We start from the raw sequence: 144,179 nt of genomic DNA on the forward strand, positions 1-144,179 counted from the left end.
CAGATGGAAACATCTATATACGCAGAACACACTTCCATCTACAAAAACATGACCAACGCCTCCAGGCTGGAAATGCCAGAGGGCACTACGAATCAGTTGTCTCAGTGAAGAACTAGGTTTCTCAGTGACTGTATTGTTATTGTGTTCACTCATTTACTTTCATATAAATATCTATGAGACTTCCCAAGTATTTCTGAAGTGAATTAACAATAGTCTTACTATATTCCATTTACCTTTCCAGTGTAGGGAAGATGCAAGGTGATAATGTGTTGTAGTTACACATGCACATGCCCACACCCCCACACATGCAAAGCAAGTAAGAGCTAAAATATGAGGTTTTACACTGATAGCAGAGAAAGACATGTCTTTCTCCCACAACAGCTGAAGATTCATAGCCTTCTGTCTCTTCTGCCAGTAGTTTCTCTACCTCCTGCCTCTATACAGAAGTACGACAACCCAAAACACATCCCAATTCCTGAGACTCAGTCTCTTATAACGATACTTCAGTAACTAATACCTATCCTTTCTCCAAGCTTCCAAAATTCACCAATGCTCCAGTCATCCACTCCACGCAATATCAGACATTCACAACCCTGACACCTACAGCTGACCTAGTAATACAGAGTCAGAGAGAAACAGGCATTTACAGAACACAATTCACTCATCTTCAGTGCTTTTTGGACATCTACCTTGATATGAGCTGTGCCCGCAGAAATACATGTTTCTCTCCACCTATCACAAACAAGAGTCTAGACAACCTGCTCACACACAAGTGCCTGAAGATACTAAGTTGAACCCCCTTAAATTCAGGATTACAGAACACTTCTCCAGAGACAAATGGTAGTTGGAGCAAAGATTGGAAATTAATAATTTCTTAGCTGGTACCAGAAGTACATATGCAAATAACATTAAAATAATTCCCACACTAATTTCCCAATTCAATTTACTTGTCACAGTTGCAGAGTCTTTGGGCTCAGCTTAGAGTCAAAGACAAGGATATCCTTTTGCTGTCCCACACATGCAAATTTTCTTGCATTTCCCATGCACAAGTCAAGTCTCCAGTCCTCATTTTCAGGCCCTCCTCTGATGGAGTTTTATCTGAGGATCAAACATAGTTCACTGCTTCAGTATCTGTTCTCATAGTGCAGGCTTGAAAAACCAATAGCCCTTTCTTTGCCCAAGAGAATATCTCATGAACAATTAATTTCTGGTCATTCTGTATCAGGCCCAGGATTTCCCCCCCCCCCACACTCTGTTACATTAGAACAGACAAAAAAGCAACCAATCTCCACAGTCTAAATGGCTTTCGCAATCTCAGAAAGAAGATTATGGGGAGATTAGGCAGGGAGAAGCAATCCCTACAACCAACAGATCACATGCAGACAGTCTTAATCAACTAATGATGAAAGTTAACATTTTGCTTTTACAAACATCTAGGAGGAACTGAACAATGCTGATGCTGTGCATTGACTTAACAGACAATTAAATTCTTTTATAATGGCAGAAAGTAGTAAGAGGAAGCAGGATTTTTTACTTCAGTCTTCCTACCATTACCATTTGTATTGCTCAGGTTCTGTTTTGTGCAGGTGATACTTACAATACTTTACTCCGAGAAACTACTGTCCCTTAGAAAGGATTCTCAAAGGATCATTGTGCTATCTCATGGGTTCAAGGCTCTAAAAATGTGTTACCCTGAGGAAAACAGAAGTGAAGAATTACTTGCTGTAGTACTACCAAACACCGGAAAGGAGTGGCTTTGCTTGAGTTTGATGTACTTTAGAGAAGAAAACAGAACAATATATGGCATCATCCTGCAACACCAGCAAGCAGTAGTCTTTGCCAGGGACTCAGGAACATCGGACATGTGTTTAGTCAAATATTTTATGTGTTTTAATGCCTAACAGAAGCTCTTGGCATCCCCGGGGTGAAGCCAAAGCTCCCAAGGCTCCAGAGGATCCCCTGGTACTCCTGGATTCCCGCACTCCATCAGACTCTGCGTGGTGATGAGAGCAATCCTCCAACACCTGCACACCTTATAGACTTGTAGCTTTCTCCTTCACCTTACATACATGGCTTCAGAAGAAAAGATAAAACTTCTTTCAAAGCCTCTAGATTGCTACTCTTTTTTCCTCTTCCTTTACACTTCATCTGTCCGTTGAGAACGGACCAGTTGTCACCTTTGTGCTTTAAGACAGGACTGATGCAACAGACCAGAGCCAGGCTTTCAAGCATCGTGAATATTCGGGTCTGCCAGTTTATTTTAGCACCAGAAGACCTACTACCACTTCTAAGGACATGAAAATACAGAAACCCATTGAAGAGGTACAGAATTGGGAAGGAGCGGTCAGCCTCATATTTCCTAGGATTGTTACAGGACACACAACACTCAGCCCATTATGCCACTTGCCCTTTTTAAGTCCAAGCTGATTGCACAATAAACACCAAGTCCACATTTCATGCCTCATTTTAGGTATACGACAACTCTGTGGGTGCATAAACATCAAGAAGTTAAACAGTCCATGAAAGACACTGCAGCTAGGCTGGAAGAGTTACTAAACCCCATTTGGTCAGAGAAATTGTCTTTGCCTTGGAACCAGACAAACAGCTTTGATTTTCCAACAGGCATTTCATCAGGAAGGTGTATGGCACACAGTAATTACCTATGTTCTCAAAAGCGGCGAGACAGACAACCAGCTGCATACCTATCCTCCTGCTGGCCTAACTCCCAAGTACTCTGGCATTTTCCACTGTTGCCTACATGAATTAGACAGAAGACAAAGGCAAACTGCGTTAAGGTTTCTGCCAGTTGGGTAGCACTTCGGGTTTTAAGGACCACAGCCTAGGATTCAGTTACAACCGTTACTGTTTACAACATGCTACAAATACCCTGTTAGGAAACATAACAGCTCTCTAACTGCAGAGCTGCTCTGTACTGTGAAATATGTCAGCAGGGCTTTGCCATGGTACAGCGATGTTAAGTATTCCGCACGTCCTTGAAATCCAAATGTTCATGCCACCAAGTCTGACTAGCCTCTCACATACACTCCCTGGACTGGAAATTGAAGGTGACTAGATTAATTTCTAACTTTGTGTATTATTTTCTTAAAATTTCTAATCAAAGTAGCGTGTTCACTGTTCTGCATCATTACCTTCTGTCGTTATAACACAGGACATGTGAAAATCCAGAGGCAAATAAGGCCAGCTTCTCTTCAGTGATATGATGGGACCAAAACTTCTATTTACCTGCTCTGAGTTACCTAATACCTCCAAAGCCTCATTCAGAAACATGCTTGCTTCTTTTTGAGGGAAGAACACTTAAAATAACAAGCAACTGCTGACTCAACTGCCCTATTACAGCTGTTCCCATTTTCACAAGAGACTATACTATTTCAAGCATTCCTTTGCCCAGCAGAGTCTTTACTGACATCATGCAGGTACAGTGTAATTTATTTCAGATAAAGGACATAAAGAGAGAAAAAAAGTAAAGCTCCCAGAAAGAGCAGAGCATGTTTGCGTTTCCCCTCTGTGGTAAAATGCAGCAACTTCAAGAACAAAATGGCACCAGAAACCATCTTAAAAAACACAGAGGTGTAGCGGGGAGGGAGTGTAAAAAAGAAAAAAAAAAGACAGACTAAAAGACTAGCAGTTCTACAGCTGTACTTGGTACCCAAACCGATACAAAGAATAAGGGACTACCTGCAAAAGAAGAGAAGCACAACATAGAATGTAAGGTGCAAAGGACTACAGGGAACATGAGGTGCAAAGGAAAGACTATGAAGTAAATTTCTTCCAGACATTTCTTCAAAGAGCATGGCAAATTCAGGAACAGATTCCATAGTGATTGTGCAATAACCTGAAAGAGCCAACTGTTGTCCAGGGATATTTATGATGCTTTATACAGGGAGGCTATTATCCCTTGGAATGGACTACAGAAGAATCATTTTGCTACTCCACAGGTCCAAGGCTCTAAAAATCTGTGTTACACTTAGGAGAGTAAAAGTGAAGCATGCAGAAGTGATCAAAGGAGAACAGGCTGGTTTTATAGCCTGCAGGGGAAACAACTGATCATATATTCTTCCTATGACAAACAACTGAGAAAGTAATTGAAAGCCTAGCAGAAACCAATGTTGTTACCTCAGCATTATTGATTTTAGGCAGACATCTTAATCTAACACATGACAAAACTTTGGTCATTGCAGTAAGGTATAGCTTTCAAGGAAAAATGATATTTATAAAGGTAGTTTATGGTTCAGTTAGAGATTCTGACAAAGTCAAGCCCAGGCTATAAAGGAATGGAAAGGAAGAGACTTCTTAAAAACAAAATGGATAGAAAGTTCAATTAAAAAGTGAAAATATAATTCAAGTATGCTAAAGCAGAAGGATCTTCAAAACACTAAAAGGAAACAAAAACATAACTTTAAAATACTGTACTAAAAAAGCCTTATTCTTATCAAAGGGATGACTGGCACTGAAAAATTCAGAGTTCCCCTGTTAAGCATTCTTTAAAAATATTCTTACCAAATTTAACAGAAATGTGACAATTGTTTATATTAAAAGGAGCCACGGTTATTTAAAATATATATATATTTAACAAAATTAAGCCAGAACAGGATAAGAAGATGAAAATCTATATAGTCCTTTGTTAACATTCAACAAATGTTAATATTCAAACTCAAAGAAATACAACAGTCAAAAAATCAAAGCCATTAATACTAAAGAGCAAAATTATATAAAATTGTAGCAATCATCTTAAGAATATATGTAAGGAGAAAAAAGTGAGTTCAGTTCACAGCAATTACTACGAGTACATTTTCAATTTTGTAAAAAAAAGCGGGTAAACAGAGGGAGCATTGCACACAATTAAAAAATTCTTTCCTACCTTCCCTCTGCTTCCTCCTACAAGCAATCTGCCCTTTGCAACGTCAGACAATGCTCTCTGCACCTCTCACTCACCTCTGCTTCCTAGGGGTATCTGAGCTGTTCCCTCCTGTGCCTTTTCAGCCTGAAGGGAGTAAGTGCACCACACCCATGGAGTTTCAGGTGATGACACTAATTGAGCTCTCTCTCCAGCAGATGTATTTTACCCGCTAAATCCACTACCACCTTCACACCTGCATCATATTAGCAAATCACAGTTGACTAATACAAATAGTCCCTTCCCAGCTGACAAACAGTCTACCAGGAATCCTTGATTTTAAGTCCCAAAGTGAATAGCCTGGCATGGTTTTCACATGCTTGTGACAAATTCTTACTCACAAAATGGCAATCTGACCTAGAGCTCTCTAGGAACCAGATCTAGTGAGATGATCATTCACCGTTCTTTAATATGGTTAGGGCAGACTATCTAAGAACACCCCAATCCTGCACCTCTCCTGCTGTCATGCTGCTGCTGTGGTTTTTGTGCACTCTAGTACAAATGCCCTTAAGGGAAGGGAAAAAACACTGGGCTTCCAAAACTAGCCTACATTTTTGGCATCTATTCACACAGCTGATATGAAACAAATCCAGGCTGCTGGCCTTTGACACAGATTTCTTCAGATGTCAAAAAAAAAAGAGGCATAAGATAACGGCATGGGAGAGCTTGGTTAATGAGGTGTCACAGCTATGGCTGATTTGTTCACTGCTTCTTTCATTTTTTTACGTGTATCAGAGTGATAAGGAGCAAAATTTCTCACATTTTGTTTATCGACTATATAGTTTAAGGCTTAAGTGGAGGAGCATCTTGAGACTTACAGCAGGCTTTGTAAGTAAAGCAGAATGCGCCTCAAGTTGTGCCTCTTTCCATCACATGGGGACCATTTGCAGGAGCAATTTAATACCAAGCTTTATTCCTCAGTAGCAAGCACCCATTGCATGACTGTCCATGCAGTTTTTCCATCCATGAGGCTGGGGCATGACCTGGAAGGAGACCATTCAGAACAGTCTGTCACCCGTTTTGAGAAATTCAATGTGCCTCTAAACCACATCCGTCAATGACAAACTCTCTTTGTCAAGAGAACTGCTTCTATCATTGGATCTCTCAAGCTGAGCCACTGAACAAGCTATTTCACTGGGTCTCCCCCAGTCAAGCTCAATTTGAATTTTACAGTCCTTGATACTTGTGGGATATTTCCACAGAAGCCATTAACTTACTTCACACTGGGAATTATGCTGCTTGGCAGGGGCTCGCTCTCCTCACGATACCTGCATGTCCAAAGTTGAACCTAGTCTTGTAATGAGATGGCAAAAAGTAGTCATATATATTCAAAATGTTGGCCTGTAAGCCAGTAAGGCCTGAAAATATTTACCAATATGTCAAAATGCTTCTAGCTAAAAACAGTTTCTAAACCATTCGCTGTTTGCAAGTTTAATGGCTTAAGGCTTATGGGCTCATGAATCACCAGCTTTCTTAGCAGCAGCATTTGAAATGTTGATACCTTAGCCTTGAAATAGATGTGAAGGTACCACAGCCTTTACAAGTTGTTATCGAAAGACATACTTTAAAAGCTCCCACAGAAGACTGAATGCGATAGAAGTAGCCGAGCAGGATGAAAGTAACTGAACGAACTTAGTTAAAGTCATTGTTCATGTCTGCGTTCCATTTTAGTGATTACCCTCCAGTTGGACAATGAATCATATTAAAGGTAGCTTTGATACTTACAGTTTGTCTGAGAAAAAATCCAGGTGACTTTAGAAGCAATGATGAGTATTTGGGAAACTATTAGTCTTATTTCAAATTACTGAATTCAACTATCAGAAGAAAATTTGGGAGAGCAATTCCATTTATCATAGATAAAAAAAGATGGTACTATTCTTACAATCCCAAGATTTTCAGTTGAGAAGATGTATGAACATTCATGGCAAAAAAAATTGCTACAACAGATACATGTGGAATGAGTATCTCTAAGGTCAAGGAGGTTATGCCGGTAAATGGCAAACACTGCATTACGGAACTGTAAAATGAAATGTTAAGTGTACACTATACTACAGAGATAACAGGGGTGGAATAGACAAATACAATAGCAAAACCAACTGGAAGAAAAAAGAAATCTCAATTGTTAATAAAAAAAAAGAATAATTCCATATACAGTGCTTTAAAATATGCCATCATCAATTGATTTATCTAGGTCTTGCAAGGGGATATACACTGTGAAGTGTAAAATTATAAAATATATATGTTTTGTCTACAATGCCTAAGATAGACAGATGAATGAACACACAAATATGGTAAATACATTCTGTTTCAGCTTTAACCAAAGAGATTATGAAAACCCATTAAAATAAAATAAATAAATAAATCCAACAGAATGCTTATGGGTTTGTTTATCTGTGAACAGCTTAAAAGGCATGGGAATTCATGGCTTCCTGTTGTTTCTGAGTAACTGGCCCCATCTATACACACATTCATCCACCATGTCAATATGGACAACTTGCAGATCTGCCTCTTCACTTCTATCTTCTTGTAGCCAGATTAAAATCCCAATCTGTTTCAAACACCTCTCTGAGGATGGCTAAAATCAGATCAGCCTCTGCTCTGCAACCTTTCTCCTCATCAATATAGGTAAAAATGACCATTTTGCCTATCACTCAAATCATAACTCTTCATTTTCAATTCTTAATTTCTCTCCAGGCCCTCACATTCAACCATACAAAAACAATCAGAAAAATTTTGACATATTTCCAAGATTATTTGTGTACGTTCATCTTCACAATTAAAAACTTTTGTCCAAGCTGTCATCACCTTGATTACTGCAACTTCTTTCCCCAGCTCTAATCTCATTCAAATCCCATCCATCCAGAATGCCACCTCAATCAGCACTTTCAGGAACTAGTCTGACAATGTGAATGCATGTATGCATTCTTCTTTGGTTCCTCCTTGTATTTGGGCTTTTAGTCATTCTGCACTCATATTTGAGGTAAACTCCTTGTAAACAGCCCCAAACTTCATTTTCCTTGCTCCTGAATTCTCCTTAAAACTTATCTGTTCTGTTTTTTTTTCTGAGAAACTTGACAATTAGGCTACTATCAAGCACACCAATCGATACAATCCAACTCCTTCTTACACATCCTGCCCATGACCATTTTTTTACATTCATATTGTAAGCTTCTGGGGGCAAAGACCACTGTCTCCTTGCCTTTCAGCTGTACACATAAGCTGCAACCACATTTCTACTTTACTCACTGAACTAAATACCTGTTTTATTTACACTTGCTTCTCAATATTTTATGCAAATGCTGCCATGTTTTAGAGAACCATGTGACTGCTATCCTTATTGTAAACAGAGAACAATGTGCGGGTAATCAAGATTTGAAGTAAGCACCATTTAAATTATGCTTGAAGCCCCACCAGCAACACTGCAGCCTGAATGAAGCAGACACAACATGCAACTCCACTGAATTCTTTCCAATGTCACAGGCCAATATAACTTCAATGAATGTATAGGGGTTATTTCCAGTAAGTTGTGCTGTTCAAACATGCCTATACACACTTCCTTCAGGGTGCCGGTGGTGTATAATGATTTTCCACCACAGAGTGAAAATGATTTTCAGAACAGTCATCTACACCCACCCTGGTCTAGTAAAACCATTCTAGCTGCTACTAGGGTTTAGTACGCATGTTGCCAATAGGTCTAGTAAAACTATGTCAGCAGGAACTACAGTTTAGTGCGTATGTTGCGAGCAGGCTTTCAATCACAGTGTAGACAACACCTGGCTGTCTACACTGGACAGTGGCTGAGCCACTCAAAGATTTTATTTCTTTATAGTGCAGCAGTAAGACAATCAAGGTGGTTATATATTGCCCTTTACCACCACCTTGGAGCAGACCACAGAACACCACCAATGTCCTGGAAGGCACTGCTTGCCAGAAGACATGGCTAAGCTCAGTTAGCTGACACGTGGAAGAGTGAAGAGGGGAAGAAAAACAAAAACAACAAAGGAAAAGTTTAAAATACTAGAATACTGGAAGCGAACAACATATTAAACTCGCAGCAAGTCATTTAGCATTTTACACTGGTGCCTGAGTTACTAAGCACTACTGGTCCATCTACAAACAGCTGCAAGTGAAAGGTGGAAACCCAGAAGTGAGGTGACAGCTTTATCAGTAGGCTAATACTTTGCCAGTTCCATTTCTACGATGTCTACACAGCTAGATGACACCAAGGTGGGTGGTGTGCAACGTGCCCACATACAAAAACACTCCTGGAAAGAAGGGTTCAGTAGAAGAAGAGACAATTGCAGATATCAATTACCCAGTGACTGTGAAGCCGTGGATACGTTATCAATATGAATAAAGTGAGAATTCGCACACCCTGAGGTCAGCCACAGACTAGCCAGTCTGAATCCTGTCTGTCCTACTCCGTACATTTCACAAAAGGGATCAAGTTCTGGATCCAGTCTGAAGATGCTGCCAAAACCCTCCTACCCTTTCAGGAATGCAGTTCCAGGGAGAAGGCACTTTGAGGCACAACAAATATGCCTACTGACTACAACACTGGGAGCAATCCTGATCTCCTGTGAAATCTGTGCACCTGCGTTGACCTTACAGATATAGGGAGCAGTAGGCTTTGCATCCAAGCCCACTTCACACAGTTTTAATCTCTAGGTAGCCTTCACCTTACTCAGCACAAGTAGGCAGAAATCTACCAAAATGTTTAAATGCTGAAGTAACCACAGCACACTACAAGCACGTGTCTAATTAATCTGATTAATAAAGTTTCCTGTTCAGTAATAAATCACGGAGCTATGTAAAATGAAAACTGTAATGGCTCAAAGAAAAGCAGCTGGCTCCTTTCTATTTAGTTAGAAGACTTTAACTCTTTTGCCACTCCAAGAAAGTCTTTTATCTTGACTTAGACATCTGTAAATTAGCTTACTTATCTAAAGGAAACAATATATTGTCCAATACACTGACATAGTAAAACACCTTCTGACACTGCCACCACAGGTAAGCTGTTACTGCATAAGAACTTAGGGCAAAAAAAAAGTTTCAGACACATGTTTAAGTATGTTAGCAATTCCGTTCACCAGTTCTCTTGGACATTTCAGAAACTTGAAGTTTCCTGAGAGCTTCAAGTGAGGCAGCTCGTCGAGTTGAGAGTCAAGAGGCCAACACAACACTAGAAGCTTACAAATGTAGCGTTTCATGAAAAAGAGCGTATCCCATAGTGACACTTCCCCTCCTGCTGCAGTTGTAGAGAATAATCACTAGATGGAGCTGCACAGTCACAAATCTGATTTATGGCCGCTAGAAGAGTTTGTTGTCTTCTATGGTTCTGTTTGGCCTAAAACTGACACATTGTAGTGCTTTCTGATAACTCATCTTCTGAAAGATGGGATGAAATGCTTCCATTTACAAAAGCAAAATGTACACAGAGAAAGTGATGAGATACTGACCAGGAAAAAAAAAAAAAAGAAACCAACAACATTCACAGCTTTCAAAATCAAATAAATTTAAAAAGTGAACGGAAAGATATTTTACCTGCCAAGACAGATCAGATGTCTTGCTTTGTTCTTCAAGTCAGAAAGCACAGCAGACTCCTTAGTGCTTGACCTGATTAGTTGCTGCAAAAGAAATACAAGAGCTCTGAGCTCAAGTCTTTGTGAATATGGTCTAGCGCACGCTAAAAATATAGAGATAGGCAAACCGGTTTCCCATAAATGCCCTGGTGATATACTTAATCCTGCACTTAAGATGTACTTACAAAAGAATTGCTAACTACATTGACGCTAGACAGTTTTGCTAGCATAGGAACATAGTTGAATAGTTATCATGCTAACCTACCGGCACACAATTCATCTGGCTTTCTATAGATTAACTATGTGCCAAAAGGGAAGTTTTACCTGCTTTCATCCTACATCTGTTGAGGTCAAGTTGCAACCCACTCTGTGCCTGCATATTCCTGGCCTGTGTGCAATTTTGCTAATTTCGTCTCCTGTAGAGTGACAAAATGATTAGATCTTCACATCTTGCTTGGGTTTTGCAAAATCCAGATATTTCCAACACTTCACAAAATGAAAACCAAATCCCTGGTCCATCTCCAAAAGGCACTGCAGGGTCCTTTCGGTACGTATCTGTGTAACGAAACAAAAGCACAGAAGTTTTCTTAGCCTGATTTCTAAGAAAAGAAGATGGCACAGTCACTGTTGGTTTATATATCAATTCCCTCAGTGACAGATCAGGCCAGGGAGGAGATCCCTTAACAACCAGGCTGTCAAACAGTGGCAAGGGCACTGCTGCACCTCTCCTGGAAGGTGCTGCAGAAAGGGGCTGAAACTGGAAGGTGCTGCATAAGGTGGCTGAAGCAGTGGCAGAGGAAACCAGGCTCCATTCCCCTTCTCATGGAGGATCTTCCTTGATCCCTTTCACCTGCAAACTTGAAGTTCTTTTGGTCACAGGACTGAAGTCCCACAATCTTACATGCTTTTTGATAAAGAATCTGCACACACCTCAGCTGCGAAAAACAGCCGTTGTAGGGAAAGGAGTGAGCACGTTTCCCGGGCTAGTTGGAGGACCAAGGCCCTCACGAGGACTTTTCTGTGAAAAGCTCCTCCATCAAAGCCCGTTGCCAGCTCACACAACATCCAGATGTGTTCTAAAACGAAGACTGCAGTGCAGGCACACCAGAACCAGCCTCTGAGGAGGTGGCGGCACAAACTTCAGGTGCTGCTTTTGTCACTGTACACACCGCTACGGAGTATGGCACTCGAGGGGAAGGCGCGCACCTCCCGCGGGGCGCCCGTCCTCCCGCCAGCCCAGCATCGGGCACCCCGGGGCGCGGGTGGTGTAAGGGCCACCAAAATCAACCACAGCGCCAGCCCCGAGAGGCCGCCCGGGTCCGCCCCGAGGAGCAGCGCCCCGCCCCGCGCCCGCGTGTGACCGGACCGGGCAGCGCCGCTCCCGCTGCTGCGCTGCTCCCCTCCCGGCCCCGACATGCCCCTTTTCAGCGTGCCCAAAGAGGTGGCCGTCGGGACGGCGATGCTGGGGGTCGCCTTTGCCACGGGGATGCTCGCAGGTAAGCGGCACACGCCCCCTCACATGCTCACGGTGGGGGGGGCTGCGCCCTCCCCTTGTCCCCACCGGAGAGGCGGCCGCGGCTCCCGGGCAGGTCCCCCCGAGGGCAGGCGGGACCCCCCGTTGCGGGCGGCCGTCATGGGGGCATCCCCCTCGGCGCTCCCTTGCGGACCGGGATTTCGCTGAGCTGCGGCGGTAAATAGACTGATGCTATTAGAGCCCAAGCTGCTGCCTGTAATCCCGCTGCTGCAGCGCGGGGCCGGGGCCAAGGTCCCAGAAAAGGCGAGGGCCCGCTCCCAGCCCGGCCCCTGCCCGAAAAGGCCGCGGCCGTGTCCTGGTCACGGCTCCCTCCTCTGGCGACGGTTTCGCTTTCGTTGCGCGGGGTCAGAGGAAGAGCGAGCCCAGAATCGGGCAGGGGAAGGCGGCTGGTGTTGGGTCTGTAACGCAGCCGCTCGCTTACTTACCCTTCGACTTCAGGCAAGTTGCTGAAATAATCTACACCTCAGTGTGATCGTCTGTAAAATAGAGCCATTAACAGAAAATAAATAAAAACCTCGAAATAAAAGTGTTACTTTAATAGGAAACAACTATCAGGAGATGTGGAACTGAATTTTTTGTTGTTGTTATTTCTTTAAAATATTTGCCCCATTTGGTGAAAGAAGCACTTTTACCAAAGCAAAACTGAGATCAGTTCTGTACCTAAGTACACAAGCAATACTCCTTAAACTTCAGCTCTTGGCACCTACTTTTTTTGCACACTGGTTTCATGCTAAACAAGCTGTTGAGCAATGCTAGATTTCCCCTGGCCAGAGGGCAGGACACTGTTATTAGGAGAACACAGGGCTTGAGAAAATGCATCAGCTGACAGCCCTGAAAAACAGCAGCCTCTATCCATCTACAAAAGAAGGTCCCCAGGCTTCTCTCCTTACGCTTGCCCTTTGTGTTTTGATGTGGTTACTTGTCCTGTAAGAATATGACAGCTTGTAACCTTTACATAGGCCACTGAACAACACGGTACCCAAGCCTTTCCCTTCAGCCTTTGCAGACCTAAGGCTGGACATCTCAGAGGTCAAAAAGAAGGGAAAAAAATTAGAGTTCACTGAGCTGTCCAGCTACATTGCATTTGCCTTTTTCACTGTGTTTTTCAGAGCAAAGAACTCTTTAACCTTTAGTAATACTTAAGTGCTTGCTTTATCTAAGCAGGCAATAACTGACAAAGATAAAAGTTCTTATTATTCCTTATTTTCTTGTAGGTAAAAAATACCCTTTAGTTTTTGGGACACCCAGATCATCCAAGAGTATTGTTGGGAAAAGCAGTCCTCTCTGTCAATACATACTGGATCACTCTTTGCGGGAACACCCAATTCTAAAGAAGCTGCGACTGGTCAGTATTTTATCCCTCAACACAGATTTTCTGTTAGTGTTCCACTAGGCCCTTTTGGTATTGCCCACACCTTGTCCTGAACTGCTGGATTCTTTGCAATATTCCTTCCTCCATCTTATTTGTGCACTCCTGCATTTACCGGTGGTAGTACACAAAATTACTAGATCATTCAGGAAAGACTGCAGGCAGCCTCAGTTGTACAGCTGTTTGTTCCTTATGGAGGTACCTAATAGCCCAGCCCCTTATGGTTTGCCTGCTAGTTTTATAGTCCAGAACCTTGAGGAGGAGACCAAAATCCTACTTACTGCTGAAAGCCATTGTTCGATGTATGCAGAAAGATGGCTTAAATCTTCTCCTTTCACTACTCCTTGTGCTTTCTGGGATTTCCAGTCCTTAGAGACCACTCTGTATACATGATATCTGGTGATGTCTGGTTGATGATACCCGGTCCAGAAGAAATCCTGGTTAAACCCACTTGCCTTGGATACACTTCCTACACAAGACAAGCAATGCAAAGTTGTCCAACCTATTAAATCCTAAAACATACACATGAGAATTTGTTTTAAACTGGTAGTACCCAGACTCTTCAATGTTCTTGGCTACCCAAATGAGTATTTAATAGTACTGGCATATGTTTTAGACATGTCTTCTTATCCATGGCTCCCAAGCCCATGTGTTCAGGCTGCACTTGATTTTAACTTGAGCAGATAACTTCTGTTCATCTTAGTTGGCATATAAGGAAACTCTGGCTCAGAGAAGTGATGTCCTCCAGCAGGCTCCAGTGCCAGAGCTCAGAAGAGACCTCCTGACTCAGGACTGAGTCATTTCAAGTGAGACAAACTACTCCTGTATAAAAGCAATTAAACGTTAAGTACTGGAGCTGGTTGGTTGGAATGAGCCCTAGAGGAAGAAAGGAAGTGGGAGGACTGTCCTTTCCACTGAACTACCAGGGCAAAGCCCTGCTTCTTCTGCTGCTGCCCTCTCCTCAGTGCCAGGGGCCCTCCCACCCTGGCATGGGCACGGCTTCTCCAGCTCTGTGCTGCATAGCCAGAACAACATGGTCTGACCTTCAGCAACAGACTTTGATCTAGCAGTTCATAAAAACATCCTACATGTCTTGCAGTAATAAGGGCATAAGTACAAAGGCTATAATAAAAAAAAAAAGTGCATCTGTTTATGTAAATACACAGAAATAAAGGACTTTCACAGTCAAGGTTCCTCTATGGTTCTTCATCAGTCATAACTATTGCTGAGTTTGCCACAACTGTAGTAACTTAGGGGCATGTTACTGCTTTGAATGATTAGCCACTGCTTGTGACACACACCCTGCCCTCCTTAGTTACTGTTAAATTCAAACGAATTTCTGGCTCATAGATGGAGCACAAAGCCATCTAAAACAAGAAAGGTATGAATATCTGTTTTTCCTGGGGCTTCTCTAGTTTTTTTCCTTAGGATATTGTTTTGGAAGCTTTGGGGTTGGTTTGTTGTGATGTGTGATTTTTGTCCTCTTTCTAGCTCACTGATGATCATCCCTTGGGTAGAATGATGGTGTCCTGTGACCAGGCTCAGCTTATGGCAAATTTGGTCAAACTCATTAACGCCAAGAAAGTTATTGAAATAGGTAAGAGTGTCACTTTGTCCTCTCTGTAGCAGAATAAAGCTCCTGGCTGTGCTTTTCCAAGTACAGCCATATTTACATAAGGTATCTAAACATAGTAAGGCACTGCATCCCTGTCTCGGCAAACAGGTGGGCAAACGACAGTGTGAAAATTAGTGTCTGATTTGCACTTACTTGCACTTACTTGCCACTTTGTCTGTCTGTACACACAGTAATTCTGGCATCAACATGGATGTCTCATCAGCCCTGAGGCAATCTGAAAAAATAAGATCAACAGATCACTTGGGTTTCCAACGTCAGGCAGCAATTGCAGGGCAGGGTATATTCTTTCCTTCCTGTATCAGTTTCTTGCCAGAAGGAAATGTTTTGCTGCACAAGCCCTGCATCCAATCTACTTTCCTTGATGCACCTATGTTAGCAGGATGTCCCAAAGCCAGACTGACGCTGAACAGTCTGGTATGGGTTCCCAGCATCTTCATTCTTGGCCTGGCTGTTGTGATGCCCTTGTTATGATGTATTTTGCTGCTGGTCTAGTCCCTTTGGCTCAGGATTTAGCTCCACTTTTAAATAAGGGCGTTCCTCAGAGATGCAGAACTAGACTCTGCCCTGTATGTCCAGGAGACTTGGAAAAAGCCAACATGAAGCTTTTCTAAAAGATTGATTTTAGAAAAAAAATTTAAAATTCCTCCCAACCCACCATTACATTAAAATGAAGGGGAAAAGCTTTTCTGTCCATTACCAAATTGCCATCCTTGACTCTTCTGGGGTGTTTATTCCTGAGGCAGCCCTGTAGTTCACTATTTATCTTTTTTTTTTTTTTTCACAATGTGGTAAGTGTTAATGACTCTTAGGATTTTCCTAGGTGTTTTCACAGGTTATAATACTTTGAATATGGCACTTGTCCTGCCAGATAATGGCAGAGTTATTGCCTGTGATATAAATGAGGACTATGTCAAAATTGGAAAGCCACTGTGGAAAGAGGTAAGTAGCATCTCTTCTGTTACATGTTTGGGACAGCTGCATTTGACTATCAAGGGATTTTGGTATCTTAGACTTGCACAATCATACAGAATTATTCCTGTCATTAAAGGAGGCTGAGACAGTTCAATTTGGAAAGACAAATAAGTGCTGTCTGGAACCTAGAAATAGTAGGAAAAATATCTGAATACCAGTCACTCCATGAGTGCAACCTACTAATGGTTCATTTCTTGACCACTTTCATCAATTCTTTGTTCTTTTTCATTCTAGGCAGGAGTAGAGCATAAAATTGACCTGCAGATTAAGCCAGCAATTCAAACACTTGGTAAGTAACCTAAAATACTTTTTTTTTTTCCCTTCCCTAGAAATAGAAGGAGGATATAATGCTGATGAAATCTAAGACCAAATGTGCTTGTGGATGTGATCCCTTTGCTAACCATGATACAGCTTCTCTTATATTTAAAAAAAAAAATCAGAAAACTTCACAACTTCATAAGTTCACAGTTTTCCTACATGCTAGCAAGGAGGAAGAAAATGCTTGTCCTGTGTGGTGGGCTGTACTGGTCACTCTTCTGTCCTGTCCATCGCCTTGTTTAATCTATGAAGTACTGTTGTCAGCTGCTTCTGGGAAAGCTGATTAGAACAGATTAATTAGATAAAGCCTATTTTTTTTTTATCCATTGTCCATTCTAAGCAAGTATTTCTTTGTTATAGACATGAATAGTTTTCTGAAAGGGCTGAAGTGCAGAAAAAATACAGAAGGCTATACAAAACTTGAGTGTAATAGTTAAATTGTGTCCAGAGAAGTTCAAATTTAGAACGTGTCAAAAGCATGCAAGGCCATTAGAAAGGCAGTAACTTTTCTCATTCAAGAAAAGAGAAGATGTGGGGCAGAGGGGATATTAATAGATATTCTGAAAATGCAAGAAATTTGCTATAAATGGAGGAGGAAGAAGGTTTCCAACAAAGGTGTTTGATGGATCCACAGATCCATCCATCCATCCCCTTGTATTACTTCCAAATTCATCTATCCTTTCTAAAGAGGCAAATACTAGCAGTCTGCTAGGATGCACTGTCCTTGAAGCCTGATGGACAACTTTGTCTAGGCAGTGCTTCAGACAAAAAGATGCTCTGTTGACAGAGGATAAGGGCAGGTGAGACGGGTGGCCAAGAACCTTAGGAAGGCAGCAGTCAGCCCCTCCGCAACTGGCCATTTGAAGTTCTCAGTCAAGAAGTCCATTTAAGAGAACTCGGATCTTAATTCCACTTCCCTTGGCCTGGAGAGGGAATACTTACAGCAATCTTTTGCTGTGATAAAGATCTCTGACAGGATTTCTTCATGATCTGTATCATGGCACTTGATCATCGAGAGACGAGCATTTACGACCTGTTCATAAATGTGAGAAAAATCCTAATGCATTTAAGAAAACAGTTCTCAGTCAGCTCAAAAAATAGCTGAAGATGTAGAGTGTGACCAGTTTCAAACTGCTTGACTTGTTTTTATTGCACCTTTCAGTAGTCCCAGCTGTATCCTGCGGGTTTAAAACTACTCCATGAACTTCCAAGTAGGGAGAACTCAGTAACTGAATGTTTTATGGCATACACCAGGTCTAGATTGGCTTCTGTGGGATAAGCTTTCCTAGTAATTAGCTATAGAGGAACAGGCTGCCCGGTCAAGGCACCAAACCGTTATTTAATGAGAACTTTGACACAAATGGATGACTTTCTCCTACACAGCAGTAACCAGGGTGTAACGACTCACTTTGTTGCTCATCTAGATGAACTGTTGGCCAGTGGAGAAGCAGAAACCTTTGACTTTGCTTTCATTGATGCGGATAAAGAAAGCTACAATGAGTACTATGAAAAATGTGTGCGCCTCATAAAGAAAGGGGGAATAATAGCTATTGATAATGTAAGTACCGCAGTTGTAGTGGTAGTAGCACAGGGAGTTACTGCTTTTGCCTCTGGGAAAGGAAAAAAAAAAGTCACAGTGGGATTCTAGTAATGTGATTTCTGACCTGCAATTCAGTTGCCAATTGCAACATGTTTGTTCCATGTTATACAAAGGAGGCTTTTAAAATTCAACATAAATTCCTAAGTAAGCTATATGGAACACTAATATAAGCAAGGAGTAAAACCCTATAGAAGTAAAAAGTAATGTCTTAAATTTATGTTAGTACATAAACAGCCTGTGATAACAGAAAATTATCAATTTTTTTTTAATTCATTACAGAGAATGCTCTGTATTATTCTGATTTGTCTTGTAGTGCATTTTCTACTGTGTACACTACTTACACAAGATCAAAGGTAGCACTTGTAATCAGTAACTACTAATAAGTTATCAATTAATAACTTTTACTAGAAACAAAGAACAATGTTAAACTTCAGGCACCTTCAGGGTTATGGTAGCAGATGAATTTGGGCTTTTAAGAATACCTATGTTTAATGACATGTTTTTTTATTTTGGCTTCTAATTTGCAGTAGAAGTACAATTAGCCAATTCTGTGGACACCCAATCCCACTTGCTCGTGACAGCTCCATGTCAGAGACCACTAGAAATCTGAAATACATTAAATAATATCAATTTCTAGAAAATACACAGGACCTTTTCCAAAGTTTCCTTTGTGGTCCAAGGAACACATTGGAACAAATGAGGTGCATGACATTCCTTTTTTTAATAGGTCCTTTGGAGTGGAAGGGTGCTAAAACCAAGAAGGGATGACTTGGAAACCCAGAGCATCCACCGCCTCAATGAGAAGCTTCTCAGAGATACACAAGTCAATATCAGCATGCTTCCAATGGGGGATGGAGTCACATTAGCATTCAAGTTGTAACTGGAGGAAGCCCAGCAGATGGGAAACAACAAGCAACATCAAGTCATCAGGAAAAATGCAGATGGAGCAGTATCAAAAATTGTTATTTGACCTATATCTCCACTGGATAGCATAGCCTGGGAAAGTAGACTTTAGGAGCAGCAGGATCCTAAGGGCAGCTAAGTTGAGAGGAGAGACCTGTTTTGAGATCTGCTGTGGTTTCTTATTTTAATTGTAATAAAGCAAGTAAACTTACATGAAGTTGTCCTTGTAAAACAGTGGTTGAAAAAAAATCTTCCTCTGTAGCATGACTGAGTTCCAAGTGAGTCAATACAACAGAGTCATTTTCTGTCCTAAAAGAGGCTACTGAGTAGCAGAATAATTAAGTCCTGCCATCGGAAGGAAAAGAAGTGGAGTTTACTAATGTTAAAAGACATAATAGAAAAGTGGCTTTTTAATGAAACGTACATGACATCAAGGAGATTGCTAGCCTTCTCAAGCTAACAATATTGAAAGTCAGTGGTAATCCTTGAAGGGTACTACATAAGAAGCCTCAAATATACACCATGTGGGAAAAAAAAGTTGTCTTTAAAAGTGTGTCAAAGGACAAACAGGATTTCTAGTACAGAGCACTCCCTAAAATCTTTTTGTGCAAGGACTGGGTTTCTTTAACCTAGGTAACAGTGGAGGTAGATTCTTTTTGAAGTCAGAATGAGGAAGAGCAAATGGGCAAGAAGAAAACCAAAACAATTCTTCCTCCTTACTCTCTCCCTCTCACCTGCCTGCCAAAGAAGCAACTTGCTAGGTGCTTGTTTCCTAGAAAGCTGCAAGCACAGAGCATTGGTAGCAAGTCTACAGAAGGAAAATTATGATTGTATGAGGATGCGATACAGCTGTTAATCGGCTATTCAAATAATTACTGCAAGCAAAGATTCCTTTCCCTAGACAGCATGTAACAAAATGATGCTTTTTTCCACACCCTAGTGAAGTATTTTTCCTACAGCGTTCTTAACTCCTAGTTAACTTCATTCGCTGTTGTCATCCATTACTCTTGTTTCACCCTGATGCATTCTATAAAATCTTTTGATTAAGAAACAGTAGTTGAAAAAGCTCGCCTTACCTGGGACCAATGAAAGAGACTTAAGGGGATGGGAGGCATATTCTGTTCGAGCTAGAGAACAAGAATGCAGCTACTGATTTCTTTCCATGGTGAATTACAAATAGTAATAACTAATTTTTAGGGCTTTCTGTTTCAGCCTGAAATCCTTATTACAGAGAAAACCTAATTGAACAAGAAACCAAAACTAGCATTTTACAGACAAAAGCTCCACTGGCTACTGTTTTGGGGGACTGATACACTGAAAGGGTATCATATGTATACTGAGGAAAAAGATCACTTAGATGCATTGGCCTTCTGCGGGGAAGCTGTATCAGAGCTCAGAGGATCCTTCCATTATGCTTAAATAATGCACTTGAATGACTCAAGGCACTGGGTGACAAAGATTCCAAGTCTCAAAATTGTTAGAACTGGCTATTTGGCTCATATTTTTGAAATTTCAGCTGGGTGGCTTGAGTTCTGATAAGGCGGTGACATTCAGGGCGCAGGTCTTACATGTCTCAGACACTCATGGTAGTATACTGCAGTGGGAGAGTGGTGAAGAAAGGAAGCATTGCCTGATGGCTTCAGAGTGGGGCTATGAGTGAGAAGATCTCAATTCTATTTCTGTCACTTCCACTTAAAACCCTGATTCAGCAGAGCATGTCAGGACATGCTTAAGTACTTTGCTGAATTGAGGACTGGCTGCTGTAAAGTAAAATCCATGCCTGGGAGAAGGCCAGGACAAGATGCATATGGCCCTTAAATGAGATTTTAAACAGGGCGTAAAGCTTTCCCAATTTCTTTTTCTGGGTACAGTTTTACCCTCAGAGCTTCAAACCTCTGTGTGCCTCAATTACTTGTGTAAAAGAAATAACACCTTACCAAAGTCTTAATGACTATAATAGCTTTCAGATGGAGTGGCTAAAGGAATATACAAGATCCATTAAATATTTGCATGCAAAGCTTCTGGCCATGTTCTACATTGCAATTTTACTTTTTAAGTGGATAACAAAAAATTTTAGGGGCTACAAACACAAAATGAGACACTTTAACAGCTGGGGCATCCTCTCAAATATTCCTGCTTTCAAAAGCTGTAGGCTGATAATCAGATGCAAGCTACAAGCTGTTGAGAATACATACCCTGGCCTAAAAGTACCGTGATGGCCTTTCCCAAACACACAGAAGTCACTGGAAGATTGATCCCAGACTCTGTAACTGTTTTGCTACTAATTTCCAAGTTGCAAGAATCCTCTTGGTAAAGCCCAGCCAAAAATGGGCAAGCACCGTATTAAACTGTCAAATAACAGTTTAGCAAATTCAAAACCAGATACAAACAATCATAGTTGATGAATTCAAAAACTCCTGTTCATTGAACTGCGAGAACTGGCAAAGTCCCCGTCACCTGTGCTAGAGAAAGACCTATCGAGTGCCTGAGGCTGAAGCTGCATGCAGCAAGCTAGCATTTTGCCTCTGCTTTGGACTCTGCTCCATTTTAAATATGCAGATCATAGTGTGAGCATTTAATCAAACCTGTCTCCATCCTGATCACGTAATTACCATTAGAAAGAATAGCAATGTGTCCCTAAACTATAGATTGATGAGCCATCTGTAAGCTGAAACAAAGAGCAGAAGGAAGCTTAATTGAATCAAATATTTAGAATACATTACACTCTATCTTGTAGTTACTCAGAAGCTGGCCTTCTCTTCAGGCTTCTGTCCTGCGCGTCTGGAATTCATCACAGCTAACTGCATTTAATCCTTCAACCTTACTATAAAGTGACTGCTGATAATATATAATTATGGTTTAATTCAAGTGGTGAATCAGCTTTGGGGAATTTGTGGGGACAATGGGAATTTAGGCTTTCATTAGGTGGGGAGAGTGGACCACATGATAATGCAGCACAAGTCTTTGTCTCTCTCTAATGGCAAGATCATGTATAGGAGCTTATGGGTCTGCTCACCCCACCCAGGTAACACACCTGCCTGAGCTACTGCTCACACTGTAGAGGCTCAGGATTTTCCACCCCTAAAGAGGAGCTGACCTGGGGGCACAGCAGTTGCCCAAACCCTATTACCTAGCTCTTTGTGCAACGCTGGCATCTCTTCTAGTTGCAAGGGTTGACCCCAGAAAGGGCAACACAGGTGACAAGTGTACACTTGGCACTTACTCAGAAGCAAGTAGGGCTGAAGGACTTTTTTTTTTAAAAAAAAAAAAAGAAAAGAAAGAAAATTCTCCCTCATGCAGTATCTCCTAGAAGCCACCATGAGAATCAAAGCATGTAATCCTAGCTGCTGGTCAGGTATCTCAGTCCCTGCTCCAACGATGTCACATTTGAAACAGTGTGGTGTGATATTCGGATGAGTAACGGGAAAAGGAACAGAAGACTATTTCAGAGCAGACTTTGCATCTCTACTAGCTAATTAAATGAGCCAACGATGCTTTTGATCCCGCTGGGACATGCAGGGGATGAAGCAGGGAGCATCATCAGTCTCTCACGTTGCTGCAGGCCTAAAGGAAAACTGGGCTGCTGGGTGTAACATAACTTAGAGACATTTGATTGAACCTCTGGCACTGCCCTCCCTCCTTCTTTTAACAAACTCATGAAATGTTTTTAATCTATTTGAATGTAGCCACCTTAAACACAGACGTCGCTTTCTGTGAATTGATGCTCATGGAAAACAATTAGCAAGCTTTTAGTGATAAAGCCCTTAGGATACAGGGAAAGGAACATGAATATAAACCTCATCCAAATCCCCTCCTTTGAAGCATGAGCAGCTCCCCACATTCCCTGGAAACCTTGCAGCTCAGACCTGAGGCACATGCCGTGTCTCAGGCACTGCAATCTTGATGGTATTCAGGTGGCAATAGCAGCAAGTGCCATAACTTGCAGCTGGCTCCTTTTTGACAAGGTAGTAGCACAGTTAGCTGCATCCCTACTTGTGCTTTCTTCACCACTTGAAGAAATCCATCCTAAATGGCCACAACAGTGGTAAATAAGACATCAGTGCTGTTTTAAGAGACCGTTCTCCTTACTAATTGAGATGAATACGGCTTGGTTTTATCTGACCCACCTACTGAAACTGCACAGGCCTCTTCCATCCCTGGCACCACCCTTGCACTACCATGAGGAGCATGACCACGCTTGAGCGGCTCCATCCATTCTTCCAAAGAGTGGGTACGCCAACGCATTTGGATAACCTACGAGCTCCCCATGCACAAGAGATCTGGACCCATCTCTCTGTGGTTTGCAGCACGTTGGATTTTACTGCTCATTTCATTTTCAAATGAGCAGCAGCACTATCACATCCTTCCCAGAATGAAAATGTGGAAAGCTGTAAATAAAACGAGAAAGGTCTTTTGGGGGGGGATTTCTGATGAGATCCCAAACAAGAAATACTGAGCAGGGAACGACAAAGCCGATTCTTCCCTCTTTGCACACCCAAGAGCTGCACCCCAGCATTTCCTGCCACAGTTTGCACTGAAGTTTCTTCAGAGAAACTTAAAGGTAACAAGGTACTTTTGTTTCCTTGCCCATCAGTTGCTCTGCTCTCTGGTCTGCCAAGCCCTGCCCCAGGGCAGTGTCATTTCACTGCTACTGCACTTCTGCCCTGTGATTTGCACTGGAATGAAAGGCTCTGCGTGAGTATAAAGCATTACCTCTGCATAATTCTAATCACACACAAATTGTTCGCATGCATTTGCAGCTACTCGTGGTTTTTAACTCACCTGTTTTATAATAATAATTTTAAAAGCAATGTTTTGAGAAAGGAAATGAACAAACATAAAACCTGTAAAACAGGGAAATTAATGTGGGGTTTCAGACAAGTTATTTATCTTCCTTTTTGCCTCAGTGCAATACTGTAGGGATAAGCATATAACTAGCTGCTTTAATATTTATTCCTATTATAGGAAAAGTAAACACTGCTGATCAGTCATTGCTTTCCAGGATTAGATTTCACGTTTTAGAGACTGCTTTAAATTAATGCAGAAGCAAACATTATCTTTGCTTCTTATTCATATATTTCCCTAACGAGTTCCAAGCAAATTGTGCCTACTTATATTTTATGATTTTAAATAATTAAAACATTTTATGGAGGCAACTAAAATTCTCCCCAGAGTTAGCAGAAAGATTATTGATTGAACAGATCTCAAGCTACCAGGAAAAAATTACTTAGTTTAAAGGCTCATAATTTTATTCCTATTCACCTACTGAAAAACCAAAAGACTGCGTTTTTACAGCAAGCTTTTGAGTTATGCTGGGTTAGGGATGTGGGTTATGTTGGTGAGCTGAAAGTAGAAACTTTTTGACATTGTGAAATTAGATTTGCAGAAGTTGTTAATGAGAGAGTGTTATTGCTGCTGTCACAAGTAAATGCAATGCCTAACTACTGCATACACATACAACAACACAGTATTCATTACCCAGGATAAAACCTGGCTGTACATTCACAACACCAAGAATTTGAGTCAAATCCACAAATCGAAAACATCAACAAAGGAAGTCTGCTCTCAAGGAAGCACAGGTTCACAGGACACCCAGCCTCTACGTGTCATGTTGCGTGGCATGGCCACATGAGTCCATAGGGTTATGGTCCAGAAAGGGACTCCAGCTAAGAGCATGAGAACAAAACAAACCAACCAAACAAACAACAAACAAAAAGTCCCACAAAACCAAAATAAACAAATGCATTTTAAAGCAGGTGCAAAGAAACCTGTAGAAGGGAAATGGATGTTTGCAAATCTAAATGGAAATCAAAAACAGTAACATGTGGAGATAAAACTTAGGCTTATGGGTAAGGAGCCTCATACTTGCCCATGACGTAACTTGCATCTTTTAATGTGTGTTTTGTTAGGAAGCAGGCATTAGGAATTTACATTTTAAAGGTAAGCAAAACACGCATCTCCTTGGAGTAGCTATGAAAAAAATAAAATAAAAAAAGGGAGAAATCAACAAAACTTTGGAGAATATATATAAAGATCCAAAATGCTTATTTTTTTAAGCATTATTGTTTACCATGCGGGTCCTACCCTTTTCCCTATAACAGCTAAACTCATGAAGGCTGTGCCTCCTGAGACTCAATGCTTACTTCGTTTCTTTATAAGGTATCTATTTTTGCATTTGCTTACTACAAGTCGGCTTTGCTGTTGCCCGCTACAGGTCAAAACTTGGAGAGCAGAAGGAGCCATCACAGCTGCAACCAGCAGCAGTGGAAAGTTTCGTTGGATGGCGATGGACACCTTTGAATCCAGTCAGAGCTTCAAGGGCTACATGGGGATGAGGAGGGGGCACCGAGACCTTCATTGCTCTGTGCAAGGGGACCCACATCTGCTTCCACCTCAGCGGGGACCAGCTCCACAGACGGAGGTGAGAAAATGTCCCTCAAGTGCCTTCACCCACAGCTTGCACCCAGCTACCGATGTCTCCTCAGCCTCCCAGGCACATCAGCAGGGTATTGGTGTGCCATTTCCGCAGTGTCACCTTCAATGTCCTCTAGCCATCTAAATGTCAGCTGCTATAAAACACTCTCCCAAGACACTTAATCCATCTTTTCAATGTGGAGTAATTAGTGAGGTCATTCCAAAGCAGAAAGCCACAGTTAATTGTGCAACTACTGTGCTATCATGTATTATATCAAAGAGATTAATACAACCTGAAAGAAATTGCAGTGCCTTCCTTGGTTTCCTTTGAACAGCAGAGCTAGATTATATTCCAGTGAGCCCCAAAGACATCCCCAGTGCAGAGGAGCATTAATTCACTATCAAGTGCAATTACAAAATTGTATTCATGAGGTCAAACGCCTGACAAAACAGCTCCTGTACAAAAAGCTGCAGTTTCTCCACAGCTGTATAGAGCCAGCTTTACATCACCTCTGGGTCTTCCCACAGCTGGTGTGGATTTTAGGCACAGTCATTTCCTGGGATTTATTCCCACCAACAGGCAACAGTCCCTCTCCTCAGGTCAGGGGGACAAGCAAAATGGAGCTAGTAAGATGTCCTGCCAAGGGCCTGGGCCACAGTACCACAGCTGAGCTCCCTCAGCCCCCATCAAGGACTGCTGCACAGGATCAGACCTATCCTAACAATCTGAGACTGATCCAAGTCATCACAGAAGACAAAGTTGAAAGAGGCAGAAGCACAGACACATATAATCAACAGTCAGAGATCTGGGGCCCCAAAATTCCTTCTGACCTTACAGAAAGGATCCCAGGTGCCACCAAGCCTGTCACTCTCCCCTCTCTCACGCAGCTTTGGTTACTTTCATGGGTGCTACCAAACTTTCCTTTCATGATTTTCAACATAGTCACTCACATACCAGATACTGAGTGATGCCCTTTAGCTCAAGCTTAACTTCAAGCATATATTTAAACTTCCAGCATGGACTATGGTAAACTCTTAATGAAAACTTCAGACTTGCAGCTAGGGTCTGCCTGTTGCCCTTAGAAAGCATTTATGTTCACTTCCTCAAACTCCATTAAAAGCACATGATTAAGGCTGCAAAGCTAAGCACTCAGAAGGTTACAAGAGACTAATTAACTTTGCAGAAACAATTTTGATTTTGACCATCCCTGTTACCTATGGACATTATAATACAGATTATAATTTTATGATCAAGCATTTCTGTATTCTAACTCTTATGTGCTCCTTCCTGACCTTATTAGGTCTCATTTTACTTCTTTTGCCTCCAGGCTAATAAACTGAGAACCTATAAACAGGAAAATAGCTAGCTTTAGGCAGCCTGTGCCAGTAGAGGATTCCTAGGTCTCAGAAGGGCCAAGTAGCTTTATGCCATGGTCACATTTCTGCAGCAGAAGAGGTGGAGGAAATTAGGGAGCCAGACTCACCAGCAAAAGTTATAACTGCCTTTTCTATGTTTAATTATCTTTTCTTTCCACATTATGTTTACCTTACTTCATTTCCATAAAAAGAAATTGGACTGTAACAGCTACACCAAATTGTTTCAACTCCCTGTGCTTTTCCTCCAAGGGATTCAAAGGCTATCAAGTAGAAGGGAAGAAAAACAGAGGAGAGGTAAGAATGGGTTTTCCTGTGCAACAGGAAAGTTATCCTGTGAAGGGGGAAAGGAAAGCATTAAAATTAAACCCTTTCTTTTCCTGGAAAGTTTACATTTTGGATACTTCTCCACTTCTCTTTCTCTCCCTTGCTGCTAACCAGGCTGAGGTCTTTGTGCCCAAAACCCTGCCCCTCATGTACCCATTTGCTGCTGTGCAGGCAGCTCAGCTCACGCGGCCAAGGCAGGCACGTACCAGCTTGCAACGAACGCCAACACATCCACGCTCCGCAGTGCGGCCAGCGTGCAGGGGCCAGGTGTGCCCCAGCGCCACCAAACTAAGCACGTTTGGTGCATGTGTCTTACAGTGACACACCGTATTTTTAGTTCAAGAAATCCCAGACAGAAATATGACACCAATCTCATTTCAAGAAGAAGAAACTTATTAGCTTAACACGAAAGCCTTACAAGGCAGTGGGCTCATGGTTCTTGCAGAGCACCACGCTCTGTGCTGGGTAATGAGTGAAGCTTTGCCAAACCCAGGGGGAACCAGGAGCAACCACCTAACTCCTGGCACTCCTCTCGGGATGGGGGTGTGCTGTGAGTTAGAAGGGGCTGTGCCTCTGGGAGAGGCTGCTACAAAGGACTGCGGTGGGACGAGTGGTATGCCTCCCTGCTACAGCTTCCCACAAAAGAAAAGGAAATGCGACTTTGAGCCAGGCTGTTTAGACAGCCCATGAGAGGGAGAAATTTTGAAGCAGAAGGTGAGTTAGCTGGGTTATGCTGGCTTAGCAGGGAGACCTACCAAGACTCCAACATTTACGCACGCTCGTGAACTCGCCTTGTGATGGGTATGAGAAAGTTGAACCAGATGAACTTCAGGCTATGAGTGGGCTGTAAACAATTTCAATGGCATGCTGATGTACCCTAAATGCAGAGAGGACCTTTGCTACAAAGCGTTAGGTTTCACCTGAAAGCCTACCAGTCTTGCACCAAGACTGAACGCTTACCAGGTTTCCCAAGGAACTTCAAAAAAGTAAAACAAAAATAAAATATTTCCTCAAACACAGTAGGAGGAGATCAGCCTTCTGTTACAGAGGCTGCAATACAAGCCTACATCCACACTAAATTACAGTACCCTGAAGAGGTATTTGTGAATAGCAGTTTACTCAAAAACATTTAATAAAACACTGATTCCTGAAATACTGGAGACACCCATACTCACTCACCTGATGCCATCTCTGCCAGTGAAGACTCTGCAGCTGGCAGCATGGAGGGCCACCACCTCCGCTTGCCACATCTGATAGTCCATCAGAGCTGTTCATTGGTCTCATTCAGCCCAACCGATGAACCTCCCAGGTGCGACAGTGAGCAGCCTGCATCCAAACACTACTACAGCGAACACCACTACACCCTCCTCTGCTACGGGCAGGCTTTTGTCCAGGTTGAAAGACACACAATAAGCACCACCAACAACAAGGGAAGGCAGAAAACACTCCCTGCCATGCTCCCCGAAGCACATGCTGCCAATTAGAGAAGTGAAAATGATACCAGGTGACTCTCGTGATCCATTGTAACCCACCCAATCCACTCAACAAAGTAGCAAGGAAAAAATCCACTATTACTGTAAATTTAGCCTGGACCCAGGCCCCTGCACCAGGGCAGCTGGCAGTGCACCCACTCCTCCCACCCCACAGCAGCTGAGTGGCTAAATGCACCTGGCGAAGAGGTGTTTGCATGCTCTGCTTGGGTAGGGAAATGAGGCCCCAGAGACCAACAAGGGTCCCCAAAGAGGGGAGCAGGACAAGGTGAGGCACACTCTGGAAGCAGGTAGTAGGGAGCCTGGGGCAGTGGTGCCAGCCGCACAGTTCAGTGCCCAGCACCATGGACACACTTGTCTTCTGGTTTTGTCTGGGAAAAACAAATTTTGTAGATTCATGAACAAAATAGCCCAGACAAAAGTTGCCCCCACTCACCACCCTCAACTGAAGTATCCTGCACCACAGCTCTTTAACAGCCCCTCCGTGTGAAGCAGATGGTGGTACAGTCACTCCTCACAGCAGTGCTGACCACCCTGCGACTGCTTCTGGTGGGAGGCCGCTGCCCCACGGCACTGGTGGCTCAAGCAAGCAAAAGGGTACATGTGCTTCACCACAGTGTCCCCGTGGGACAGGCCCTGAGCAGACTTGCTGGGCTCTCTTCCCTGTCCCCATGCTCCAATTGCTTCTTTGCGACTTAAATTGATTGCAAAGATGGGGGAAGAGTTTGTGAGCTACCTACGTTGTGGCAGTGCAAGGTCCCTGGGCTGCAGCCATACACCCAGACTGCCAGCGTGCCACGTGGCCACCACAGGGCCGGTCCAGCCCCGCCACGGTGCCTGGTGCCACTAGACATGGGAAGATCACAAGTCAGGCAATATTTTGAATCCTTCCCCTTTGCCTTCTGTTTTTTGGCAGCCGGTGTGCCCTGTCCTGCTGTCAGCAAGCACTTCTCAAAGCTGAGGGTAGCCAGAACGTCTCTTTGGAAATCAAGAGATCTTGAGCAATTTGAAGGTTTCTAGAAAAGTTCTGTCAAGTCAGGAGCAGAGCAGCAGTTGAGAATATAACCTGCTTTATTAATTAATTTTGTTTAGATAGGAGCAGGGGTGCACCCAGGAACCAGCTGCTGCAATCCAGCGTACAGGACCAACTGCTCCTTCAGCGGGCGTGCGCCACCCAGGCCTCTCAGACGCGGGGCTGGGGGTGTCCGAATGCCAGCGTACGCAGGGGTTTTCCCCCTACAGTTCTGTATCTTTAGCTCAGAACCAGGCTCAGGCTTACTGCCGTTCCTGCTTTCCCGCCGATGTCTCTCAGTCGGTGAGCTCAGGAGAGCTGCGGGAGGAGCACCCCAGGCAGCAGCTCCCGCGGAGGCCCTTCCCCAGGGAGGGAGAGAGGAGACCAGCAGCCACCAGATGGCGCCGTCGGCTCGCAGCCGGGCGGGCGCGCGCGAGGGAATGGCGGCGGCGAGGGGCCCCGCCCCGGCCGGCGGGAGCAGCCCCCGGCCCAGCGCCAGCGCCTGGCCCGGTCTCTCCGCGGGGACCATCGCACGCCTTGGAGCTCCTACCGTGGCAATTACCGGGTGGGGTCGCAAGAAACAGTAAGTTACAATAATGCTCTTTCAGCAGCCACAGGGGAAAACGTCTCGGTCGCATCTATGGAGAAAACACCAACCCCCACAACCCCCTGACCCACACAGCCACCAAGCGCTAAACACAGCATAGCAACACTTAGGATTTCTTAAATGAAGTTATGTGTGCCTAATAAAGATCCAGTTAAGGTGTGTTTTTAACACCACCACCACGGATCAATAAAATATCCAAGGACAAACCTCACTGGTTCCTTGTGAGCTCCTTCCTCAGCTCTCCCACCTGCGCCAGGCCCGGCCTCAGGCTGAGCACTTGTAACCCCAACTCACACTAGCACACCCAAACCGGCTCCATAAAGCACACCAAGTAAAAGTAGTGAGATTTCTGTAATAGCTATTTAGTATTTTAATGCTCAGAGGAGCACAGGTAAAGTAAACAAAAAGGGTACTGAGTTGCTAACAATGCAAAATCATTAAACAGAGTCATTACTAGCATTAGGATCTTCCCTCATGGATCCAGGACAACGAACGTCCCGTGAAAACACCCACAAACCCTTGAAAGATTTCAGATGTGTGCACTACTGTTAACCAGCAATAATTGTACTGCAAGTATTACCCCACGTTTTGTCTAAGAGCATTTTTATAAGTTTTAATTACGTGTTATTTTTCAGAAATTGCTGTGCAACAAAAGTTTGCCTTTTTACATGAGCATCAGCATCAAACTTGCAGCTGAAGTAGAAGATGCTGTACATTAGGCTCAAAAAAATTCAGTTGTTTTATTGCATTCCATTTGACCCAGCAGCACATGGAAAGACGGACACAACGGGCAACGGAAAGGCAGGCCCAGGACCAATCATGAGAAGGGAAACATCACTAAAATACAATGAATGCACACTACAATAATCTATATAATGTGTTTTTATTCCTATTTCAGATCAGAAACAGAAATACTCCACTGCAAAGGGAGGCTGACAAACACTGCAAAACCATTTGCAACAAATACAGCCCTTCATGCCACATAACAACCCAACCAGCTTTTTCTTTGTGTTTTCCTTTTTGCCAGTTCACAGGAAGCTTTTGTACCTGCCATTAAGACACTGCTGCCACATTAAACAGTTAAATACATTTAAATAATGTTTCAGTGACTGCACTAATGCAGAATTTTAACTAGATGGGTAACCAATTTAACTAGAAACCAGCTAACAAGTAACTGCCTAAATACTTCAAATACAGCTCTTTTTCTAGGTCATCCTTGGAAAAAAAAGCCTGCTGGTCACATTGGAAATACATTTTAAGGCCAAATTCTTCTGATACCGCTTCTCTGCAGCAGTTTCTTCACCTTTTTAAGCCTCCAATTCCAGGCCAAGACCAAGTTTATGGCCACCAGCATTGATGCTCTTTCCATCTACCAGTGCAGACAGTGTAAGCTTCACACCTGTAAGATTTTTAAAGAGCATGTTTACAACATAAAATCAGAGTAGCTTTCATGCAACTCAACCTCCATCATTACAAGTCCCAGTTGTAGCTCTTTTTCTATTTCATTACTTTCCTCTAAAGATTTCTACAGAAGAATCCATTTACCCATGAAATTGATTGAAAGCTAGTCATGTGAATCAAGCTAGATGCTTTTTGTAAATACTGATATAAAGTATATATATACAAAGTCTCTAATTGTTAAGTACACAAGAGCTCTCCTTTTCTACATTAAGGTGTGCAAAAAAGGAAAATTATGGATAGAAAGACAGACACTTGTACCAAGGAATGGATGGAATTAAACTATGATTTTTATTAGTTCTCAAATAAGGAACTAACCAATGGTAATACAGCATTAACAAGTGTTTTCATCTTTAAGCAGAACAAGTTAAGTTCTGGAGGATTTTTTTACTAAATACGAAGAGAAGGAAGTAAAATAATCATTATTTCAAGACCTACTGCTTGCACAGTCTAAAACTAAGATATCAAACACTATAATACAGTCCACTCCTACACAAATCAATGAGAAACACAATGCAGAAATACCATTAGATACAATGGAATTTGTCTTGTTTAGATAAAGGTTTGATGTATGACATAAGCTACTATAAAACATCTACTTTGCCTTCAAGACAAAATTATTCTGAAGAAGGGAAATAGTTGCATATAAATCCATAGATCTCAAAGATTTTCTTTGCAATGCATAAAAGATATGTATGTGATGTAATTCATGTAATAGTCCTTACCTGGCCTCAGGGTCTGGGTGTAACCCACTCCAACTAGACTAGAATTGTTCACTTTTGCCTGAAAAAAAAAAAAACAAGATAAAAGCAACTGAAATGTTGTAACTGATTAGTTCTTTGTTATCTTTTAGAAGCTAGAATAACTATGGCATCACCGCCAGTATCAATTTAACCAAATGCTACTTGTTCTTTCAATACCTTTGTGCTTTCCGGATTTTCTCTTCCCAGCTACGCCCTTGCCCTCCAACTTACAGCTGAAGTAGTAACATATTTCATAGCAAACAGAATGTAAGGGCAGGGAGAACTGTTACCTGAACGTAGTCTGGCAGGTGAACTTCCCCACTCCCCCCTTTTCAGAAGGCCATAGCAATTTACCACCACAGTCTCCCAAAACAAGCCACTTCAGAAGAATCCTCCATGTTCATATTATTACAAAAGAATTACTATCTTGCAGGTCCAACCAGTTAAGCAGCAAATATTTCATAGTATCATCATAAATAATATGTGCAAAATTATTTATCTCACACTGTATCACTTCCTCTATAGGATGATTCCAACAATCCAGGTTCAATTCTAACTTTATAACATACATAAAACTTTTCCACATACCGCCTTTTTAACCAGTATCGCCAGAGTTCTTACTATGAGAACATGACAGAGATCCCCAGTTTTGAAAAAATTCTGTAAACTTACAGAACTAGCCATCAAGCAGTTTTTAAATTTTTTTAATAAATACATTAAGTCCTCTAGAGTAGCACATTTGACAGAATCTAAAAGAGACTTTACTGTATGCAACATTACAGAATTTAAATACTGCTGGTTTAATTATAACTGCCTGGATTGTAAGAGTAATTCCTACAAGACTTCCTGACCTATTACCTTCTTTTGTACTAATAACACACAGATTCACAGAAACTGAAAATACACTGTGCTTAGCATAACCCTTTTGGTTAGAGACATACTTACAGAGATAGAAGCAGTGGAATCCAACTTGTATTTAGCTGCAATGCCAAAGCGAGTGCTGTTGCTACCTGCTGTCCAAGCCAGGTTTACAGCAGTTTCAAGATTGTCACTCACTTTCTGGTAAATTGACCCACCAAATTCTGAACCATCATTGCTGCACAAATTAAGAAAAAAAAAATAGTTTCCTATATTTACATAATGCCAACATTTATTTTTTTAACTACTTCAAATTCTTATTCAAATGAAAATTCCAAAAGTTTGAGTTGTTTCACACTTTTCGACAGAGGTGGGGATGAACAAAGGCTTCAGGGCAAAATTAAACTGCAGTAACTCACAGAAAAAAAAAGATATTTCAGAGTGCTACAGCTAATTCTCACACTCATATTGAATTAAGTATTTGAACATAATTCCAGATCACATCCTTACAAAACTAACAGACAGACGTTAATAGGTAGGAAGCAGGCATTCTGAATTCTATGATTACTGAATACATATGATATTCCTAAAGAATTAATGACCTTTTTAAAAATCTGTCGCAATGTTTGACATTAGTAAACTGAAATGGAATTCTTACAGCCCAGACTATAAAGCGTTTTGTAGCTTCCTCCCATACCGCTCAACTTCCATAAATCCAGACAGACACAATCCCCAATCCCCCCTCCAAAAGGACAAACTGCTACCTCAAAAATCAAGTTGTTTCCTAACTAAACACACTAGAACAATGCCAATTTTTATTAACTTAGATTGAAAACACCATGTTCTTCAGGAGGTTTTGATCACCTTGCTCTGAAGATCATTTAAGATCTACAGGCACCAAGTCTGAAGGAAGTTCATAAACAAGATGTCTTACGCTTGTTTGGTTACACTCTAAGTGTTTCACGCAATCTTCATCCCAGACAGACAAGAAGATGAACCTACTCAAAAAGTCCAAAAGCAAAGCTCTAGTCTCGCTCCAGAAAACTACTACAGGCCTACTTAAACAGTGCTACACGAATTACTACCTCTGACAAATCTACTGCCCTTCAATTATAGTCAGATACAATTCAATGTAATGGGATAGCTGGAAAAAGCATTATGATCAGCTCTGCCTACCTGACTATTGCACTTCCAATTTGGATGTACTTCAGTATTTGGTAAGCTGTAGCATGTACTATGCTGTAAGTGCTAACAAGCCACAGTATTTACTGTTTTGAAAAAAGAGAGATACAAAGTACCATTTATCATTTATTTAGAGTTTCCTACTGAAAAATGCACTCCACTTAATGGCCTTGCAAGCACCTCTTGCTATTTCAAGCATTTGTATTCTGACTAGAAGGTAAAGAAAGCCTGCTTCTGTAAATCTGGACACAATTTTCAGTACTTACACATTAGTGTGCAGTTGGAAGTCTCCAGTCTTGTAACCCACAGAGAAGTTATTCCTTGTCAATTTTGATTTGGCACTATCAAAAGTCATCTGATATCCAGCAAGCCAGCCTTCATAACCAAAGACAGCTGAACCATGAATTGCAGGTCCAGCAAAATCAAAGTCAACATCACAACCTAGGTTTAGGCATTCACGTTTATAAGCGGACTTAATTTTACCACTTTTCTTTCTGAAACAGAGAAACAGTTATCTTAAGACAAGGCTTGATTCTCCTCAATGAATTGCAAAATTCGAGCCATATGACTCTACACAATGTATCTAAATGCCGGGCACATGCATACCCTAGACTGGGCCAAAGCACAGCTAGCCCATCAAGAAAGCACGGGGCTACCGCAAACAGCCACTTTGTGATGAATGCAGAGGCATTTTCATGCCTCCTGCAATCTTCCAAGTATTACTATCCCAGAAAATAAGCAAAGTGGGCTGTTGAGAAATGTGCAACACTAACCCCGTAGAATAAGATGTGATGCTAAAGAGCAGAATCCTTTAGCACTGAGATTTGCCAATTTGGATCAACAGCAAACCATACAAACATCTCTGTCAATACAATAGACCAGATGAACACTTACTGACCGTGGGTGGTGTTACTGCCCTAAACAAGGTAAAAAGATTAACAAATTCTTACCCTGTATTTGGCGAGAAAGTTGTATCAAATGTCAGCTTCAAGCCTTTGGCAATCTAATTGAAGGAGCAGAAGATAAAGCTATAAATTCAGTTCTGCTAGTTAGGCAAAACAAATAAATACTCTTTATCTGAGAGTATCTATATCCTAATCTATTACCTGATCTTCAATTGCAATTTCTGTTCCCAGAGTGTTATCTGTGTTCCATTTTTCTGTGAAAGTCAGCCCATACTCAGCCCACTTGTATTTGGTCTCCAAGCTCCCATTCACTTTTCCAGTATCTGTGTTCGATGAACCAGATGTTGTGAATTCCTAAAAAGGACAGTGTCCATGTTATACAGAAGATACACGTGATCCTGAACGCATTACACAGTGCCAAAAGAGAAAAGACTTTTCTTCAGCAAACACTAAGATCTTATTCTATGCAGCAAGTTTAACAACATTAGACAACTTGCGGGAGGAGAAGGGGGAACGACATAGACAAGAAGAACTAGAAGACTCATGCCCACATGGAGGCCTTCCCCCACTCCCCATCTCAACTGCTGTGTTTCTGCCACTATTACAAAACGTACAGGCTCGCAACATAACTCAGAAGCAAGACAGCAGTTACCATAAGTATTCTCCTTAAAAGCAGAAGCAAGTTCTTGAAATATAAGGTTAAGTCTGATATTCCCAATAAGCAAATTAAAAATCAAACCAGGAGCCAAGAGCGCTATAAGGCACATAACGCAACTCCAGTAAAATTCTTTAAGCATCACGTATGTATTTTCATTATTCCAGTCAACCACCTCCAAAGATAAATTATGTACAACTGTAAAATGTCACACAATTTTTCAAATTGGGGGTGGCGTGGGTGGTGGTTTGTTTTTTTGTTTGTTTGGGGTTTTTTGTTGCTTTTTAAGAGAGTTCTCAGTCTAACCAATGCACCAGCCTTTCACACAAGCCAGAGGCACACATGTTTTTACTGACCTATAAAATTCTTATTGCCCTGACGCTTTCGTTTAGTGACACACAGGAAGAATATTCATGTTTGTATTGTGAGCTAAGGCAACAGTCTGATTTTATGCTTCTGGTAGAGTCTTACTTGGAATTCTTGAAAGCATTTAAGAGTTAGCAAACTCACTCAATCTCCTTATTAAACTAAGTCCCTGTTGTCTCTCACTATTTGGATTCTCACAAAGAACAGAATGAATAATTTCTGTGTACCACTATTTAGAAACTAAAGGCAATACCTAGTAGGAGTGGAAGTCTGGTTTGCAAATATACGTTAAGGAGCTCTTTCCACTGAAATATTATTGCCCTTATGGTTTAAAAAGCTTATTATTTCAACTTTTTAAAACATATAAATCAAAATTTTCATCTCTTGACTTCCTCCACACACACTATTATTTTCAAATCGACTCCTCGCACTCACCTCCCCAAGAAGAAAACACAGACTTTACTTTAAGACCTCATTTGAAATCACAAGTCCTTAAGCATTCGTATTCTCACAGCCCACGACCTATTGCACATTGCAAGCACACATGAGACTGTTCTTTAATGGTGGCTGATCAAATCTAACCATAGCCACGCCATCTACTTGAATTATGTTAGTGAACCACTAAACCATCCACACAGTTGCATAATTCTAGTAAGGTCTATTTCTTGGCAAGTGACAGGGACTACACAACTTCAAGTCCACAAGCTTTAACTTGGTTTGTGCTATTCCTACTACACAGGGTGTATGTGACTGCAGCCATTGCAGTAACAGCTTCAGGAGGAGCAAATTATTACATTATCTCTCATCTCTGCTTTAAAACAACTGCAGTACATACATGCCAGCACTTCGCCTCCTGGGAAGGATGGCTTATAACTGATATGGGATTTGCATGAGGGCTGGGATTTTTCAGGGAGTTTTACCAGTATTACTGGTTGTCCTCAAAAAAAACAGGCCAAAATAAGAACAACTACATCTACAATACGGCTCTTGCAAACTGTGCTTCAGTTGGGATACAGACTTCTAGAAAAAACACAGCATATAACCCACGCACCTTTTTTCTAACAGCCAGTTACACTGCTAAAGCTTCTAGTTATGAAAAAAAAAATAAAGCTACCATTATATCTTGCAAAGTCTGCTCTAGAAATAGATAAAAGTTACAGGAGGCACTGCTTGCATGACCAAGGTATATTGCGTGGAACATTACTGTAACACTTTAATACCTTTAAAGAGGAGACAAAGATTCAACATGCTAATTCACTGCCAACTACTTCTTACAAAGCATTAAGATGCCAGAAATTTCCACCGAATACAAATAGTATCACAAAGTACTTTAAAAAAATTCTCTGTACTAAAATTGATATATTAAAATACTTCAAAAAGGTGTCAGCTATTTGTTCACCTTCAGACACAGATGAGGGACAACTAATAATCCTTTTTATTTTATAAGGATTACTAACAGTGCGATACCCCTGTTACATTCAGAATAAAGTCAGATCTTTAGGGGCTTCAGAAATTATTTTACACCAAATGTTTATCATTCATATAACCTATAAACTACTTCACAGCATCTGGAAGGTGTCCTTTCTAATTAAGTATTAGAATAAGCATCAAGAAAAAAAATATAATGAATAAAAGGTATTTAAACTCACCACTCCACTTGCAGATTTTGTTTTCACATCCAGTTTCACCAACCCAAAACCTTAACAAACAGAAGTCAAAGTTACAACAGCAGGCTTTGACTAAGACCTGGCACATTTTCCAAGAAGCTGGTCTTCCAAGCAGTCTCAGTAGTGTGCCACGTATATACATATATAAAACCAACCATAGACTGACTTCAGTTAACACTCAAATTTTAGATGCCACAGTGGGTAGAGAAGGCCACTCTAGAACAAGCCAGGAATTCTGTTCTATCATCACCACATAGAAAGTGGAGGTAGCCTCTCAGTTGTACACTGTACATTTAACCACCAAACGATGACTTCAAGAGTAAATTTAGTGACAGACAAAACGCATTCTTTTGTTACTAGGATGGCATCAGCTTTGTAGTCAATGCCATTTGAAGAGCTATCCCAATGCACAAAATTTGTCTCTCAGCACCAACAAGAAATATCTCAAAGTAAAAAACTGTAAAAATTAAGTCACTGGAAATACACAGCCATTGGAACTGTAATACAAGTAGGTTTTATGGGAGTGTCAACCCATGTTGTTACCCTTAGAGCTGAGCGACAGACTTGTCGCTTAAGGAAAAGCCTCACATGCATTCCCAAAGATCAGAAAGAAACAGCACTGTAACAAAGCAGAATTTAACCATGCACCTGCCTGGTATTAAAGCATTTTAAAATGTTGGATTCTTTATCCCAAAAGCTATTCCTCTTTCTAGTCCAAAAAAGCTATACTGCTACAGTGGTATATATCCCTTTCTATATCAAGAAATGTTGTGGCAGACAGATTGGTAAACAAATTGTACTCCTAAGTTAAATTACACTTGATGCTTACATTCTTGCATACTTGTACACCTCTGACATTTACATGGCTAAAGCAGTAAGATTTAACAGACTTCACATCAAAACAGCTCACAAAAAGCTTTCAATGATCTGTTAGCTGACGTTATAAAACCAACACACCTTCCCCCTCCCCAGAAACACACGCAACAGACTTGGTGAAAAAGCCCCCACATGCATTCCCAAAGACCAGAAAGAAACAGTACTGTAACGAAGCAGAATTTTACTATGCAAATGAGCATTCAATTTTACATACAGGCTTAAAAAGACAATTCAGTGCTGCACCACAAACACTATGTTTTTTTATAAAAGGTACTATTCTTACCATATCCTTTATTGAAGATATCTCTGGCAGATTTGCCAAGGTCTACATATGATGGAGGAATCGCCATTGGAGCTGAAAGGTAACAGGCCAATTAATAGTGAACCTTTTACCATTGCATACACACAAAAAAATGCTACCAAAACTCTTAAAGATTCTCTTTAAGCAGATTCATATATGAAGGCAATTAATAGACAGATGGCTCAAACTATTACAGTATTCTGTGAAACATCTACAGATTTTTCAGTGATGTTCACCATGAAAACCAGATGTTTTCTTGGTTTAGGTAATCTGCCTGTAGAGAAGGCCACATGGTTCTTAGTTCACAGAATCACAGAATCAATCAGGTTGGAAGAGACCTCTGGGATCATCGATATATCTTTCATTACCAGAAATCAACTAATAGCTCACATTTCCAGAGCTGGCAGTTACCACCAAAAACCAGGAAACTGGAAATTTGAAAAACTATAATGGAGACAGTTATTTCCTGAAGCTCCACAAAGTTAAATTTGAAAGATGCTTATGGAAAGTACCTGAAAGGACCTACAAGGTTTTATTTTCAAAATGTAAAAAGAGTGCCTATCTGTTCTGCAGTATCATTTGCTCCACATTTGAAATGGTAGACATAAAATTTAAAAAGGAACGCCTAATGCCACTGACTAACAATCAATCTGATGGAAGTTTTTTTCGCCCTATAACATACAAGAGTTTAAGTTTGCAGAGTTGTCTTGTTAGTTTAAAACAAGCAAGTAACAGGAGTGCTGGGTCAGTGAGAAAAGCACTCTCTAAAAGTCCCTTTCTCAGACAGGGAGCCTCTGGCAATCTCACTGTTAAAGAACCTGTCGTTCAAGACTAACTATGACCCAGCCTCCCTGGCCAGATGGATAGATACCAGCCTAAGGTCTCACCCAGCCTGTATGGTTCTCCTCCCTGTGAAGATACACTCTATCTGTACCTTCCTGTGGTGACTGTTTTCCCATGATTTAAATAGGAAAAGGCCACTGTTACAGAGGCACTGTATTTTGAAGTTTTAAAATACAGCAACCAGAGCATATTTCAAAGGGCTAATGACTCCCTCCATGCTGGGGGGGTGAGGGGTGAACAATTAAACTAACTAGATAAGTATCATAAAAAGGCTAAACACAAGCAAACAAAAACCTCTTATCTTTTCAAACTGATTGGTCATATTTGTTTTGCAGAGAAAGTCAGATCAACATAATTGACTGTTTATCTTGGTCTTGTGGGGGAGGTGTTGGGGTTTTTTGTTGAAGTAAATGGAAAAATATCTTCAGAACCTCAAAAATAACATGGGTAGTACTCTCACATGTTAACTTTCAACTGAAAACAGAAAAGATTACTTTCATTTTTATATAGTACTTTTAACCAATATTTAAGTTTTCAACACCTTGCTAAAGTATTGCTTATCTTCTGCAGATCTCTGCAAGATCATAAGTGTATTCAATAATACAGGATCAAGGCAAGCTGCCTTTTTCCGCCCTCTCTCTCAAAAAGTTTCTTTTCATCTTTTCATGGACTTATCTACATAAAGGGAAAACTTTCCCAGAACACCCGATTCAGAATAATTTCCTTTAGGGCACCATTCCACTAAACAGACTTGTTTCAGAATAGCATCCACATAAAACACCTCAAAAAAACCCTGATTACGCCTGCCATATATAGCCCAATTTATGAACTGCTACTATTTAAAAAACACTATTTTAGCAAGCAATGGTAAGGTACATGACTGTTTCTTATCTTTCTACAATTTCTAATAAAGTTTTCCAGAGTACCTTACTCCACATCCCTAAGCTATAAGAGGATAACTTCAACCTCCTCTAAGCAAAAATATTTACATTCACGGTTTAACTAAAATAAATTTTAAAAAAAACCTTCTTCAGTAAGGAGTTCTAAACTCTACACCAGGTCACTACTGCAAGACATCCATTGCTTGCTCAAGAATACAAAACAAGTTTGGTTTTCCATATAGTTAAAGTAAACTGTCTCTTAAAAAAAAAAAAAAGAAAAAAACCACCAAAAAACAGAAAAAAAAACCATGAAAGTGACTTAGAGCATTTGAAGCTTAAAAAGCCTTAGCCCAAGTTCAAGTTCATGAGAAATAACATAAGCCTTGAGAAAAGAAAATTCTATAGCAGAACATATACTAATCCCAGTGACAAGACATTAAATGGTTCCTATTATACAATAAAAAGAAGCAGGTGTTAGACCAAATTACGAGAAAGTGTGGGAACGCTGCTCTTTACCCTCTAAATTTCTGCTGTACAGCAACTGTACAATTCATTAGCAGTTTAAAATAACTTAGAGAAGGTTTACCTATGTATTTTTCCTTTAATGAATAGGTCTCACCTCTAACTAGCATCTTCAGAAGAATCACTGTTTCTAAAGTTTTATACTAGCCTTTAGCACAGACATGCTTCTACAGTGTAAATAAATGAGCTTTTTGCTTTTGTTTTAAGCACTTACAGTCTGACTAGACAACCATTACAGGCAAGAGATTTATGCTAAGCAATAATGTCCTGAGAAGTTAACAAACTGGTATCTGTGTCTAAACTCAAAAGATTACTACAGTAAAAGAACGTTGCTGTTCTATCTGGCCTAGTTAACCATCGCAAGGAAACCAACCAGTATTTGTCAGGCATTCCAGTCTACAGATGCAAGTTTTGTAATAAAAAGTTAAAACAGAGTACAACTGTCACACTGCTGTTCTAATCCTATACTAACAGGGATGGATGAGGACAAAAGGGGAAACCAAGAATTAATTTTGGATATACTAAATACCTGATAAGTCAGTGCCATCATCAGAATGATCATTAAATGAAAACAGGGCCAAAAAAAGAAAATCATTCCTGTGTTCTCCAACATTGGCAAATTAGCTGGTTTGCAAATTCTCATAATCAAAAGTAACTTTCTCCAACCCTATTTTAAAGTGTCTTTCACTTAAGAACTACTAATTGGAAGTGCCTAATATATAAATACCGTTTAATAAGAGGTTTGTTGTGAAAGCAACTATCAGATAATCTCATTCCTCATTTCAAAACCGCAGAATCTACTTGAATCAAGTGGGAGCTCCACCCTGATCTTTATTTCATGCCACCCTAAGAAAATGTTTAATTGATCTGACTTAAGAGCCACAAACACGATTTCTTCCTCTGTAAAAAGAAAATCTCAAGAACAGAAAAATGTGTTAATGTTATCAGAATGATAGTTTTCGTTAGAGGTAATATTTCAAAACTCTCTCACACCCTATAATTAAAGGAATGCCAAGGACTTCTTCTATAAAGATTTCTAATGATATTAAGATCTTAGGATATTGAAAATCAGGCTAGAGGCTAGATCAGGCTATAATAAAAAAACCTAAGTACTCATGCAATTAAAAAAAACAGCAATAACTACACTGAAATTGTATTCCAGTAGCGTGAACAGCAATAGAGAAATTTATATTATTCAAAAAATACTTTGTTAAAATACATGGTACACACCACGGACCTTTAGACTTACACTGCTACCGAAGCTTAAAAAAAAAATAAACCACCTCATTTCCCTTGCTTCAGCTCCCTCCCTAGTGACATCTCGGAGGTGGGCACGCTAGTCTAGCGGCCACAGCTAAGCCAATTTAGAGACTCCACCGAGAAACGAAAGAAAATTAAACAACTGAAAAGGAACGGCGTGTTCAGAAACCGAAAGCAGGGGCAAAGCAGAGCCTCCCAGAGGAGGAGGACACCGAGAGGGGGAGCAGGGATCCGACGGGCCGGGCCGGGCCGGGCCGCGCGGGGAGACGGCACACCCTCCCGGGGAAGGGCCGGGTCCTTCCCCCGCGCCCAGGCCCGCCGCCAGGGCGAGCGGCGCCCGCGGCCGCCGCAAGGTGAACTCCTCGGCGCGGCCATCTTGGGCACCCCGGCCTGACCCCCGCCCGCCCGCCGCGCCCTCCCTGCTGCTCCTTACGTAACCGGGGCCCGGGCCGGGCCCGCACGCCGAGCAGGGCGCGGCGCCTACGGAGCCCACGGGGGGAAGGCGGAGGGGAACAACGCGTGCGGAGAAACCTCCCGGCCGCCCCTGCCCCGCCGTTAGCCTGGGCGCTGGGGAAGGCGCTCCCGACCCCGCCGCCCTCGACCCCGCCGGGCCGCAAGCCCACTCGCCACCCCTTCGCCCGCTCGCACGTGGGCGAGCCCCGCCCGCCTCCCTTGCTCCCGCGGGCCGGTCGCGGCCCGGGCTGGCACCTGGCTAGCGCGGGAGGGCGGCGGGGCCGGGCGGAGCGGGACCGGGGGCGCGGACGGGTCTCGTCGTGAGGAGGCCGCGCTTCTGCAGCCGCTGGCACTGGAGGGCGAAGTGAAGGAGACACCGATCCGCCCGCCCGCCGCCGCCGCGCAGGACCCCGACGAGCCGGGGCTGCCCCGCCCGCCGCCTCCCCCGCCCGCCACAGCACACCACGCCACCGCCACGCGGCCGGCGGGCGGTGCCGCCGCCGGGGGCCAAGAGCCGGGGGGCGCAGGCAGACGCCGCGTCCCCCAGCGGGCAGTCGGGCAGGGTCGCCGCAGCCCGGCAGGCACTCAAAGGGGCATCCCCGGCGGCGGAGAGGGGTCCTGCGGGCGGGCGGGGCTGCGCTGGCGGGCGGGGCCGCCCGGCGGGGGAGGGCGGTAGCGGCGGCGGCAGGAGCCCGCGGGGCGAGAAGGTGCGCCCTGTTGAGGCGCGGCGGCGGGAGAGACCGCTCGGGCTATGACGGCATTCGGGTGCCGTTCATAAGGGGGAGCGGAGCTGGGCAGTGACAGAAGGGGCCCGGGGAGCCCGGCGCCCCCCGGGGGCACGGTGGGGCGGAGGGCGCTGCAGGTGCCGGCTCCTCAGCGGGCCTGTGGCGGCCGCACCCGCGGAGCGTCACTCCTTGGGCGAGTTTAAGTAAACAGACGTTCTCCTCCACGTGGGGATGGGCTGAAGTGCGGCTCTCGGCAGTACTTAGAGAAGGCTCCACGCCCAGGGCCACTGCCCTTCCTGAGAAGCCACTTGTCTTCCTTTCAGGGCCCACCTGCCTCCAGTCTTGACACATGGACTGGTGAAGACCTTGGCCTAGAACAGCCACAGGCACCAGCTCTGCAGCCGGCCGAGGTGGTGCCAGTGGCGTTTGCCCAGGCCCCAAGATCCCTTCCTCACAACAGCCAGCCCTTGCGGAGCGCTGGGGTGACGGCACGCTGCCCAGCGTCCCTCCCCAGGGATGCTCGCCTTCACTTTCCCACTTCCCACAGCTCTCTGCAGTGGACCACGTTACACATAATAGGCTCTCATGTTGCTACCCCAAAACCCACAGACACTGCAACATCCAGCAACGTGGCTGTCCCATAGCTGATCTGACAACTCCATCTAACAAGGTTTCGCACAAGTGCCACAGTCTCTCCAATTGCCTAAGCTCCATTTTTACCTTCCAGTCGCCTCCCACCAGAAAACTCCCCACACCCCACAACAAGAGGCAGCATATCTCAGGTCAAGAGAAGCAGTAACCCTTGGAAAGCTTTCTTAGATAATGCTGTCCTGATCATAAATAAGACTTCTTGGAGAAAACAGTCAAACGACTGTTCTGCAGCAATCACTGCACAACTCTGCAGCAGGAATCACCAAGTCACAAATGCAGACCATTGGTAGGCCAAGGAACTGCAGGATAGGCATTTTGGAAATTCATAGTTCTCCCCTGCTTAGTTGGCTTATGACATGATCAAAATTTCTGAAGAAAGTAAAAATTACTTTCAAATACAAGTTATATTTGCATAGTATGAAAAATATATATTATAATCCAACACTACCAATTCACCAGAACACATGGTAAAACAGTGATTTTCCAGGTTATTAAAAAGCAGGTTAGCAGCAAGGCCCAACATAATGCCAGTCAGCACCTGCTAGTTATATCAAAAGATAACTGATTCTTTTATTTTTTTTTGTAAGTCCAATACTTTTACATGAGAAGAGCCAACAGGTTAGTACATTTAATTTTGATATTTTTAAATAAGACAGCTTGGCATTCCACAGAGGGATATATATTGATGAATCAAGAAGGAAAACCACATGCTGAGAAAATAAATAGCAGTAGCAAAAGAAAACTAGTGTATCTTACTGTTCACAGGAACATATATTAGGAATAAACAGAGGTCTGATTAAGTAAAAATAGATTGTGGCATAAGTTGTTAAATATTTAGAGACATGCATTTATTATTCATACCCATAGTATAAATCCATTCTGAATAAAAGTTCAGTTACTTACATGAGACATCAGCTTTTTGCCTTTTTTTGTTTCCTTTTAAAGATTAATATTTTAGCTTTATGATTCAGCTTTATTTTTAGCAATCCAGGAAAGTAATTACTGCCCCACCCTGAGCAAAAAAACCCCAAGAAATCACTTGCTTTGTCAAACAAAGCAGAGACATAATCTGAGACAACAGCGCGCAAACTCCTCTGCGTTGATGTTTCAAGCTTCTGTAGCGACAGCCTCTGCCTGCCAGTGTTTTTCACTCTCACTCTCCCTTGTACAACCACGCCTTATTTCTCATGGCATATCTGCTAAAGCTCAGAGTGCCAAGAAAGGCATGCCTTCAGGACTGAAATAGCAAGCCATCAAAATTATTCTGGACATTTATTCTTAGTGCTCTCCTCGTACCATTCAGTGCACACACCCCCTGTGCAGGTGCACTCACTCTAAATGGGCTGGTTTTCCATTGAAACTAAGCAGTCTCCATTTTTGTGCCACTCGCAGCTTAACTGTTACCACTTTGTATGAATACAGCCATGCATACACATAACTGATATCACAGAGTCATATGTTTTACTGGTACCACTTGGAAAAAAACCCCACACATCACTACGTAAGTTTACGACAAGGACATGCCATTTGAACACAAACTCTGCTTATCTCTCCATATATTACAGTCACAATTACTTCAGTAATGTATGTGAAAAACAAAAAGAGAGGAAGTAGCTACAGTGCGTACCAGTGTCCATCAAACATCTTAGATAAGTTTATGTTCACTTCTAACACAGGCCTGAAGTCATTGTCTGTTCTCCTCTCCAGATTCAGACCTTCAGGCATTGAAGATCCTGCGGAGAAGAAACCTTAGCGGAAGTCCAGCAGTGAACAGCTAAGTAAATTAGGACTCCTCATTCTGAAACAAGTTGACCTAAGGGGTATAGCAGAGATTGTGAAAGTATAACCAGCAGGGAAAGTGTGGAAAATAGTTGAAGCTAGCAGGAAACAAGTTCAGAACAAGCAAAGCAAAGGGTTTTTCCACCAAAGTAGTGCCATTCAGTGGTATTACCTGGGAATTACCTGCCACAAGAAGCTAAATGTTTATATGGGCTCCAGGGGAAACTAGACAGGTTTGTGGAAGAGAAATCCAGTGCAGATTACTAATTACTAATCCATTCAACCATTACATACGGCTGCAGGCCTCTTTGGAGCCAGAAAATCCCTGAGCTGCAAATGGAGGTTTCATTTAAGCTTACCCTGTTCTTACACTCTTTTTTTGTTAGACACACGTTGCCTAAATCATTGCTTAATTCATTGTCTCAGAGGCAGGAATATTAGGCTAGCTACACCTTTTGTTCCATACCATACAACTGCCCTTACGCAAACCAGGCATCTGGAAAGCCCCTAAGAGGGCAACCAGAAGCGGCCCATACTGCCAGGATCCTTTAGACTGACAGACTTAACGCCTTGTAACTTTTTTTCCCAAGCAGTTTTAAGTAGCCTTCTTTCAGTTTAGCGTAAACAATTAGGAGGAAGTTTAACTTAAACCAGATTCTAAGATATGCCTAAACAACAGGCCCACACAGAAGCCAACACATTTAAATCATCTGATACAGCTACCTATGCATATAATCTCTTAGCTCAGAGGAACACCAACAAATATTAGCCTGCAATTTTAGAGCTGAGAAGGCAAACAGAAAGCAAATTTGAGAAAGTCAACAAGGAAACCAACTCATTTGCAGGCCCCACTAAGACTAATGGAGGCACAGAGCACCTTACAGCTACATAGCTAATGAAAGCTGATTGCCCACAGCTCTACAGCCAAAGCAAACTGAAAATCTAATCCTTGTTGTTATGGCCTGTGGAGACACTGTGTTCTCTTCTAGTACATGTTCAATGCTAAAGCATCCTATTCCCAAATAAACAGTAAGAGGGTTGTGGAAAAGGTTCTGTTAAAGAGCAAGGAGAAACTGAAATGAAAACCAACCACACAGAAGAGCCTGTGCTTATTTCTCCTTCTGGATTTATCTTTGGTTGATCGTAAATTCTTTTCCTTCATTTTTCTTTCTGTTGCGGTTTCCCTTGCCTCAGGATTTTTTTTTTATTCTCAGTAGCTCAAGGAATAAGCAACTTTTTAACAAAGCTAACTACTACCTGACAGATCTACAAACCATCAGGTTTCCTGACACCCTGAAATAAGTAAATTAATAGGCTTCATTCCTTGGAGAACATACCTCCTGGAAAGGGAGAGGCAATCAAGTAATCAAGTGCTGATTTGTAAGCAAAACACAACCATTCATGCAAAACTCACTCAGAGATACGCCCAGTGTTCCTAAATCACTTACATGGAGCAGTAGGCTTGAGTGATGGGTGCAACAACTCTCACCTGAAGTAAATATGAGAACGACTACTCATTTCTGCTGTATTGTTGACATTTCTGCTCATGGTGCAGACTGTAGCAGTTACTGTGTCAGATGCATGTATGGCACTTAGTTTTAGAGGTTACAAGTTTTTCAATTATTTCAAGTTTTTAAGAAGTTGAATGAGGATTACATGCCTCAGAAAACTCATTGCATTTTGTTACACCAAAGAAATTACATTGCAGAGCAACAGGCCTCTAAGACTTTACCTGGCTGGCTGACAACAATTTGTTTGCCCCCATGAAACTGGTTGCTTCTCTGGTTGTAAAGCTTGACCTGGTCAGGTTCACAGATGCACAAGATGCTGAACAATGTTTTTATGGTCTTGTCTCTCACTGAAGATGCTCCAGGGTTGAGCCTAAATTCTGTAAATAAAACCGTGAGGGTGGAGGAGAACAAAGTAAAGCTGAGCCATGGAGGAGGAGGAAGAACACCTGGAGGGCTGTGCCCAAGCCGTTGCAGGTTATGTACTATGTTCAGAAGTGCTAACAGGAGGCTTGGGGAGCGGGAATGGACAACAGTTTGCCCTCAAGAAAATCCTTCCCTGAGAAAAAAAAAAATTTACTTCCCTGGCATCACAACGTTTTACATTATTTATAGGGTGTCCTTATTATGCTCAGAGTATTCTGATGATGGTGTTTAGTGTAAAGTGCTCTGGATGTGGAGCTCCAGACCTGAAAGCATCTCTGCAGTAACAGCTCATGGTGTTGGCCATTTGATTTTTGAGGGACTGTTTTCTTCTTCAACAAATAAACAATGTAAAAAAATCTTAATAATATTTGCTGTCATTCCAACCTGCACTTTGATCAATTTCTCCCAGAAGGTAAGTCTTTCTTAAGGTCACCCCTCTCTCTAGGGTGCCTGTGTGTAGCAGGCTTTACAAACCTAGCAAGTGATGGGAGGCCGTTTGCAATAGCCAAGCTGCAGAGGTTGCAGGCTGCTGTAACCCGAGCTCCTGCCCCAAATAGCCTCAGACTTCGAGGAACCTGGAACCGGGGACAGGCTGGCTGAGGTCTAACATGGGTGCGTGCCTTGGCTCCCAAAGGCGATCCCCTTGGGTAGGTAAGGCAGGTTGGCTTGGGGTTGGGCCACACTGTGGGACATCATTGGTCTTTAAACAAGTGGAAAACAGCAGATTCCTGGAAGCAGAGGTGTTAGGGGTAGGTCGGTCGTGCTGAGCCACAGGATGAGGCTGAGCTGGTCAGCAGGGCCCCGCACTGTGCTGCAGTGGTCGCTTTTTGGTTCTGGGTGCACTGTTCAGCTGCAGTAGGTGGATGCGATGCCAGTGATGCCTGAGCAAGCTTGGGACCAGCCATCGCCCACCCTTAAAAGAGTGTGGGGTAGCCTCAATTTTATCTTATAATAATTATAGGATAATTAGGATTTAAAAAAAAAAAACAACAACACACTAACGAAGTGCCTGCTGTACACATCTGCTCTGTTCTTCAGCCCCGGCAGTCAAGACACTTTGCTGAACAATTAATTCCCTGGCTGCTGCCTTTCGGGAGAACAGGCAGTGGAGGGCAGGCTTTCCCGGCTGGCTGAGCCCAGCCACGTCGGGCTGTAGGAGGGAGACCAAGCTATAGATGCTGAGAGAGCCCAGAGTTTCACAAAAAGAGAAGGGGTGGGGGAAAAACGGGGGGGGTGGAGATGTGTGTTTCTACCACCGTTTGTAAGAGCAAACTGACACCCTGTGTTACACCGAGTGCTCATCGGTAGCTCCCACACCAACCAGCAGAACATCCCATGGGGAAACGGACAACATAGACAGAGTTGACCTAAAACCAGTTGATCTCTGTACAGCTAGAGTTTCACTGGAGCAACCTGACACAGCTGGTTATCTGGGAGGAGAGGCTTATCTTGATAGAACAAATCTGTTATAAAACCTACAAGAAGTGATTTATCTACAGATGTATTTTGACAGCTCTCATGCTAACAAATACAAAAGTAATGAATTAACTACCTTTTCTACCTCCATGATTTCCTTGGAAAACTGTAGACCACACCCTCATGTGGCATGGGCATGTGCGAAGTGAGGAACATTTGGCAATGTGTGTGAATTCTCCAGTCCTTCACGGGTTTGCATTTGCATCTGAATATAAGATATTAGAAACCAAAAAAAGACCTGCAGGGTAACCTACTCTCTCTCTATGGCAGATTTTTCCTCTGTCACAGAAATTTGACTGTGTATATGTACGATCTTGTTCTAGTTAGTTGCCAGGTGCCCAGTGCAGGTCTCAGTGCAGCAGAGCTGATGATGATGATTCTTATAATTAGGTTTACCTAACAGCCCCAGTAAAATGTCATATTCTAGTAATACACTATTTCATTGTCTCCTTTTTGTTTACGCAGAGTGGAGGTTCTAGTCCAGAAACTTGTATCAGCCTAAATGTTTTTTCAGGTTTCAATTAAAATGCTCAATGCTTTATAAGGGAAAAATACTGTTTACCCAATTGAAATAGTTCTTATAATGGTTTAATTGAGAAGGCTCTGTGCTTTTCTTTTGAAACAGGTATTTCAGACATCACATGGGAGGACTGCCCTTTTGCTGTCTAGTAAAACTCATCCATTCAATCCATAAACTTCAGAAGGATCTCCCATGGTAGGATTTGACAATTGATTTCTCCAAACGGTGTATTGACGGAGCATGCTTAATCTCTGCACTTAATGTAATTGGTCTAAACCATCTCCCAGGAGTAACTGTGCGTACATGATCCCACAGCTGAAGAAGTGGGATGAGATTTCTTATATGATTTTAACTCTGTATTGTAAACCTCACTGTGATTCTGAGCAGAACAGAAAGTCCCTACAGGTAACCATTCAGGAGCCTAAGAACCCCAAATGCCTCCTATGTTGAAGAGCAAAGAACAGAAAAGGGTACAGAAACAAAAGGCAAGACAGACAGAAGGACAAGTACTAAAACAAGGGGATAATGAACTGTGACAGGAGCAAGGGCAAAGGTGTCTTGTTGACAAGAATGAAGAAATCAGGGCTTTACTGTGGACTTACCTGAAGCAATTAATTTCACTTCTCTTTGAGATTCTTTGCCCTTCTGCAAAAAGGGAGTAATGATATTGACCTCTTTTGTGGAGCCCAGTACAAATTGAATGTTGAAAAAAATGTCCTGCTTTCCAACTGTTATGTAACTACAACATTTTTTTAATGTCACATTGAAAAACTTGCACACCCAGGTGTAAAACTAACAGAGCATGTAATAGAAAGACAGATAAAATATTGCTTAAAAATCTGCAGAGACAAAAATCCTCCACATTCAAAGGTGATGAGATAGGTACGATAAATGTGGCCTATCACAGTCTAAAGAGGCAATATTATTTGTATACAACCAAACCATCAGGAGAAATCATGCACCATTCTAAATAAAAGTAAACAGCTTCTTGGCTGTCCCCTTTTCTTTCTGTTTCAAAGGAAGATGTGTCTAGGCATACCTATTTCATACCCTGAGAACATTCTTAGAATTAAGGCATTTAAAAATTTCTCCTACACTATGGTTTGGAGAGATGTTTGTCTGGCACTACTGCATATTTGTTTTAAAATGTATTCCTGGCGTTTATAACACAAATGCTGAGCAACTTCTAGAATAATGAAGTGTTAAGATAAATTTTAGATCTTCCAAGAGTTCAGGCATCACAGAGTATAGACATACAGACATGCTGCTTTATTAGAGCCACAAAGAGCTTCATCTCTCTGAGCTGGGAGTAGAGAGAAATGGTGGTGCTCCTGTGGTGGTAAACTAACGTGGATAATCTGGACATTCCATAAGCATGTGCCACACGAAGGCTGATCCTTGGATCCTGCCACTGTCCCTCCTCATTTTCACTGCAGATCCCATTATAGTAAAACAATAAATAAAACAAGGGTAACATCTTAAAGGTTTTTATCAAAATAGAGGACCCCATCTTTTACACCTGATGCTTTGGTTTAAATATGCACATGACTACTTTGGGTTAAATACTCACAAGCATAAAGTGAAAATTGACCTTTACTTCTGTTTCTTAAGGTTATATTTTCTGCTTGAATCACATGAGTTACGTGGAAGACTGGAGAATTTCCTCCTGGGTCTGAAAACATCCTTCTGAGCCTTTGCTCCATTCTTGTCATGCAGAGATAAGTTTTCTAGAAGGATGTTTTCATACCTTAAACAGAATATAACACAGAACTACAATTCAATTCAATATATTTTAATATAAATTTAAACTCCACATTTCCAGCAGCATTTTGATTAAAACTTAGGTACACACTATATATTTTAAGTTTATGCACGTAGTAAAAAAAATTGCCTTGAAACAAGTTGAATATTTTTACTTAAATAACTTCCCACATTCTAGAAAATTATTGGAACATATTTTAAACCATATTGTTTTATACTGGTTGTCTACAAATGTATTATCAACGTGAACATGAACAGCTTAGTAATGCTTCCTAAGTGACACTGAGGTTGGAGTATCACAGTCCTCCACTATGTCCAGGGTTCTCCGTGTGTGACTCCACACACTTTTGTCTGACAGGAACCATGAAATTGAGAAGTAGAAATGTTTTTCATGTTTCAGTTACTAGATATCTGACTTAGTGTATTTCAGAAGTTTACAAATCCAGAAGCTTTCCTTTCTGTTATGTGTTTGCACTAAATGTGGCTTCTCATGTATCTTTTGTTTTCAGTCTCATGCCAAAGTGCTTTAAGTTACCCCACCCCAGGTATCCCTGTGGAAAGGATTAAAAAAATTCTCTTATTTTACTTTAAAAATTCCATTCTTCTTGAAGGCAGCCTTGGAGATTCAACCAAGCCAGAATAATTATAGTTCTGAGTCAGGCTTGAACTGTGGTGCTTTCTTTATCAGTACAGTCTCTATTTCCCCTGGTAATAGGGATAAAATTTAAAGTTTTTAATGAATGAAATAGAAAGCTACTAATTAGAATAACGTATATATATGCTACAAATGGGATATATTCATTCCCTCAGAGATTTAAAAAAAAAAAGATTATGCTGTACCAAGGTTGCAAATAATAGCAGTAATAGAGATTTAGTTATGCAGGAAGTCTCAAGGTTGGTGTCTGCAATCCTGCTTTCCAGTGTTATTAAATCATTAGGTACCTAAAAAGTCATCCTTCAATATGTTAGGTTCATCCACCAAGTTTAGATATTCATAGGAGAAAGCTGTAATGAGATCAGGAGATAATCATGTAAGATTTATTATACACTACACTAAAAAAAGAAGTTACAGAATGACGAAGATTGTAAGATACTCGTACATCGAGATCTTTCTTTGGTTTGGCCACAGGAAATCGGTCCATCAAGCAGCAGCCTAACATGCCTCAGCTTGATGACCTCATCATCCAGGGTTATGCCACCACTGAAAATTCACCCGGCAGCAGTAAACAGAAACATCTACACTTCAGAAAAGTGAACTCCATCCAACAAGAAGTTCCTGTTTTTTTCAAACTCTTTTAAGCCAGGAAGGGCAGAATAATCTACCCTTTGAAATCCAGGCTTTTTGGTAGTATCTCAGGTTGGGAAAAAGCAGTAACAAAACTCAGAACAAAAATATAAAAAAAAAAAAAAAAAAGACAGACAACTTTTGCATTAATAAAACTGCAGTTTCGGGCTGTATACCCACCAACACAGTCCAGGATGACTAATTCAGTGATATGATGGACTTTTGAACTTCATGCCATTTATATGGCTGTTAACATTCGTTCAGTACTATAGCATAAGATTAACTGCACTAAGTGCCAAATACAGCATGGGTCATGTTGTATACAACTTCGCCCCATCCTGGGGGATCTCAGCCGAGCTGTGGTCCTCCCCATGAGGGATACATTCTGTCTCCAGGCTTTTGTGCTTCCAGCACCATTTTCAATCTACTCAGCAGCTTTCTTCTGACACAGGCAGCAGTTAATGCAGTGCGAAGTGACGCTGTGGATGCTTTCTGATGCATCCGCCTCCTTGCCTCTTCTCTGCAGTATACAATATGCCAATCAACATACAGCCTTGCCTTCTCCGTGCTTCTATGACTGGCACTGCCAGCAGCTCTTAAGGTTTTTTTGAGCTGCCTTATGTAGCAGTCTACATTGTGCGTGGGACCAAGAACAATTGTGTACATGTTGGGTTTTGCTCTTTTTTTTAGTTTTGCTCAGCTGTTCATTTCAGGCACAAACAGGCAGTTTTACTAGCAGCATGTTTATTTTCTTTGGCTGCACTTCTGTCTTCTTACTGCTCAGAGAGTTCATACATAGGAGACTATGATTGAAGATACTTTAGCTGTTTTAAATAAGCACTCTGAGAAGCCAGATGCAGTGTAATAGGTTCGTCTGATAAGCCCATTGCAATCTTTGGCATGCCTGGGACTACCTCTGTGCTTTAATTTTCCAGGAGAATGAATTTCAAATGTGCTTTGAAATCCTCCGAGCAGTATACAGATGTTTAAGTGACAAAAGCCAGTGCTCAGTAATCTTAATGCACAAGCATACTTCAAGCATACAACAAGCATGTTGGCCGGCTGCTTTCCATTAATCATTTCTGGCAGAAGAAAATGCCTTCCAAAAATCTTTCACCTTTGGCCTATACTCAAGCAGCAAAAAGGATGTTGCAGCATATAAGGTTTGTGCCAGAAGGGATCTTCAGCCTAACAGAGAGAATGATTCTGAGGGTTTTTGCCATGAGATTCCCCACAGGTCCATCCTGGAAGACTCAGCAGTCTTGTCAGCCACACCACATCTTTGGTTTCTATACCTAAATAGGGTGTTAATCCTTGGTTACCCTGCCTGTGTTTGTAGCTAGCTGATAAGTTAGTTCATGCCTAGCAGAGATCTGGCAAGACAGTATCACAGGGATGATGATTAGAAGATGGATAATGTGGCACAAGCTTTTTAAGACTTCAGCGGTTGAGGGGAAAAAAGGAGGGAAAGGAATCAAGAAAATATGGATGTGAATCCAAGTCAGCTTCAGCCCTTTCTTCTCTGCATTTGGGAACATTAATGTACAGAAGTCCGTAGACAAAACTAAATTCCTTTTAGTGACCTAAAAATGAGAAAACTTTTCAAGAACACTACATTTCACTAAACATTAGGATTAAATGTTTAAGAAAGTCAGGACATTCGATTGAGGAACCCAAACTACCTTTACTCTGCTTCTGATAAACGCCCTCAGAAACACTGATGAGTTTGTTTGTTTGTCAGTGCATTCTCATTAAGCTCCCTCACTTCTTGCCAAGAGAGGTAAGAAAGCCTCCTTCCTAAGCCAGCATCTTTCTTACCTGTCTCAGAATGAATTCTCACAGTTCTTCCACTGTTAGACTGAAGTTTGGGATACCAGGGATCTGCACCCCAACCACCTACTGCCCCTGGATCCAACTGGGTTTAAATTCCCACATCTTGCACATCTGGAGACTGGGGACAAGTGCTCCCTCTTAAGACCTGAAACAAAGAATGATATTGAACATATGCGTTTAGTCTTATGTGGGGGATTTCTTAAGATCAAGTGAAAGAGCTGAGCTAGTTTCCTTAGGGTTCCTTAGTCTTTATGCAGCTCTAGGTGTAAACTCTTCCTACATCTGATGTGGTAGCATTTGTTAGTATTGGATTAGTTGTCACTGGACTTCAAACACCCTTCTCATGGATAACGTGCTCACCACACCATGTGCTAACAGGGAAGATCCTGTGACTTCCTTTTGTGTTTCAGTGATCTTGGCTATTCTGTCATTCCTTGCCAGTTCTCCCATGCCATAGCAAAAGTGGAGGGGAGAATTGTGCACGTGAATAGTATGCGGAAAATCAAGGGCAAATCAATAGCCATCATGATAATATAGTCTACATCCCCACTGAAAAGCCAAAGTGAAAATGACACAAGTTGTGAACCACCATCAACCACACCAGCTAGCACAGGTTTGAATTTAACTCAGATGCATTTGGACATAGTAGAGATAATGCCCAAGTAGGAGCCAGACTATGGGTTTAGCTACTGGTGTAACTCTGTCTTGTGGGCAACTATTTCTGGAATAAGACAATTCTGGCATGTAAGCCCCAATGCACTCCCGGTCAGTGTGCAGACCACATCAGCGAGAGCAGCACTGCTGTAACTCAGTGACGCCAACACACCAGCCTGTCCCCGCTATGATGGCCCAAGTCCAAAGCAGCGCTGGGACAGAGATGGCACCGGAGTGGTCTTTCATGTTGCCAGCTGGCCAGCAGCAGCCACCAGCCTTCTGCTAAAGCTCTGGTTTTCAATTACTGCAGCCACAGCTTGGAGAAACAGCCTGATTCAGAGACATCCAGAACAACTAAACAGAAGACCACTTTTGTGAAAAGACCACCTTTGTGAAGGAGTCTCAGGAATGGCCAGAGGCCTTCAGCAAGGCCTACATTTAATAGAGCCCATTGCAAACCACTCTCCCTCTGCTGTCTTCTCTTGCTTATTTCATGCAGCCTGCAGTAGAGCAAATGCTTCTCTGGGTATTTCCAGTCTCATGACTGACAGCTTGAGATTGCCACATGAGGGACTATTATGCCCCTCGGCATTAGCCAGGGGGACTATTTTCAGTAGGCAGGACAGAAACTGAGGTAGAGCCTTCGGCTGAGTACACTACAACCCTCTGTTACTCACAGACTGAGTCACTTTTTGGCACATTAAAGCATTTGGCTAACAAACTCTGTTTGCTTTCCTCTTCAGAAACACAGGTATCAGCAAGCAGTTCCCCCTGTAATACACTGGAGTACTGTTCTACCCTGGGTGGGGAGCAGGAAAGCACACCTTGCAGAGTCATTCATCAGGGCACTGTGAACCGAGGCGACATCCCCAAGAATCAAGTTAGTCAAGGGAAGGCAGAGCTTGCCAAGATACACTGAAAACTACCGAGAAGCAAAATAAAAGCTCCAAGAATCTAGGCCTAATTTGGGCATCGACTACAATTTAGTTTGGCCTGAGCCTGTTCTGGTGCAAAATAACATTTGTCGTTTTACAGAAGCTGGCGCTAGTGCTTTATGTTTTTATTGTCTTCTCTCTCCATAACTTTGGCTCTGGTTTCTAGGTCAAACTGCCACTTTGTGCAAAGCATGCCTCCAAAGGCCTCTGGGAGCGCAGCGCCACCATAACCCTGCTCCTCAGGCAGGGCCTGCTCTCCTCTGCTTTCCACCATAACACAGAGCACAGCTTGTGCTTACCTTGGAGCACAGGAGGATGGAGAGAACATCACTCACCTTGTTTCTGGCAGAAGCATGCACAAAATAGTTTTTGTGATGTGTCATATTTTTTATGCATGTGTAAACAATAGCCATACCAGGTTATTGTTCTGTACATATTCAGTATTACAAGCCTCCCCCCAATATTAAAAAAAAACAACCAAGGAATCTTTTAAAAAGCGCCATTAGGATACAGAAGTCTTAACTTCTTAGCTTTGCCAAAAAAACCCCTGCAAAACCCTAACATCATGAAATAATTTGAATCCAAAAACTTCAGCTCTGGAGGGGGCCTTTGTGATGAGACTTGTTAACAAAGTTAGAAAAGGCAGCAAAATTGCAGGTTACAGTTTTATCAGCCCCTTTCAGTGCTTCCATTCACACACCAGAGAGACTCCTTAATGGACACAGTCACCTCTTGAATATCTTTTGGTAATCCCCTCAAACTTCATTCTCCACTTTCCTTCACAGTATTTGTGAAATGAATTGGTTTTCCCTACATTTACTAAAGACCCTTCTCGGCGCTATGGTAAGAACAGCAAACTTCTTGCCTGCTGCTGTTTCCTCTTCCTCTCTGCCCCTTTCTTTTTAGGGCTATTGCCTGCAGTTACAGTATTTGAGAATATAACAGTGATCAAGAGACACAGATTCAGTTTTGAGGAGTCCATCTAGCAGAGTGAGGGGGAAAAGAAGTTAATTCCTTTTTATATTTAAATTGAATGATACTTCTTTGAAAACAAGCATTCCCTATCTCCTTTCAAATTGATCTTGTTTGCTGTGGTATGCTAAAGATTAGAGCTTGAAAAGCTCCTTCTGAGAAACTAGTGACACTGTTAGAAAAAAACCTGTTACCAAATTGGCTGTCAATATTTTACACAAGTCAAATGACTATTATGAACAGCCCAGTGAGTACCTATCCTAGTATCAAACTTCAGTACAGCTTTGACAGCAACAGGAATTATTTTACTATTCGGCAGCTGTTTAGCAATCCAAAGAGAACCAGTAATTTTGCCAGAATTTGTCATCGATTAGTGCCCAAAGAAAAAGCAAACCAGTCATAGGTAGCTGCAGATTAAGACTAGCTGTAACCTTTAACAACCACACGACCCAGAACAGTTATCACTCCAGAAATAGTTTGAAGTTTATGCACTTACTTCTAATGGATTCACATAGTATGTGCCAACTATGTTGTCAGCATTACTGATTTCCATACTGGAGGAAGAGCTCATGATACCAATCTTATTCTCACAGCCATGCTTTAAGAAATCAATTTCAGTTAGTCTAAAGTTAGTTGTGAAAATATGCTCGGTCTTTCTGAACTACTTCAACAGCTCTATGAAAAGCCAAGATTAACAATTTTGAATGATGAACAGTAAATGAGACTGGCACCTGCATATTTAATAGGTAAGAATAAATTACTTCCTTGCAATCAACAAGTTCACTGAAGAAAGAGATAAGATGCAATGATATAACTAAGCAGTTTGGAGTTACTAAAGGTATTTTTCATGTAATTCAATTAATCAGGAGATTAGTTTCTGTTCTGTACCAGATTTCCTTATGGGAGTTTTGAAAATAAATCTGCACAAAATGGTCCGAGAAGGACAATCTGAAGCTGATTATCTCCAAATTCTATCAAAGAAGAGTGTAGGCTAGTGAGAAGTGTTTCACCTGCATTTTGACACCAAATTTAAGTCTATCTACATAGATTGTTTTATTTCCTTCCTTAGAGGTAACAGCAACTATTTCTCTTTCTATCTCTGGTTGTAGGAGTAACATGGAGAAGAGCAAGTTATTGTGGAGGGGAAAGATTTTTTTATTCAAAGTTCACATCTCTAAGCAGTATTGTAACATATTCTGGGAAGCAGGCAGCTATTTTCCCTGGAAGATTTCCCAGTCTGTACTTACAATGCACAAAGCGCATACTTGTTTAAAGTTGCTTAGAACACAATCTACTGCTTCCCAGAATATTAGACCAAAGGCCACAGTTAAGTACTCTGCAACTGGTACACTGAACCTTATTGCTTTTGCTTCTTCTGCCTTACAAATTTTCGTTTTTGAGAAAGATGTATTGCCACACCCATTTTCCTTTTTGAATCTGGTCTTTAACAGACGATTTAAAAAAAAAAAACACACTGAGGAAGGGCTACATATTCAGGATTCTCTTTCTAAATTATCAGGTTGATCAACATTTTATAATTCAGAGCTAAACGAAAAACTTTTCCAACAGTTCAGTATGTTAAATTTATCTGGCTCACCCTAATGAGAAAACGTTTTAGCTGGATTAAGGTCACAAAATGTATTTCAAAATAGCCATTTACAATTATAAACTTACAACTCCAGGGCATGCAGCACACTTGGTATACTAAGTTTCTCCATAGGAACCAGTGCACATCCTTTCACATACCAGATGACTGAAATGAGTGACTAGAAGTAATAACAGGCCTAACATACAAACCCATTAGAAGAGTATGTAAAAGTTTCAGAAGTTAACTTTATTCTTTCACAGTTTCTCCAAGTTTTTATACTAACTGTTGATGTACTGTAACACTGTTGACCCCCATACCTAGAGACCTGAAAGTTACTTCAGCTGAAGAGAGTCTTTGAAAGCCCTCTTCATACTTAACTTAGATCTTAAAAGATGGAATACATTTTCTAACTTTTTAATAACAAAAATATTTAAGTGATTTGCCCAAAACAATTTACAACTGGCAAAAACATCAGGCACACCAATATATGTATTATGCAGCATGCATTTTCACACCAATAAAACAGAACTCTAAACCGTATATTACTCAGGTATACTTTTATGGTCACAACACTAACGGAGATAACAAGCCATCATTTTACATATAAAGTAAATCAAACATTTGTCATCTATCAAATATTTTATTTTAGTACTTTTAAATATGTTTTAATACAACAAAGATATAAAACAATATATTAATTCAATCTGAGTTTAGAATCAAAACAATATTTACTTATTTACAGTACTTCAAACTTCACTGGCATACCTTCTAGCCATTAGGTAATATTATTTTCTCTGTCAGAACAAAATTGAAGTAACTGTTCAGTGTGAAAAGCCATGTTTCTAAATCCTTATTATGTTAAGTACCATGTACAATGCAGTTTGTGGTTTCTCACATTTGATAAATTTCTTGTATTTGACAAAACTGAATTGAAAGAGCAAAACTAAGTTACAGTTAGTCTTTCTAACTACGCAGTCACTGGGCTAATAAGTCAGGTTATTGTGCTCCACATGTATCATCTTAAGTTCTTACACACCTGTTACAAACTGGCTTTAAAAACATGCATGTCAATGAATTATGTACATAATACTCACTGTAAATCTCTTAAGATACAAATGGTAAGTATGCCAAATACTGCTATATGGAAAGTTCAGTGTTCACAATACTATGGTATTTGAGGCGTTGTGAGGGGTTTTTTTGATGTTTTTCTTCATATAATAAACAAAGATGTTCATATAATGAACATCAGTAGGTTCACTCCAAAGGACACTTTTTCCCTAGAAATACTGTTTCAATTAGAATAGTGACAACGTCAAAGATACATCAGAAATAGTAATCTGCATGAATCATCAGTGGTCTATCAATTAACCCTTGAGTGATAAAATCTACATGCACAAAACAATTCAGAGGGTAAGCTGGCTCACTGCTAGGACTTCTGCCAAATATACTTCCATCTTGCCTAGACTATGATCGTTTCTATAGTTACAGATCAAGTTGCTATAAAAGTATCCTAGATTATTCAAAAAACCCCCCCCCAAAAATCAGTATTTCTGTAGATTACTGCAAATTCTCCCCAACTCTTCAGCAGAAACTACATGGACAGGATGAAAAACTATCATAGTCATTATAGGTTACTTTTGTTATACTCCAGGTCCACAAAACCTACTTTTTTTTTTTTTCCCTAAGACATCTGCTATTTCTTCAAATGCATATTTAATGATTAAGACTCAGCTCCACAATAGTTTTGGTGCTTGAAAACCTAGTGGACTTTAGTACATCAAAAAACTAGCTAAATAGTAATAAATAAGTGTAGTACTAAAGTATGCAAGCACTGCTAAGGAGATATTAACTGTTGCAAAAGACTTGTACTGATGTCTGAGTTCAACCTTTCCCTCTTTTCCTCCAGTACTCTTCTTGGCACTGCATGAGACACAGCCATACAGAAAAGATTATAGGAATCTCTGTTTTTACCCTCATTGAAGGGTTTCAATACTTCTAAATAAACTTATTTAACATGCTTGCATCAAAAAAGTAACTTTTTTTTAAATCATTTAACTGACTCTTCCTTCTTAAAGCAGCTAACTATCAAGGTTTTATTTTGATGCTTTTTTTTTTTTGCCTTTTTTTTTTTTTGGTTTTTTTTTTTTTTTTTTTTTTTTACAGATTTATTCTCTCACAACCCAGTTAAGTAGTAATTTCTTTGAAATTCTACTGGAATGTTTTCTTCTATAGAAGATGGGGGGGGCAGAAATCAGGGAAAACCAAAAATAAAGTGATATGACCTATTTCCGTTACTGTAGCACTATACTACGCACAGCATGCACTTGGCCTTATCCAAGACAACGCTTAAACTAAAATAGTAACCCTCACTGAAGTCAAGAGTATTTAGTGATCTGCTTACAGTTAAGCATATCATTTGCTTCATCACAAGCAGTATACCTACAGGACCCAATTCTTGCTAGTCTTGGACATTTAAATACTTCAGGCCTATCTACATTTATGTACCAACACTTGGTTTAAGTGTTATCTTGTTTGCCACAGGATATGAAGATAATTAGCATATATGGAAGCTTTCTATATCTTTATTCAAGAACAGCTGGAAGAACCTTGCTTAAAGATCCTTCCATAAGCTTTTGTCAGTGTAGTCAGAATTTGCTAAAAAGTGCCTCTATGAAAGTCTAATTTCTGTATGCAGTTGTAATGTCATAAAACCATCAGTTTAAGGTATCTTCCAGAAAGGAAAAACTAAAGGCAAAAAGTTTAGGAAAGCTATTGTAAGAAGCTGTGTCATAAGGTACAGAGAGAAAAAAAAAAAAGAGGGGAATGCCTGTGTGTCTATCACTTTCAGGTATGTGCATATATATCCCCAAACTGATGATAAGGAAGAGCTCAAGACTATTGTCAAGTCTCAAACATTACTAGATTTGCTAAGCTACCAAAAAAATGTGACCCTCCCCTTCTTTTGTATATCCAGTTACTCAGTTAAGACTTTTCTACTTGATTAGTTTGTGCACTTTGTAGTACTAGACTAATGCTGTTAGACACACTTGTGACATAACGCAATAATTCATTCATTACTCTGAATTCAGATTATGTGTGTGCTCCCACAAAACACAGAGATGACTTTGCATAAAATAGGTGCAGCAAGTTAAAGGAGAGCAAAAAGACTGGTGCACGAACATAAGGGAGAAGGACAACCCTGATCATACTTAGCATTAAATCCAAGGCCCAACGATGCTCTGCTGCCTTTACTTAAAAGTGCTTGTCAGCAGCAGAGAAGCAGCAAAATGCTTTTAAAACACTTACTTTTTAAAAAAGAGGTGCAGAATTTTCAGCCTGTCAGTTACTTGCCACTTGTTTCCATCTAATTAACAATAAAGCTTACATTACCAACTTTACAGACTGACCTGTGCTCTTTTGCATGCAAGATCAGATTTTTTGTGTCTTCTGTCAATTTCAAGCCTTCCTCTTGCATGTTTATAGACAGACAAAATGAACTTCCAAAATAGAAGCGGACAATTATTCTGACAATGTTTTAACCCAGTTCAATGCTCACAAAATCAACCTCTGTATATTACTTATCTTGGACTCTGATATTTAGCATCAAGGGAAACTGCACAAAAGAAGAAGTTTCCTTTAAAAAACAGATAGGCAACACTGATTTAAAACACAGATTTACTTAACAGAATTTGAAAAACTAAATTAGAACAAAGAAAGAAGCCTTATGTTTCAAAGTATATGAACTTCATTTAAAAAAAAATAGTGTTGAAATGATAGCTTTATTTTATGTAAACATTATGACACTGGGCTGTACTTGAAAATTCTCCTGCATGTCTAAGTTGCAAAATAATTTTTCAGTTTAGACACAGCTACGCCAGTTAGCACTGACACGGCTCTTTTCAGAATCAACAGCTTTGCAGTTTAATTGCATACCTCTCCACATGTTATAACTCAGAATACAATTCTGCACATCCTGAGAACAGGTGCTGTCCTAGAGTTTAAAAAATAGCATACATAACTGTGTGTGCATTGCAAAGGCAAATATAAATTAGCAAATAGAGCTTTTTGATTATAAAGTCTCAAGAGGAATGTTCAAATTGCCTTTCTGAAATCAGAAGGTAAGAACAGCAAATGAAAAGTCTTTAACTCTTTCAGAGTATTTTCTCCTTTTTTTCTTAAGTGTAAGCATACTCCCCCAATTTGGATGGCAAGAGCCATCAGGCTATGGCTGATTGAACAATACAGTATTATACCTGCAATTTTGCTACAAAAATTGGAATGTTACTAATATAAAAGTCCACAGAATAGTACAATATATATGTGCTCAATACAGTTGGCAGAGATACTCTAAGATGCACAATTCCTCTGTGGAATAGGAGCTAAATTAAGTTACAAAAGCAATATACTATGAAGAGCGGAAGATATTCAAGTTAGTACAATCCAGGTTTAGAAAAGGAACACAATACAGTGAGGAGTAGCCCACAGTAGGTTACAAGCCTCCAAATACACAACTCTCTTGCAAAAATCCAAAGGGATTCTTTTCCGTGCAAACCTAAGCATATTACGGCCATTAAGTCAGCTCATACCAAGCTGGAAATGCTTTGTGTAACTTTCCAAGGCTGACTTACACTACTTTTTGCACGTACCACCTATTCTGAAATTGCAATAACCAAATTAAAAGGTCTATACTATTTTATGATTTGCACCTTTTACCTATGAGTTTTCATTTAGCATAAATGTAATTTCAAGTCTCTACAGTCAATGTTAGTATTGTCCCCTTAGAAACCACCGCATGAGATCACCAACTGTGTGACCCTTGCTTACGCATTATGGACTTGAAGTGTTGCTTTGGGGTTTTTGGGGGTGTTGTGTTTCTTTTTAAACAACCAAAACTCAACTGCTTATGATACTTTTATCTTTCAGTGTAGTAAATGAGCAACTTAATTTAAGAACTAGTCTCTCTCCATACTTGTTAGAAGAACATATACCGTGTGTGTTTATATATATAAACAAATATACTGTGTATATATATCCAGAGATATTCACCATATTGTTGACACCAGAGTGCTAAAACATACACCAATATGAGCACTATTTCCAATACTCACTATTATTACTTTTCCTGAAAGAGTTACTACATGCATTTTCCCCATCCATTTATAGGACAGTAAGATATATGAAGATAACTGTTCTGTTTTTCCAGTGTCCAAGAGCTGCTCCTAAAACGCATGCACAGGTTTGGGTATAAAGCAATTAAAACCACACAAAAGTTATTCTGTGGCTTTAAACTCGCTAAAGCTAAATTAACTTTACTTTCAGTGGATGTAGCATTTACTTTAACTCGTTTATTTAAATACAAAAGAGAAAACTTCCAAGTGCTAGAACAGCCATATAGACAGCTGATAGACTAGGCTAAATAATCTCTCATTTAAAAAAAAACATCATCACTGCATAACCACAAGGCAGACTTCCATTTTTGCCAATCTGTATGCAGACCATTTATACAGTCAATTATACTTTAAGACTTGTTATTTAACAGTTAAGAGAACCTTTTAGCAAGGAACTATACTACTTTCCTCATTATGACACAGTACTCCTCAATCTTTAAGCATACACAGAGTTTGTTTTGAAAATTACATTTATGACTGTTTTAAAAGAAAGTCTTCATAAAGTTCTAATTTTTTTAGTCAGTATATGTAAAGGCTGGCATGTCAGGCAATGGAGATTATTTGGACCTGTAAAGGGTATATTATATTCAGTACACATATTTGAGGTTAAAGTTACTTAAACATTCACCAGTATTCTGGTTCATATTCATGGTTCTCTGATAGCCTTTACTGGTTCCTGCATTGTTTTCTATTTTAGCAACAAGAAAACAAAACACATCCCTGTGAAGTATGGGAAACCTGTTTTACGGCTAAGAATCCAAGAAACAAGACAAAGAGGAGGAGATCATGGAGTGAAAAATGTTACCTGACATCCCCCCCCACCAGCTAGCCTTGTAGGATCTTAGTCATAACACTTTATAAAAATCTGAATTCACCCACACACTCTTCAGCCAATCAATCTTTTCAGTATAGTAGGTTTTGAAAAGGGCCAGCAATACTCATTGGGAACAGTACCATTAACGTTGCATTCAAAAAAAGAAAACATTGGAAACCAGATCCTTGCTCTCCTACTCTGTTGATATGCTCTAGTATTAGCCAACGTATGGTAATATAAAAAGAGTCTTGTAGTGATGTAAAAGGCAATGAAGACATCTATAGAATAATGTTCATGTGCAGCTAAAATGAAGAAGATTCCAAAGAGATTCAGGACCCAGGACAAGGTGTGCAAGAAGTTCCAGCTCCTTGGCGTATCTAGGAGAAAACAGAAAGCAACTAACATTGAATGTATCAAAAATCTGGGTCACTAAGAAATCCAGGCCTGGATATTGGAAGTTTTTATGCAGATTTTTAACCCAAAAATGTGATGAAGTTACTGTCTTTATCTCGAAATACTCTTTACATCTACAGGTCCAATAAATCCAATGAAAACAACCACACAAGTTATAATTGCCTATCACTTTATTACTTCATTTACAAATACAGCTATTGTGCATTTCTGGATTAACAGAGCATCCTAAAGTGGTTTAGGACCATGCAAAGCAGAATGCTTTGTTCAACCAACTTCTTCTAATGAAAATCCTGCCTTTTCCACATAATAAGGGGAAAAATGTCATAAAGCATACACTACTCTGTTATTGCAGTCATTCTATCATAGCTGAACTCAAACTAATTATATTCGCTTGCTATATGATGTATCGAATCACACTTTATTTTCAGAAGAGCAATATTGTTTCATATATTCTCACTCATTAGGAAGTTTGGTATTTTGGCTTTACGGATTACACTAAACGTACAGCCACCTAGCCGGGTATTTTGCCTCATCACGGGGTCAGTGGCAGATACCTAAGGAAGTGTACGGGAACAGGCAATCGTAAATATCTTCCCTAGTATTCTCCCAGCAGCAAGCTAGAAAGCCTTTCTAATTTTCTTGGTTCACATGTTCTTTCAAATGTGCCCTATTCATTCTTCCATTAATCTAGGTGATGCTGCTCCTTTCCTGTCTGCAAGTGAACTGACACAAACCTGAGAAAGAGCACAACAATCTGAATTTTTATTTTTTTGCTTAAATGTCACACTCTGAACTTTCTGAGGAGGTCAAGCTGCAGGTATTCTTAATACTTAAGGACATTTAAGTATTTACACTCTTGCACCCTTGGCTGACAGCAAGCAGTACATATTCTGAACACTTACGGACATTTAAGTATTGACACTCTGTACTTACACTCTGTGACAAAGAAGTTGAGCATGGTCAGGACGACAGTGTGGCCACTGAACATGTAATCTCCACACGTATGTACTCCAGTCAGAGTCATTCCAAAGCCACTCCATATTGCAAAGGCTCGCTGGAGTTTTGCCCAAACATTGCCATACAACTAAAAGACAGTAACATTAACCCTTAGTTCAGTTCCAACCCCACTGCCCGAACGCTACATCCTTAAAGTTAGCTGTATAGCACTATGTATGTTTAATACCATTTATCATGTTGGGTCTTTTATTAAAATGAAGGTTAGCACATCTTTGAATTTTATTGTGGCAGTGAGTCACATAAGTAACTACAATTACTAATTGTATTCATCATACCTCTGATGAATACTGGAATTTAGAGCAAGTATTTTGTTGCAAGTGCTTTACATACAGAGTCTGACACCTTTTTTTTGAATGTGTTCAACCTCCCAATGTGTCAAGCTTCCGATACATTCAGCTCAAACCTCTTCTAACTAAAAGTTAGGATAAAACCATAAAATCCCATGTTCTATGGAATAGCCCTTACTAGAAGGGGTGAAATAATAATAGGGTTTTTCTTTTTTCAAAACCATGCATCCAACAAGACAAAGAAGCAATTACTCTACTTTCAGCCTTTCTTCATGAAGTCAGTATCCTAAGTGCACACTTCTCTGATGTATTCTCTCTGGTTTACATCGTGAAACGTTCTGAATACCCTTCCCCAAGTAACTACCTCCTCTCCAAAGTGGCAAGTGCTTCTAAGACCCCAAAGGATGCTTGCCTGCAGAATGGCAGTTAATGAAGGGGTATGGAGTGGAATAGAAGAGAAAAAACACTGTACTTATAAACACACATCTAACATTACGGTCAGAACAATCTTAATCACATCTTAAATAACATTTAAAAAAAAAATTATAAAGGAAAAATAATTTGAAGCATTTTAAGTTTTTACCTTTCCAGTACACTGCAAGTGGTGGCCTGGCACAGAGAGTGAGGTAACAAACATTGTAATGCAACGTAGTAAGAATACTGTCCCCATGAGGCTGCACAGCCTTCGCAGAAGTATAGATCTGGGAAAAGTACATAGGAACTGATTGCAAGAATCCTAATATATTGTATTTTTTAAATAAGGAATGTTACGATACAAACATTTCCCTGCACCCCAATTTAATCCCATGAAGTCCCTTCATCATTGCTGCAAGTTTCACAGTAAAAAAATTTTACTTTTTTTTTTTTTAAGTAGTACTGTAAAGGTATGGTTCCATAATATGACAGGGTGAGGCACTGTAGCAAGCTTACTGTCACCAAAAGGTACAACTCCACTCCTCTGAAGCTACACTTGTACTAGCTTTAGCATTCATACCTTCTGTTGACAAACTGATAAAAATCAACAAACTGGTACAAATTTAACTTAAAATATGCATGCACACAAAAGGGTTTTCTACCCTTCAGTGACAGCAAGCTGCTAGGCTGGCTCAGTCATCCTGTGGAATTTCATTCTTATAGGATTTTCTTATATACAAAATAGTTACAGTATGAGAGTATATACTGACAGCTCTCCGAAATACATATGTTCTGAAGGAAATTACATATAAATCTGGTAGAAAAGTAAATTCAGATTACCCCTTTGTAAGATTCACAAGTCACCATTCTTGATTAAATCCTCCCTAATCCATTTTAACAGGGCCATACTAGAAGCTTACAAGATTCTCACTGAATGGAAAGTCTTAAACAATCATCATAAATTCTTGTTACAGTCCTTTCTCTGAATCAAAGTGCCAATTAATTTGAATTTTATACCTGTGTTTGTGAAGCAAAAGAACCAGCAGCCAAATGTAGCAAAGAATTACGCCACATACTTCAGTCATAGCAAAAGCCCATGGTATCCTAGGGACGCTAAAAAAAACAACGAAGCAAGAAAGTTAACTTACAATACAAAGACTTAATTTTCTTTCTAGTTTCAGTATTGAGAATAAAGACATATAAAGTTCTAACTACAAAACTAACTCGCATTAATCTGACAACAGTTTAAACTACAACGAAAAATTATTTTGTTAGACTGAATTAAATAGAATTTGAATTAATTTTTCATTACATTATCGCCTTTCTAATAATGTATTTTCAGCAGACATTTACACAGAATTCACTAAGTCAAAGAAAATCTCTAGTACACTCTCTTAATTTATACATGTGATTTACTAACAGGATGTGTTCCTCTACCATCGTTTCCCAACAACCTTTTTCATTCCGACACAAACTTGCATCATGTCAATTATGCTGCTTGTGCCCATAAGAATGCCACGTCAACACAATTAATGAAATGCAACAAAGCCTAAAATCCTAAATACATGCCATGAAGCACAACTGCACAGAAGTGTTAGGAAAAATAAAAACTGTTTTCAAAGTTAGATTTCAGTGATAATCACTGCATGCAAACCTTCTAGCCTTGCTTGTCAAAAGACTTAGGACTTTCTTGCACACATATGGCACCAGTAACAATTTCCACTCTGCAATTTCACCAAAATACAGATCGACAGATTTCAAGAGAGGCTGCTCCTCCTGGTTTTGTGTTCCCCCTGATACAAAAGGGTAGCAAAGCACTGCTCAAATACTAGCTTTGTAGTAATCTTTTCGCATTGTTTTGTGAGCTGCTGCTTTCTGACCTCCCCCATCGTCCTGCCCACTGAATAATGTGGTAGTGCCCTGGGAACAAAATCCAGTTATGTCATAGCTCCCGATCTCTCTCGTCTCTTCTACTCTGCTGGATGTGGTCCGTCCTTGCTGAGTTATATCTAAATTTATGGGGGCTTCTGCACACTTCTGCTTGAAGTGGAATATTTTCTTTAAAAAATGAGCAGGTACTGTGTAAGTCACAACACTGTGTTAGTACACAGATACTCTATTCAGTCTAGTTCAGTTTCCCTAAACCATCTCCAACAAGTCGACAGTGGGGACACAGCAAAAATACAGTACCAATGCTATTCCCTTTCAATTTCTTTGCTCACTGGCAGACCAAAATATTCCTTCATCAAAAGTTTTTCTATATCAAGACATGTTAAGCTTCACAAGAGCATCTGGATTTCAGAAAAAGCATATGGCTGCTTTTCTGTGCCAGCTGACCATCACCCTTTTTACTAGAATGAGAGGATGGATGAATTAATTCCTGTGTTGTGATTAGCTAAAGATGTAGAATTAAATATAAACTGGGTAGAACAACAGTTCAGTTTATTTTCCCCTGAGAAGACTAAATCTCTGCATCTCTCTGATGTGCATTTCAATCTTAGCAGAAGGGTTTACTATACTCTAATTACTATTTTGCAGAGGCATCTTCAAGAGCATATGAAACTTTGAGAATGGGGAAAAGACAGCCTATACTTTAACCATCAAGTTACTATTTTGTTTTAAAAGAAAATTTCTTACCTATCTAGAAATATGTCTGGTAGAGGTGGATATGTTTGCATGTCAGGTACTCGCTCATGTACTATAACCATAACGAATGATGTAAAGCCAAACACTATGAAGACATACACACAACTTAAAACCGTCTTCCAGTACTCTGGGTCCAGTCTTCGTGCAGAGTGTTTGTTTTTTCCATTTGCATATTGATACTGATCACCACTCAAGTCAGTAATTGGTCCATCATAGTCCCGAGGTACTTCACCATTACAAAACCAATCGGTACCCTGTAGTGAACCAACACTTGGGCACGCTGTGCTGACATGACTATCGCTGTTGTAACCCAGCTCTTCTAGGACATCGATATGTTGCTTCTGTAGTTTGCGTATGGACAGCATTAGCCTTTTGATATCCCCCAGGACTTTGATTTCCAAAGGAGGGGATCGTAAATCGTACTCAGTAAGTGTCAGCAGTGTAACTCCATCTAGCCTGTGTCTATTGCACAAAACATCCACATATTCACAGAAGCCTTCTTCCTTCAGCCACTTGGCCACGTTCTTGGTAGTCCAACGTCGAATGCAAAGCTGGTTATTGCCTGCCATCATCCTTCTCTATTCGTCAATAAAATTGACCTGTTACATATTGGAGAAAAGAGACAAGACCTGAATGTTTAGTGAATATTACTGAAATGCCGGTGTATTTTGTGCAATTTTAGATGCTTAATCAGCCAAAGGCTTTTTTATGTAAGAGCCAGCTAAAAACCAGATATATAATTTATTAGGGAAGTAATATAAAAATGCTTTTAAAACACTCTTTATTCGAGCAAAACTAAATTAAGATCATCTCACTTGTTCCTAAATAGAAATTTAAAGCTACCAAGAAGTAAAATATTTCCTAGATATATCCAGTCTACTTTTATTCTTTTGTTAAAAAAATAAATTAGTTTGTTAACTATACTAGGCAATGAAAAATATAATTACTCTGTTTAAATATCAGTTTAATCATTAGTCCTTTCCACTGTTTGCAGTTCATAAACCAAGCAAGAAAGTATAGCCAGCAACCATGTAAAACTGAATTAAAGATAAAATAATACATTACAGGTCCAATACTGAAGCTTTGGTGGCATGACATTCCCCCCACCCCCCCAACTAAACCTAAGACTAGGTATCTACAATAATATTGACCTTAGGCATCTTCGCTGTATGTTGATGGTGCAGCCATCATATTTCTATCTTTGTTTGATCTCAGTAATTAAGATAGATGCTTATCAAATTGTGAATCCTTTAAAATATTCAGCTTTCAAAATAACATTACTAGAAATTAAGCATTAGCTTTAATTCCAAAGCATCTTCAAAAGTGATGTGGTAATAGATAACATAATAACACACCAAAACCAGAGAAGATGTATTCTCTTTGTACAGATTTCTCAATAATTGTTTTCTTGACTTTAGAATATTTCTTGAAGGAAGGCAAGACATCTCAGCATCATTTTAGTCACATGGATGTGACAAGTCACCAGAACAACTTAGAACAACCACCAGAAAAAAACTAGCCACAGAATGTTACGTGGAATACATGAAAAAACTTTGAAAGGCTAACAGTGATGTAAAAGTAATAAAAAGCTTATCAATATTTAAGATCCACTGCAGTACAGAATGGATTTGTGCATAATTTATATTTGGTGGCTTATGTACAGCTACCATGTAAGAAACAGCTACAATTTCACAGCTCTTCTGTACTTGAAAAAAGTCTAATTAACTAGAACGTTTCAATCATGCCAACCAAATCTCAGAAAATACAAGTCAGTACAATACACTACTGCCACATACATCATTCAAGGTTTTCAGAATGAAAGCAAGAAAACAGTCTACTTAATCTATTATTTAGCTTCTGCATATAGTAAACAGGTACTCAAACCCATCATGAATATTCAACACTAAATTTTAGATGATTTTCCAGGGGCACGCTCTTCCAAAAACAGCAGCTCTTTCCTTCTCACTTCTCTTTTAAAGAGGTACTGTATCTATTGTTAGAAGTAGCTCTTACCGTAATTATTGGATGCAACTTTTTCTTCCGGCTCACATCTAACAGGACCACACGCTATTTTATTCTATATCAGAGAAGATTAAATTTGTCCAAAGAGATTTCCCAGCAGTGCAAAATAAATACTTTAGCGGAAAAATGAGCGCACAAATCAAAGCTGCCCTTCTAAAAGGATTAAGGGAGCAGTACTTCTGAAGATACTCTCTCTGGAGTTGATTGTATATTAACAACATGTACTTAATGCATAGTTTAATTTCTCAAAACTCCATATACAGTCAATATGCATATAAGCTTTAATACCTTGATATAAATAGTTGCCAAAACATCCATAAATCACCACTACCATCTCTGCATTTACTATACTCTTTCTTCTCCATATAAAAGGGTATTTTCTCATTTCTATGTTATCTTACTATTTTTGAAAGTCTTGCTCAAAGTAACTGTTAACAACTACTTTGCTCACACAGCTATTAACAAAAGAAATTATGACATTTCATTTGTAATTAATGATCAGTTAATTGACCTTTTTTGTACTTTTGTATTTTTACTTCAGTAAAACAAACAAACAAACTTGAGTTGCTTATCTGGACTTCCAGCTTTCCTTACTCAGAAACACAGATGAAATACTCAAAAAAAAAGTTAATCACAGTGTTTTTTATAACACTGTAATCATCTAAAAGCTGTGAATTTAGACTCACCGAAAATACACTCGACTTACTGATTTGTCTTCTAACCAAATCAACTTCTGAGGGCAAAGGCAGTAAACTCCCCCTAACCTACGAGAAACCTGTTCGTCACAAGTCAAGTAGCCTAACACCAGCCTAGTGTTCCTTCATCTAGCATTGCAGGAATAAAAAATCAACCCTTACCAAACGTGCAATAAAAGTGACCTTACAACACTGAGTAAGCATACCCATCAAAGGTCACTACTGAATGGGCTGCACCTGGGAGAAAGTCTACATTAACCTTAAGATGCACCTGACAGGACCTACTTCTGTTTTTAAATGCTGTGAAAGACAAGACATTTAACCAACTGGAAAAGACAAAGAAATCATTGAAAGAAACAAGCACACAAAACACAAACTTAAACTTAAACCATCCCACACAGCTGGTAGCTAATTTTGTCTCAAGAGCAACAGTTAAGTTCAGTTTTGATGACAAGGCAATTTCTTTAAACTCAGAAACTGCCTTCTCCTTCAAACTACTCATTTAGTGCCGCTTTTGTAGTTTAAAGGGTAAAAAGAACTTTCCCTAATAATCTTAGCACCTGGAATACAACACAGATCTCTCTGCCCAACTGCTCCTGTTCATTTTTGAAGCTTAAGAACGCTACAAAACATTTCTAACACTACCAGTCTGCAACACAAGACTGACTCATGCAGAAGAGACCAAGTCCCTAGATAACTGTACCTGTCTTCTGAAAGAAAACAGCACCGATAACTACTTTGCCTTCTACATTACTGGTTTTATCACTGAAACCAAATAATGGATAACATTTAATGATGAATAACACGCGTGAGTAACAGAGCAAGCACAGACATAAGCGTCAGAGGGCAAAATATACTTTTTGCCTGACATCAGCAATGTCTGTAGCTAGCTAGTTGATTACTGTCCTGCTGCTGTGACTTTATATTTAGTCAGCTCATCAGCAGGACGTATCATGTGTCCCATTTCCCTTTTTCCTTCCACAGCCTTTCTATTAACAGCATGAACACAACTGAATATGAACTTCATACACATGCGTATAACTACTTTTTTCAAAGAAAAATGTTACTTTATGAGCCATGAATATTTCTACAGTTTGGTTAGGGCATTTTAAGAAATGAGATGCTTCTGAGAGACTGAGTATACCCTAGATGTTAGCACAATATTTCTCCTAGATGTATATTTAAATATGGAAAATTAACCTCTCTCAAAATGATTATCCACAATTCTATCATGTTTTCCTCTACTGAATTACTGCCAGTCAACCATTAAGTCCCTAACTTTCCTAGCATACTTTGAGTTAGTATATTGAGGTAAAAATGTGGAAAGTCGAATATGATTATCACTACTCTAGCCAAGGAAAAGTAGCATTAATATCACACTAACATGAGGCTGTGATCCTGTTACAGAAACAGAACTTGATTACACCAGAATCATAGCTGAAGGGTTAAATAAGATCCTAGTGATGGCCACAGCAGTTAGCAGAACACTGACTGGATTTGTTTATTCCAGACAGGCATGCAAAACTCTACCAGCACCATTACTGTTTCACCACCTGCCCACTTGTGCCTGTGAGAACCTGTGGCTCTCCTTGCTGACGTGCCTCTTGATTTTTTTCCCAGCTACGTTCAATTCCCATCACCCTTGAGAGGAATTTTAGGAAGGACACCGAAGAACTATCAGATCTCAAGTGATTTAACCTATATTTCTTTGGGGCAGGTTTCAAGCTGAAGTTTGAACATAGGCAATTCCAACTCAGCCTCTCCTTTGCTGGGTCTGCTGGCCTAGGAGCACGACATCGCACACCTCAGGGGAAAAGCTTTTCTGTACAAAGGCTGCTGGTTCGCAATGTGGACAAGACCCAGGTTTGAGACCTTGGCTCCCCAGCACAAAAAAGCAATACACAAAAACATGAGCTGAGCCAGCCTGCAATAATAAGGCTACTGTCACATACCAACTTAGTAATGGTGTGCTGGAAAAAGAACATACAGCACTGCCTTGTTATGCATCAAGAGTCTCGGATACTCTGCTGACTTGCATCAGAAGCTTGTCACTTGCTCTTCCTGTAAACTCTGAATTCTTCAGTGCTTATTTAAAGCAAATAGCACTAAAGGTTTCATTGCCATATAGTATACAGTGACTTAATCCTTACCTTCTAAATGCCACCAGGTATAGTACAGTATCTTGTAAACAAAAGGAGAAAAAGAACACTTGCAAAAACAATACATGATTTTTCAAGGGGTTTTTAATACAATAGCTACAATGCTATATATAAAACTGATCAAACACAGCACAAAGGCCACCATGAGACCGAAAAATTGGATAAGTATTTTCCTGAAGCAAGCATAGAATAATTTCAAATGCAGAAATATTCCTGTAAAACTTGCACTCAGTTTTACTTAGTGACTTTTCTATCATAGTTGTTTCATAAACATTTCTAGTAAGTGAGATTATCAGCAGTATCTTAACTGTACTTAAAGTTCTCAGTGCTATTTATGAAGGTAAGATAAGAAATCTCATGAAGTAACATTTGTTTAGTTTATTGTATGTCTTAGGTTTTAAACCATCATGGAAGATGTGCTTTTCAAGAATTATTTATTGGAAGTGCTGCATTGTGGAAAATATGGAAGTGCTACCATAAAATCAAATATTAGCTCCATACGCTTAGAAGTCTTTCTGTTGGAATGCCTCCATGCAAAACTGACAGCAGCTACTACAGAAAGCCCTGAAAACTAAACATATTTGTCTTAAGAACCACTAAGTGCAGTTACATATTGCAGCAGCTGAACAGAATACATACTGCTCCCTGACTTTTACACCTCATTAAACAAAATAGGTTGTACTATACTCAAGTGAACACTAAGAGCGGCTCAACTCCTAATCTACTAACCAGCTAACAAAACATTTTTTATCCTACCACCATAATTCAAGGCACACACAAGTGATTTTTAAACAACTGATCAAGTACTCCACCACTTATTAATGAAACTGAAATACATCCTAAGATATTTGTACAAGATCTTGAACATTTCACATGCTAAATGTCAAGTGTCAAGTATTTTTTCCTTCAGCTTCAAGAAATAGTATATCCATCTCGTAACAGAATGTTTGCTGCTCTTTATCCTTACACAATTTAGCAGTAAAACAATTCAGGTTTGCTTTTCCCCTTTTATTTCTTTCTTTTCTTCCCATACCCTCATCTTAAGATGGAAACAGGGGAAGACGTGAACAAACTCTCAATCCAAATTAATACCAGAACAATATCTGAAGTGAAACTGTGTTTTTTTCGTACTCTCCACAATCATTTACAATCTGATCTTTCTGGTCTAGTGAAAATCTAGGAGCCTTCCTCATTTTAGATGCATTAAAATAAATAAGAAATAAAAACCTTTTAAAAGTTGTGTGATTATCAAATAAACATTTATAATGTAATATGGTTTATGGATCTCGCCCAGCTCAGCAGGCTGCAAAACTGAGCTCTGTACAAAAAAAAAGTGATAGTATAGAGTCTGAAAGATTGCAACCCCCAGGCCAACCTGTGTTTTTAACTGTATACTACCAAAAAAACCCCAAGCAGCCAGTAAAAAGAAGACCATGTAGAATAGCAAACAAGATCATTTAAAATTCTTGCTCTTTACAATCTACAGAACATTTCCTTCAGATTTAAGTAGCACTTCTGCAACAAAAACTTACGAAACGTGCCAAAGAATTTCCTTCCACTGGGTATAAAAATTGCTTCGCCCCAATCCTGCGAGTTAATTCCACCTTTTTTCTGTATCATACAAAGCAAAAGGAAGAACAAGACCACAGGCATTTCCTTACCTCTGTTATCCAGCAAGAGGCACTCCCTACCAAACATGAGAGGCATTTAAATGCCGGGAAGTGTCTTGCTAAGTCCTTGCCACTCCAGAGCAGAGCATGATCAGCTGCCCTGTGGAGGTGGCACAGACACCGTGTCCAGCTGCACCAGGGAGCTCTGCGGAGATGGAGCACACTTTGCGCAAGTGGAACCTTCCATCAAATCATCTTACAATGCAGAATGCATGTGGGGTTTTCATAGAGTGGATTTTGCAAACTGAAGCATCAAATACAAAACCACAAGACCACTTAAACTCCAGTTACAAACCGACAAATACGTGAACATTAAAACTGCCTCTCTTTTGCCTCTTCTTCCATTAACTTCTAGAGCTGAAAAAACCTACCCTTTGAAGTGTTATTTTTAAAAAATAGCAATCAGCAATCATTAAGTGAAGAGTCTGCGAGGCCACCTAACACATTAGCAATGTAGCTTTGAGACTAAGTGGATAACAGTTCCTGCAGAATTTCAACTTTCTAAACACACGCAGGCCTTAAACTCACACGAAATCTGCCCCACGCAGGCACTCCACTCCTCCTTTTAATCCTGAAACTCGAACAGCACACATGCAAACCTGTAACAGCACTTTGCCATGCTGCCTTATTAATTATCAAATCCTATATGCTCAAAAACTTTTTTACTCAAAACTAAATACTTTGCCTTCAGAAAACCCACCAATTTTACATCGTTGGCAGAGAAAACAGTAAGACAGCTGAATGTCTGTTTGGCCCTGGTATGACCGTTTTGATACCTAACTACAAGATTGACACAAAGCACAAGAACTCGGCATCATTTCCAGAAACCACTTGTTCCCTGAGAAGGCCGACAGAGGAATGAGAGGCCAAACGACTTCCCTCTCCTCCCAGACCCGCTATAAGGACGAAGCGCAGCAGCAGCACCCCCGACCTACCCGGAATTTCACCCGCCCTGGCTCAGCACCCTGCGGATCCCCACACCTCCCCGATGAGCACCTTCGCACCCGGCCTGCTAATGAGGCTTTTCTCCTCGTTGATCATTGCTGAAGTAGAACATTTACAAAGTTCAGAACGAAATCGACACAACCAGGCACAAAACCACTTCATCCTCTCCACGGCAGACGAAATAACTTCAGCGAGAAACACGCGTGATTTTTAGCTGCTTAGCAGACTGCCCTCCTCAGAAGCGGGCACCCCGACCCCAGCGGCACGCCGCCGAGAGCCGGCCAGCCGGCACAGCGGGTTTCACTGCAAACCAGCAGTGCGAGGGGCTACTCCCCGCCTCCTGCGGCAGACGAAGCGGTTCTCCTCCAGCACAGCCGCCGGCGTGAAGCAGCCCTTTCCCCCCGAGGTCCGCCGAGCTCGCCCGCAGCCCGGGGCGCACACACGCCGCCCCCGGCCCCGCCGCGGCGCCCGGGGACCCGGCCGGTCGGCGCCGGGCTCCCCACGCCGGAGCGGCTCTCCGCGTCCCCGGCCGGCAGCGGGGCTGTCCCTGCGGGCCCGGCACCGGGCACCGCGCTCCGTTGCGAGGAGACGCACGACCCCCGCGGGCAGGAGGGGAGCGCTCCCCTCACCTCACCTCACCTCACCTCACCGCGCCGCGCCGCGCCCCGCTCCGCCCCGCCCCGCCTCACCTGCCGCCGCGGCAGCAGCGCTAAGTGGCGGTGCCGCAGCGCCCGGCCCCGGGGCGGCAGCGGCTCCTGCGCGCCCTCCCTCTCTCCGGCGGCGGCGGCGGCGGCCACCTCCACCACCCCATTACCCGGCCGGAAGTGGCGGCCGGCAGCGCCAGCGCCTGGCGGGCGCCGGAAGGGGCGGGGACGGCGCGGGGGCAGCTTCCGGGAGGGGCGGGAGTGGGGTGGTTGCTCAGTGCGGTGCTGCGGGGTCTGGCTTACTGCTGCCCGCCGGCCCCTGCCGCCCTCGGGGGGCCGCGGCGTCGCAGTGAAGGCCCGGTAACGGCGGCGAGGGGCACCGCCAGGCTACGGGCGGCGGGTCCCTGCGGGGTTGTTACCGCGGGCCTTGCTGACACGGGCGCAAGGCCGTGAGGGGTTGCTGCCTGCTGGCTTCGGCTTCGCGGGCCTGCGAGCAGCGTTCCGCCCCGGTGCCCCTTCATTAACCTCCTCACTGGGTCCAGGCTGTACAACACGCCAATGGCTGGTTGGACTGCCTCGGCCCCGGAGTCGTGGGAATGAAAGCCTTAAACACGTGGGAGTGTAGTCACAACTCCTTTGAGCTGTGTAAGAAACTCAAAATCCGTAGGTGGTCGATGGCAAATTTTTTTAGAGGTCATAAGCAATGACTAAGTCTTACGTAATCCCAAGAGAGATCAGCTGAACAGAGGAGCGAGGGTGTCTCACTTTCCTAACTGTATCTTGCTTTTCTATCTGAAGAAGAACAGAAAATGCTTAAGCTTAAACCAGGGTAAAGGTACGAAACTGTACTCCTGGAAGATACTATAGTATATTTTTTTCCAGTATGATCTTTCTATCCATCATTGGGAAGTACATTAGTACAGCCTGGACATGAGAAAGAGGTGGAAGTTTCTAATGACACTAAATAGAATTTGCATTGATTTTTTATGAGAAATGAATAAACACATAGAGTGATCCTGCCATCATTTGAAAACCCACTAGTGTAGTCATGAAAATATCCTCATCCATCATTTAAAGGCATGTGTCAGGAGAAAATAGCAGAGAAAACTTGCAGGACCCTCATACTGCCAATTTTCATACTGAGCAATTGTTACAAACATTTCTCTTCTCTTTAGATGCACCATTTTTTGCACCGTTGTTACTCTTTTCTGATGTTTGTAGAAAAAACAAATCCGAAAACTGGCAGCTGGCTGGCAGCACTTAGTCGTTTATCCAAGGTGATCCAAAGCACAGATGTGAACAGCACAGATGATGACTTATGAAAGCTTCAACAAGGCACCGGAACTTCAGGAGCTCCAAAACCTATAAATGATACAAATGGAGGGGATAAGAGACAGACGAATTAGAAACAAATTACTCCAGAAATAAATTTATTTTGTATATCAACCTCCTGTGGCAGCAGCCAGCTCTTTGCGGCAGCATAATGCAGTCTGAAGAACGTTCAGAATTTGCTTTGTTGATGACGTAATGACTATGAGGTCCAAGACAAGTCTAAGTTGTAGCTTCAGTTGAAGTAAAAAACGCCTGCGGATGTAGATCCATTAAGTTAATGACAGTAGCCTTCTCAGAGAGTTTAGCTTGTATTCTTTTTTCACAGAGAAAAAAAGGTTCTTTTGCAATCCTTACTCAGGTGCAGCTACAGTGAAACAAGGAAATTTTGCATTTCAAAATGCTTCAAAGCTACGTCAAGTTGTCAAGTCATCAATCAATCTAATGCAAATGTCCACATCTCAATGGTAATAGGCTATATACATTTAAAATAGATCGAATACTGGATATTCAGAACAGAAACAAGCTGTAAGAACTTCTGCTCATTGCCACATGACCTGATACTGGTTCAAAGATGCTTATCTCTAAGCAGTCTGTTCCATCCTGCTTTTATTTTTTTACACCAAATGATGTGTAGTTTCCCAAATGAGTTGCTGAAGTTGGAGGGAATGTTCCACTTCCTCTGCCAGTTTAGCAGCCTCTGCAAACAGTGTAGGAATTAAGTGCAATTTCAGTCCTTGCAGTGTTCCCCCTCTTTGCGTTTACATGCACTAGATGAAAAACTGACAAGTCTGAATTCATCAGTGGCAAACTGCAGAACACATACATATGAATCTGAAAAACAAAAAAAAAAATCAAATGGACATTGTCTTCCGGTTAATAATGCACCAGTTAATAAAGCTGGTTGAAAGTTGAGGTAATTTTGCTTACTCCAGGTCCACATATTCATATTCAAAATAACTAGTAGTTATCTGACAAGGAAAACAAAATTATAGGAGAGCAAGGCAATTTAGTTAAACAAGACTTCATGCTTCTCTAGTAGGTGCATTCTTTGCTTTTTCCTGCCATGAATTTTTCTTCACCAGCTGCCAGTCAATCACAACTTTTAGCATACTTCCAGGTGCCAAGTTGGTACAATTTACAACACATTGTCGCATTTGCTTGTATTTGAAAAACTAGTTTAAGCTAAAAATGTAAAAATAAGTAAAAACTGAAATTAAAAATGACTGCAAAAATAGATGTAGCAGGCTACAGAGCTGTCTTATCACAGAACAGGTCATGGTGTCAGTGTCTTAAGCACAGTCCTGGAGCTAACTCACCTTTCAGGATCTCATTCTTAGCCTTTTCATGGGAGGTGCTGGGCAAGTGCTGCTTTGTTCAGAGTGCTGGGGCTTTGTTGTGTGTTTTTTTAACACAAACATGCACTAGAGTCTACCAGCTCACCAGATTGCAGGAAAGAAGCAAAAATTAAAGCAGAATTTTCCTTATCCTGTTTCCCTACACTGTTTATAGCAAGACCAGCAATCCACCTACAAACAACTTCCCAAATTCAGTCTCCAGACTTTAGAAGTCCAGGTTGGAAAATGAGCCGTAGTTATACATACACGTGAATCCAGGGCTATCTGAAGTATACAGGCCCTCAGGTACATTATATCAACAAGAGATTTCGATGCAATTGAACCCCTGGCCAGAGTCGCATCCACAGTAAAAGTGAAGACAGACATATGTGGCCTGGCCATGCATCATTGGAGATAGCCCAGTGCCTGGCTATGGGGGCTGCTGGCCTGGTTTGCAGCCGCGATTTGGCAACTTCAGCACTGGAGAAAGCTCTACAGTAGGTTTCTATCTGAAGTTATCACTGCTAATGGCATTTTTCTGCTCTGTCTGGTTTCATCACCTAACGAATATTTTGAAAATGACCAAATTGGCTGGCACAGAAAAGCGATAAAGAGCACAATTTAAAACTTGTAACTCTTAAATGGAAGTGGACATGTAATTGCTGCTTATCCACTGCACTTCAAAGCTGAAAAGTACTTCTCCATGCTAACTTTTGATGTTTGTTAAAAGGGTGAATTATCTAAATAGTTTGTGCTTTATTTAACAGAAATTTCCAATAAACCTCATTCTGTCACTTTGAGTTATGTCACTTCATGCCATGTGACATGAAGGCATTGATGTAATTTGACAGGCAGTGCCAATGCTGACATGTCAGTCTGAGAATTTATGACAAATTATATGCTACAGATATTTTTAAAACTACTGCAGATTGCCAAGAAAAAAAGGTCTTTAAAATGCATAATTACACTGGGTGCATCTTTAGATTGAAAACAATTTATTCAATTCATATAGTTATATTGATTCAATGTTCAGGCTGACACTTAATAAAAAAAAAAAAAAAGAAAGGAAATTTATATTGCAATTTCCCAACTAGCTCCAGTTATATTATATAGCAAAGGAAAATGAGATGTGTTAATGTAATGGGGTTTTTTTGAAACACACTGTCATTAAGTAATACTGTTAGCATATAATAATTTGAAATAATTATCTCAAATAAATCTCAAGACTGTATGCAGGAAAGAAAGGCCCCAGCTGAACAGAGAATGAATTGCTTATGAAAATTCTCTTCCAACAAAGAATACAACATGGCAAGGGGGGGAACTTTCACTAGAAGTGCTAATTGATCTAAATAATTATTTTTTCTTTTTCGGTGTTTTGGGGTGGGTTTTTTGGCAATCTCATTTTTGTACAGATCAGGTCCTGCCTTATAATTTCTTTGTAATCTCTGTACTTGAGTTGAAGCATACTTACATCAGTCATGTATGACCTTTAAAGCATCTACTTTATTTTCAAATTTCTTACTCCTGTAATGGAAGAAAAAGGGACTGAATGCCTAAGAACTAATCAAATTAGTGAAACATAGTTATTTTTCAAGGCAGAAAATAAGCTGGGGTGGAGGGGGGAGAGGAAAAAAAAAAAAGAGTAAACTCCGTGTGCTAATCAGACAAAATTGTTCCATACATTAAAAATACATTAATGTTGTAGAACACTAGAAAACTCTGTCTCACTTAGTATTGACCTAAATGTTACAGAATTCAATTAGGTCAATTCTTCAATAGCTAACTGCCCCAAAAATCAAATCCTGAGAACAGGCTGATGAGTGAGATGAGTAGATCTTTTGCAGTTGGAGATGACTCTGTCTATAGAATCATGTCTGTTTATGCTAGCTGAACTTCCATGTTGTAATATTTTCACTATAAAAACTTTTTTTCTTTCAGGATATGTGAAAGGAGAGTGATTTTGGCCCAGTTTTCACTAGAGAGAGGGAAGGGTGTCACAGACACAGCATCAGTTAGTACTGATAGCAGTATTTTCAGTAGAAGAGCCTCCATGAATGTCCTGTTTTGATGCTCTGCACATTTTGCTGGTAATGCCATATATTGCGTGCTACTACGGCACTCCCTGACAGCTTACGCTGTTGCCACCTAATACGTTATTAGCCAGGGAATGTTTGATTTAGATTATTGCGCCAAGTACTACCTACAAAGTAAACATAAAGGCATAGTCCACTGATTAAGAGGGTGCCTTCTGTTGAGTGTTCCAAAATTAGTCATGCATTAATTTCTACTGAAATAGCAGCTATTTTAAGATCGTATATAATTGCACATAAATGTTTGGCTTAGAGCTGCCCACCATCCCAACAGGAGAATGTTCAAATTCTCGGAATCTCAGGAAGTCCCTACTGCACAGAAAGCTGTGCCTCTATTTGCTTCTATTCAGTGTGACCATATATCAGTTTGTTGCTTTTTACATCCATCCTTAGTAGCTTTAAAAGGGCCAGGAAAGAAGCAAGCTGTGGAGAGCCAAACCCATCTGGACAAACGGTTACACCTCAAAGGAATATCCTGCCACATTTGAAGACAAAGCTAAGTTCATGCTTTCCATAGTTTTTTAGCATTTACAGAATCACAGAATGGTTTGGGTTGGAAGGGACCTCTGGAGATCATCTAGTCCAACCCCTCTGCTAAAGCAGGTTCACCTAGAGCAGGTTGTACAGAGTTGCGTCCGGGCAGGTTTTGAATATCTCCAGAGAAGGAGACTCCACAACCTCCCTGGGCAGCCTGTTCCAGTGCTCTGTCACCCTCAAAGTAAAGCTTTTCCTCATACTCAGATGGAACTTCCTGTGTTTCAGTTTGTGCCCATTGCTCTTTGTCCTGTTGCTGGGCACCATTTGCATTTAGGCTACTTTTATACAAACTAAAATACAACAATTCTTCACAAAGTCAGAGAATCATGACCTTTCCCTGAATGTTAACACAAGGGTGAAATAAGGTGCTGCAGGAGCAAGGAGATGATGGAACCAAGCCTTCAGCTTCACTTAGGGGATTTAGCACTTTTGCTGAGAGCAGTCGCCAGCTTCCTGGGAGTTTCATGTCAAGATACATCTCAGTAGAGGAGAGCCTGACTGTCCTGGGTTGACCCCCAGACCTGATGGCCAAATCCTGTGTAAATACATTGAAGGAGAAGTATATTCTGAGACATCCAGGCCCAGTGCCGTGGGCAGAATGGCAAGCAGTGGAGAACACAGAGCAGGAGGAGATGGTCTCATTCTCTCTAGTGAGGTTATGTCCAGTGGGTTAATGTGTAACAGAGCTGGTCTGAAAGCCAGATTTCTGTCTCCTGTCTGTTTCAAAGACAGCTCCTGACAAAAATAGTCAGTAACACAGCTTTACCAAAGTCATGTTTACAGACTATTAAATGCTTAGAAGATGCTAGGTATGGGAGGCCAGAGTTTTGAAGCAAATGGACATATGCCATACAAATGTTGCAGGCACACAGGGTTTGGAAATCATTCTTCTGGTGTTCATGTTTTTCTGCTCAAAAGCTTTCATGCTGCAGATGAACTCTGAATTCTTAGTCAGTGTATTTGGGGTAGAGGCCAATAAAAGTTTTACAGCTGAAAAGGGCCAGAATTAAACATCAGCGTCAGATTTCTGACAGAACTTGATTGGCAACAAAAGGGCTGGGCTTACATTTTTAAAAAAAAACCTGCTAGTAAAGCCTCAGCTTGAGCCTCCACCCAGAAACCTGATAAAAGTAAACTAAATTAAACAACTTCACCTGCTCATCAGTTAGTTTTCCTCATTCATGAGCACAAATCAATCAGCTTAAAAAAACCACTACTTTACCAAAGAAAAAAGTAAACAAAACAGAAAAACAAGCTAACATATTAAGGACATATACACAGTGCTCGAAGTATAACTTTAACCATTTTTGCAGTTCTCTGCTGGACCTGGCCAGCTGTGTGCCTCACTCACAGCAGAGTCTGGCTGCATGTCCCACTGCCCCCTCTAAATAAGCACCGCAGCAGTGGTGCTTGCAGTTTCTCTTATTTCACCTTTTAGGCCAGAACATAGATAGCAACAGGAACTAACAGTCTCTTTGTGTACAGGAGGCTCTTAACAGTTTCCTTGCTAAAGCCACAGAATTTTAACAATTTCTGCTTCATGAGAGATTCTAAGTAAAGTCACTTTTTTTTTCTTGCATATAACTTTTGCCCTTTGATGCTGAAAACTATTGCCTTGTCTTAGGGTGATCTGTCACCCTGAGTACTCCTAAGCATAGTTAATTAGTCCTGACTTCAATACTTGGTTTCAAACAGCTCTCCATGATATGGCTCTTGATAAAATAAAATACAGCAAACCCTCTCTCAATCATAGTAAATCAATGCATGTGGAATGTAGGTGGTTCAGACCTGACCAAGGGTTCTTTCCATTCATCACCCTTTTTCTACAGGGGATAATAGCAGCAGCAGGCTTCTCCTCTTGCGTCACCATCTCTTCTGGACTCCTTTGGTAGAGGAACCGTGCTCTGCATGTCAGCTGCCAGACTTACAAAGAGCATCAGCATTTCCTGTGTTTTGCCCTGTATCTCCATCACTGGCAGCTTTGCAGCCCCCTGCCAGGAGTCAAACAGCCTGCAGACCAGAAGCACAGGCACTGCTGTACTTGAGAGAGCCCACCAGCATTACAATTTAACATGACTCTCCAACCTGTGGCTCACCAGACCTTCCTATATAAACTAACTCAGAGGTTACAAGTTTCCCCTGACAACTATTAACTGAAGTTCTTTGTTCTCTCTTCAACAGCGGGAGGTATCATACAATATGTGTCAGGTTTATTGTATTAACACATTGATGAAAGCAGTGACTGCAATAGAAAATGTTAAACATGTAACATACAGTTAGGCTCAGATAATTTTACTTGGTGAAAAAACAGTAGCTTCAAGAAATACATTTCGCTAGATTATTGGTGATAGGCAAGACATCATCATGCACATCGTGTTTAACCTCCTGGTGACCATGTCAGTAGGACCCGCTGGTGCATTTCTGACCCTTTCGCAGTTATGTTTTTAAGCACCTCGAAGTAACTGGCAGACAGTTGTTACTGGGAGAGAGTTGCCACTCTTCTTGCACTGCACAGGTTTCTATTTTTCCTTTATTGGGCCTTTAATCACTGGCGATGAACAGCCAGATCTCGCTGACTGCCGCTGCTGCATTGAGGACACAGCTGAGGGCAGTCGCGGCCATGTCTTGGTGGGCGTCCTGCAGGCAGGGTGCTGCCAACACACACGGCTCATGTCCCCAGCACCAAGGCTGCAGTGTGTCGGAGCAGTGTGGGTCTAGGGATGAGCCCTGGGGAGCGGACTGGAACCAGTAAGGAACCAGTAAGGCCAGGGTCAGTATATGCATCTGTTTCAACTGTCTGTGTCTGTCAGGGCAACACAGAGGCAAGCAGCCAGCCCTGGGGAGGGATTCGGGGGACGCCGCGGCACGGTGGCGGCATGGCTCGGCGATGGGAGCTGCTGCCCGGCACCTGCCCCAGCCCATCTCCCAGCCTCTCCCGTGACCGCCCCGGGGGCTGACAGCACCCCAGCACACAGCGCTGTGCCTCTGGCCGGTGGGACCGGGGTCTCTCCCTGGTTCTCAGCATGTCTGGGGCGGAGGCGCTGGGCCCCCCCGGGACCAGAAGGCACTGAGGCAAGCACAGGGGATGTCCCCTCCCTTAAAGAAATCGAGCAGCTCCTGAACACCGGGTGGCCTTCTTGCAACCACGTTGATGAAGTATGGCCTAATCTCTTCTTAGGAGACCTGTAAGTACAGCTTTACAGACACACCTCCGCCATACGCTCTGTCTGTTAGTATGCCTCATAGATGCAGCTTTAAACAGCTCATTTACACTGCAGGCAGCACAGTTTCTGAGATAAAATTATGACTAAGCTGCTACTTGCTTCTCGGTTAGCCCTTAGAAGCGATGCACGGGCTGACGCTCCTGCAAATGCCTTGGGAGATACAATCACAGTGCTTCTCCTGCTCCCTGAATATCTCTGCACCCATCTCAATTTGTTTGTGTTATGTCTCTTCCTTAGAGTCACAGCTCACAACAGATTTGTTCTGTGGAAGATGGGTGTGACCCATGTTTTAAATGCTGCCCACGGCACAGCGTACAGCCACGGCGGCCAGGACTTTTATGGGCGACCATTGATTACTATGGTTGTACCAGCCCATGACCTCCCAAGCTTTGATATAAGCCGTTCTTTTTCTCTGCAGCACAGTTTATTCACAACGCCTTGAACACGCCGGGAGGTATGAAACTATCGTTGGTCACATTTTTATGCAAGTTGGCAGCCCTCTCGTAACAGGTGAGCTCCATGAGCTCAGTGGTGGACCAGTCACTACATGGTCTCCTGCCAGCTGCTGGTCACCTGCACGATGGGTGGCAGGAGGAGGGAGTGCTGGGTACATGAGTGTAGCTCTAACTAGGTCCCAAAAAGCTGACGTGAGAGAAGGGATGAACAGCGCAGGAGAGAGACCAGGGCAGAGAGGAAAAGATGCAGAGTAGAGAGAAAAATATCTGGAAGGAAAGGCTGGTTCAAAAAGGGAAAAGCAAAAAGAATGGACACCCTCTTTGAGACCCTCTTATGGCAACTGCATTTGTAAGAACAAATTAATAATGAGACAAACGTTCTGATTTCTACAGCTACCAACCGCGTGAAGAGGCTCATATATTGCAGATGAGCTGCTTGTGTGAACAGGGCCTGCAGGGCTGTGTCCCCAAAGAGAAGATTTACCTTTACCCAAGGAGATTTATAGTGTGTTGCACAAGAGACTGAGCTTCTTGGCACTTGTGCAATAAAATACTAATTAACCTGTATTACATAAAAGACCATTTCTTAGCATGAGTAAAGTGGCATTAATGGAGCTGTCTCAGTCTGTAGCACAAGCTCGACTTCAAAAGAGAACTTACAGTTTGCAGTGAATTGCCTTATTATGCAATGGTACTAGGTCAGTCATTTTTCTTGGTGGCTAGTGTGTTAGTGCCATCCTTTCAAGTCAGATTTCAGCACTCTTCTTCACCTAAGTAAACCCGTCTGAAACCAATGGGTATGGTTTTCCTCTTGCTCACCACAGAACAACTTCATTACTTCACAGGGTTTACTTTGATTTACCAGTGTTTCTGAGATCAGGTTGGGATGTCCTGGCACTTCTCATACAAGTGAGTGTAACAATTGCAGATTAGACTTAATTGTTTAGGAGTTCATTGTGATCTATCAGAAGAGTAAGAAATACTTCATGTTTGTGGTATTACTCTGACCAAGCTGGAGAATGCAGAAGGGGTTTGCCTTCCCTTTAAATTAAACTTCATCCACTGTACTGCTTCTCATCTATGGTTATAATTTATTTTTTTTTTTAACCAGCTAAAATTTTGGTACATTGTGCAGTTGGAGTAAGCAGGTCAGCTTCCCTAGTCCTAGCATATCTCATGATAAATCACCACCTCCCATTGGTTGAAGCCATCAAAACAGTGAAGGAACATCGATGGATTTCACCCAATCGTGGCTTTCTGAAACACCTGCGAAATTTGGATGTTCAGCTACGGCAGAAGAAGGACTGCTGAAAGGGCAAACCCATTTACATTCACTTTTCTGAGTTTCAGCCTTCATAGCCATTGTGCATATACAGCTTCCTATGATCAATGCATGTTGAAAAAATGAAGAAAATTATGCATCAAAGAAAAAAGTCAACAGAACTGTAAATGGATTAATTCTGATAGCTCAGTTCCTCCAAGACCAGTACAGCAAACATCAGCACCGTAAGCACTGTGCGCTGCAGAGCTGCTGTGCCTGGCATGGTGCTACCAGATGACTCCACTGGAGCGGTTAAGATGGACCGAGTTTGTTCCCAATTTGTGCTAATGCCAGAGGCAAGTTCAATAATTGCCTCTATCTGTGCAGTATGTTTGAGTCCCCTTTACTTGGGAGTGTAACATAACCTGCTTCCTTGGTTTGGTTACAGTTCTCATGTGTGTGTTCTCATAAGAAAAGCTTTTTGTGTTTCAGGCCCGGTGATATGGCGAGGGTAATTTCTTCAGAGCCCAGGCACTGCTACAGAACTTTCCTGTTTCACTGGCCTGCTAAATATTGCAGTGCTACAGAAAGCTGTGACAGCCTGAAGACCCACTCCAGCAGAATAAACTTCTGTGCAGATCTCTCTGCAGTCTCTGGGTCAGCAAACCCACAAACCTTTTCTTGTGTAAATATGTTTTCAGCAAGATAATGTATATTATGTAGTATATTGAGGACATTAAAAAAAAGATGTCAGATCTTCAAAGCATTTTGTAAGCTTGAACTCATCAGTTCACTGTTCCTCCAAATTATTCCTAATCAGTTCTGTGTAAGTGGCTTTGAATCATCCCTGGTTTAACATCAGGTAGGAACTTAGCTTACATCAATGGCTACGTTTAATTGGCACCAATTAGTTTTAAGCTGTTTTGAGGATGTCATGTTTCGTATCACCAGTTAGTTGGCACTCAAACCAATGTGATTTTTAATACAGCAACAGTATTTGAAATTCATGCTACCACGCTGCTTGGAAATTAGCTTGTTACCTTGTGGTGAACCATTAAGCGATACTCAAATCTATTTTTTCCCTTTGCTACTGGTTTGATTTATTGATTAGCTGACCTTATAAACCTTCCCTGCCAGATTAAGTAAATGCATTTCTGCTTGTTTGTTTGCATTTGAAGGATCAGTTCTGATCATTTTCATCTCTGCTGGAAGAGACTTACAAGGTTATTAGAAGACTTAAATAGTGGTGACTTGTGAGTTGAACCTCTTCCTTCCCAGATCCCCTATCCTCCTTAATTCTTGGAGAGGTTATAACATGAATGCTGATTCTGCCTGGCACTTACGGGAATTTAGAAATCCCTCCCTATTTCAGTGTACACAAATGCTTTGCAAAACAAGCATATTTAAGATCCTTTCAGGGGTCTCTTTGACTGACTGTTCAGATTTTCCTAAATCTTGTCAAAGAGCTCCACTGATGAGAGAAAGAGAAGACATTGTAGTGTAAAAAGATCAAATAGAAAATCACATTTAAAACCCAACAGTGCTAGAACGATCTTTCTACCTCACAAAGCAGCAGAGTGGTGGAGGAGGAGCTGGGTTTGCTTTGAAGTTCTCCATTAGAGTTAATAGGGATTTATATGAGTTAGTATTTCATTATAATTTATACTTCATTCACGTTACAGTAGGGTTTAGTCTGGAAACCTTTTGAAGACATGGCATTGAAAAATCTGAAATTCATGTGAGTGAAATAATGCATCTTAATGGCTTTAGGCTGGGCAAAATTAGACACATGTGAGCAAGATTAATGGAACTTCCCATCAGGATAATGCTTTGCATGCCCCTGAACATCTGTCCTACAAAGCCACAGCTGTGAAAGCTGCTCCTGTTGTAAATTAGTACCTGCTTTTGGAGATACTGCTCATCCTGGGAGAGTATTGTTTTACCAGGGGTAGAGAAGAGAAGAGTACAGAGCAAAGCTGAGTCAGTATGGCATCCATGCCACCAATGACATGGTAGTGATCGTGTACAAGACTTACTTACCCCAGTGGAGGGAATTAATTAGTTAGAAACTCTTTTTCAAGGGTACTGGCAAATCACAGAAGTGTTTTTAATCTGTGGAGTTAGTGTTGCCTATGTTTCCTGCCTGCCTGTATTGCACCCTTCCTTATATACAGTTCAACTTTGGCTCCAGGTCTGCTCAGGGAAAAAATTCCACTCAACATAAGAAAAAGCAGTAGAATTAGTCATGTAACTTCTTAAAATGGAAAACATTGTCTGCTCTGATGTGCTAGGAGGAAGAGACCTTCTTACTTGTCACTTACACTACCCATAGTTCAGGTCATGATGTGACATGACATTAGTACTTCACTGTTTTCCACTATCAGTGGGAAAACTTGTATTTCAGATATTGGTTTAGCAAATTAGACTAAGGAACCAAAACAAAAGAAAAATACTGCCTCACCAGTGGCACTTCGTTCAGAAAATGCACATCTGTCCACAGGCTCTACACAGCCCGGGAGACTAAAGGCACTGAATGTTAGTTCCTAACTGAGGGAGGGTCCCATTTTGAAATATATTTAAGTACCTAAGGCAAGCTGGGCACCTGCTGAGCTGGCCAGACTATCTAGGCTCACGCAGAAGTGCCTGCATACCCTCCCAGGAGCCTGCAGGAACTGTCAGTCTTGGAGATCCAGCCTGACCAGCAGCCGATTACCTTCCATCTCCTCTGAAACAAACAGGCTCACAGCCCTTCCTGCCTCAGGCTTGCCTTATCATGGGGTCTTTCCTCAACCTGTTCTTAATTCCTTTATCCCTTTTCAACTTTTTTTTGGTGTTTAGCTGAAGAACGCATCTCACAAAGCCCACAGCAGAGTGCATATGGTTCAGGAATGAGCTCCTCCCATGGGAAAGGACTATGCCAGAAGGAAGAGTCAGACCTCCTCTGAAGACTGATCTTTTGTTCTTTTGAGAGCAATTTTCATCTAGATCAAATTCCTGAGCCACCTTACCCAGTGGGTCTGAGGGCTAGTGCCAGCTCAGCGGAGGCTGCGAGTGTGTGCCTGTGAGCAGAGACTACAGTGAAAGGTACTGTCCCAGCTGCAGCTCTGGCAGACTTAAATCTGCTTAAAAGCAATCACAAAACCACAGTGTCACCTAAAGGGAGCCATGTAAAATTCCAATGGAAACTTCCCTCGATTTTATTTTCTATTACAAGAACTGAGGGCATCCGATGAAGTCAGTAGAAGCCAGGTCTGAAACAAGAGAAGGGGGTTTAGGTGATCTGTGTAATGCCTTGCCACTGGATGCTGCAGAGGTAAAAGCCTGTAAACGTTTAAGGGGTAATTGGAAAACTTTATGGAACAGAAATCCATTTGGGGTTACCAAATACTTAGAAACTCCATCCAGATCTGGAAGCTCATGAGCTGCCGCCAGCTGGAAGCTGGGAGAGTGTTAGAAAGCAGTATAATTCATGCTTGTGTGTTCTTATTTTCTGTGGGCATCCACATACAGCCACAGATGCAGGATAGTGGGCTCGATGGGCCTTTGGTAAGGCCCAGGACAGCTGCTCTCATGGTCTTTATTTTGAACTGCCCCCTAAGATGAGCTGTCCCATCTTTCCTGGTAGCTTATTATTAGAACTGGGTCACATGAGGCATTTGGGACTGTGTCTCCATTGCGTTGACCAACATTTCCTTCACAGGGAGAGCTCTGTGCTGGCGGGCACAGCAGTATAGCTTGCGTGAGGAAGGGAGTAGTGGGGTTTTTGCATAAGGTTCGCTTCATGCAGACTTCTCATTTTTGTGGCTGTTCCCTGTTCCATTGGGGATGTAGCACTGAGCTAATCCGGGGAGGTGTCAAGGCACATGCAGTACTTAGAGACAGCCACCTGCTTGGGAACATCAAGCCACAGCAAAGAGCAAAACTCCCCTGTGGATTCTGCAGCAGCAGCATACAGCAGGCTCTCCCCTCCCTAAACTTGCCTGTGGCCACCAAAGGGGTCAGCGCCTGAAGACAGTCAGACCCCCTCAGCCCAGGAATGCTCTGAGCCTGGCGCTCGCTCGGCCCAGGAGCTGCCAGATATTTTGGACAGCTGCAAAGTGGAATTAAATCACATGGGTGAAGAGTGGCCTAATCTCTACACAGGCGATATGTAAGTGTTATTTGAGGCTGAGCTGTTCTGAAGGGGGAATACAGTGCTTGTAACATATGCTGTCCAACTACTTTATTTAGTTAGTGTTGTTAAACTTCGTTGCCTTAAAATAGACTTAAGATTAGCATAGAAGAAAGCAAAAGGACTATCCATTAAAGAACTTACAGAACAGAATAAAATTAATTAAAAGGAGAATAAAACTATTGCGCATTATTTTATAATTATTCAACATATAGTTTTATAAATGCTGCAACATTTACCATATAAAGCAAAAGACAGACTCATGATCCTGAATAGCCTTAAAACTGAACTACAATTGGTTTTTACCTTTTTCAGTTTAATTTTAACTAGAATGGAAATTTTCACATTTAAAAAAGTATTCTAATTTTTGCTGTTTGTATGACAACTTGATTTGCAGTTGAAATTTCTGACAAAAAAAAATATGGATATTCTGAATGACAGCAGACTTCATTGTTTAGTTCTCAGACTTGTGCGGATGGTTGTTTTACTCTGGAGCATGGAGAAAGCATGCAGTCATCTGCACTCAGCATGCCTAGTGCCCAATGTTATGCCAAAACAAGTTCTTTCCACTAGCAGCAGGTTGCAAACTTATTGAAATATCTAGAAAGTACAATTACAATAATTCCTAAATGAGAGAAGTAGGAGGAGCTAACGATCCTTTGGCTAACTGCCCATTGATTACAGCTAAAAGTGGACATTCTTTTAGCTACGAAAAAGGAAGGCCTAAAAATGAGCTACATGATGCTGGGGAAATAAAACCAGGTTTTGTAAACGCACATTACCAGTTGCAGCCTGCTTCCTAATCTCACTTCATTTCTAGTCAGGAGCGTGACACCCTGCGGATGGGGCCTGTGCACAGCGGGTGGCTGCCCACTGGTAGGCACTGGTGGGCACCCAGAAACATGGTCGTGTGCTGGTCTGGCCCTGGCTGGGGAGAGGCAGAAGCCAGCACAACATGCAGTACTTCACTGAACTTCTGCCTTGGTGACGAGAGTGGGAAACCAACCTTTGCCTTTCCAGTTAAACCTCATAACTATACTTGGAAATTAACTTTTTTACTTTATTAGAACCATTTGGAGAAACAAGGATTTGCAGAATTGAGCCCAACAGGTAGCAAAAGCAAAGATTTAAGACTCTCAAAATCACTGAAATTGTATTGTCTTAACACCATCAAGGGATTTTAGACGTTCTTCTAAGCGCAGTTTTACGATCTCCTTTTAATGCCTCTGGGTATATATGCTACAAATTATTCTTGCGTGTTTATTTTCAATCACATTCCGTTTCTTGGGGAAAAAAAATGAATGGTGGGGAAAAAAATGTATAGATAACAACAGTGTGTCCATGTAGTAAGGAAAAGATGAACTTTGAGAACATTCAGCTAACAGAACTAAAAATGTAAACAGGTTTGTTTGCTAATGCAACAGCTGACCGCTAATATTGAGCTTAAATATAAAGAGTTACAGACTGCAATCAGTGAAACCGGAACTTTATCAAGTGCTATAGACAGAATTTTCTTTATTCTGCAAACATCAATAAGACAAATATAAACAACACCTGAGAAGAGGGTTTCATGGGATCTTCCTGAGGTGGAAATGGGAAATAGAGAGAGCATTTGCATTTACGGCCCAACCCAATACTCAACGAAGTCAATAAACGGGATGTTTCTGTTACTGAGCAAACCCGTGCCAGCATCAGGGCTTGTGCCATAGCTAAAATAACCCGAAGCAGTACCATAAGTTGTCACTGCTTGTTTCTGTGGAACCCATTACGTGCATTTTCTGAGGAGCTACTTGGAAATTAAAGATCAATCTAGAATTAAAGCTGTATTTTATAGGAAATATTTCTCCTTATGACTCTTACCAGAAATTTGATGGTCAGCCTCTTTAAATGTGTTAAATATCTCTAGTAAAAGAAAGTAGGGATGGCTGACTTTACATGATGCCTTTCATCCTGGAGGACTTTGAAGTGGTCAACAAACTGATTATTAAATATTTGTCTGGCTATCAGCCATTGCTGATACGCAAGACCAAGGCCCTTTGGGTTGAAAGGTAAAATATTTTTTGAAGTGCTACATAATAAGCAGCTGAGGGCACAAGATGTAAAATATCTTACAGAAATCAAACTTCATGCTGAATTTTAAGCAGTCTTTATCAGCATGAGTTTAGCCACATTAGCAAGGCTAATACCACTCCAGCAAAGAAACATTGTACAATTACAGGCTGAGGCAAAATGGTTACAGGCTATGCTAAAACCTGAGTGTGTTCTTTCAACATACGTATTTCAAGTCCAATTATAGGAGGACCTGAGCTACCTCATGAAGTTAATTTCTGTAAGGTCTTTGGGCTAGTAATTCCCAATGCCTTTGTAGTCAAATGGATCCTGTAACAGTTCTTAAATTTACAGGAAGTTATAAGCAGGAAACTGCCTTTGCAGAAGTGAAATGATGGGGAATTCTGTATTTTCTGCATCTGTTTTGAGTATATTCAGAAATCACAACCTTTTACCTTTACTACATTACTCTTTCTTACACAACATGTCTCAAAGCATGGTGGGCACTGGGCTTGGCAGACAAGAATACATTACAGTGCAACAAGTATGTTGAGTTGTTTTTTGTCGTGAGTTTTCGTACATGACTTCCCACAGCTCCATAGCTCATAACAAGGAAGACCTGAAGAGGCTTGCTGTCACCCATGCTGCAGATTTTGCATGGGGAAGCAAAGGAGACCAAACTATCTGTGGCCAGGAAATGTATTATTATGGAATACCTACAGAGGACTTGATAGACTTTCACCTTGGCATACATTTCTGTACCGCCTCTGAGTACATTCACAAGGCGAAATGGTGAGTCCCTCTCCTGGCGGTAAGCTGCTGTTCTTACTCAGCACTTTCATTAAGTGATCACAAATTACTTTAGCAGCATTAACTGAACCTCACTCAACCACTTGGGTAAGCATAATTACCTACTTACAGACATTGTCTCCACTAGCAGGTGGAGAAGGATCCTGAAAGGTTAGGAGTAACCCACAAAACTATGTCCACATCAGTGGCAAGGATCACATATGGTCTACTGGCAATCATCAGAGTGTTATCTTCTGTAGCAGGAGAGAAAAAAAAAGCAACTCTGGCAGGGAATGATGCTGTATTTTGGTGAGTGGGGAGAAAGATTCTGAGTTCTCAGTTGAAAAACACTGTTTTTTTGAAGTTTTTCTGTATTGATTCATCAGAATACACAACACAAAAATTGTTACTTTCTGGTTTGAGAAACAGCCAAAAGCTGAAAAGAGCTATCGTAGAGACATGCCAGTTGGCCATTTACAAAGCCTAATGCCATGTGTTTTCCTCTCTTTCTGGACTCAGATCTCTAGTAACAAAAAGTGGTTCTTGATTTATGAAAGGGATGAATGTAATACCCTGGAGGCTACTTTATCTCATCTGCCGTAAATTGGATCTCTCAGAGATGAGACAAGATGAGATGAGATGCGAGCGAGGCAGAAGTACGAACATATGCAATCTGTGACCACGGCACTATTCCATGCAGCCTGGAACAGCATTACATGTATTCATTTCTATTTTGAAGGGAAAAATCTTCATTCACTGTATTTTTGGAAAAAGCAGATCTGCTTCCCTTGTGCTAGCTTACCTTATGATCTTCCACCACTTTCCTCTGGGCAACGCTATCCAAAGAGTTATCCAGTAGTGAGCAATTTCATCAAGCCAAGTGTTCCTCAAACACCTGCAAGATTTAGATATTGAACTGCGATACAGTATACACTTACGTAAACTCTTATGAAATTAAAAAAAAAATCAAAGTGACAGGAAGAAATGTCAGACAGACAATCTGAATATGAGATAAAGATGAAAGGAACATGACCTAAAGCTTTGGCATCAAACCTATCTTTCCTCTCTGTTTCCCTTCCGGGCAGAGGGTTTCTGAATTTTGTATACTTCAGTCACTCCTCAGTCATTTGGTTAAATGGAGCCAACAAATGTGCTAGGTACTCCTCTAGCACACGTTCTCAATTTATTGTCCATTCTGCTCATGAAAACTCAAAAAACTCAACTCCAAGAGAAAATAAGCTCCTGTTTAAAGTTAAAGCTCTTAAGGATATCCCTGGACATAAAAAGATGCTACCCTGTTTTGCTGCATTGGGATCAGTGAATGAAAAGGTGAGAAAATGTTGAAATCCAACATGTACAAGAAGTCACACAGATCAGGGACAGAATTTTCCACCCTGGTGACAATATATGCTCAATGGCCAGGGACTTTCCAGAGGTACCTTTGTCCCACCATGCCCTCTGCCCAGCTCCATCTTAGCTTTACAGGCCTGAGATTTACAGCAAATGTAATACATTTACAGCCATAAATTAGCCTTCTTTTCATGCTCAGAATTCCCCATTCCCAACAAAATTTTCTTTACACAAACAGTGCTGTGTCTCCAGTGCTAGTGAACACAGAAAGAGCTGAGTTCTTTAATTTTACAGGACTATTTCATAAAGGAACTGGTCTTTCAGCCCTATTCTGCTTGCTCAGAAGACAAATTTTTCCCAGTACCCTGTCTTCTGTCAATGTCTTGCAAAGGAAAGGGGACTCCAAAGAGAAAATATAAATCAGACTTTTGAAATGACTACCCAAATTGACAAGCTAAGCTAGACCTCCCTTGGGTAGTTCTCGGAGCAGGTCCTGGAAAACAAATCATAGTTTTAGACTTAAGTCCTAGACACGCAGAAGTAAAATACCTGGGGAAAGATGCTGGTGGCAATTCCAGCATCTCAGCAGAAGTACGTAGCATTTGCCCAGAGTTCATTTGCAGCATGCGTGCATTTCTGTGCAAGATAACACAGCGCAACATTAGAACACCAACACTGCAGCCAAATTAATCCTTGGGGAAACTCCCACCAAAAAACAGCGGTGCAACCCAGGGCTGAATTTGCCCACCTATTTCCAAACAGAGAAGTCTGCCAAGGATGGTATGGCCTAAGAGGCACAGGGCTGGCAGGCTCCCAAGTGTCAAAATAGAACCAGCATCGCCGGCCACGTATATCCTGTGCTTCGCAGGCGAGACACGGACAAGAAAAACAGTCAAGTTGTCTGGTGGAAAAAGCAGCTTCCCAGGATCGCTCTAGCCACGGTGTAATTGTGATCAATCTGCATTGGCAAGTATCAGCTTTCCATGTGTGCTTCGCCTAACGCAGACTGCCTGTGGAGAGCAGCTCGGGCAGGCTGATGCATGCTTGTTATCGCCGGCATAAATATCTCTGCCTTGTGTTATTGTGGCACAAAGCAGCTGGACCATTTGAAAAGCATTTAAAAAGCACTATAAAATTAGGGCTCCAGTGCTCTTATTTTATTAGTTTCATGAGCAACCATTGCCTAGAGAGAAATTATCCTCTTTATTTTCAAGGCTAAAGGTTCTTTTAACATTCATCAAAATCAAAGTGCACCCTTGATAACACATTGAGTTGTTACTTATCTCGTACAGACTCTTTACCTTCTGCATAATATCACATTTGAGATCTCAGTTCTTCATATACAACTCATTTCATTGTGTCTGCTGCTGTTTTCACCAAGTGAATTTGCATAGTTTCAGGAGAGGCTGGCTGATGCCCTGAAACATATTCTTTCCATAATTCCTAATTTTTTTTTAATTTCTAGAACAATAGCCTGGAGTGTTTTTGTTACTAATCCTTCTATAAAAATGGTCAATTACCTCTTCTGGCAATGGATTTGCACAGATCAATTAAGCAATGTAAATGAAAGATTTTCAAGGGCATAAATAGTATTTAGGTGCATAACCTGATAAACTCCCCTTTCTACCTTTGAATAATCTCTCCCCCACACATAAAAAAGAAAGTCTTTGATAATTTTCTTTTTTTCCATTCTTGTTTTCACAGACAGCTTCTTTATTAAACTCAGGAAAAGGGTGAGTGAACCAAAGCAGCATGACAAAATGCAAACAGTACAAAGGGAAAGCCATTCTTTTTAGAAATAAAAAAGAAGTGCAGCTGTATCGACCATACGTAAAGCTCAGATCTGAAGGGCTTAGGAAGAGACACTGCATGAAATCCTCAGCCACAGAGGCTGCGAGTGGGGAATGGTGAGGTCCTGCACATCCTCCGTCCTGCAGCTCAGGAAAACCACTATTTTCCTCTGTGGTGTTTAACCTGCCTTAGGTTTCTGTAAGAGACTGGTCACCTTATTATCCAGACATCAAATACAGGCTGAAGATAAACATTTAGAAAGTCATAACCTTAGCTCTGTTCTCATGATTCCCTCTTTGGCCAGGATTTTGCCTTTATTTCCTCTGGGGGTAGCAGGCTGCATTCCTGTGCCAAAAGGTGGCACGATTTCAGATCTCTGCAAGGGGGGCTGGTTGGTGTTAATAGATCCCACTGTGAAAGCATGTGTAGCCATGTAGAGGAGCTGTACAGTCAAGACGCAGCATCCTGCATGGAGGAGATGTAACTGGCCAGAAGGCAGGCTGTGGGTGTGTGAAGAGAGCCTCACCACCATGCCAGCGCCTCTGCTAGCAGAGGGAGTCTGAATTTTTAACCATAGAGGTCTTGCCTGTCATCACCCAGTTTGTGATTATCAACAGCGTGCTTAAGCTAAATGAGGGACAAGATGGAGTTATTTGGTGACCACAATTTTTAATGACCCTATGAAGATGGAAAACGGGACAGGGACAGGTGTGATCAGCAGGCTCTAGCACAGTCTGCTGTCACCATGGAGGAAGAAAGTGGGACAGGCATTTAGTAAGTCAGGATAAGAAAGCACCTCAGCTCTGTGGCACATTTTTCTGTTCCAATAGTCAGCAAGCCAGTAAGCACCTTCCTGTGTCTGACGGTCCCAGAAATAGGGAAAAGGGCCCAACTGAGCTGACCTAGCTCTAGGCTCCTGCATTTCAGACCAGATTTGATCTTTTGGGTTAGGACTGATCCACCCAGTCTCAGTCCTTACTTGTGGCAATGGTCAAGAGTAAGCGGTAGGAGAAGAGCAGAGTTTGGTGTATCCCTCTCAAGACCTGATCCAGCACCAAAACTGCGATTGTCTCAGCTGTGCAGGAGCTTCCTCCCTTCTGAGCTTACCTGTGCATATACTTTCTCCCTCTCAGGTATACACACCTCATTCAATAGAACAGAAATAGAAAACTACAAAATCCTTTCCACCCAGAGCCTTCAAACTCCTGGACAGCCCTGATTTGTCTTTGTTTTGGGGATAAACTACCTGTGTTGAACTCTTTCTCACTATTGTCTTCACTAAAAAAGATGGCAAATTAACATTTGAAGTTAATGCTTCAGTGCTGAAATTATTTTCTTTTCAGGCATGGAAGGGGAACAGATGTCTATGGAGTGTTGTTTCCCCCATACACACATACCTACTAAAACCTCAACATGTAAAGGGTATGTGCTTGCTCACCTCATGTCCAGAGCAGGATTAAGCATGCCCTGGAAGTGCTTTGACCTAGGTGATCAGTTGTTGGAAGCCTAGCAAAAGGACCCAGGTTGTAGGATGCCCTGGACGAGGCAGATTCAAAGTCATTTTGTGCTCTGTTAAACCTATTTATCTTCAGGAAGGCTTAATCTAGTTCTGAATAGCAGGTGGGACCCCATAATTCAGAGGTGGGCAGCCAAAGGGCAAAATAATCCCCCCCGCCGGGACCCCACAGTGCTGCCGCTCGAAATGACTCCTGCCGGCTAACAAGCGCCTGCTAATTTTCAGCGGTGCCCCATAACCTTTGCAAGTTTGCTTCGGTTTTCTTTTCTTAGAATTTTAGAAGGATACAAGGGAAGCATCACTCTGGCTGGGGAGGAGTAAAGCCGTCGGTTAGCTCAAAGCCCCGGCCTGTCTCATTAGTGTAGGTAACTCGATGTACACGCTCAGCTCAATCCCATGTAACTCATACAGCACGCAGGTTCTTATATAGTAACAGCTCCCTTTAAAAGCCGCTCACGAGTGGACGGTGGATTTTTAAGTCATTCAAGGTTGCTTTCTCCTGCCATCTTCTGGCAATATGAAAAATCACAGCATTTCAGTAACAGCAGTGGTGCTGTGTTGGTCTGAGGCAGGCAGGGGTTGTCAGTAAAGGCAGCGTGTAATTAGATCAGTCGGCATAATTGGAAAAAGATAGAGCCCTTCTTGCTTGTTTGAAAGCTTGCTTAATTCTTCCAGCTCTATCAGTTCATCTAGTAGCAGGGGCTCGGGGGTCATCCCAGGGCAAAATGTTTTGTAGACCTTGTGTTTCTTGAATGTCTCTAACAGCAAAGGAGAGTTGCATGACATGGGAGGCTTTTATTGTTTTATAACAGGACTTCATCGACTGTACCCTCAATATTTTGAAGAGAGTCCTTTTTGCCAGTTTTGCTCTTGGCTCTTTGTAGCTCCTTGACAAAAGACATCTTTGTTTTCTATGAAACCACAGGAAGATCTTGTCCAATAGGCATGTAAAGATTTTCCTTCTACTGCAACAACTATTTCTTTCTGATCTGTCAACATAAACACCACAAATCATGCCAAAGCACCCTGCATTATTTGCTTAATTCTAAACCAAAACTTTTTCAGTATTTTGTTTAAAATGTATGTAAGATTTAGATAAGATTAAATTATAGTTTCTGGGGATTTTTCCCCCTTTTCCTGCAATCACACAGAGGTTCTTTGAAAATGACTACTTGTGATCTTCTCTCTCCTGTCACAATAGCTTTTCCCACATAGTTTTGCTAAAAATATGAAAGTAATGTATGACAATTAAAAAAGGAAAAAAATCCCAAAGGAGAAAATGCAGTATTTTTCCTTAAAATAAACTCAAAATTCAAAGCCAGTGAGAAAAACTACTCACAAAATTCCAGCCTACAAAGAGAACATAAATAAAAGCTGTTCAAAGCTTTGTTCATTTTCACTAGCACCAGCAAAAATGACTTCTTGGGATGCCAGGCACTGGAGAGAAAGGATGTTAATGCTATTTATAGCTCACGGATGGCTCCCATTACCGTTGTACCTGAGAAGCTCACAGTCCTTAATGTATTCCAGCTCACAGCAACTTTCTCAAGCGGAGTACAGCTTTCCCAGGGCTGTGCTGGAGGCACTAGGGTTTGCTTTGGGAAAATGGACTGTTATATTTGCAGCCTGTTCCCAAACTGTCTATTATAAATCTTCTCCAGCAGGCACAACCTCCGGGAAGGCTGCAACACTCCCTGCTACCTGTGCTTGACTCGCTCTCTTGGGAGCCATGAGGCTGCTGCTTTGCTGGAGGCTCTTCCTCCCTCCATCACCCTACTGGCTTTGGCATCCATCTACCATCCACGCCAAGCCTCAGCAAGAAACAACATCAGAAAAACAACAGCATAAAACCTGACAAGATAAAGGTGAAAAAAAACCCTTCAAAAACTTGCCGGCACATAACAACCCTTGCTCCTGCCCTGCCTGACCAACTGCATGACTCAGGTGGCACCAACGTGGTGTCATGGGAGTAGGGCAGCACCGCACTACTGCTCCTTGCAGAGACAGCGCCATGGCAGGGCCTGGCAGGGAAACTCCTTCCCTCAAGCCAGCAAATGGCAGGACAAACTCTCACAGTGACCCTGGGACTGGACATCTCACAGAGCAGCAAGCGTGTCCCCCCTCCCTCGGCCTGTCATCCATCACAGCCCGGAGAGGTGGCTGCACACGCCACTTTACCCACACCCCCTGACTAGGCACCTCCCTGGACGCTTGCATTCTGCTTTACCTGGTACCCCAATACCAGGGAGGAGCAACAGGAAAACCACCCCCCGTTTTATTTCTTCAAATTCAAGATAAGAAATTAGGAGGAAATATTCATCAGACATATAATCAAAAGTTTGCAAGAGAAAGTAAACCCCAGTTCTAGGTCTTAGTATTTCCTCTTAGCTGTTCTCATACACCTCATCAGTGGTTAATTCCTTTGATACAAACTATCACCCTACTTAAAAGTTGACTTAATAAAAAAAATTATTTTAAAGTCAGCAATTAAAAAAATCTAAAGAAAAAATATCCTACTCTGCCCCAACAAAGCTGAGAGTGTCCCTCGAAAGCTCTGCGATTTGCCTGAAAAAACTTCAGTGCCAAAATAGATCTTCCACTGTAAAGTTTTGAAGTCTTTTTGCTCTTGATTCCACTGCAAAGAGTTTGTACAGCTTTGTCAACCTTAGAAAAAGGTGCCTTTTTCATATGTACCCTTTCATGCAAGGCAAGGCAAGGTGAGCACTTCACTGCTTATGTTAAAAGAGCAGGGAGAGACAGACAGCTCAAAGATACCACTGCCAAACAACTGAGGAATATCAAAACCCCTTTACTCGTACCTTCAAATATTCTGAAATCTTGCAAGCTTGACAGCATTGTCAATTTTGTATTGACAGCAGCAGTCAGAGAAAAATCATTTGAGGAGTAAATCAAGAAGAAGAAAAAAACCCCTTTAATCCGCAGTCACACAAATCCATACTGCCTGCAGAAGGGCAAGTGCTTTGGAGCCCCTTTTAATACCAATATATTAACATCCTTGTTTGTCTTCCCTGAAGCTTGCAAGGCATTTTTTCTCCCCTCTTTCAGAGTTTCTTAGACATCATTTGTGTCAGAACTGCCCATAACTTATACCTATCGACAGCCTGTGACACGGATGCAATCTCGGTGCAGCGCTGGCTGTGGCAGCACTCACTGGACTGTTACCAATGTCAAGGTCACTTTGTTTTTCTTGCTCTCTAGAGCTCCTCTGCCCTCAGGGCAAGGGTTACCCAAGAAAGCTTTCTGTCTAAGCTCCTCACAAGCCACAGCCTCTCTGCTCCATCCGTGGCGTTATGTAAGATTAGAGTGAAGTTTCTACTATTAGAAGCAGTTAGCTGCGCGGTGACTGCGTGCTCGCCTGATTGTAGCATATAGCACAGTTACGGCTGCTGGCAGCAGGACTTAAAACTACAGCTATTTTAATTCAGGGAGAAGCGTGAGTGTAGTCGAGTTGTGTCAAGAAAACCGGTAGTTTTGGGGGTTTTTAATTCCTAGCAGTGGTACCCTGGGCAGGGGTGCCCCAGAAGAGAATTGAAGGGGAAAACATCAGCCTAGGCCTGAGAGAGATCCACAGCCGAGTCGGAAATTATGGCAGGAGCCTGTGGAGGGCAGCGCTGTCTTGCTGGGGATGGTGCATTGAATAGCTCAGAGATGCCAGCTGCTAAGGTAATACTTTTTTATCTCCTTTGAATCTGAAAGCTGCAGATGTAAAAGCTGTCGTCCTGCCACAGCTATGGCCTGTTACTGCGAGCAGGACTCCCCGTTTTTCCACCCACCGGCCCCATTCTCCAAGCATCCTTTCCTGCAGCATTAGCCCGGTGCGTGGGCAGGTGCCTCTTCCTCGGCTGCGTGGCTCAAACAGGAAGCTTGGGGGCGGCAGGCTGGGGCTGCGGGGCTGGAGGCAGCATGGAGGTCCTTCCCCCTTGGAAAGATACGGTCTTGGGAAAATATGTGCAGATCAGTTATATTGCCAAGGAAAGGACATGCTCTCCAGGAGCACTTCCATGAGCTAGCAATAACATCCTCTCCCCAAACACCAGCAGGGCACAGGTGAAGCTCCCCCCACTAGCCTGGATCCTGCTGGTGGGGCCATGAGCCTGGCTTGGCAAGCTCTGCCCCTCCTGGGGGCTTGCCTTGTCTAAGGACAACAGTGGCTGTGTGACCTGGTATAGGGCTGCTGGAAGGAGCAGTGTGAGAGTAAGTGGTGGGAGGCCTCGCTGGGGCTCCCCACCTCCCTTGGGAGTCCATCTGAGACACTTGGGCTTCATCTCCACCTGCGCTACCTCGCAGCTCTGCCCGTGCCTGGCAAGGGACCCCCTTGACTTCCCGCTTCACCTGGGACCTGCCTCACCACCATGGGCTCTCCTGGCTGTCTGAACCCCTGGCTGAGGCTGGTTGCCCTCCCCTGCCCTGCCCTCTGACTGCTCCCACTCCTGAAACAGCCTCATGTGTCCCTGCCATCCCAGTTCCCGTGGGGTAGCGGCAGGCTGTCTCTGCCCTGCAGCAGCCCCTCCAGCCCCACAGACAGCCCCGCACAGGGACAGGAGGTCTCACAGGGGAAGAAGCCTTTTGTTCTCCAGCCCAGCTCAGGCTCCTCGTAAGGAGAAGTTGGTACCTTCCAGCTCAGTTTGGAGGAGTCAGAGGGCCCCATCATAAAGGTGCCAGGCCGGATGTAAGTGGAGGTGTCAGGAGGGAGACCAAGCAGTGAAGAGGTGTGAAGACTCAGATTTTCTCCCACCCAGTAAAACACGGCTGCCAGCATAGGGCGAGGGGCATCTGCAAGCTGAGCTGAGCTGAGCTGAGGGGGTAGCCGTGGAGGAGGCTTGCAGGGCTGCTCCCGCTCCTCAACGCTGTGGTTAAAGAGAGGGCTGTGTTTTCCAGAGCCCTCGATCTGGCATCTTTCCCAGGCAGTAAATTCTCTTAAAAACTGAACCAAACAGAGCTTTAATTGTACATTCTGCTTTCCTCTTCACTCTGGAATAATGGCAATGGCATTAATACAGTGCTGCATTGAACACGTACCCACACTGAGGCCAAGGGACCGATTCTGCTTTCCATTATTCAGGGGCACAGCCTCTGGTGGGGCAGATCAGGGTTTAAACAGCGAGCAGGAGCAATGAACTTCTACTGTTCCCTGCTGTTTGAGTGTGGGTAAAATAAAAGGCCATAATATATGATGCAGTCAGCCAAGAAAGCAATATTGCTCTGCCATGTGCACGGTCTACACCGAGACGAGTCCAGGATCTCATTTATAAATTCCCATAGGTGCCTCATTTAAACCATCAGCCATAACCTGCTTCTCATTTTCAATACCACTTGGTATTAGAGCTGCAGTGAACTGCTGGTGAGAGATTCTAATTCCTGCAAACAAGCCCCTGTAGGCTTGCAAGGAAAACAGAGAGTTCCCCTCTCGGTTGCCTGCTAGGTTCCCATCTGGCTGTTTTAACTTTGCTATTGCTTTTAAATGTGCCTGCTTCTGCACACAGGCTTTCAGCTCTACCTCAAGAGACTCCTGGGTTCTCTTAGCATCAGATTCTGGCCAAAATGTAGAGACACAGATTGGGTCTTCTTAACAAAAAGGAAGATCAGATTTCACATTACAGTATCTGAAAGATTAATTCCACTCACATGATCATGTGAACCACACTTCTTTCCATCTGGATTTTTCCATCAGGAGGACAAAGAGCCATAGTGTTAAGCACCACCTGAGAGAAAAGAGCAATGAGTGTAAAAGATGAGTGCAGAGATGCTTGCTGAGAGAAAAGAGAAGAAAAGAGTAGAGAGCAATTTCAAATGCATTGAGAGGCACTTTTTTTTTTGCATGTGAATTATATTCTTATCTCATGCTTTGGTATTTTGAACCATTTAGTTTGTCAGGTTTTGATTTGGGGAATTTAGGATATTTGGCTGCAGGAGCTTTCTGTATCATGTTCTTGTTATCCAGTGTTTGTGTTATTGTAGTAACCACAGGTCCAGCCAAAATCAGTGCCCTGCTGTGCCCGAGGCTATCAATAATCTCATGTAAGACCTTGTTATTGAAAGACACCTGTCCCCACACGGGCTACCATCATAACCACAAGCAGAACTGTGCTGGCTAGGAAGGTGGTAGTAAAAGGGATAGAGGAAAGATAACTTGGGGCCCAACTAATGCCCTGACCCAGACTCCTCTTGGGACTTCAGACAGTCATTTAATCTCTACAGCTCAGTTTGGTCTTCACGAGACAAGGCAACAACCATGGCAAAATGGCAAGAGGCTTTCCCCCTGTTGCAGAAATGAAAATGAGGGCTAGGTGGGCCAGTGGCTGCTCAGCTAGTTTGTGTTCATTTTTAGTTAAACAAAACATGTTTTTCTCAACCAGAAACAAGCCACTTCATCTTGTTTTAATATTTTAAAAGATTTTATGCAATGCTAATGTAAAATTCTAAAACAAAAGTAACTTTGAATAGAAAAATGGAAATGGTAATTGTTTTTGGAAATAACAAGATGAACTATTTGAAATCTACAATATTGGAGTGTTTGCTTTTTTTCCAGAACTTTGCTGAGTTTTCTTTGACTGGAATCCGCAAATGTGACACAAATCTGTTAACTGCTTTAGCCAATTCAAGTCAGTGGGGGGTTGTGCATTTTTTCTTTTCTTTGCCAGAAAAAATCTTCAGTAGAAAACGGCAATTGTTTCCAGCATCGAAAAAGAAAGAAAGAAAAAAAAGCCCTGCAGACTGTAGTACTCAAGTGGCTGGATAATATCAGGGAGATACAAAGCTCAGCTAGGTTGTTGGAGACAAGGTCCTGGAATGACCGAGTCCCTCAGGAGCTGGACCCAGCTGCACACAAGCAGCGTGTGGATCCCCGCAGCCCTTCCTGGGCACTCCGCGCAGCCCTGCAGCCGGTGGCTGCGGGGTGCCGCCGGTACCCCCCGGGAAATCCAGGCCTCTGTGACTCAGGCTCCACAGTTCAGCCGTGGAGCGGAGCAGGCCCTGGCCATTTGGGGTGCGCCCCGGTGCGCTGGGTGTCTGGGAACTGGTGCTTAATGACAAAACAGTTTTAAAGCTTGTGCTACCTTCTATTCTCCTGGGAAAGCAAGGAGGTTAATAACAGCTCGATTGCCCTTAAAATCTCTATCCAGTCTCAAATGTCTCCTATAGGTAGAACGCTTGTTTTTGTTGCTGTTTTGTTTTTAACCAGAAAAAAAAAAGGGAGAGAAAGAAAGATAGAAAGAAAGAATCTAATGAGATGGTATTTAGGTACTTCCAGGTTACAGTTGAAAAGTAATCCTATCCGACTTGCATGATCTAGATCTCTGCAGAAAACGTTAGTGACCTTGTAAGACAGATCTTTTTTTTCCCCAGTTACAGGGGCTCCTGCCCTCCTGCAGTCACTGGCTGTTTCCAACTAGAGCAGCTTCTGGGAGCCACCCAGAGGGAGCAGCTTAGAAAAATGTAATCAGTGGCAGCACTTTTGCTAGCTTTGCAGTATCTTAAAGTAGAAGGGGTCGGGGGGTAAACCCTCAGCAAAGTCCCTGGCCTTCAATTAAAAAATTCATATAACTTTCCTCATTAGTCCAATCATCTGGTATAGCTATTTCCAAGCTTACCCCAAAGGCCCCGCAGAGCAATTCAATTTCAAGGCCAGCGCAGGATAGAGCGGTGTGCTTGGGAAAGCTATGCTTCGTGCTGACACGAGGCGCTCACTTGTCTGGCATTAGTCATGTGAAGCAAACGATGCTGACGCACTTTTTGGAAAGAGGATTGCTGTATGAAAGGGAGCTCTGTTGCAAAGCACCTCCCTGGCTGCAAAGGCAGGAGTCGCCTGCTAAGTTTCACTGGCACCAAAACTACCCAATTCTTCAAGAACCTCCTCAAAGTCAGGTCTTTGAACAAGAGGCCTCGCAATGTAATTCTCTCTGCTAATCATCTCTCTCCCTCTCTCTGCTAATCATCTCCATTACTGTAACTAGCTGACAGGCTACAACAGAATTTTAAAGCAGTGGGGGGCTATGAGAACTGAAAGTGTAGTATCCATCTCCTTACCTCCACAACTTCAGGCTTTAAACATCTGCACCGATTGAGTCAGCCACACTCCTTGAAAATGAGCCTGTGGTCTTATGAATCTCCTGATGTAGAAGCTGTATTATGTTTTTCTTGATTTCCTTTTACTGCTTCAGCTTAACGTTCTGTGTCGGTGAAAGTACAAACAGTCATCATGAGAATGCTGGCAGTAGCTCTTGAGCACAGTGCATGACTTTCACAAGGCAGTATAACTTGTAGGGCAATGCACAGTATCTTTTTCAGTGCTATTCTTCATGCTAATCTGTGCTGGGATTGCACAACATACTCCTTTACCAAAGCTCTTGGTGTTATCTGCCCTGAAAAATTGCAGGCTTTTATCCCTATTTTCCTCTCTACTTCCCTGCAGTTCTTTTCCTTCATCATTAAAAGTAAAACCAGACAGATTTTTTTCCATCTTTCCCATCATTTCTATTGTGCTTTTCATATTTTGCTTATTAAGTACTTACCCTCGGGAGACTTCCTTTTTATTGGAACATACAAAAGGCTGTAACTGCTCTTAACATTTGTGGGGAGGAGGATGGAGAAGGGGGCAGGGGAAGCAAATTTAGGCTGAGGTCACAGAAATATATGCGGTGTGTTCAATAATATGCCTTGCATCATCTCTACTTCTTTTTCCATAAGCAACAAGATATTCTCCCTTGCTTTCTGCTTATTCCCCAAATCAGCCTACACTGTTAAAAATAACATACCTGGATGTTTGGTCAAAGTTGTTGTTGTTGCTTTAGGAGCAACATCCATCTGGCTGCTGCTACGGTGGGGCAGGGGACAGACGAGATGACTTCCAAAGGTCCCATCTGCACTTGTTTTCTAGAATTGCTGAGAAAATATGTCCAAACTCTAGATTTAGGCATTCAGGCATTAGAGTGAAAGCTGATGCCACATCACAGTAAACAGCAGCCACCCCACTTTGGGAAGAGTTCTAGCGAGCCTCTCACGTTGATTATGGCTTTAATACCAACAAGTAACCAAAAAAAGCTCATCCATGTTCTCTGGGGGCAAGAACAGCAATTCAGGATAATGAGATCCTGGCAGGAGAAATGCTCCTGAAGTCTCAGAGAAAGGACTGCTTGGATATCTTTGAACTCTTGCTCTCAGCTGAGCTCTGCTTCAGGCTGGATGGGCTGGCCTGAGCTTCCTGAGACTAAACCAGCAAACAACATTGCAAAAGGGATGCCCGTATTCCACTGTGTGATCTGTGAGGGAGCAAAACAGTCCTAAATGTGATTCTCCACAGGGCAACAAAGCCAGAACTTTCAGCTCTATAATTTCCTCAAATTCAGATGCTCTTTTTTCTCACATCCCAGGTAAGTACCCCACCCCTCAGACAGGAGAAACAGCCTCTCTCTGGAGGCAAATAGCTATCACATTATTTATACAAAGTGGAACAGCTCCCAGAGGAGAGACTGAGACAGGCAGACGCAAGTATACGAGTATAGCTGAGCGTTCAGGGGTTTTCACCTGAGAGATAGAAAAAACTAGTTCAAATTCTCTGCATTTCTATTTATATATGTACAGACATATATATAGATATGTATATATGCATGTGAAAATCTGTTCATACGTATACATGTATATATAGTGTATACATATGTTTAAATACAGCCCTATAAAAGAAAGAAAATTGTACGCACATGTATTTTATATATGTATACACATACACTATATGAACGTCTTACATACACATCCTAAGATTTCCACCTTGGCCCTAGAAGCTTTGTAAGCATAAGTCAGTCTCATGATTCATTCTTCCAAAAACTTCCAGTTTTAACTAACCAGAGTCAAGTGTGCATAAACACTTCGGTAACTCTCCAAAATAAAGTACTGGAGCTTTCCTGCATACACTCATCAGCGCTATAGTAACAGAAATAATACCTGCACCTACAAGGCTCAGCCAGTGCTGCATTTGGGTGGCACAGGATGTTCTTTTTCAACAGTATTACTTGTCAAGAAATTAAATCATATCATCTTATGCTGCTGCTTTCTCAGGGGATGAATTACATGCCTGTAGAGTCCTACCACAGAGTCAGTCCTGCTCTCTGGATGCTTTTAGCAACACCTGCAGGCCCTGCTGCACACACTAGTTGTAATAACGTAATGCTGTTTGGAGGGTGATGAACAGGACTACTTTCTAGGGAATTTATTTCTGTATGAAAATTTCCTCTTGATTCATTTCAGAAAAGCTTTCTCTGATATAGCCCAAGCATGTGCAAGAGAGGAGCAAGATGCCTCACACCAGAGACTCTTCATCACCGACTAGCAGTGCAGGGAGCAGAGCTTCCTATGAAACGCCAGCACTATCAGACCTCCAGCGGCTCCTTTGGTTCAGAGGAGGGTCTGATAATCATGTGGACCAAGTCTGGCCAAATATTTACCTGGGAGATGCGTAAGAACTTATGGTTCTATCATTAAGCTGTTATCGGTCCCTGGGATGAGGAGGAAGGGGTGTGGTAGACTGGGAAGCAGCTTTTGGGTCTACAGGAATGTTTTTGCGATACAGGTTCCCAAAACTGATACCATAAGGAGTTTGGATGTCATGAAAAACATGACATACAAAATGGTGTCTTACTCATAGTGTGTCTAAGATGGGTTTTTTATATTCTGTAATTCTATATACCCAGATTTGGCAGGGTAAGAATTATTTGTATTCTAGACAAAGTCCTTAAAGAACCCATCGCAAATTGGTGTCAATTCTGAGATGCATTGGCTGCCCTGGATGGCAGCAGACAAGAGCACAGTAGCCCTCACACTCAAATAGGAGTAGCAGGATCCAGAGCCAGATGGAGGAGGACCCAAACAAATTATACAGCAGAGATTTTGCCAGTCCGAATCCAAACTTTCTTTCAAAGATGGTAAAACTGAAAATACCAAACAGGAATTTTCATGCAAATACCTTATTCTTGTGACCACTTTATTTATTGCCATTTCTTTCTATTTGAATTACTGCAGATTATATAGATCATCAGCTCATTTTTCCCAGCTCCCCTTCCTCATGAATACATCAGTTAAGGATCACAGTTTTGTGGAATAACTTCAGTCCCAGTTTATGGTGGGAAAGGGGGAAAACCTGGCTGGTGAGTGTGAGGCAGCCGCTTCATGTCCGAACCAGGAATGAGGTGCTGCTGCATCTGTGCAGGTTCTTGCCCTTACAACCCATGCACACTATGAATGAGAGAATAGCTCTAGAACTTGCTAAACAACTATTTAAAGGAAAACCTTGACCACTTCTCTTCATTCAGCCTGCACCTAGGGCTAAACAATAGCCAGTTGTTCTATCACCCAAGACCCCTCCCCAGCTGAGAAAGGGAATTGGGAAAAGCAGGGAGACTCGTGGGTTGAAGTTTAAACAGATTTAATAGAATAAGAAAACCAGTATTGATGCTAACACAAAAGACACGAAGTTATACTTAGCCCATAGAGTAGTAGCAAGTCCCTCCATGGACAGCAACCATTAAGGAGAAGGAAGGAGAGCAGAGCAAAGAGCCTTACCCATCCCCAGCAGCTTTCCCATTTATAGTGAACATGACGTTAGTGTTATAGAATACACCTGTGGGCCAGCCTGGGTCAGCTGCCCTGGATTTCACTGCTAATGGCCTGGATCACCATACCCCAGCTGGCCACAAACTGAAACAAAATGTAGCAGAAAAGTGATTCTATAAATTTTATCCCCACAAAACCAGGACACCACTTTATACAGTAAGCCATGTTCCCATGGGTTAACTGCTATGAGGCACTTGCTTAACTAACAGTATCCCACTGGCAAGTCTGTGTTCTTGCTGCTCTCCATAACACCATATCACATTTTTCATGTGCAAAGCACTCTGGGCCTCTCAAAATTTGCTACTCTGTAGGCAAGCTGCAGTTCCTGCATCCTTCCCTAGCAGGAGCAGGCACTAACTTTAAACCGTGCTATTTTACCAGAATGTTAGGAGTGTTGCCAATGAGCCCTTCATGTCTTTCCACAGGTGGGCTGCTAGGAGCAAAACTACTCTTCAAAGCCTCAACATTACTCATATCCTTAATGCAGCAGATGGGCCATATAGCATCAACACAGGAGCCAAATATTACAAAGATCTGCAAATAGAGTACTACGGAGTAGAAGCATTTGATGATCCTTCCTTTGATTTAAGTATCTTCTTCTACGATGCTGCCAATTTCATAAGCAAAGCCTTAAACACTTCAGGAGGTAAGAGGGAGGCAAAGAGAAGCTTTGTGAGGAAGTTTCATTACGAGCCAAATGGCTTTTCCTTGCATTAACAGGCAGCCTGCAAAGCTCAGATTCAGCATACGGTTCGAGAAGGCACATGCAGAACCACCGTGCAGAGGATGAGAGAAGGGCTACTGCGCCATGTGCTGCAGGGAAGGTGGCCATGGCCAGGCCCCTGGGAGCTGGGGAAGACCGGCTGCCCCAAGCCCAGCATGGTGGGAGGAAGGGCCAACACCAGGAGCACAGCGAGAGGGAAGGGCAGAGGTTATGGCACTGCGGGTCCATCCTGCAGGAATTGGCAGGATCTGCGTGTCTCCACATGCACCTTGCACCCCGGCACGGCTCCAGCCCGGCGATCCTGCCCCGCACACCGCAGCCCTGCTCTCGCTCCCGACGCGCTCAGCTGGGAGCAGCGGCACTTCAGTGCCGGCTTTAATGCTTCACATGCATAAGTGCTTCGCAGAATTGGAGCTTTATTCAGACTGTCTATTAAGCTAGAGAAGCAGCAGAACTTAATGAACTAAGTCAAAAGCTACGAGCCTGACCCACAGCCTGCTGAATTTTTGTCAGCAGAGTTTGGATTATGGCCTAGTTATCATAATTTCCATTTGTTCCAGAGTTTGCTCCCACTCTGACTGGCTGCGAGATCTGCTGCTTTCACTGGAGTGCTTTATTAAATCCCCAGTTATAGCTCACACTGGGCTGCTGAGATACAGTAAATTATGAGTCCATTTTTACAGGCAGACTATCCTACAGAGTTTATGGGATTTGTCAGTGATCACAGTCAGGGCTGCACCAAAATTTTCTTCCAAAACTATTTTTTTTTTTCCACAGAAAACTATACTAACAAGTTTAGTCACAGAAAGCTTCTCCTTCCACAGAAAATTTCAACTATTTTAATCAGAGGCCTAAGTTAGATGCATGAGATCAGTATGAAATACCACCTTGCCTGAGATGTATGGTATGATCTTATGCTAACCATCCCTGAAAACATGAGTATCCACTAATTGTCACCATTGTTTTCCCAACTTGTTTCTAGTAAGTTTTGTCCTACCTGTGTCTTTCTCACTTTAGAAATGATAAAGCCCACTCACCTTGCTGTGCATCTTTTTTTTCTGCAGGCAAGGTGTTTGTTCATTGTGCCATGGGGGTGAGCCGCTCTGCATCTTTAGTGCTTGCCTTTTTAATGATCCATGAAAACATGACACTCATGGATGCTCTGAAAACAGTGGGTGCTCACAGAGACATCTGCCCAAATTCAGGGTTCCTCAGTCAGCTCCGGGACTTGGACATTAAACTGAATGAAGAGAGGAAAGGAACCAGAGCATCTGCTACCAAAGATGTAAGAGAGTATTGATGAAAGAGAGAGGACAAAATGTTATTTGAGTTTCCTGTATCTCTTTTAAATGAATTGCATTTGTAAACTAAGGACGCAAGTTTATGATACACCAGGATGCATGTCATTACTAAAAGTAGATTTTACTTGATCTTTCCATTTTGCAAAGCCTGCCTAGGTTATACTTACAATTGATTGTATCCTTCACTCTCCACCTTAAAACATGGCTCTCTACTGGTAAAAAAAAGAAGGTATCAGGTTCCACTTCAGAAATAGCTGTGTTTCAGCAACTAGTGAAGCTCATATCACTTTATGAAGTGTTAGGCTATTTGAGGTGAAAGATGCCATATTATTTATGCTACAATAATACTTAGAAGTTTTCTTATGAACCAGCCCCACACCCCTTTGCTCCCCATATCTAAAATGGTTTGTATTTTGAGACTTGAATCTGGCACTGGTTAGTTCTTGCTTTTACAATTGGTGGAGCCCGAGCTGGGGGTAAGAGGCTGTTTAAAGGCAGAGCAGCTGGGAAACACCACAAGCCACTCTTTAAGAAATTATTCCAGGTCTCTCTATAGTGTTTTCCCTTTGTCTGTTCATCAGATTATTTTTTTCTCCTTCCATGAAAACACCTTTGTTTGAGAGGGCATTCAAATATTGTTCAGCTTCCCTAGTAAAATTCATCCAGGAGATGCTGTGGAAAATGCTTCTGAAGAGGAAGGTGGGTTCCCAGCTGAGGCTCCAAACAGCTGCATGGGCAGTGGGAGTGGGTGCAGGAAAGCATTTGACAACAAGCTTCACTGTATCCCAAATTTGTTTGATAGTTTGACGTTATAAAACTTGGGATTTTCTGTCTCAAAAATAAAGGTCATTAACATTGTAATATCGTGTTCTGTGGCATTTGCTTTTGTGAGCGGACTCAAGTGAAAACTGAAGGGGCCCAGGAATGGCAAGAGAGGTGCTGACAGGCATCAGGCTTTCATCTTTGTGTCTTTGAGCCACCATAAGAGCACTCAATAGCTACTGTCATCTGATGGATCAGTGCTGCCTGGAAACTATGTGAAGCACATCTGGCTCTTGGTTCCCAGCAGACAAACATTCACAGCACAAAGCCAGCTTGGAATGGCAGTTGTTTGCATTCCTAGTACCAAATGCAGGAATGCAGAGGCATGAATACTTCCCACCATGTGAGCTGGCTGCTCAAGAACAGCACAGTAACAAGGGAAAACATTCCTCGCCATTCCCAGTGCTGTCTACGAGGCAGATTTCTGCCTTCAGGACATACAACTCAGTACCTTTTATAATGTTCTTTGGTGATATCTACATCTGCTATATGGGCCAGACCACAGGAGTGAGAGAGCAAAGCAGAGCATTTGGCACTGATGACTTGATCCTCACACTGAGGACATCTCAGGGGGTTTTGCTCTGGACTAACCCTGTGGACTGGAGATCCCTGAGCAGCAGGAGCGCAGTGCTGGAGTGCTGCTTTGCTTTAGTTCCCTGTGTAAGGAACTGGGGCTGCTCTGCAAGGTCAACAGAAGCACAGCAAGTAGGAACGGTCAGCTTAAAAGTATGTTTCAGACCCAAATCAAAATTTAACATGCACGTCTCAGTTACCTGTTAACTCTAACAAAGTGATTTCAACTGACAGAACAAGCAGAGGGAAAAAAACCCCAGTGGATCTGGCTGAAGCAATGCCTCCAGCCCCAACGCAAGAACCACGTTTCCTTACACTTCCCACCCACGGGAAAACTCTCCTCACCCTTAGCAGCAGCGGGCCTGAGGCCAGCCAGCCATTTTGGGCTGGAGAGCGAGGGGCACAGCTGAAGACGCACGCGCTGGGGGTACGAGAGTACCTGCAAATTAAACACCTCTCGCGTCATAAAACTTACCGCGTTTTTAAAACACTGGCTGGTGCAACTAGAAAACCTGCATCTTACTCTGATGACAAATGACTGCAAACACCGTAGAGCGACACACAGAACGCAGCTTTCACGCTACGATGTAACACATGCGGTTTCCCCCCAAAATAAGGCGCTGCCCCCTCGCCCGCCCCCCTCCCCGCGCCAGCCGCGGCTCCGGGTGGGGCCGCCAGGTGGCGCCATCGGCCCGGCGCGGGTGGCGCCATCGGCCCGGCGCGGGCGGCGCCCCGGCCGGCAGGGCCCGGGCGGGGAGCGGGGGCCGGTGCCCAGCCGCCCCCGGCCGCAGCCCCGTGCTGGCCCTTCCGGGGGGTCAGGCCCCGGGGGAAGCGGGGCCGGCGGTGCGGGGGTCTGTGCTGGGGAGCGCCCCCGCCCTGGCACGCCGCAGGTGCCCTGTGCCACCCGGGAGGCTGAGGCGCAGCCCCCCGCATTCGCCCCGCCAGGACAGACCCCATCTGCCCCGCTGAGACGCGTGCAGGGTAAAACCGACAGCCCGCAACACGCGTGCCAGGGGTGACCCCAGCCCCGCAGTGATGCACGTCGCCGGGGTAAGACCCAACCGCCCCAGTGATGCCTGCTGCGAGGATGAACGCCAGCTGCCCACCAACACGGGTAGGCTCAGGGTAAGCCCCATCACCCCCCCATTGCTCACAGCTGGGGTAAACCGCAACAAGCACACATGGCAAAGGCCCAGGTATCTGGGGCAAACCCCAACCACCCCCCCACCATTCACGTCTCTGGTGCAAATCCTACTATCGCCACCAGCGTTGCTACGGCCAGTGCAAACCCGGTGTAAACCCGCGCAGCCCCAGCAAGGCTGGCCGGGTCACATCTGCTCACACCACCTGACTATCGTCCTCTTTGAAAACTCAGCCTCCCGCTGCTGCTGCCCTCCAGTCGCTCGCTCTGGCTCATGCTTGCAGGTCCAAAGAGGGTAGGGCATTATGGTTTATAATTAACACAAATAAAAATAGACTTTGAATAAGCTGAACACAGAGAGGCTAGAAATCTGTTGTGCAACTGGCACGTTAGGAAGAAACTAACTGGTATTATTCAAACAAAGGTAATCCAAGAGACCGCAGCGCAGGAGCTTCAACTACCAGGCAAGTACTTTTAAGCTTGTTTACAAACCAAACCCCAGTGAACTCAATACATGCACTGAGCAGCATGAACTTAACCACAGCCCGCTCTGCAAGCAGGGAGACAACTGCAGGGTTAGGCCAGACTCTCATCTCTGCCGCTGTACTCAGAAACTCTAATATTTGTGAAATTCTAGTTTGCTTTCCAGCTGGATTCCCAGGCTGAGGCTCTCTCACCCACAAAGATGCTTAAATTTGAGGGGTTTGGTTTTTTTTAAATACCAATATGGCTTGTATTTAAATTTCTTACAGATCTGTCTTTAAGATAATAGCCATGAAACACTGTATCTGGGTTTCCTTCTTCTCAGCTGATGTTCACAAGAGTTGTTCCTGTGAAGGGAGAAACTGGCCAGCCAGTTACACTGGAGAAAATGTGAAACAGACTATGAATAAAATGCTGTGCAGTTCAAAAACAAAACTTGGGGGAAAGAAACAAATGATTAAGAACTTGAGGGGGGATTTTTTTTTGCCTGTTTTTTTTTTTTTTTAAACTAACTCTTCATAGTTTGGGGCTTCTTTGGATTATTTATAACTGAATCTCCAGGCAGAAATGGAATTTTTAATATCAGCAGCCTTCCTCAGAACACTTTTATTGAGGAAATATGTTTATATGGCTGTGGAAGCCATAGGGATGCTTGTAGTAAAAGAGTACAGAAAGAGAAGACTGGGTTAAATTAATTCCTGGTAAATACCTACCAGCAGACTTGCTGTCTATATGGGGAGCTGGAGACAGAACTGTACCAGGGTAAAAAGGATACTGTGTCTATTTATAGCACTGCCTTCAACACCATAGGAATTCAAAGGAAAACTCCAACTCGGCACACAGTCTTCTCATCATCTGCTTCTGTCAAGATTAAATTGGGGCTGAGATCATACCCTTTCCCTGTAAATCCCTGCTAGGAAGGATCTGTTCCTTTCTGCAAGTAAGGAACTAATATGGTACAAACCACTCCAGAGCTCACACGGTCAAATGTCACCTCTTTCCTCTTGGTAGTCAGAGGAGGGGGAGAAAAAGAGCCTCACAAGTCTCAGCACTTTAGCAGGAAAGAACAAAGGTGTTTCACTTGCTCTGCGTGCATGCTCCCTGTACTGTCCCCAGCACTTCTTACACCAGATGCTCTGGGGCACTTGCAAACAAAAGGGTAGCGTAGCTCCAGCACGCTCCCAGTGCTAGGTGGCAGGGAGGGGAAGAGGAACAGGGTCCTGGCACATGGTCATGGTCACTCATGGTGTCACTGAGATGAGGCCCTTACCCTACAGGGGTATGTGCCCCTCTTGCCACTGCAGGGCCATCTGTCTCTGGGAAGGAGTGGGCTCCAGTAGGTGTGTGAGGCACTTATTTATCAGTAGAAATTATCTCTGATATTAAGAGTACAAATGAGAGCAGCCTTAGAAAAGGTATTAGCAAAAACCTGACCACCACTCTAAAAATAAGGTAGGCTCCTGGAGTTCCTGAGCTCCACTCTTCTTATAGCATCATGGTGCCTCAGATCTTTCCTTCTCATCCTCCACCTTCCAGTTTCTCTTTAATAAGAGCTGCTCTTTTGTTCTTCACAAAGCACTACCTACCCTACTCTCTCGTTGCACCTCTTTTGTAATTCCATTACCAAGCTGTCTGCTAGGTGGGGAGCAGAAGGTACAGGACTTGGTGCTGCCTTTGAGGTACAGGTAATTATTATGTGCATCTGTTATTGTGGTTGCTGCCTCAACAGGTGGAAAACATGCTGTTCTCTGATAGATTTGCAGCACTCTGTGCTCCTGCCTTGTCTTTTCTCTGAAGCCAGTCGTGTGGTGTTCCTAAAATAATAAACACAGCCTCACTGCTGCCACAAAAACCCCTGGTAAATATATTTTTATGGGAATGAAATATTAAAGGATTTGAACAGTTATTCACTGAAAGCAAAATATGAGCAGTAAGGTTGGGTAAAGATTCAAAGGCTGGTTTGCTTCCTTTCCCTGGGGCACATCAAGGCTGTACTGTTTGCACTTGAGAGATGGATAGTGGGGAATTACTTAACTCGAAATGATGGAAACAATTCAGACTATAATAATATAGCATGAGAGTTTCTCACATTACATCTATTCCCCATACTGCTGGCTATACTTTGCCTTCAGATTCACATGCACAACTCTCACTGGATTCTGGAGGAACTGTATTTGAAGCCAAAACGCATTTCATTGTCTTTCTGAAGTCTCTCTACGGTTTAGTTGCTAAATCCTGAGCTCGACTGGGGACAAAACTTGTCTAAACATTTCCCAGTGTCTGTCTCTGTGAGATTCCCATCTGCTGTTTTATTTTGAATTTCATCTTCCTACTTTCCTAAAAACACAAAGCAGAAACACACGTTTCCTCTGCCATGGAGTGCAGGAATCACCAAATTTCTCAGCAGGTTCTCTCACAACATATGATGGATCCAAGTTTGTCTAAAAATGCTACAAGCCCTTTGTGGGGTGGAAAGGGAGGAGACCAGAAACATGGGCCAAGTTTCTGAGTGTTATGAACACCCCCCTTCCCCCAAAGGGACTCCATATCCTGTTTCCTCTCTCCCAAAAGTTTCACCTGGCTTTGGGTTTCATTAGGAGAAATACACATTGCTCGAGTCCAGGCTCTAAGGCTTCGGTTCATGCTTCCTGCTGACACTGCAGAGACTACAAGAGCCACAAAAGCTGAGTCTGACCTGGGGGCTTCAAATTTACTACAATAGCAGAGCAAATTAAATGGAGAGCACGTTAGGCGGGTTGGGAGATTGTTGTTCACCAACAAATCTTCATTAAGTTCCCACACCAAGCTGTGCTATACCTCTGATGAAACTGATTATTGTGTCTCCATCTGTGTTTCAGCTATTTCTCCACCAGGCTTAAAAGAAATTCACACTTGCTTTAGGTCTAATTAGAAGTAAAACACAATATCAATCCACCTTGCCCCATGCATGCACCCGGTTTGGAGGTATTGGTGCATCATTCAAACAGGCCAAGTTCCACTCTGTTCACCACGTTATTTACTGCGCTGGTTTTTGCCAGCTCTTTCATTTACTGCCAGTGTCTCACAGAGACTTTGTTCACTGTTTTACGGTGACTTTCTGGATTACTGGTTTGCATTACCAAAGACGAAGTCTGAGATCAGTTCCTGGCACTGCCCTCCAGACGTTTCAGCTCAAAAGCCACCAGCATGAACCCCAAGAGTTCATGTGACTCGCACCTCCCCACAGCAAAGCCTGTGCTCGGCATAACAGCAGCTTTCACAGGATTGGAGCAAAGCCCTTTTCTAACATTCATGACTGAAGGGGGGCTACCACAGCTGGGGCCTCTGACAGCCTTCCCCACAGACCACTACTAGAAATATAGCTCCACAGGTAAAACTCAGATGCCAAGCTGCTCTGCTGCACAGGCTTCAAAAACACTCTGCCCAATTTAGGCCAAACGGAGAGAGGTTTGACAAAAAAATGCAAGGGGAAACAAGCAGAATTAAAGAGCAGTACTGAGAGTTAATATAGCTTTAGCATTTGCAGTGTATGTGCAGAGCACAATCTTCTGCCACAAAATGTCCTTGCCCTAAGGTAAGGTAAGAAACAATTATTAGGTATTTCTCTTCTAAATATAAGGTAAGAAACAAAAGGTACATGCAGATAGAGCTTGAATGAGGGAGTTAGCCTGCAGTATCATTCTTTGCCAGATAACATTTATGGTGGCCAAACTATGTGTTGGCCATGGAGATTGGCCGTACCCCATACCATGTTGTCCTCAGAGTCAGATAACACTTGAAAAACGCAGATGGGACTCAACCCTTTCTGTATCAAAGAGAAGGCATCGATTAGTTGGGTTTATGCAACGGCACCTCAGCATGCAGGCTGTTACTGGTTCCCTGCACTTGGGCACTGCAAGGCCCTTCACAAAGCTGCCTGTAGTGTCCCAGGCAAGACTGAAGAGTGCAACCACAGCAGCTGCCTTCTAATGGGATCCAAATTATTTTTTGCTAGTGGTTAACTGGTTTCTACGCTCTAGAAGAAAATGTGTTCTGTTCTTTTTGAACCAGGTGATCGATGACATTTCGGGACACATATTTTTAACTGCTAGTTTGTTTTAGAAACACGGTTAAGAGTTAACCTAAAGGACGATGATTAGAAATACCTGTAATCCCAAGAGCTAACACAACTGCTGGGAAATTCTAGACCTCAAATCAGCTGTGCTACAGAATATGATGAGTTCCTACTTTTTTCCCTTCAGCAGAATTAGTAGTGAGATTTTACAATAAGAAAGCAATTTGCTTAGCTGACTAGGGATTTCATCTCCTTCCATTGCATCTCTCAAACTATACACACATCAGCAAGTAAGTCTCAGCTCTGTTCAGTCTAAGTCTGACCTCTGTACTAACTGATTTATTGTTTTTAGTTCTCAAATAGTGTATTACATTATACCCCAAAGGGTCTGATTAGAACTGGCCAATATTTTAATGATTTATGAGGGGCATCTGAGACTGCATGGGTAGCATACGTGTTGTGTCACTGCTATAGGAGAAGTCTGTATTGATCACACCAGCGTGCTCCAAGACCAGAGCGTGTCAAATTCCAATAAGCTTTAGTTCACAAACCTGATTTGACAGGTGGCCAAGCGTGCACTGGGACTGACGGTAGTTCTCATGGTGGGAATAAAACGAAACAGCTGGATTGCTTCTAGCCATTGCGTTATGAGAGGATTTCCATTCCTTTCTCTTGTTCTATTTCTATCTTGCAGTGCTTAAGGAGGTGTTTATCCTTCCCAGTTCTGTAGCCAGAAACCTGGGCAACAAGAGCTTGCTATCAGCTCTGTAGTTTATCTTTCTGCCAGAAGATACTGGTGAGAAATACAGGCTACTGGAACTAGCCTTCCAAACCTCTCCAAATGCTGCCATGGCTATCACATTGCTAGAAAGTCTCAGATGAAAGAGGCTAGGGTAAGAGAAAGAAAGATGAAGAAACAATTAGAAAGACAGTGCAGTTGTTTTTAAGCCATAATATCACTGCATTTAATAAGGGATCATGAAATTTTTTTTAGGGTATCTCTAAAGAAGGATTTTGCAAGCACTGAAAGGAGGGTATCAGGAACACAGCATGGTGAGACAGGGTTTCTGTGTCCTTGGTTTGATTTTACATATTCTGAATTCTATTTTGAGCATCAAAGCTAAAGCCTGCCGAAGCATTCCTAGGAAACCTCGCCTCCCAGCGCACAGAAGTCCAAACTTGACCATGACTTTCACCTCATAATGTAAGCTGCCTTTGACTCACTAGAGGTGGGCACAGCTTTTGACCCAAATTAAACACGAGGGTGACTCTTTATGCAGGTTCAGCTATCACTACCAGTGTTTGGCAGCACTCTGCCCCTGGGTTGCCTCCCACCTCAGACTTGTGGAGAGATGTAGAAAAATCATCCAACTTAACTTTGCCATCTCCAACTGTATGGTGGGAACAGCAGTGTCTTCCTCACAGGCTCACTGTGATAACAACTGTAAAATGCATTCCAGTGCTCAAGAAACACCAGGGGACTGTGGCTGCCTACCTCCTGCTGTTTTCCATCTTTCTTCCTAGCAGGTTACTCAACGCTTCTGCTACACCAAGCGTAGAGATATGTGTCTGCTGTCTCCTATAAGTTGGGTAGCATAGAGCTATCTTCATGGTGCTGGTAGAGACCACAGAACAAGAACAAAGAGCAGTAAAGCTGTCAATGCCCCCAAACAGAACAGACCCCAAAAAAGGCAATATATTGTTTTTAAGATAGAAGAACATACCAGAGCTAGTCACAGGGGAGAAGGGGTTTGCATTGTGCCATCCTTTTGGTTAAATCCTTGGGGCAGGAACCATTCATTTGTAATGGAATTCTTTGAATTCTGAAGCCTGATGTTTCCAGCACTGGGCTGAAGGACACTGCTATATTAGTTATTGTTACAGCAGCCTCATTCACCTTCAGATGTGGCCTGCTAAACTCTGGTGGGGACACAGGACACTGACCTAAGGGACTGCATTGCAACTGGGGTTCTGTGCAAGGCACAGAACAGGAAATCCTTGGCCTCTGAATGCTGCTGAAGCAAGAAACAAACGTGACTTCTGCCTTAGATCATTTTAGAGGTGACCTGGGAAAATTAGATCAGGCTAGATTAAGAGTACGCAACATGGAGTAAGCCTGAAGAGTAAAACCATGTCTGAGAGACTGGAAACACCAAAGTGACACCTTGTCCTTTCATTAAGCTAGATGCAGCGTGCCCAGCAACCCATCTGTGGCTTTCTTGTGTTGTGTTCAGTTGGAAGTGAGATGTCCAGATCGACACTCCTTACAAAGTAGACAGTATGCAAAAGAGTGTAGTAGTAGGGCTGCTTGTCAGTCGCAGCTTCACCCCAAAGAGCCACAGAGAGGGAGCAGAGAATGTACCCTGCAGTGAACAGCACTACCAGGCTCTGCCTCCCACACAGCGACAGTGCTGTGGCTGAAATGCATCACCGCAAATGTGAGCCTCCAGTCCACTCGGTCTGCTTCAGAGAAATAGACTCAGCACATTTCAGCCAATCTGTGAATAAACCCAAGCTTGTACCTGTCTGCAGGGTCATGCTGTACTAACATCATCCAGTAATGAGAGCACCACATGCTCTCTGCAATTGCAGGCTGCAAATACTGGTAAAGCATTACTAAAAGACATGAAAAAGCAACAAGGATATGTGATGTTCAGGGAGGGTGAAGGCCTTGGAGTGGTTGTACCAAAACACCAGTGTCAGCCAGACAACCCAGCTGGTTACTGGCAGCTCCAAGAGGAAATCAAAGTGGCACACGTTACTCCTGATTTACAGCAACCTGCATCAACTTGCCAGCCTGTCTTTCAGAACTGTTTCATCCTTTGAGTTTTTCAGTAATCTTCTGATGTGCTTCCAGAAGAAAAAAACAGAGTTTACCCATTCAGAGTATACTGGCTTCACCTCGGACAAGTCATTGCTGGAGGCAATAGAGATACAGCGATGTAACAACCCTTGTGCACAGAAGAGCCAGCCTTCAACACAGAAACAACTGAATTTTAGGCAAGCTTGTCTTCAAGTAGGAGCACAGGGATAGCAAAAGCATCTCATGAATGTAGCACGTCCAAGAGCTGTTTAGTGCTACAATACTGTAGATTGGGATTTTTGTTTTCTCAAGAGGGAGTAAAAAATATGAGTACTGAATGGAGCAAGGAGTTACAGACTGTCCGGTCATCAGTCAAGTCTGATGGCTGAAGTCCACTGCAGAACAAGACACTAGCAATAATGTTTGATCTAGGAGCCGTAGCCTGGCAGGGAGCTAGAGAGACTCTTAAATATGGGCATGCTGTTGCAGTGACAAGTAGCATGGAGATATGGCAGATGCATTTTGGACCAGCTACTGTCTTTGGGTCATATGCAGTGTGTCTGACTCTCTACCAGATCAAGTTGGGTTAATGGGTATAAGGATGCACTTGGCAGCTGAGAGCACAAGAGTACCAAGGGGCTCCAGAGGGCCCAGTTTTGCAGTTGCACTTCTGTGCTCACAGCCAAAAGCCCTGCATCTTTGCTGGGACTAGGGCTGGAGGGGAACCGACTTTCCTTTTCTTGCTTGCCAAGAGCCAAGTTCAGGTCCTTAGAGCTCTACAGTGCTCTCGCTCCAGATGATGACTTCATGAACACCTAGGGCCGGGGAGGAACACCGCTCCCCGCACAGCTTTAAATGTTTGTGTTTCCCTGCATATGCCAATGACATCATTGCCACCTGAGGGCCTGAACTCTGGTCTTGGCAGGTAAAAGCCTTTTGGGTCACCTTACATTGGGGTTCTTGCTCTTGATGCATATTTATGTAATGATTGCTAGACGGCTGTAATTAAATGACTGTAAAGCACCACCTAAAATGCACTAGTAATAAATTCTTAATAGCTGATACTATAACAAGCAGTTACAAAAAAATATATCGTAACATGCAGATTGTTAACAGTGTCTGGGCCTGTTTAATGCACAGCTTTAAATAGTTACAATGCACACTATTAAAATGGCATGTAAAATTTGTAACTAGTAAATAAAAGGTCCAGTTCAGCAACAAAATATACCCAAGCTTCAGTGGTGAAGGCGGTGCAGGAAATCTTGTGGTGGGTGAGCTATCTCCTCTTATCTCTGCAGTCCTTCTGGTGGTGTTACCTATCAGCCATGGTTTCTGTAAAGCATACTCCATGTGCCCACCCCTGCCTGGTGCGGACTCTGTCCCTGCTTCTGTCCTGACTCAGAAACATGGTTAGGATCCCATTTATATTACAAAAATGCAACTGTGTCCAGAAAACCCTTGGTTTTGCATTCCGTGAGGAAGGGGTGGGTCAGGGAAAAATCCATTTAGCTGCCCATATTTTTCACTTCTCTTTTATCCAGTCAAAGCTGCAGTGTGGGCAGTATCTCTACAGAGATTATTTCCCGTGGCTAAAGAATAAAATAAATATACATGCAAGACCCAGAAAAATTAGCAAAATCAGCAGGTGGCCAGGTTTTGCACATTTGGTACAACGTTGCTGCACATGAAAGGATGGCTGCTTCTGCCTAGCCACCATCAAGAACCACACACATGGTTGGTAAATACAAGTGTACTAACCAGCTGATGACACGAGAATGTTTTATACTACAGTTACAGACAAAAATGAGGCCACCCTGCCTCGGGGCGTGCATGCTGATGTACATCCTGAAACAGTCAAGACCATCAGGTCTGAGCCCTGCTGGCTGGCCCACAGACTCGCTATGAAAAAATTAGACATTTTTGAGGTTTCTGAGGCCTGGCAACCCGTAACATCAGTGGAAGCTGTGGTAAATTCAGCATATTTGAGAACCAGGATGGGTTGATTAATTTCTTCCTTACATTTGAGTAGTGCTTTCCATCAGAAATGTCGCTGCTGATTTTCCTGGATGTCACACAGAGGAAAGTTCTACTTGGACAGAGGAGAGGCGTCACAATCCCTCTCCAGTTAGGACAGAAAATGTGGTACCAATGCAATAATGAGGGGAAAAAAACCCTATCAGATATTTTCCTTTTGCTTGTGCTGCTCAAAGCTGTCCAACACAGAGATTAACTTAGTCTGCTCACCAACATAGGCTCTGTGTGGTCTGTTGAGAGCAAGTCCACCTAAATGGATTTTGCCAAGTCACGCCAAGTGGGTGCCTTACCCTAAACATATAGCTGGGTTAAAGTCGTGGGTCTGGAAGCCTCTACTAAATTTGGAAGTGCTGTTCAGATTACATCCTCCAGCTGCTGGAAGGATTTTCTTACAAACAGTTGGCTACTCAAATACCTCGTGCCTCCCTGGAAACAGCTTTCAAGTCCAGCCAGCCCTACCTCAGTCATCACTGTATTTGATTCATACCATCTATATCCCGTAGCACTCCTAGCAATTGATAAATTACAGCTTCAGCGAGACTATCGGGTTAAACACCAAGGAAGAAAGAATGATGACAGTAATACTAGTCATTTGTGTGGAGATGCAGCCACACAAAACCCTCTCTCAAACATATGTTATCTTGGAGGAATCTTTCCAAGGGATAGGCTTTCTGAGAAACGTTTATGACTTTTCAATACACGATAGGCATGAACTTGACATGACCTACTTCAGCCAAGCCCTGGGCTTCAGCCTGGTCTTTTACCACCACAAATCAGCCCCCCGCGAGCATCAGCCCCGAGCTGCTTCCCCCTGACCCCGGACCCAGACCCGGAGGTTCCCAGCAACGAATCAGGAGAGGAGGGGGCGTAGCCGGAGGCACTGCGGGCGATTTAAGCGATTTAAAGGCTCCACCCCCTGTTATCGGGTGATAAAAAGTCTCCTGGAGGGCAGGGACTAGTCCCTGGCCAGAAGGGAGAGGGAGACTCAGCAGTGCCTGTGTGAGTCAGCAGTGACTGGGTGTGTTCCAGGGCAGGAGAGGCTCCTCCAGGGTAGGAGAGGCTGCAGTCGTTTGCAGCTCGTTGGGGAGGGCGCTGACTCCCTCCCAGTGCACAAGGCGAGGAAGGTGCCAAGGAGCTGTGAACCAGGGGTGGCACCAACAGGTATTTCCCAGTTCACTGAAAGAACAATGGTATCTACCCGGTGGAAGAAGACCAAAATGGATGTGGGAACCCAGACAGAGCTCCCACGGAAGGAGGCGATGGTGCAGGTTGCCGGCTGCAGGGAATGCTCTGTGGTGTCAGGGGGCTGTGTGCGCTGTGAGCAAGTAGATGATCTGCTCGGCCGAGCGGCACAGCTGCAAAGCCAGGTTGAAAGGCTTCAAGCCGAAGTAGAAAGGCTTAGGAGCATTCGGGAGGCTGAAATGGAGATAGACTGGTGGAGCCAGGCTCTGCCCTCCCTGCAACAAAAATGGGAGCACCTGCCGGAGAACTCCCAGGATCGAGGGACCCCTGTACTCTGCCCCTCTCAGGTGGAAAACGATAACCTAGAGGAGAGGAGTGAGTGGAGGCAAGTCTATGGCCGTGGCAAAAGGCGAGTGCCCTCCTTGCCTACCTTGCCACCACAGGTGCCTCTGAGCAATAGATATGAAGCCCTAATGGAATACAGCCGGTCCAATGGGGATGTGGTGGAGAGGCAACCTATATCAGAGGTCCCACCACAGTCAGAAAAACCTGACAGGCGTATAGCTACCTCCTCCACAAGGAAGAAGAGAAGAGTTTTAGTGGTTGGAGACTCCTTCTTAAAGGGAACTGAGGGCCCAATATGCAGAGCTGACCCCCATCACAGGGAGGTCTGCAGCCTGCCTGGAGCCCGAATCAGGGATATCACCAGGCAACTCCCCAACCTGGTGAAGGCCACAGACTACTACCCCCTGCTGATCTTCCAGACAGGTGAGGAAGAAGCTGCATCCCGTAGTCTGAAGGGGATGAAGAAAGACTACAAGGCCCTAGGACGATTGGTGAAAGAGTCTGGGGCACAAGTTGTTTTCTCCTCCCTCCTTCCCTTTTCAGGTGATGACATGGAATGGAATAGTAGGATTCTCTCTATTAACGCCTGGCTACGAGACTGGTGCTACAGGCAGGGCTTTGGGTTCTTTGATAATGGCTGGTTTTATAAGACACCAGGCGTGACAGTGGTACATGGGAAAGGTTTATGTCGTAGGGGCAAAAGGGTTCTGGGACAGGAATTAGCAGGGCTCATTCGGAGAGCTTTAAACTAGATTCGAAGGGGGATGGGGTAGTAGCTGGGCTTGCACCACTGGGGCAACGCTCTAGTGTTGAGGTAGACCAGAAGGCCTCCCATCCCCCTGGGGTGAAATCGGTGTGCCCAGCTCGCTCCCTGAAATGCCTGTACACCAATGCACACAGCATGGGGAATAAACAGGAGGAGTTGGAAATCTGTGTTCGGTCGGGGGGCTATGATCTAGTGGCAATTACAGAGACTTGGTGGGACGCCTCGCATGACTGGAATGTGGTCATGGATGGCTATGTCCTGTTCAGGAAAGACAGGCCGCTAAGGAGAGGTGGCGGAGTTGCTCTTTATGTGAGTGAGCAGCTAGAATGTATTGAGTTCTGTCCAGGGGCGGATCAGGAGCGAGTTGAGAGTTTGTGGGTGCGAATTAAGGGGCAGGCTGGCAGGGGTGATACTGTTGTGGGTGTCTATTACAGGCCACCAGATCAGGATGAGGAGGGTGATGAGGCCTTCTACAGGCAGCTGAGAGCAGTCTCTCAATTACAGGGCCTGGTTGTTGTGGGGGATTTCAACTACCCTGATATTTGCTGGGAGGCCTACTCAGCCAGCCATCCCCAGTCCAGGAGGTTCCTCCAGTGCGTTGATGATAACTTTCTGATGCAAATGGTGGATGAGCCAACTAGGAGAGGAGCGCTGCTGGATCTTATCCTCACTAACAAGGAGGGTCTGGTTGAAGAGGTGAAGGTTGAGGGCAGCCTTGGTTGTAGTGACCATGAGATGGTAGAGTTCAGGATCTCATGTGGCAGGAACAGAATAGCTGGCAGAATCACAACCCTGAACTTCAGGAGGGCCAACTTTGGCCTTTTCAAGCAATTGCTAGGGGAAATCCCATGGGACAGGGTACTAGAAGGTAAGGGGGCCCAAGATAGTTGGTTAGCATTCAAGGACTGCTTCTTCCGAGCTCAAGATCAGAGCATCCCAACAGGTAGGAAGTCAAGGAAGGGTACCAGGAGACCTGCATGGTTGAACAGGGAACTGCTGGGCAAACTCAAGTGGAAGAAGAGGGTGTACAGATCGTGGAAGGAGGGGCTGGCCACTTGGGAGGAATATAAGTCTGTTGTCAGAGGATGTAGGGAGGCAACTAGGAAAGCTAAGGCCTCCTTGGAATTAAACCTTGCAAGAGAGGTCAAGGACAACAGGAAGGGCTTCTTCAAATACATTGCAGGTAAAGCCAACACTAGAGGCAATGTAGGCCCACTGATGAATGAGGTGGGGGCCCTGGAGACAGAGGATAAAAAGAAGGCGGAGTTACTGAATGCCTTCTTTGCCTCTGTCTATACTGTTGGAGGCTGTCCTGAGGAGCCCCGGACCCCTGAGGCCTCAGAAGAAGTCAGGATAGAGGAGGAATCTGTCTTGGTTGATGAGGGCTGGGTCAGGGACCAATTAAGCAATCTGGACGTCCATAAATCCATGGGCCCTGATGGGATGCACCCCCGGGTGCTGAGGGAGCTGGCGGAAGTCATTGCTAGGCCACTCTCCATCATCTTTGCTAAGTCGTGGGCAATGGGAGAGGTGCCTGAGGACTGGAGGAAAGCGAATGTCACTCCAGTCTTCAAAAAGGGCAAGAAGGAGGACCCGGGGAACTATAGACCGGTCAGCCTCACCTCCATCCCCGGAAAGGTGATGGAGCAACTTGTTCTTGGTGCTGTCTCTAGGCACATCAAGGATAGGGGGATCATTAGGGGCACTCAGCATGGCTTCACCAAGGGGAAGTCATGCTCAACCAACTTGATAGCCTTTTATGAGGATGTTACCCGGTGGATAGATGATGGTAAAGCTGTGGATGTGGTCTATCTCGATTTCAGTAAAGCGTTTGACACGGTCTCCCACAGCATCCTTGCAGCTAAACTGGGGAAGTGTGGTCTGGATGATCGGGTAGTGAGGTGGATTGTGAACTGGCTGAAGGAAAGAAGCCAGAGAGTGGTGGTCAATGGGACTGAGTCCAGTTAGAGGTCTGTGTCTGGTGCAGTCCCGCAAGGGTCGGTTCTGGGACCAGTACTATTCAATATATTCATTAATGACTTGGATGAGGGAATAGAGTGCACTGTCAGCAAGTTCGCTGATGACACAAAACTGGGAGGAGTGGCTGACACACCGGAAGGCTGCGCAGCCATTCAGAGAGACCTGGACAGGCTGGAGAGTTGGGCGGGGAGAAATTTAATGAAATATAACAAGGGCAAGTGTAGAGTCCTGCATCTGGGCAAGAACAACCCCATGTACCAGTACAAGTTGGGGGCAGAGCTGTTGGAGACCAGCGTAGGGGAAAGGGACCTGGGAGTCCTAGTGGACAACAGGATGACCATGAGCCAGCAGTGTGCCCTTGTGGCCAAGAAGGCCAATGGCATCCTGGGGTGTATTAGAAGGGGTGTGGTCAGCAGGTCGAGAGAGGTTCTCCTCCCCCTATACTCTGCCCTGCTGAGGCCGCATCTGGAGTATTGTGTCCAGTTCTGGGCCCCTCAGTTCAAGAAGGACAGGGAACTGCTAGAGAGAGTCCAGCGCAGAGCCACGAAGATGATTAAGGGAGTGGAACATCTCCCTTATGAGGAGAGGCTGAGGGAGCTGGGTCTCTTTAGCTTGGAGAAGAGGAGACTGAGGGGGGACCTCATTAATGTTTATAAATATGTAAAGGGCAAGTGTCAAGAGGATGGAGCCAGGCTCTTCTCAGTGACATCCCTTGACAGGACAAGGGGCAATGGGTGCAAGCTGGAGCACAGGAGGTTCCACTTAAATATGAGGAAAAAACTTCTTTACGGTGAGGGTGACTGAACACTGGAACAGGCTGCCCAGAGAGGTTGTGGAGTCTCCTTCTCTGGAGACATTCAAAACCCGCCTGGACGCGTTCCTGTGTGATATGGTCCAGGCAATCCTGCCCCGGCAGGGGGATTGGACTAGATGATCTTTCGAGGTCCCTTCCAATCCCTAACATTCTGTGATTCTGTGATCATCTGAAGTGCAGTCAGACTGATATCTTCACTGAGATGACAAGGTCACAGCACATACCAGCTTGAGAAAAAACAGGATGTAGAGCACTTTGTTCTCAAGATTTAAAAATTCAGAAATATTTTTACTAAAGTCAGAGGAAAATGACTGTGTTCTACCCATACACAAAAGCGAATACAATGCCTGGGATGATTAAAATATTCAATACATCATTGAAATGATATCATTGACATCCTTATATTACACTCAAATCCCTCCTTTATCTTGGCATTGGAAAATGCAAGGAAAAGCAGAGGATAGAAAGGCTTTCTACTAAATATCCTAGACATAAGAGTTGTTTTTTCCTCCTGACTTCCCACAGCACCATGGGGCTGGGTTTTGTGTCACCCCATCTCAGCCTTCACACCATCCTCTCAGCTTGATCTTGTACCAATGTAATGCCAAATTGTCAAATTACACTGACTTTTGAGTTTGTTCTTATTTAATTAAATACTCTGGTGTATACAAGGACTGAGACACCTGTCAAGTGATACCTGTCTTTAAAGACCCTCTCCTCAGCACAGCACTGAACAGTACTAATTATGTTACAGATAAAGCTGTAGTCACTGAATTAACTGAAAAACAACCAAAGCATCCACAGTACATGCAGTCCACAGGGGCATTCACTGCTGGGAACAGAGGCAGCCTGAACAGTCAGGAAGGAGGTGCTCTCTGGGACCTCTGACAGGACCACCTTCCTTTCTTCCTGGGATAGTCCATATATAAGGAACCACTGACCTGGTCGCTCTCGTAGCCCAACTGCAGCAAAGCCACTGATGGGTTTCCAGAAAGGCGGCTACAGATGCAGGCATGACGTGGTGACATGTACGGCCTGTGTCATACCCTAGGTCACTCTAGATCATCAAAATGACCTTCTGCTCTGCAATAGGCCTCTTTGATTGCAATTCTCCTGCTAGTCATAATTAAGGAAATTCTATTACATAGTTCAGATACAATTACAGTTGTACTACAAACCAATTCAAAATTAATCTAAATATAATAGTAAAATTTCTCCTACGTGATTGAATAATTACTGCAATACAACTCCAGCAGGGCAAAGATCAGGAACATTCCATACGAATATCATTCAGAAACTGGCTTTTTAAAATTGTATTGCTCATTCACATCCCAGAAACAGATCCACTACAAAAAGCGAATATAGAGGAACTGAGCTGAGAATCATTAAAAACATTTTTAAAATGAAGAACCATCACATTATTACATATAATCATTTTCCTTTCACACTAATTTGGTTTAATCTATTCATGCTCCTTATAAAACATTACACAAAATTTTAATCATAGCATTGTTTTCTTTAAATATGTGCATTTCAGTAAGTGACACTTGCATGTATAAATTTAGTGAGTTAAAATGGTAGACTGACATTAGAACTGAGCAGTCATTTATTCAGAAAAAAATTGCCTTGTTTTCCTGTCTGTAAATTTTCTATGGAAAGCTATTCTTTTTTTCAGTGTATTCATTATTCAATATCTTATTTGAATAGTCCTACAGAGACTTCTCTGCTTTTGAATCATTCACAGCCTGTTAATTCCAATTACTTCACATTTGAAATTTGAACCCCAGTCCTTCCTTTTTATTGGACATAGAGTTAAATGAACTGATGCTGTTCTCCAGTTGAAAAAAATGTGACCAGAATGCAGATGGAATAAGTTTTGTACACAGCATCAGCAGTTCACATCTGTGTTTCAACAGGAGTAAATTCCTTAGCTATAATACAAGATCAATGTGAGCACAAGCTGAAAGTCATCTTAGGATAATTCTGAAGCACACCCATCTTATAAAGAGCATTATTCCACAACTTTTGATATCCACACACTACCTTCTTTTGCCAAGCCTACACAATTATCTTCACTTCTAGAAAGGCAACTTAAAAAAAACAAACAAACAAAAAAACCACAAAAAAACCAAAACAACAAACAAACCTCTGAAGGAGCACTTTTCCTAAGGTGTGCTATACTTCAGTTATCCACCCAGCTGTTACAGGGTTGGAGTAATGGACCTGTAAGGCACAGCTCCCAGAAGGGCTGTGCGAGTGAGCCGCCTCCTGTCCCTTCCCATCTTAACAGCAGTCTGAACGCTGCAATGCTACCAGGACTTTTGGGCAGTGCCCTGTAATTCTCCACTCCCGTGAGACTTAGGAAAGCAAGGCTGACAGCAGCCTTCAGCCCTCTGAGGATAGGTAATATGAAAATCGAAGTATTTATACAGTGGAGAGGGCGAGAGGAAGGGATAACAGGCAGTACTAAATAAGAAAAAAACGAAAACAGTTGAAAGCAACTTTATAGGGAGTGAGAAGTGCCCTAGAGTGGTCGTTAGCCACACTGCAAGGAATGAGATACATCAAAAAAAGGGGAACATTTGCTGCAGATATTATGAGGTGGGAAGGAGTGGAGGAGGCCGTTATTCTTGAAAGTATTTAATGAACTGGCAGATGGCCCTGTGGTCAGGACACAGGAAATGCAAGTCCCATTTCTGCTGCAGACCTCCTGCGTGGGATCAGAGAAGTCATGCTGGTGTCTGAGATTACCAGCGGGAGCTGGGCAGACCAGGCGCAGTGGGCACTTGGGTGGCCAGTGTCAAAGAAGCTATCAAAACCAATGGGAGATGTCCGTTCCAGTGCAAGAATTCCTCCATGCCTCCTCTTGCATAAAGCCATCCAAAATGGGCAAGAACATCTGCTTTTGTTTTCACAGTAAAAGGAGGAGATATGCACATTTGGGAGTGGAGCACGTTCCGCAGTGGAGCTCTTTGTAATACAAACAATACAAGACCATCCTGGGAACATCACTATTTGGAGAAAACTTAACTGTATTCAAGAGGACAAGGCTGCCTGTGAAGGTGGCAGAAGAAGGTGTACTGAAATAACAGAGGGCCCCTCTTGGCAGCTGGGTGGCGAGGCAAATCACCCAAAGTGCACGGCAGAAGGGTGGCTTCTAGTCAATGTTCAGTGGCCTAACACTGACACAATAGTCGCTGCTTCCCTCCTTCATTTCTGTGGCCTTTTCAGGGACTTAGTTGCTCCATTTCTCCTTCAGCAAAACAATGGATAAATACAAAGGTGCAACGAGCTCTCAAAGCAGGCTAGTCTTCAGACTCTGTCTTTGTGCATAAAAGACAAATACTTTTAAAAAAAATGACACCAAAATGTGAACTTAGAGCTAGTGAAAGCTACGGAAACTAGGAAAACCTTTCACCACAGTTAGTGTTTGGAAAGAAATTGTCAATGGAGGTGCTTAAACATGAATGTACAACCTATTTGTAAATGATAGAGGTGTTCAGCAGAAAGATGGAAGATTTCAGGTTTGCTGTCCTGGACTGTTCTACCCCAAACCACCCCTCTAATCATTTATGCAAAAGACATTCAGTAGCCAGTGCCAGAGCAAGACTTTGACTCATTGACTACAACTTCAACCATGTCCTAAGGCAGATGCTTCTCTCCTAAAGCTGTATGAGTTGACAGACTTCCTAATATCTCTGTAACGCAGATGCTTGACTAATTTTTAGAACATAGAAAAAAATTTTTTTTTTATATTTTCTTAAAACAGAACTCTGGTAAAAATAGAATTTCTATTCCCCTCTTAAAAAAACTCCTCCCAACAATTCAAATCTATAGCTAACATAAGGAACCACTATTTCAAAAGAAATGTACCACATGGGAACAGAGTAATTCCAGAGATAAACTGATGTCTAAAAAAGTGTTTCTCCTTGTAATTGAAGTACTTACCTCAGATTAGAAATGGGATAGTTCTTGGAGGGGGCAGAGAGGAGAGGAATGCAAATGAAACAACCTTTTAAAAAAATACTAATGCTCATATGAATGTCAGCTGGAATCACTATAACTTACTCATGCAGATTTTTTTCTACCATGAACATTTTTTCATGAGGACAAGTGTGGCTGGTAACTACCATTGGAATGAACCAAAATACTCCTTACAGAGTTTCCCCCGTCGAAGCTGACAATGAAGAGCTAAACCAGGGAATAAGATTTTGCATAACCAATTCTATTCAGCTCAGCTCAGTTTGTTGAGCAAATTATAAAAGACAGATCAGATAAAGTATATATAAGGAAGTCCTAGTTACATGGTTAAAGGAAAAGCTCAACATACCAAATTAGTAACTTGTTTCTGTACCCACTGAGTAGCCACATTTACACAATACATTTTCCGTAGCATTACCTCTTCCCATTCGAAAGCAGAACTCTCGTGCTGGCATATTGAGGACTGGGCTGTTTCACTGCGTTAATAATAGCATCTATAATTCCAGATAGTAGTATGAATTTTCTCACTTCCTATGAAAAAAATCTTTAAAAATATAATAACGAAGTTTTAATCAACTGTTTGACATATCTAGAAAGAAGGGTTGAGTAGTCAGGATAAAATAAGCCTACTGAGGCTCTGAGCCTAGTAGTTTGCAAAAGCTTTCACTTCCAATTTGCCATAATAATATAAAACTCTATTTTAGAAGCACAGGCTTTGAAATCATTGTCTGAACCACAACGTGGGACTACGTGAGCCACTGGACTGTCATTGTTTAGATTGTAACAGTATTCCCATGTCCAGTCATGGGTTCTGCTGTGATAAGCATATAAACTCACAAGAGAAAGACAGTATCTGCCCCAAAAAGCTTAATACTGTGGGCAACCTTTGCGAGGGGGTAAGAGAAGGTGAGAGGAAGAGAGGGTGACCTCAGAAATGTCTCTGGCTGGTGGTGAATGTCTGCCCTCCACCTTTCAGGATGGCCTGGGACACCCTGTGCAGCAGGGACTTACTGCGCCCCAAGATAAGAAGTGCCTCAAGCCGGACGCCTGGCAGCCAGAGCAGTGCCAGAACACCGTCCCTGGAGGAGCTGCGGCGGCTGCTCTGGACACGCACACACCCCACGGGGCACGTGGATGAAGTCTGGCCAAACCTTTACGTGGGAGACCTGTAAGAGAGAGGGAAGGGTTGAAGGTGTTAATGCAACTCTTGGCCCCCACCCTATTTCCCCCACAATCTGCCACTCCTTATTTAAAAGGGAGAGCTAGACACTAATTTGGGGACCCCTCACGGTAAGTCTAAGTGTTGAGGAAGGCTGAACTGTGCATAGGATGCTGTAGCATAGAGAAAAGGCATCCTAAGTATCTGAAAAGAATATTCCCCCTCCTCATTTCTCCTCCTTCATTAGCACAGGAGCCCCACACTGCAGGAGTCTGATGGGGCCATGGCATTGGTACTGCAGGCAGTCATGCCAGAGCTAGGTAAAACAGGATCAGCCTCATTTTTTCCTCACACTGCCAGATGGCATCAGACCCCTGAACTGATGGATGCTCAGCAGAAGTGACTTGGTGAGAAAGCAAACCAGAAAACTCTTGGTTTGTGCAGAAATATCACCACCACCACCTTTTTATTTTTCATCAGTTGAGAAGAACCTAAACTGATGTTTGGGAGAAAAATGCAGGAAATGTAAAAGTCACTTTCTTAACGAGTCACTTCTGTCTTGAAGCATTTTGGTGGACACTTTGGACCTGATCAACCTGTCAGAAAATAGCCACTACTACTTCATGCAGTTTTCACAAACTGCACCATCAGCAGCATGTTCTACCCCACATTTTAATGCGGCAGGTGAATATAACCCACTGCCCTTCTTCCAGGTACATTGCTCGTGACAAAGTGCAGCTGAGCCGAATGGGCATCTCCCACGTTGTGAATGCTGCTGCCGGGCGATTTCACATTGACACTGGACCCAAGTTCTACAAAGACCTGCCTGTGGATTACTATGGAGTAGAAGCAGAGGACAACCCAGACTTTGATCTCAGCATTTACTTCTACCCAGTTGCTCGATACATAAGAGCAGCACTGAATTCCCCAAGAGGTAACTAGACGATCTGTGCAAGTTGCATATCTTCTGCATAGGAGCCAAGTAGGGCAAGTTATCAAATACTATTTGGCATAAACCAACCACCTGCAGATGTGGGTAAGAATGAAGATACTCAAACCAAGTAGCATCGTGCCTACCTCCTGAACTCCCACAGTGAGTACGAGTTCCCCTGTTCCCCTGAAACAGTGAAGGATGCACCGAACAGGCTTTCAAAGGGTTTTTCCCTATGCCTAGTACTATTCGTTAGCAAAAGACAAAATAGCAAGTATCCCTTATTACTTGTAGGGACACACTGACCTGGGAGGAGGTACATCCACTTGATCTTTTCATATTAGTGATGAGGCTTAAAATAAAAGCTGGGATGGGGTAAAAACACAAGGGCAAGCATCGTATTTGAGTAAGAAAAATCAGCTATAATGCTACAATCTGTGCAAGTCCCACAAACACAGCATAGGGAAGAACTTGCTGGGAAGCAATTCTGTAGAAGAGAACCTAAGCACCGCCACCAGCCAGGAGATAATGTCATGCTGTTGCTAGAAGGAGTATAACCTTGAAACAGGAAGATAACCTGCAAAAATCCCTGGACTCACTAAACACAGGCCAGGTACAATGCCAGAGGCCTGGGGTTAGTGGGGGATCATTACTATTAAGGACAGATCTTCACAAAAGCAAGTCTCCACTCTGCCACAAAACTGTACAGATACCCACTCAAAGTGATTTATTAAGAGAACAGTTATATGCTCAGCAAACTGCTTTGCTTGCATCTTGGTGATATCAATGAGGGTCCTAAAATCCTAACTGCTCAGCTTAGTCATATGCAGCTAGTAGATCAGATACACACCATACAAGCTAGGAAAGGGAGATACAGTAACTGAAAAGAGCGTACCTCCACACTAGGTACCTCGGTGTTTACTCGTTTGGAGGGCTTGAACCATCCTGTTAGAAAGTATTTGCCTTTATGCAACTGAGAGCTGCATTTGGATTTCAAAACCACTAACATATCTGGGGAATTTGGATCTGCACCCATTTCTATTACAGCATATGCTATTTGCAATTGAAGTTATTATTGGTGGTGCTCCAGAGAAAGGTAAGATCCAAAATCTTTTCATGAGTATGTAAAAAAAAAAAAAGTTCCAAATCAATTGATGGAAGAGAAAACAACAGACGAATTGTGGTGGGCACAAGAGCAAACAAAACCAGTGCTTTGCAAGATGCATGCCCAAATACTGAAAGTTATGAATGCAGAACAAGTTAGGGCTCAAGGCAAACACAATGAACTCATCATGTCTAGAGTGCACATTTATCCCTACTCTCATGCTTTTAGACATTGCTTTACTGAACTCCATATGGAAGCAGAGTTCTGGGAATGGAGACAAGGTGAAATTCAATCATATACAGTCCAGCTGTTGCTGACATTCATCATTTTAAGGAAAGTGCAACAGTTTAGAAAATACATAAACAAGATGTTCTGGAAGCATAATTTCCTGAGGTACAGAAATTTAGCAGCTAAATACCCATGACCTGTGCAGGGATGAGACAGGGAGGGGATTGTTACTCACATCACTTAGAAGATTAAAACCAGCATTTATTATAAGCAGTGATGCTGAACAAAAAATTATACCAGGTGACAAGAGGCCTGTTCATATTAAATTCAGGATGTAACGAGGTACTTCTGTTTGATTGAGAAGTCATTTAAGACTGCTGCTTAACTATTACAAGCAAATTCAACATTTTTAAAATGGAATTAAATTATCTTTTTCACCTAGGAGAATAAGTCAAAGTTAAGATTATATGAGGCACAAACATATTTAAAACTATGAATCAAATACTCATTAGAATTAAAGTAAGAACTGTAACTCCCATCATGCTTGAAGAAAAATTCTGATGCTTTACACTAGAAGTCTGGAAAACAGCATGGACAGATTTATTCCAGATTTCTACCTTGCTGAACAGAATAGATCTTTGGTGTTGTAAGGAATTATTTTTAAGGCAACTTCTTCAAACCTGGATGCCAGAGCACGAGCAAAAGGAAGCAGGGGAGTGTGCACTCACACGCTCCTAATTGGGAGCTATTCCTGTCACAGTGGTCACCGGTTGCATCACACCTCGAATGACTTCCTTCATCATCTTTGTCGTACAGATTAAGAAACACATGCACTACTATTGCAGCCATGCCACATAAGCATTATTTTATGAACTCTACTTCCTTGGCTGCCTTTCCCTCAGCACAGCCCTGCTGTTCCTTTACCCACGTTAACAGAGCTGTTTGGGAAGGCTCAGCCAAGAGCAAGCAGATGCACAATCTGCCCCCTTCTCTGCAAGGAAAAACATGGTGTTAGGGAAGTACTGGCTTTCTCCCTCATGCTCATGCTTAAGGGGCAACGCCTTGAATATCAATCTTGCCCCTTTGCAGGGCCATCTGTACAACTTGCATTTTTCTAGAGTGCGGCTAAACCTAAGCATAAATCAGCAGGATTTGGTAAAGTCTAGCAGAAGAGGGAGGGAAAAAGAACTTGAGAGCACAAACGAAAGCATGCCACAAAATCTATTCAACTAACACTGTGCAGAGAGAAAGATTGCCAAGTAGAGAGCTTCTCCTTTTATTGACCTCCGAACATGTTTAAAACAGGCAGGTTAAAAATCACCCATTAACTTCCTGAAATGGCAAAACCTCTCAAAGGCATTTTCCTTCTTCCACTTCACTGGAGCACACGAAAAGCTAGGCTCCCTCTCCTGCCGCCTTCTTGGTGGTGGTGGTTATGAAAGAAGCTTAACTTAGAAGAAAAGGGCCTTTTCTCTTGACTCTGCTGTAGGTGCATTACATACATCAGTTTGACCTCCCACTCTCCAGCAGATAACAGCCCTTACCTGTTCCAGGAGGTGTGGGAAGAAGGGACATGCCACCATTTAAAGCTCTTGTAGTCTTCTTGCTATTTTCAGCTGTGAAAAAATAGACACTTGATTAATCACGAAATAGACAATTGATTCTGCATCTGGCTACAGGACAGTGGCTAAAACGTAACAGGAGATGAGAAAACCACGGTGGAGTGGGAAGAGCCCCTGGGGGCCCACCAGCCCAGCTGAGCTCTCCTCATGGTGAGCAGCATAATTCTGCTGGATTCAATGGAGCGAGGGCAGCTGGGGCGTTCACTCCGGGTGATGGATCTGGAGCCTGATCTTAAGCCAAATTGAATCCATCCTGCAAGAAAGCAAGGGCTAGTTCAGGACATTTAGCTCAGTTAATGATGAGTAGCAAAAGGACAATAAGATATTATGTGTTTTAATGACTGATTTGTTCAACAACATTGAATTTCCCAACTTGTATTTGGCCAAAGTTGAATGTGCAAACTTTATCCCTAGTGCAAACCCTTTGATGTCAGTAGAGTTATAGCAGGCATGAGCTGGATATAATATCCATAATCCGTTGTTAAAAACGAAGTGTTATTGTTCTGCACAAATCCCAGCCAGATGACAGTTATTGTCTGCCTCTGCAAAAAGTAGCTTGAGATGTGCGGTGCAACATTTCAACTAAGGATTGCAAGATTTAATAATGCCAGAAGCTAAGTGCCTCTCCACTTCTCTTCAGTTAATCCCATTATTCCTAAGGGATTCTGTTATACACTCAGAGAGAAGGTTGCAACATGGCCCTCTAACATGAGATCAGTCCAACTTCTCTTTGCACTGTATGTTAAAACAAATGGGGGCAGGGAAGGCAGAGTTGGAGGATGTCATCTTGTGGCATGGATTCTGTGGGACAGAAGATCTGTTTATAACGTCCTTGCCCACCCCATGAGAGGGGCACGCACCATGACTGCTTCTGTGAACGCTGCTTTCCCAGGCTGTGGTCCAGCAGCCACCCAGGAACCCAAGGCTCAGTGCTGAGATGGCAAATCTCAGCTGCCTCCCATGAGAGGCTGATGCAACACGCTGTTATCGAGCCCACTGCAGACAGCCCACATGGTGCAGACATGCTTCGGGCGCTAGTCAAATGCAGTATATCACAGTGGGTACAGTGTCACTTAACCCATTTACAGCTACTGCTAAGAGACAAGGGTCTGAGCCTGTAAACAGAACCAAATAGCAACACAGCTTTTGTTTCCTGACTCAAGTTTAACATTCAATTTGTTTGCTACAAATAATCACATAGTAAATTCAAATCTGCTTTCATTAGAGCAATTTTACGTTAATTAAATCATTTCACATGACTGATTTATCTGCAGCAAACTGTCATTTTATTGTCAGTGTACCAGCATTTATCATAACCTCTGTGCATAGTGAAACAAAGGCTAACAATGTGGAACAGATACTGCACATGTAAAAGAGATAATACACCTGCATCCTCGTGGGAACAAGTGTATGGGAAAGCCATGCATATTAGGTCCAAGGTCAATCGTTGGGGCTTGTCCAGGTTTTTCCTGAGACACCCTCTAAAGCTAGTTGCTGATCTGGGAGGACTCTTTTGAAGTGCAGATAAGTCAGAGAAGCAGGGAAGAAAACTCAGTATGTTCTTACTCGCCGGTTCCTCCTCTCAGACACAGAGTTAGATATAAAACAGTAGAGACCCAGCCTGTACAAGCAGGAGCCTGGAATACGTTCTGCTTCCTGTGCCCCCAACAAAAACACATCAGGCAATATTTAATGGCAGCATCCATACCTGTGCTCAGCTTGTTCTTCAGTTCCAGGCTGCAGGTGGGGCTGAGCATTTTCCAAGGCAGAAGGCTCCATCTGGGTGGAAAAAAAATGGACCCAAGACCAATTTACAGAAATTAGGTTCAGAACAGCAAGTCTCCTGTCCCCCATCCAATTTCTGTCCAAATTTAGATTGAATTACAAAATATTTAGTGATCCAAAATCAAATCCAACATCAAGGCCATCTCTTATTGATTGTTTTTTGTTTGTTTTTCCCCCTCCTGGTGCAGTTCAAAACATAAATATAATTTCTTTTTCTTTTAGTTATAGAGTGCTTGGTACCTTCCAAGTTTTCAGACAAAAAAAAAAAAAAAAGAAGAAAAAAGAAAGCGGTTCTGGTTCCAAGAAAATTTTTCAGAACATGTTCGTCCTTGGCTTCTGTTATCTGGGGTGTGCATTAGGTTGAGTGTCTGCATTTCCCCACTCCCTGCCACTACATTGCAGTTAGGCCTATTGCAAACTACTGAAGTATGGATTTTCCAAAGACCTTTTGAACTTAGCCCTATTCGCAGTATTTCTCAAAGAGAAATTGTGCTGCTGACTCCTTTATGTTCCTCTGAAAATCTCAGACCTGGGTTATTTGGGTCTGAAGTGCCTCCTCTGAGCAACATAATACAGCATACATATCCCACAAAGTTGGAGTGAAGGCTAATGATAGTGCAGCACATTGAAAAAAAAGCCTAGTGAAAATTCAAATTAGCATTATCTTTTAGCAGGGGTGCAAAGCATTTCTCCATATTCCCGTAAAAAGTAGGACTTCACTTCCAAGAATCCCCATGGAGTTAATGGAATTGACAGATAGATGTAATGTAACTTGAATAATGGCATCGGTATCTCAGTAAATTCTGTGAAGCTGTATCTGAATGGGAAAACACAAATAGAAATCACTTAATCTTCTAATTATGCAAAACCGACACTATGTTGGAAAAACCTCTTCCGTCCCCCAGAGGTTTCGATGCCCAGTCCAAGTCTGCTGTCACCAGAGCTGTTTTTGCTGCTTCCTTGGAGACTATATTTGTCCCTTTATTTCTACTGAAGACATGTCTATCTTTAGGGCTGAGCTCAGATTTCTCATGCCAGGGTAATGAAAGGTGGCTGTGTCACATACATTGTGGAATTCAACACCTCTCTCAACCTGCCGGACAGAGCAGGGTTTTACAACACATGCTCACGCCCTCAGAGCATGTGGCTATGCCATCATCGTTAGTCAGAACAGGAATGGTTGCTAAATAAATACTCTGTCACAAACAAAGTGGGATTTAAGATTAAAAGCCATGCACAAAGTACCCAGAATTAACACCTGGGGAGATGGGGGCAATCAGTCTGAGGTTTTTGGCTGGATCTAGGCTCATCATCCAGCAAGGGTATTTTTATCTCACTCCCTGGTAATAGAGAAATTAAGATGCTGTAAGCACAAACAAAACAAGGAACTAGCCCTGAAAAGCTGTCTGTTCTTTCTACCCCTCCTTACATTTTACAGAGAAGCAGTATCTGAGATACTTTATTCCATCTCCAAAGGAAAAAAAAAGTGGGATTGTTTTTACTGATTTTCATAATTTTCTGGATATAAATTGTATTGTTGTTAAATTGCATTTTGTACAGCTATACAATTAGTAAACAAGAGGCTACACATGTGACAGTCTAAAAAATTAAAATTTAAAAAACTGCAGAAGATATTTCATTTCAAAATTGTGAAGGTTTCCACTGAAGAAGTGTTCTGATATTTTCATGCTAAAAAGACAACATTTTTTTTCAGCTTTCTTAATGGGAGATAGAGCTGTCCCTTAGGTGGTCGGAAGTTCAAATCTGATTCTAATCACTGGTTACTTTAATAATGCCCCCAACTGCTGAGCCATGGTCTCTGTGCACAGGCTAGATCTGACTGCAGCAACGGACAAGAGAGTTTGACAATTTTCAGGCATGGCTATAATTGAGTAGAACAACAGGACATTTTTTTTTCCAATTAAAAATTTGTCATTGAATCATACCATTTTTGTGAAAGTTGAAGCATTTTACAATATTTACAAGATGCAGGTTTTCAGGTTCCAGAACGAGCTCTTTGTTTGCATCCAGAGGGAAAGGACAACAAACCTGAATTTTTCCATCTGAAAGCGATCCTTTTGACAAAATTTCCTTTAATTTCACATAAGACCATTTAAAAAAGTGTTTGTCTCCTTCCAGCATGGGTCAAAGACACACATTAGAAACCTGAGAAGCAGTTATGATACAGAATTGCATTTCTCAGGCTGCTTTTGTTAGTGATCACAGCAGAAAAACCAACAGCAGAGCAGAGGGAAGGAGGGAGCTGTACTCCTGGATCCCCTGGAAGGTCTTCCCTGAGGCTTGCTTACAGCAACATGGAAGGACTCACGATATTACTCTTAATGAAGATGCACACTTCACATTGAAATCTCTGGGAATAATCTCAAAACATTTCATAAGTTGTTTTTCTAGTGATCACATAATACAGAAGGGAAGATAAAGGCATTAGGGAAGGACAGTGACTATAGATGTACAGGGTAGGCTATAGAAATAAAAAAAACAAGTAAGATGGTGCAAATGGTGTATACAAACAGCAGCTGTACTTAATGGTAACACCCATTTTCTCACACACTTCCAACAAGGTCTGGGTAGCAGTCAGCACCCTCAGAAAGCATTACTGCCCCAACCAAAGAAGAAAAAAGGGCTTGTGGAAAACCAAGAGTGTTCTTGTAATAGCAGTGAGCACTCCTGAGCATTGCACATTTGAAATCCCAAGTTTCCAGGCCCTCTGGTAGTAAGTAACCTGCCAAGGCTGCTTCCCATAGCATAGCCTTCAGATACGAACACTTGAAGC

General features: G+C 42.5%; 5 protein-coding genes across 9 annotated transcripts in view; 3 read left to right on the forward strand and 2 right to left on the reverse strand.

The window, feature by feature from the left end:
• The first annotated feature begins 11,857 nt into the window (after window positions 1–11,857).
• On the forward strand, window positions 11,858–19,040 carry COMTD1 (catechol-O-methyltransferase domain containing 1). The gene is made up of 7 exons (XM_068398945.1): window positions 11,858–11,993; window positions 13,246–13,376; window positions 14,892–14,997; window positions 15,857–15,975; window positions 16,243–16,297; window positions 17,751–17,884; window positions 18,654–19,040. The coding sequence occupies exons 1-7, from the start codon at window positions 11,912–11,914 to the stop codon at window positions 18,804–18,806; spliced, it is 780 nt and encodes a 259-aa protein (XP_068255046.1). The 5' UTR covers window positions 11,858–11,911; the 3' UTR covers window positions 18,807–19,040.
• Window positions 19,041–30,919: 11,879 nt separating this feature from the next.
• On the reverse strand, window positions 30,920–45,326 carry VDAC2 (voltage dependent anion channel 2). 2 transcript variants are annotated; one of them, XM_068397340.1, is made up of 9 exons: window positions 45,303–45,326; window positions 39,047–39,118; window positions 37,870–37,919; window positions 35,401–35,553; window positions 35,245–35,297; window positions 34,561–34,788; window positions 33,200–33,350; window positions 32,237–32,294; window positions 30,920–31,452 (listed from the first exon to the last, which is right to left on the reverse strand). In XM_068397340.1, the coding sequence occupies exons 2-9, from the start codon at window positions 39,111–39,113 to the stop codon at window positions 31,361–31,363; spliced, it is 852 nt and encodes a 283-aa protein (XP_068253441.1). In that variant the 5' UTR covers window positions 39,114–39,118; window positions 45,303–45,326; the 3' UTR covers window positions 30,920–31,360. The 2 variants fall into 2 exon arrangements, with proteins under 2 accessions (XP_068253441.1, XP_068253440.1); XM_068397339.1 differs by lacking the exon at window positions 45,303–45,326 and adding an exon at window positions 43,279–43,419.
• A 14,037-nt stretch (window positions 45,327–59,363) lies between these two features.
• Window positions 59,364–78,197, reverse strand: SAMD8 (sterile alpha motif domain containing 8). Of its 2 annotated transcripts, none has more exons than XM_068399224.1 (6): window positions 78,077–78,197; window positions 69,888–70,495; window positions 68,268–68,363; window positions 67,420–67,537; window positions 66,466–66,616; window positions 59,364–65,495 (listed from the first exon to the last, which is right to left on the reverse strand). In XM_068399224.1, the coding sequence occupies exons 2-6, from the start codon at window positions 70,466–70,468 to the stop codon at window positions 65,191–65,193; spliced, it is 1,251 nt and encodes a 416-aa protein (XP_068255325.1). In that variant the 5' UTR covers window positions 70,469–70,495; window positions 78,077–78,197; the 3' UTR covers window positions 59,364–65,190. The 2 variants fall into 2 exon arrangements, with proteins under 2 accessions (XP_068255325.1, XP_068255326.1); XM_068399225.1 differs by lacking the exon at window positions 78,077–78,197 and adding an exon at window positions 71,910–71,975.
• A 12,523-nt stretch (window positions 78,198–90,720) lies between these two features.
• Window positions 90,721–114,438, forward strand: LOC137662276 (dual specificity protein phosphatase 13B-like). Of its 3 annotated transcripts, none has more exons than XM_068398527.1 (4): window positions 90,721–92,414; window positions 110,191–110,398; window positions 111,978–112,198; window positions 113,341–114,438. In XM_068398527.1, exons 2-4 carry the CDS (start codon window positions 110,238–110,240, stop codon window positions 113,574–113,576), a joined length of 618 nt encoding a protein of 205 aa, XP_068254628.1. In that variant the 5' UTR covers window positions 90,721–92,414; window positions 110,191–110,237; the 3' UTR covers window positions 113,577–114,438. The 3 variants fall into 3 exon arrangements, with proteins under 3 accessions (XP_068254628.1, XP_068254627.1, XP_068254629.1); XM_068398526.1 differs by lacking the exon at window positions 90,721–92,414 and adding an exon at window positions 97,477–97,589; XM_068398528.1 differs by lacking the exon at window positions 90,721–92,414 and adding an exon at window positions 103,572–103,614.
• Window positions 114,439–116,357: 1,919 nt separating this feature from the next.
• The window catches only part of LOC137662153 (dual specificity protein phosphatase 13B-like), a 28,581-nt gene continuing 759 nt past the window's right edge, over window positions 116,358–144,179 (forward strand). The window contains exons 1-3 of the mRNA XM_068398247.1: window positions 116,358–116,577; window positions 135,532–135,723; window positions 136,428–136,648. Coding sequence (XP_068254348.1) covers window positions 135,533–135,723; window positions 136,428–136,648 — 412 coding nt within the window. The 5' untranslated portion in view covers window positions 116,358–116,577; window position 135,532. The remainder of the gene's footprint in view (window positions 116,578–135,531; window positions 135,724–136,427; window positions 136,649–144,179) is intronic.

The sequence above is a fragment of the Nyctibius grandis genome, chromosome 4, assembly GCF_013368605.1.
Source record: "Nyctibius grandis isolate bNycGra1 chromosome 4, bNycGra1.pri, whole genome shotgun sequence".
Lineage (NCBI taxonomy): Eukaryota > Metazoa > Chordata > Aves > Nyctibiiformes > Nyctibiidae > Nyctibius > Nyctibius grandis.

Excerpts from the sequence above, each read along its gene's own strand:
- COMTD1 (XM_068398945.1), top strand. The coding sequence starts at position 11,912 with ATGCCCCTTTTCAGCGTGCCCAAAGAGGTGGCCGTCGGGACGGCGATG. Across the intron at positions 11,994-13,245 it reads TGCCACGGGGATGCTCGCAG|GTAAAAAATACCCTTTAGTT; the intron begins GTAAGCGGCACA and ends ATTTTCTTGTAG. Across the intron at positions 16,298-17,750 it reads GCCAGCAATTCAAACACTTG|ATGAACTGTTGGCCAGTGGA; the intron begins GTAAGTAACCTA and ends TTGCTCATCTAG.
- LOC137662276 (XM_068398527.1), top strand. The coding sequence starts at position 110,238 with ATGCCTCACACCAGAGACTCTTCATCACCGACTAGCAGTGCAGGGAGC. Across the intron at positions 110,399-111,977 it reads AATATTTACCTGGGAGATGC|GTGGGCTGCTAGGAGCAAAA; the intron begins GTAAGAACTTAT and ends GTCTTTCCACAG. Across the intron at positions 112,199-113,340 it reads AGCCTTAAACACTTCAGGAG|GCAAGGTGTTTGTTCATTGT; the intron begins GTAAGAGGGAGG and ends TTTTTTCTGCAG.
- VDAC2 (XM_068397340.1), bottom strand. The coding sequence starts at position 39,113 with ATGGCGATTCCTCCATCATATGTAGACCTTGGCAAATCTGCCAGAGAT. Across the intron at positions 35,298-35,400 it reads AAATTGCAATTGAAGATCAG|ATTGCCAAAGGCTTGAAGCT; the intron begins GTAATAGATTAG and ends TCCTTCAATTAG. Across the intron at positions 31,453-32,236 it reads CACCCAGACCCTGAGGCCAG|GTGTGAAGCTTACACTGTCT; the intron begins GTAAGGACTATT and ends AAAATCTTACAG.
- SAMD8 (XM_068399224.1), bottom strand. The coding sequence starts at position 70,468 with ATGATGGCAGGCAATAACCAGCTTTGCATTCGACGTTGGACTACCAAG. Across the intron at positions 67,538-68,267 it reads CTTTTGCTTCACAAACACAG|ATCTATACTTCTGCGAAGGC; the intron begins GTATAAAATTCA and ends TACTTTTCCCAG. Across the intron at positions 66,617-67,419 it reads ACTTGCAGTGTACTGGAAAG|TTGTATGGCAATGTTTGGGC; the intron begins GTAAAAACTTAA and ends ACTGTCTTTTAG.